A 121,896-nucleotide genomic window follows, 5' to 3' on the forward strand; every position below is an offset into this window, starting at 1 on the left:
CTTGGTATGCTATTGGGGGGGGGCTTGCATGGGTGTGCATTTTGGTGCATTTGCTTTACATCTGCTTTTCTATTTAACAACCTTATTTCAACTTAACTTTCCAGACTAAATGGAAAACGTCATTTGGAGAGCTCATGGAAGCAATTCTCCTGTCTTTAGGTTATAGCTTGTTGTGCCTAAAACCCTTGAAGTAAACAATGCTACAGCCAAGCAGGCACTGGTAGCTCAAACCTGTAGTCCTGGCTGTTCAGGAGGCTGAGATCTGAGGACCTGTGGTCAGCACCTTTGTCTTATTATTACTTTCCTTGGAATGCTTCCAACTCAGAGCTGCAGCCTTTGGGAATAGATGGGGTGTCAGTGGTGGATGTCTGTGTGGAATTAGGGTGGGTCCCTTGTACTCACCTGCCTGGACATGCTGCAGAGAAACTTCCAGAAGCAGGACAGTCAGGAGCAGCATCTTCAGAGGCGTCATGGTTCTGGAAGTCAGGGAGGTCCCTGTGAAGGTCTCTTTGCTTGGGGAAAGCAAGTGTGCCAGCTGGCCGAGGTGGAGGTGACCTATTTAACCCCTGGGGGTAGTGTTCCACCTCCCTCCCCTCCCTTCCCCTCCATCCTTCCTCCATCCGGGTAATTCAAGGAATTTGAGATGAATCGGTGGAAAGCTAGTCTTGGAATGTTTGTGGTTTTCTCCAGAATGGGCCCTGGACAGAGGTGGGGTCCCGAGCTGGGGCCTCTACAGCGGCATGCTTCTCCTTTCTAAGAGGACATTTCTTGGTTCCTCTATTGGCAGAGCCAAGAGGCCTCAGCTTGTTCTGTGACTCTCTGATGATGGTGACAGTCTGTCGTACAGGGACAGTGGGCTGACAAACAGGGCTCCTCCCTGGGCCTGGGAGAGACTGAGGTGCCCAGAGGCTAACCAAGATGGCAGATCTGGTTAAGCACTGTGGCACACATCTGTAATCCCAGGTGTCATGAGTTTGAAGCCAGCCTGGGCTACCTAGAAAGACACTGTCTCAAACAATGGAGGAGGGAAAGAACAAAGCTGGCAGCAGTGGGTTAGATGGCGGCCTCTTTGGGTGGATCTCCCTTGGTGTGCCTCCTGCGTGTTCCTCTGCTTCTCTTGGGATCGAAACTACTGTGCACATCCGGCACCTCCTGAAGCCGCAGGCAATGGACTCAGCCTCTGACCTGTCTAGCTGGATTCCATGTACTCATGACCTGGCGTGGGCAGTTCCGGGGTGCACTGCCTGGGCAGCTTTCCATAGCAGAGTGGGGTGCCCTCGGTGTCTGGCCTGCGGGGTGGGGAGGGGCTGGGCAGTGGGAATGCTTCCAGACACGAGAGGCCAGCGGCAGGAGGACCAGGCAGCCTGGCCGTAGAAAGAGGCCAGCGAAGCCTTCGGTGCTGACCTGCCCCTCGTGGCCAGGGCAGCTTCGCCTCCGGGCTCCCCAAGCCCCCTGCCCAGCCTCCTGCAGACTCTCCACCTACCACACAGGGCAGCCGGCCCTGTCCACCCCAGCCCCGAGTGTGCGAGGGACTGCCATGCCCAGACTGCCAATGCCCAGGCCCCGCTGCAGTGGAAACTCCCCGCGTGGGTGTGGAGCCCTCTTCGCTCTGCTGCCCACTCAGAGGCTTTCTCCAGAAGGATCGAAATTCCCCTGTCTTTCTGGAGAACACGGCGCAGCAGCAGGAGCTGAAGGTTCTGGATGGTTGCTGGGGTGGTACAGCAAGGGAAGGCGGGGGGGGGGGTGCACAGAGCAAGCGGCTAGGGGAGCTGTCTGGGGGTGCCCCTTGGGGCTGGGCCAGCTCCAGCAGGAAGGCTGCCTGGGGACCGCTTTTGAGATGGGATTCAGACCCAGAGTCAGGAAGGTCATTTCCTACAAGGGCATCACAGAGGAGGAAATGTGCCGGAAGACACTGGGGGACAGCAAGGAACTTGGTGGGAAGGTGGGGGAAATAACCTGCCCTTGTCTGCCAGGCCCCAGCCCTGTCTGCAGCCCCGTCTGCTCTGCCTCGCCCCCAGCATTCCTGGTGCCGAGCTACATGCCTCTTGCCTTTTCTGGGAAGTCACACAGCCGGGTGAGGGGTCCCCTCGCCCCTCCAGAGATTAACTTCAGGCTCTCCTCTTCCATTTCCCCAGCAAGGACCTGGATTCCAAAGGAACTTCCACACAGAATGTTCTAGGTCTGGGAGGGAGGGCAATCCAGGATGCTGCGTGGAGGAGGCAGCACTGGGCTGCACGGCAGGCGCTGTGTGGAAGGGCCGCCGGGAGGGGGGGAGCGAGCGTACAAGGAGAGGTGGATCTGGGTGGGAGGAAGATGCAATGGGGACCTCCTCTTCTGGCCCAGGTGACTAAAGCTGGACACCTAGACACTGCCAAGGCACGTGCCAGCGCCCCAGCTCTGGCCCCAGCCTCAGCTTCAGGGTAAAACCAGCAAAGAGAGCACATGCCCTCCCCTTCACTGTAGGAGAAGGGGTCCTTCCCCCTGAGAGAGGTGGGCAAAGGAGGGGCATTCTAGGGTAAGGAGCGGGGGCAGGTGGCTGAGGGAGGGGGCAGCTCTTCATTGCCAGCAGTTGCACTTAGCACTTGTCATATGTCGGGAGCCAACAGCGAAATTCACCCTGACTTCTGGCTTACTCTCAAGGGTGTGCAAGGTCATGGCTTAGGGAGCCAACAACAAAGTTCATCCTAAACTCTGGCTATGTTGTTATCTCAAGGACATGCAAGGACATGGTTTACTTGAAGGACAGTACTAATCCCGAGATGTTTTATGATGTCAACAAGAGTCTGTTATGTAAACCATTCAACCATATCTTGTTTTACTGTCTGTTGTTATTTACCAATTTCAGGGCTTTCCTCTTTTCTTAAACCTTAGTTATTCCTATGCTATTTCCTGGTTGTCAAACTGTATATAAGCTGGAATTTAAGAATAAACATGGCTGCAGTCTTGAGTTACAATCTCAAGATGTAGACCTCCCGTACCCCATCTTTGTCTCTTGTCTTCTTTCTCTTGCCTTATTTTTCCTTTTCCTTAATCCTCGCCTCCCTCATTCAGGATTCCCGTGCACTGCCGGCTGGCTCGGCAGGGTCATAGACCAGAAGTGTCACCCCAGCTCCCTGTCCAGTGATGGCTGCCAGAGCCCAACCTCAGCACAGATCTCCATTCCTCAACCCTCTCCGCCTCCCTGTGCCCTCCCATGAGGCCCCCACCCCTCCCCCACTTCTCCATCTCACCACCCACGTTGTTTCTGGTTTCCTGAAATGTGGGCTCTCCCTGAGGCCCAAGGCTGTCCCTCCTGTCTAGAACACTTGCTTCCTCCCCTCCTACCTCCCCTTTCCCATGGCCTCTCGTCTCCAGAAGCCATCGATCCCCACCACAGCTGTCTTCGCATTGCAGTGTGGTTACGGGTTGATTTGTTGTGTCCCCCACAAAAGGTTGAAATCCTTGAAAACAAGCATCTCCTTTGTGTTCCAACTCCACCTTCCAGGACTTAGCACTATGTACTGGGATAAGTAGGTATAAAGTATGTTCTTTGAATGAATGAAGAGGTAGGGAGTTTGGTGGATGTGTGAATGTGTGTATGTGCGGATGGGTGGATGAATGATGAGTGGATGGGCAGTGACTGGATGTGTGAATGGATGGATGAATGGATGGATGGATGGGTGGGTGGATGGATGGATGGGTGGATGGATGGGTGGGTGGGTAAATTAGTGAATGAGTAGGTGATAGTGTGTAGGTGGGTGAGTGGTGGATGGATAGATATATGTGTGAGTAGTGAATGGATGCATATGTGTGTAAGTAGTGGATGGATGCATATATAGATGGATGGTGGGCAGATGCACAGTTGCACAGACAGAAGCATGGTCACTTACAAACTTCTGGACTGCAGCATGAGTCCAGCTTACATTCTATGTGCCTTCACCTCAGAAAATTCTGGATCTGATGTTTCCCCTGAGTCCCTCTGGAGTTCTTCTATCATCCATAAGGCAGCATTTAGTCTTCAACTTTCTTTAAGGGTGAGGGCAGCACTAAGATTCGAACTCAGGTTGTTGAGCAGACACTCTACCACTGAAGCCACTGCCACAGTCCCTTTTTTTTTTTTTTTTTTTTTGGCCAGTCCTGGGCCTTGGACTCAGGGCCTAAGCACTATCCCTGGCTTCTTCCCGCTCAAGGCTAGCACTCTGCCACTTGAGCCACAGCGCCCCTTCTGGCCGTTTTCTGTATATGTGGTGCTAGGGAATCGAACCTAGGGCCTCATGTATCCGAGGCAGGCACTCTTGCCACTAGGCTATATCCCCAGCCCCCACAGTCCCTTTTTGAACTAACCAGTGTAAACTGGTAGGATCTGGCTGTATGTCTGGGCTCACTTGATCTTCAGTCCTCCTCTTTGTGCTTCACTATGTCATTTCACTCAGCAGGGGTTGAGATGGAGTCTCATGAGCTTTTTCTTCATCTGGGCTGACCTCAAATAGTGACCCCCATCTCCACCACCCATGCAGCTAGCATTGAAGGCTTGAGCCACTGAGGCGTTACAGCTTTCTTGTAGGCTATAGCTTTTTTTTCCTGCCAAACCTCAATTGCTTCAACAATGGTTTAGATCGCAGTCCTCCTTCATCCTCCGGCACCTCCCTCACCTCTAGGCCCTTTAATCTCCCACCCAGACCCCCCATCTTGCTGACACAGATTCCTGCCCGCCCCCCCCCCACTTTAAACGACCTCTCCGTGACCCTGGCACCTCCCTCCACTGTCATCCTTTTCCTCCTTTCACTTATGACCAAACTTCCTCACCATACACTCTACACTTCCTACCACCATTTCCTTCCTCTTGGCCCACTTGTGATTTCATTCATCCTTAGCCACATGGATTCCAGCCCAAGGCTTTGCTGGCTGGACCGGGGGCTGCTGCCTCTGGGGGTCTCAGTCCCTGTGCTGAGCCTTTGAGCCCAGGCCATCTAGAAGCAGCTTCTCCCAGTGAACACCCTGGAACAACATGGAAATCCTCACTTTCCTGTGTGCACAATGGGACAATGATGGATCTGTCAAGGTACAGCTGGGAGGCGACTTACGGGAACTTCCTCTCCCCAGTGGGGTCAGTAAATCTGGGAGCAAATGTTCTTCCTGACAACCCACTCCTCGGGCTGGTGTTGAAGAGAGACTCTTGTCTAGGCTCCTGGGGTACCTTCCCTCAGGAAAACCCCCTCAGTCCCATCATGCCTGGGTGGGTTGTGGCAGCTGTCTCTATGGGTTGATTTGTCCTCAGGACAGTTATAGGAAGTACACACCATGGTCGCTACATTAACAGATGAGGAAACTGGGTGGATGGATGGATGGGTGGGTGAATGAATGGGTGGATAGATGTATGTATGGTTGGTTGGTTGGTTGGATGGATGGGTAGTGAATGGATAGATGGATGGGTAGTGAATGGATAGATGGATGGGTGGGTGAATGGATGGATGGATGGATGGATGGATGGATGGGTGGGTGGATAGATGAATATGTGGGTGGATAGATGAATATGTGGGTGAATAGTGAAAACCAGTTCCTGGGCACATAACTGTCAAGGGGCCAAAATGTGCCCAGAGCTCTGTTCTATGCTTTTTTGCCTCGAGCAACCCTTGCTCCCCGGCCCCAACCATGACATCTGCTCCAGACCTTTGTCTTCTGGATAACACTTCCTGTTGGTGTGTATGTGTATGTGTGTGTGCATGCATATGTGTGAGTGTGTGTATGTGTGTGTTTGTCTGTCTGTGCACACATGTGTGCACTGCTACTAGGGCTTGAACAGAGGGCCTTAGCTTTGCTGCTCAAGGCTAATGCTCTAGCACTGGAGCTGCACCTCCACTTCCAGGTTTTTATTGGCTAATTAGAGATAAGAGTCTCACAGACTTTCCTGTCTGGGCTGGCTTTGAACCATCATCCTCAGATCTCATCCTCCTGAGTAGCAAGCATTCCAGGTGTGAGCCACAGGCACTGGCTGGCTGAAGTTTCCTTAGTTTCTGTCCTCAACACAGGCAAGGCCCCTTGCACCAAGGCTGCCTTGGTTTGTCTGTCTGTCATCTCCATCCTCCCTCAGCCACCCAGTCCTCCAGCTGTAGGCAGTTCTATTCCCCGCCCTGCACATGCTCCTAGGAGCCAGAACTCTGTCCTGTTCAGGTTCATGAAGCCCCAAACACAAGCTCCCTCTCCAGCCAGCTTCACTTCTGCTCAAACCAGTGTCATCCTCACCTCCCCGAGTCTGGAACTTTGCCCTGACTCATTCCTCGCCTCTAGCTGCCACATCCCAGCAGAAAGAGATACTCAGATACTGAGAGTGCTCAGCTTCCTCCCGACCTCCTCAACCCTCTTCCTTCCCTCCAAGGCAGCCAAATAGCTGGACTGATTCACCCCTGCTCTCTCTGGATGCCCTCCAGCCTGTAGGCCTGCTCCGGCTGTGCTGCGGGATGCCCCCTCTCAGGAACCACCAGTGTGTCTGCTGGTGATACAATTGACAGGTGATTGCTTGACTCATCATTGGTCAATCCATTAATGAGTTATAGCTCAATGGGCTATAAGGGGGCAGGTCTTTGTTGGAGGAAGTAGGTCATTGTGGGTGGCCTTTGGAAAAAGTACCTTATACCTCACGCCTGAACTCTCTCTCTTCCCATCCCTCCCTCCCTTTCTCCCTTCCTCCCTCCCTCCCTCCCTCCCTCCCTCCCTCCCTCCCTCCCTTCCTCCCTCCCTCTCTCCCTCCCCCTCCTCTCTTCACTCCCTTTCCTAGTTATCAAGGTGAGCACATTTGAACCATACCTCTTTGTCATGATGCTCTGACTTCTGACTTACTTCCGGTAAACCACAGAACCAAGGGACCATGGGCAGAGTTTGTGAAGCAAGATGAATCCTTCCTTTATTTATTTACTTTCATGCTTGTACTGGGTTTTGAACTCAAGGCCTGGGCACTGTCCCTGAGCTTTTTTTTTCCCTCAAGGCTGATGCCCTGCCACTGAACCACAGCTCCCCTTCCAGATTTTTTGGGGTTAATTGGAGATACGAATCTCACAGACTTTCCTGCCCAAGAGGACTTTCCTCAGGTCTCCGCCTCCTGAGTAGAGAGGATTGCAGGCACGAGCCATGGGCACCCAGCTCCCTCCCGCTTTTGCCTTCTTCTCTCCATTTACCTTTCCCACCTGGACCGCCAGTCTCCATCCCTCCAGCCTGCCATGCCAGGGGCTGCTGAGCAGAGGGCTGGGAACCAGGCTGGGCAGGTGGTCGAGGCTGCCTTCCGCTTTTACATCAACCGGTGGTGACACTTTGAGCTCAAAGTCACCTTCTCTCTGAGCTTCAGGTTCCACGTCTCCAGAATGAAAATAATAGCAGTGACGTTAGAGAGTTTTGGTTTGCATACTGCCTTGATACCATATCTGGCGAACAGTACGTGTCCCTGACTTTAAATATCACCTAGATGCCAGCAACGTTCCAGTCACACAAACTCCGCAGCCAGCTGCCTACTCAGCTTTCAGAGAGGCTTCTCCAAGCTGCACGACTGGGTTCCTCTTTCCCTCGCCCCCAGACCTGCACCACCCCATTCCGTCAGCCCCTTCCTTCCGGTGACTCGGGCCAGAAAGCTGGGTGCTCTCTTGGCGCCTCTTCTTCTCACCCCCACATCCCATCTGCTGGGCAGCTCACAGCGGCGGTGGCGCTGCCTTCAGTCCGGACCCCGTCGCTGCCTCCCCGCTGCTCTCCCTGCCTACCTCGCAGGCCGCCACCCACAGCTGTCAGCAGTCTGTCCCCAGCCAGCATCGTGGCCCAGGGGGCCAGAGATCTCTTGTCTCTGCCTCCCCTCAGAGGAGAGGCTCAGGACCTTCTCCCACTCTTTACCTCCCTCTGCCTCCCCCCAAACCTCCTACCAGCTCCCCCAACGCGGCTGCCACCACCCTGGCCTTCTGCACCAGACACACTCCCTCCTTAGGCTGTCTGCTCTTTATGACTGGAATGTTCTATCCCCAGAGCCCTACATCATGCCTTTGCTGATCTCCTTCAGGCTTTTGTTCCAACGTCACCTTTCCTGAGGTCACCCTTATGTAAAACTGCGCCCCCCCCTCACCCCCTACCCTGCGTCTCCTCTTCTCTTTTGCTGCCTTCCTTGTCCTCAGGCATTCTGCCATCTCCTTACTTCTCAGGTCAGCTGCTTGTCTCCCCCAGGCCCCATTTGTGTCCCCCCAGGCCCACACCCCACCCATTCCCCCAAGGCCCCCTCCCCAAGTCCCTGCTGTCCCTGGGGTGTAATGCCCACAATAGAGGACTTTGTGTGTGTCATCTAGTGGAGAATGACCTCTGCCCGTGGCAGGTCAGTGTCAGCTGGTTGACATGAATGAGTGAAGAAAGGACTGAATGAGCTAGCGAGGGAGGGCTGGAATGAGTGAATGAGCAAGTGAATGAGATAGCTTGTGAATGAATAAGGGAGAGAAGGAGTGAGTGAATGGCAGGTGTTATTCTAGGGTTCTGGAAGCTCCCTCTCATCTCTGGTCTCCTCTCCTGCCTCTCAAATGCCCAGGCCCCGGGACTGTGCTTTCCTGCAGCCCCGAACACGTCACACCCTGCCTCCCATGGCTAGAGCCCGGCTCTTTCCACGAGCATCTGCTTCTGCTTTCGAGTTTGTTCTTGGGTTCCCCCAATGGCTCCAGGAGAATCTGAGGCTCAGCCCTGAGGTGCACTGACAGAAGTCACTAAGAAGTTTGCTTCCGGCTTGCCGGTCTGCCTGGGGGCTGCAGGCTTCTCCCTGCCTCACCGATCCTGCCATGCACCCTAGCAATGGTGTTCAGCACCAAGGCCAGTGCTAGCCTCCAGGCTCCAGGCCCGCCCCCACTGGACAGGGGCACCCGGGACTCTGCCCAAGGAATCACGTGCTTTTGGCTTCTTAGGAGAGTAGGAGGGGAATGACAGAAAGATGGGGGCATGGGGGGGTCTCCCCCTCTCTCATCCACCACCACCCACATCCAGGAAGTCAGCAGGGAGAGAGAGGGTCACGGCTCAGTGGCATGTGGCGACTGGACATGTGGCACAGTCTTTCCTGGACTGTGGTTCTTCCCAGGTGCCAAAGTGTGGCTAATTCTGAGCACGGCCCAGATGCTGGGGAATGAGTCCCTCGAGAAACCTCTCTGGGGAGAAGCCAGCACCCACAGCCTGCTGCACCTGCACAGCACAGGCGGTGCCCCCTGCCACCCTCCTCGGCTTGCCGCATCCTCCCCCCGGCTCCTGTGCTTCACTAGGCTCCTGCCAGCTCCCCCAGCTCATCACTGCTGCTGTCTCTATTTTTAAATATGAAGCTAAAGCGATGTAATCCATCTCCAAAAATAAGGTGGCATTTTGATTGAAACTGCATCGAGTTAGTGGAGGACTTGGACATCTGTACCACTTACCCTCCACCCCTCCTGTCAGCCCTGAACTCCCAGCCAGCACCTCCTGCTGACATCTGGGAGCAGGATCCTGAGCCCCTTCTTCCTCTAAGGTGGTTGAGAAGAATGTGCTGGACTCTGGGCGCCGTTGGCTCATGCCTGTAATCCTAGCTATTCAGAAGGCTGAGATCTGAGGATTGAGATTCAAAGCCAGCCTGGGGCAGGCAAGTGTGGAACTCTTGTCTCCCATTAATCACTAAAGAGCTGGAAGTGGAGCTGTGGCTCAAATGGTACAGCTGGAAATGAGGGAGGGGGCAACATTGTTCGAAAAGAAATGTAGTCATTACCCTATTTATGTAACTGTAACCCCTCTGTACATCACCTTTTCAATAAAAAAAAAAAAACCCTAAGGGACAGAGAGCAAACTGAGACCTGGGCATCCGTCTGTCCCCCCAATCTGCATGGCTTGCATATGAATGTCAAACACTTCACGTTTGCTTCTGTCTCCAAGAGGAGATGGCGCCAGGATTCCTTGAGAATATCAAAGCCCAAGGATGCACAAGGCTTTTCTATAAAAGGATGTGACATTTGCATATAAGCTACATGCATTCTACCTCATACTTTACATCATTTCTAGATGTCTTCTAATCCCAGTACAATTGAAATGCTAGGCAAGTCATTGTTTCATGGTACATCTTAGGGAACAATGTCAGGAAAGGCAGGCTCTTCCAATAAAAGGATGTGACATTTGTATATAAGCTACATGCATCCTACCTCACACTTTACACCATTTCTAGATGACTTCGAATCCCAGTACAATGGAAATGCCAGGCAAGTCACTGTTTCATGGTACATCTTAGGGAATAATGGCAGGAAAGGCAGGCTCACATGTGTTCTGCACAGACACATTTTTTCCCCTCAAATATTTTAGATACACAGTTGATTGGTTCTATGGAGCCAGAAGCTGCAGGTGGATGGATGACTGTCTGGAACTGTTCCTGTACATTTTTTTTTCTTTTGCCAGTCTGGGCCTTGAACTTAGGGCCTGGGCACTGTCCCTGAGCTTCTTTTTGCTCAAGGCTAGCACTCTATCACTTTAGCCACAGCACCACTTCCAACTTTTTCTCTTTATGTGGTACTGAGGAGTCAAACCCAGGACTTCATGCATGCTAGGAAAGCACTCTACCACTAAGCCACATTCCCAGCCCTGTTCCTGTACATTTTAAGCTTTCTTTTAAAAAATATTTTTTAATTAAATTTTGTTGACAAGGTGTTGTGCAAAAGGGGTACAGTTACATAATAGGGCATTGAGTACATTTCTTGTGTTATCTTACACCGTCATTTTTCTTTCCTTTCCCTAGATCAGGTAGGCATATATACAATACCCAGTGTACCAAAACCATATACAGTAGCCACGTGGCGTACACCAAAGGAAATTCACCTAGAACTTTAAATATAACATCAACAATAGAGTTTGCTTATCCTTATATGATCATATATACATAGCTTTTGAGCTATTGTGATCCACTGAGCAGTCTATTTTAGACCTTTTTTTAAAATTTTATTTGTTTATTAATTGAACACAAATTTTTTGACAAGGTGTTGTTCAAAAAGGGTACAGTTACATAGTAGGGCAGTGTGTACATTTCTTGTGATATCTTACGTCCTGTTTTTCTATCTCTTCTCTAGGTCAGGTAGACATATATACAATATACAATGTATCAAGAACATATACAGTACCCACGTGGCCACGCCCAAGAAAGTTCGCCTAGGGCTTTAAATGTAATGTCGATATTAGACCATATGTCGACAGTAGTCTTATATGAACGTACATACATAGCATTTGAGCTATTGTATTCCACTGAGAGGTCAATTTTTGACCTTTATATGTTCAGTAATTGTTTGATTTTAGTTACATACTGTTGGGTCGCTGTCCCAATCCTCTGGGAAATACTATTTGACAAGCAGTTTTTGGTTTCACAGACTTGTTCTCTACTGTCTCTCTGTCTCCCTTTGTTAACAGTCATATATCAGGGAGATCATGCCCCTTTGTTTTCTGTGTTCTAGGCTTGTCTCACTCAACATTATTTGTTCGAGTTCTGACCATTTCCCTGCGAATAACAATATTTCACCATTCTTAATCGCTATGTAGTATTCCATTGTGTATAAGTACCATATTTTTTGGATCCATTCATCTGTGGAGGGGCATCTGGGTTGTTTCCATATTTTGGCTATTGTGAATTGTGCCACGATAAACATGGAAGTACAAATGTCTTTTTGATATCTTGGGGTTTGCTGTTTAGAATAGATGCCTAGGAGTGGTATGGCTGGGTCATAGGGTAGGACTGTATTGAGCTTTTTGAGAAAACTCCATACTGTTCTCCAAAGTGGTTGTACTAATTTGCACTCCCACCAACAATGGAGGAGGGTTCCTCTTTCCCCGCACCCCCTCCAGCATTTGTTGTTTCCTGAGTTCAGAGTATAGGCCATTCTAACTGGGGTGAGGTGGTATCTCAGGGTTGTTTTTATTTGCATTTCCTTTACTAGCAGGGATGTTGAGCATTTCCTCATGTGTTTCTTTGCCATTTTTATATCTTCTCTTGTGAAGTCTCTCTTTAGCTCCTTTGCCCATTTAATAATTGGTTTATTGGGCTTGGAGGGGCTTAGTTTTTTGAGTTCTCTGTAGATGACCGATATCAGGCCTTTGTCTGTTGCTGTGCTGGTAAATATCCTTTCCCATATCATTGGCTGTCTTTCTATTTTGGTGGCTATGTCCTTAGCTGTGCAGAAACTTTTTAATTTGTAGTAGTCGCATTTGTCGAGTCTTTCCCCTATTTGTTGTGCCCCTGGGACTCTATTCAGGAAGTTCCTTCCTGTGCCTATAAGTTCTAGCGTCTTTCCTACTCTGTCCTTCAGTAGTTTCAAGGATTCAGGTCTGATATTGAGGTCCTTGATCCATTTTGAGTTGATCTTGGTGCATGGTGATAGGCTTGGGTCTACTTTGAGTTTTCTGCATATGGCTGCCCAGTTCTCCCAGCACCAGTAGTTGAAGAGGCTATGTTTATTCCATTGTATGTCTTTAGCTCCTTTGTCGAATATCAGTTGGCTGTAAGAGTGCAGCTTTATTTCTGGGTCTTCTATTCTAGTCCATTGGTTTTCCAATCTGTTTTTATACCAATACCATGCTGTTTTTGTTATGATGGCCTTGTAGTAGAGCTTGAAGTCTGGTATTGTGATACCTCCTGCACTGTTTTTTTGCCTAGATTTGCTTTGGCTATTCTAGGTTTTTTGCTGTTCCATATGAATTTATGGATTGGTATCTCTACTTCAGTGAAGAATGTGGCTGGGATTTTGATAGGTATTGCATTGAATTTGTATAACAATTTGGGCAATATGGCCATTTTCACTATATTGATTCTGCCTACCCATGAGCATGGGAGGTCTTTCCATCTCCTTGTGTCTTCTTTGATTTCCCTTATTACATTTTTTATAATTTTCATTAAATAGGTCCGTCACGTCCTTGGTTAGGTTGATCCCTAGGTACTTTATTCTTTTTTTGGCTTCTGTAAATGGAATTGTTTCCATAATTTCCTTTTCTGTTTCTATATTGCTGGTGTACAGAAAAGCTGCAAACTTTTGTGGATTGATTTTGTATCCTGCTACTTTGCCAAATTGGTTTATTAGGTGTAGGAGTTTGGGTACTGAGTTTTTTGGGTCCTTCAGATTTAAGATCATGTTGTCTGCGAATAGGGATAACTTGATTTCTTCCTTGCCGATGTGGATCCCTTTGATGTCCTCCTCTTGCCTTATTGCTATGGCTAGGGATTCCAGCACTATGTTGAAAAGAAGTGGGGAGAGTGGGCATCCTTGTCTTGTTCCTGAGTTTAGGGGGAATGATTTAAGTTTCTCACCATTTAATATGATATTAGCAGTTGGTCTGTTGTATATGGCTTTTATTGTTTTGAGGAATGTTCCATCTATTCCTGTTCTCTCCAAAGCTTTTAATAGGTATGGATGTTGTATTTTGTCAAAGGCTTTTTGGGCATCGACTGAGATAACAATGTAATTCTTAATTTTAGATCTGTTTATGTGGTGAATTACGTTGAATTACAGATGTTGAACCATCCTTGTGACTGTGGGATGAAGCCTACTTGGTCATGATGTATGATTTTCTTGATCAGTTTCTGGATCCTGTTAGCTAATATTTTATTGAGGAGCTTTGCGTCTGTGTTCATTAGTGATATTGGTCTGTAGTTCTCTTTTTTTGTTGGGTCTTTGCCTGGTTTGGGGATGAGTATGATATTGGCTTCATAGAATGAGTTTGGGATTTCTCCCTCTGTTTCTATTTCACGGAAGAGTTTGAGGAGTATTGGTATTAGCTCCTCACTAAAGGTTTTGTAGAATTGGTTGGTGAATCCATCTGGGCCTGGGCTTTTCTTTGTTGGGAGGTTCTTGATTACCTCCTGTATCTCACTGTAAGTTATTGGTTTATTTAGTTGATTTATTTCTTCTTAATTCAATTTGGGCAGTTTGTACTTCTCTAAGAATTGATCCATTTCTGTAAAATTATTTTTTACTGAGTAGAGGTTTTGGAAATAGCTCCTTATGATTGTTTGAATATCGTGTGTAATTGTTGTAATTTTTCCGGTGGAGTCCTTGATTTTTCGTATATGAGTCTCTTCTCTTCTTTTCTTTTTTTTTTGTAAGTCTTGCAAGGAGTCTGTCAATTTTGTTTATTTTCTCAAAGAACCAGCTTTTAGTCTTATTTATTTGTTGAATGGTCTTTCTATTTTCAATCAGATTTATCTCTTCTTTAATCTTTGTGATCTCTCCCCTCCTAGTCGTTTTAGATTCTGTCATTTCTTGTTTCTCCAGTTGTTTTAGTTTCATCGTGATTTTATTCACCTGCTCTGCTTCCATTCTTTTAATGTGAGTGCTGAGGGCAATGATCTTGCCCCTCCGTACTGCCTTAGCTGTGTCCCATAGGTTTCTTTGTGATGTGTTTTCATTGTCATTGTGGCTTATGAATTCGTTGATTTCATCTTTAATTTGGTCTGTGGCCCAAGTGTTGGATAGCAGTGTGGGGTTTAGCCTCCAAGAGTGTGTATAGCCTCTGTGGTATCCTTTGTTGTTGAGGGTTACCTTTAATCCACTGTGGTCAGATATAATACATGGGATGACGTCAATACTTTTGTATTTGTTGAGGTTCTTTGTGTGGGCTATGACGTGGTCTATTTTGGAATATGATCCATGGGCTGCTGAAAAGAAGGTGTATTGGGTCTCTGTAGGGTGGAAGATTCTATATAGGTCTGTCAAATCCATTTGGGAAATGGTGTTACTTAGGTCCTCAGCTCCCTTGCTAATCCTCTGGGTGTTGGATCTGTCTCTTGGAGAGAGTGGGGTATTAAGGTCACCCACTATGATTGTGTTTGCATCTATCTTGTTCTGTAATTCTGTGAGAATTTGCTTGATATATGTAGGGCCTCTTTTGTTCGGTGAGTATACATTTATCACCGTGATGTCTTGATTCTGGATTTTTCCTTGTATTAATATGTAGTGTCCTTCTTTGTCTTTTTGAGTTGATTTTAATGAAAAGTCCAGCTTGTCTGAGATCAGGATGGCTACACCTGCTGTTTTGGTAAGTGCATTTGCTTGATAGATCTTGCTCCATCCTTTCATTTGGAGCCTGTTTTTGTCCCTTGCTGTAAGGTGGGTCTCTTGTAGACAGCAGATGTCAACTTTTTGTTTGCGAATTCATTCTTCCAGTCTGCTCCTCTTTATCGGAGAGTTTAAACCATTTATATTTAAAGAGATCAAGGATAAGGGTGTTTTTTCTCCTTCCATTTTCTTGTTGGGCTGTTTTTTCCTCTTTTTTTTTTCTTGTCTTAGTGAGCTGTTCTTTCTGTTGGACTTGGGCTATTGTAGTTTCTTTCTGATTCCGTCTGTGTGTCTTGTACGATCTCTGTTGGGTGGGGCTCCCCTCTTAGAATTCGCTATAGGGCTGGTTTTTTATTCACATACTCCTTTAGCTCCTCTTTGGTGTGGAAAGATCTGGTTTTCCCTTCGAATGTGAACTCCAATTTCGCTGGATATTTGATCCGAGGTTGCATACTGTTAGCCGTAAGTACTTGGATGGTGTTCTTCCACTCATTTCGTGCTTGGTAAGTTTGTGTGGATAAGTCAGCTGTTATTCGAATCCTCTTCCCATTGTAGAAAATTTCTTTCTTCGCTTTGGCTGAATTCAGAATTTGCTCTTTAATCTTGAGGCCTGAAATCTTGAATATCATGTGCTTTGGGGTGGCTTTTCTGGGGTCTGGCCTGCCAGGTGTCCTGTAGGCTTCGGTTACCTGGATGAGGTCCTCTGTGAGATTGGGGATGTTTTCTGCAATAACTTTTTGAGAACATGTTTAAGCCCTCTGCTCTGGTATTCGGCTCCTTCTATTCCAATTATGCGCAGATTATATCTCTTCTCTTTGTCCATTAGTTCCTGGATTAGTCTGCCCTGAAGCTTCACCGTTTCTTGGAGTGTGGTCATTTTCTGGTTGTTGTCGGCTGCTTCATCGTCCAGGCGAGAGATTCTGGATTCCATATGGTCCACTCTTTGTGTTATGGTTTCAATTGCGAAGCTTATGGATGTCAGAGGGCTATTTATGGTTGTCAGATCAGCTCTGATCGTGGAAATTTCTTCCTTTAAAGAGTTGTATTTTAAATCTATTTTTTCATGCATTTCAATTCTCAGGATGTTAAGATTTTCTTTAAAGGAGGCTTGCATTGTATCCATTTTTGCTTCCATTTCTTTAAAGAAGGCTTGCATTGTATCCCTTTTTGCTTCCATTTCTTTCTTGGCTTCCTGGGTGTCCTTCAAGATTTCTGCTCTAAACTCCTGGAATTGTTTTCTGATTTCATTTCTGACACTTTCCATCATTCCTGTTAACATGGCCTCATTTGCTTTTTTAATCTCCATCTCCTCTTCAGTCGTGCTGCTTTTTGGAGGTGGCGAGTTGGCTTGCTCTTTGATGAACTGTGTTATGTTTCTTTGCGATTTGCGCATCTGGAAATCTGTGGCTGGCTTCTCAGGTTTGGTTTGTAGCTCTGCCATCCCTCCTGTGTAGGCGTGTCTACCGGAGCAGGTGCTGCCGCTGTGACCCTGCCCACCAGTGTGGGGTATGCCTACCAGAGTGGGCGCTGTCGCCGGGGCCCCGCCCACCTGTGCGCTGTGTGCCCGCTACAACAGGTGCTGGCGCTGTGGCCCCGTCCACTTTAGCGGGGTACGCCTCCCAGAGCGAGCCCTGGGTTGTTGGGTTGTGTTTGCACCCTTCCGCGAGTCCATTGGAGGGGGGCGGTATGTGTGGGGCCCAGTGGGATCGACTGTCCGGGCGTGGGTTAGCACCCTCAGACCTCGCCTCCACTGGGAGGAGGGGACGTGATCAGGCCCAGGTGTCCCTGCTATGCTGGTATTGCCCACCAGCACCTGTGATTTTAGTTGTAAGAGTCAGAGAGGTTCAGGCGCCTTGGGTGAGGCTTGCATTGCTGGCCGTCCCCCGGCCTCTGTTGGGAAGGGGGCAGGGCCGATTCGGCCAGATCAGGATCCTGTGTGGCCTTGGGGCTGCTCCGTCCTTCCTGCTAAACCGACTTCCCAGAGCCTGATGGGAGCTTCCCGCCTGATTTGGGGGTTCTTTGTTCCCTCGGGGTGGGGTGGGGGAGGGAGGGAGATCTAGCTTCTTTGTAGGGCTTGGGTCTCTGATAGCTGGTCTCCCATTGGGTGAGGGGGTAATGGGGGACTCATTGATCCTGGATTGTGTGTGTGTCCCGCGCAGCCGTTGGTCCTTCAGGGGGTGGCGAAGTATCGTGGTGGCTTCCCCGGTTCCCTCCTTCTGCCGCGCTGGGTTCCCCAGCCGCCGTCTGTCCGAACCCGGTGTGGACCCAAACTTCTCGTCGCTGTCGTTGTATGTCTTGGTCTGCACCCTCCCTAGTGACCGTGGGGTCTCCCGCTGTCTGAATTCTGCGCTCCCGGCAGCCTGTCTGCCGTTCGCCTGTTTGGGCCAGGGTCGGCTGGTGGGGGGAGGGTGTCCCGGAGATTCTCTGGCTCCATGTAGGTTTTCGGCTCTTCTTTTTTGCTCCTTTTTGTTTTCCTGCGTTTCTCCACTGCTTCTGGCTGCTGGTTTTGCTGGGTTCTTGATGGGGTGTTGGGTGTTGGAGTTCCCAGCTCGCTATTCAGTTGGAGCGAGTCGGGGTGCCTCCCTGCCGTGTCGGCGCCATCTTTCTCTTCCCATTTTTTTATTAATTAAATTTTGTTGACAAGCTGTTGTGCAAAAGGGGTACAGTTACATAATAGGGCAGTGAGTACAATTCTTGTGATATCTTACACCTTCATTTTTCTTTCCCTTCCCTAGATCAGGTAGGCATATATACAATACCCAGTGTACTAAAACCACATACAGTAGCCACGGGGTGTATGCCAAAGGAAATTCACCTAGAACTTCAAATATAACGTCAACATTAGAGTTCAATATGGCCATTTTTAAAGCTTTCTTATATTAACGCTCTTGTATCATATTGTACCTGCTCTTCCATGTCTGCCAGCTCTGTTATTGTGCTGGTGGGTAATGTGTACATTCTACTTTTCATTACAGTATGCTATTCCATACAAGAACAATGCCACAAATAGCAAACAAATGAACCAAAGGAGGTCTCTGAAAGTATCCTGAGCTCTGGCTTTGTCACTTTCCAGCTGTGAGACTTTGAGTATGTTCCCTAACCTCTCTGAGCCTTTGAACTCCTAAGTTGGAAAATGGATCTCCTGTGAGTGTGAATTGAGAGCTGGACAAGGATTACATGAGATGCTCATTCAAAGGGTCACAGCAGGGCTGGTGCTGAAGCTCGGTGGTAGCAGGCACTCTCGGTCTATGCCAGGCCCTGGCTGGGAATCACTGGGCCCCCTACCCCATAACACCAGGGAAGACTCACCTGGGTGTGCTCTGGACAGTGGCCCTTGGGAGGGGGCCAGAGTCACACTCCTCAGCATCTCTGGCTCCTTCCCTGCCCTCTCTCTCTTGGCCCCTGCACCCAAAAACAAGGGCCCAGGAGTTGGATGGTGCCCTGACTCCACCTCTCTGGTGATGAGGATGATAGAAAAGCACCTGAAAATGGCACAAGGTCCAGGGGTCCAGGAGAGAGCCAGAGGTGGCCTAGGGAGATGCTTGTCTGTGCAGGAGCCCTGGTGCACAGAGTTGAGGTTACCAGATTCCTTCTCTACCTACTACTCCTCTGGGGAGCAGAGTCCCAACTAGGGCACAGGGGGTCTGGGAGCACAATTCTCAGGCTTCTACCTTCAGTCTCAGAGCAATGAGATGTCCCCTCCTTCCTGGACGTGCCTTGGTGGATGTCTTTCCCGGGGACAGTGGGCTTTCTGTGAATTAGAAAGGGACGTGGCTGACTCTAGACAAAAGATGCTCTGGCCACTCCTCCAGGACTCCCGTGACCACTGGCAAAGAGGGGACCCTACACATACCTGCTCTCTAGGCCTTACACACTCAGGGTGAAGTGAGCAGGCACAGCAGGGTCTTGGGAAGGCTGCTTGTAGGCACAAAAACAAACAAACAAAAACCTTACCATGAATCCAAGAGGTCAGGGAAGAGGAGGTGACCAAATGTGTGACCCCCAAGGCAGCAGGGAGATGGGAGATCCACAGGTGGAGATGAGACTGGGGCTCAGCCAGCCAATGGGACTCCTCAGAAGATACACAGCCACTCCACCCCCTCCACACATGCCATCAGTCCCAGAACCATGCCAAACTACCCTCTTGACTCTAATGACCTCTATCCCAAGCCAAGATGCCCTGCTTTGCCTCTGGGCTTAGGAGATGTGGAAACACCAGCTGCCTGACAGAATTACTGCCCAATGTGGTTCATGCTGGTCTCTGCATTCGTCTCCCCAGCCACAGGAAGCACATCCAGACTTTTAAATCACTTCTGTGTCCAAGAGCCTTCTTTGCAAATACACTGAGAATTTACTGTAAACCATTAGATGGCTGACTGGTCTATGATGGCGTCCCATTGGCAAAGAGAGTGAAATGAAGGGGTAAGGACCAAGTGGAGGACAGTGACATTATCTCTGTTGAATAACCAGGGCCTCGAGCAGGTCACCAGCCATTCATCCAACCTCATCCGAGCCACACATCCTTCTCTCCTGGCTGTCACAGAATTGGTCTAAGCTGGGTTATGCTGCTGTAACAAACAATCTGAAGCTCTTCCAGGTTGAGAGCATCCATGTTTATTCTTCCCCATCCTGCACGAGCACATAAGCCAGTCAGGGCTCTTTCTTCCTGTGGCTAAGGCTCAGACTTGCTTGCAGCCTGGGGCCGAGCTACTTTTGGAATGTTCCAGATGCTAGGCCAGAACCACTGAACTCTCTATGGTCTCCTCTCAAACACCTCATACACGCACGATGTGTGCTCTCCATCCAGAACTGGTCCTCTGATGGTCAGGACCATGAGGTCCCACCCATGCCAGGGGCCCTGTCATGTGTAGGGAGGTGGCCAGCCAGGTCATCCACAGATGGAACATTCCAGTCTCTGAGGATCTGAAAACACAAACTTCTCTGTCTGCCATGACTGTCATGCTAGTCTGCTTTCCATTAGTTATGACTTAAGAGCTTGTGGCTTTATGAATTGTGATTTTTTTTTTTACTTTGCCCATTTGAAGAATAATTGTGAGTCTCATGCCTGTAATCCTAGCTACTTAGGAGGCTGAGATCTGAGGACCACAGTTCAAAGCAAGCTTGGACAGGAAAATCGGTGAGACCAATTAACCACCAAAAAGCCAGAAGTGAAGCTACAGCTCAAGTGCCGAGCACTGGCCTTGAGCAAAAGAAGCTTAGGGACAGTGCATAGACCCTGAGTTCAAGCACCAGGACTGGCACAAAAAATAAAAAGTAATTGAGAAAAGTTATGTCAACTTGAACAGCATGTTAGCATGGGGAAAAATATACAATTTTTTTTTTTTGCCTAATGATGCCATAATATTTCTTTACCCTATTTTTACTGGAAATCAAGAAGACAGAATTTGTGGATTAATAACCTATAATTCTTTACTCTGGTTTGATGACTCAGTAGCAAAAACAAAAACAGGATGTTTTTGTGCTCATGACTAGCCTGGATAATATAGCAAGAGACATACTCTTTTTTTTTTATTAATTGAACATAAATTTTTTTACAAAGTGTTGTGCAAAGAGGGTGCAGTTACATAGTAGGGCAGTGTGTACATTTCTTGTGATATCTTACGACCTGTTTTTCCATCCCTTGTCTAGGTCAGGTAGACATATATGCAATATACAATTTATCAAGAACATATACAGTGTTCACAGACTTGGTCTCTACTGTCTCTCCGTCTCCCTTTGTTAACAGTCATATATCAGGGAGATCATGCCCCTTTGTTTTCTGTGTTCTAGGCTTGTCTCACTCAACATTATTTGTTCGAGTTCTGACCATTTCCCTGCGAATAACAATATTTCACCATTCCTAATCGCTATGTAGTATTCCATTGTGTATAAGTACCATATTTTTTGGATCCATTCGTCTGTGGAGGGGCATCTGGGTTGTTTCCATATTTTGGCTATTGTGAATTGTGCCGCGATATACATGGAAGTACAAAAGTCTTTTTGATATCTTGGGTTTTGCTGTTTAGGATAGATGCCTAGGAGTGGTATGGCTGGGTCATAGGGTAGGTCTATATTGAGCATTTTGAGAAAACTCCATACTGTTTTCCAAAGTGGTTGTACTAATTTGCACTCCCACCAACAATGGAGAAGGGTTCCTCTTTCCCCACAGCCCCTCCAGCATTTGTTGTTTCCTGAGTTCAGAGTATAGGCCATTCTAACTGGGGTGAGGTGGTATCTCAGGGTTGTTTTTATTTGCATTTCCTTTACTAGCAGGGATGTTGAGCATTTCCTCATGTGTTTCTTTGCCATTTTTATATCTTCTCTTGTGAAGTCTCTCTTTAGCTCTTTTGCCCATTTCCTAATTGGTTTATTGGGCTTGGAGGGGCTTAGTTTTTTGAGTTCTCTGTAGATGACCAATATCAGGCCTTTGTCTGTTGCTGTGCTGGTAAATATCCTTTCCCATATCGTTGGCTGTCTTTCTATTTTGGTGGCTATGACCTTAGCTGTGCAGAAACTTTTTAATTTGTAGTAGTCCCATTTGAAGAGACATACTCTTGGAAAAACTAAACAAAGCAATGACAACAATAACAACCCTAGCTTCTATTTCAAGGCCTTTGAAAGATCTATTGTGTGTTCTGGGTTCAGTTTCTATTCCTTAAGTTTTTGGCAAGAATTATCTCAGAACATCTTTGTCTAGAAGATGAGTTATCATTCCCATATTACAGAAGAGAAAACCCAAAGGCCCAGAGAGGTTAAGTAACCAGTTTTGGGGTCACATAGCCAGAGAGTCACATATTAGGTTCTGCCTCTGAACTGCTGGAGAACAAAATGCTCATTTTTTAAAAATAATTTATTAATTAAACAAAAGTTTTTGACAAGGTGTTGTGCAAAAGGGGTACAGTTACATAGTAGGGCAGTGTGTACATTTTTTGTAATATCTTACACCCTGTTTTTCTTTCCCTTCCCTAGGTCAGGTAGACATATATACAATACACAGTGTACCAAGAACATATACAGTAGCCACGTGGCCTTCGCCAAAGGAAATTTGCATAGGGCTTTAAATGTAATGTCGACAGTAGACAATATGTCGACAATAGTCTTATATGAACGTACATACATAGCTTTTGAGCTATTGTGATCCACTGAAAGGTCTATTTTTGACCTTTATATGTTGAGTAGTTGTTTGGTTTTAGTTACATAATGTAGGGTCGCTGACCCAGACCTGTGGGATATACCATTTGACAAGCAGTTTTTGGTTTCACAGACCTGGTCTCTACTGTCTCTCTGTCACCCCATCTTAACAGTCATATATCAGGGAGATCATGCCCCTTTGTTTTCTGTGTTCTAGGCTCGTCTCGCTCAACATTATTTGCTCAAGTTCTGACCATTTCCCTGCGAATAACAATATTTCACCATTTCTAATCACTATGTGGTATTCCATTGTGTATAGGTACCACATTTTTTGGATCCATTCGTCTGTGGAGGGGCATCAGGGTTGTTTCCATATTTTGGCTATTGTGAATTGTGCCGCGATAAACATGGAAGTACAAATGTCTTTTTGATATCTTGGGGTTTGCTGTTTAGAATAGATGCCTAGGAGTGGTATGGCTGGGTCATAGGGTAGGTCTATGTTGAGATTTTTGAGAAACCTCCATACTGTTCTCCAAAGTGGTTGTACTAATTTGCACTCCCACCAACAATGGAGAAGGGTTCCTCTTTCCCCACAGCCCCTCCAGCATTTGTTGTTTCCTGAGTTCAGAGTATAGGCCATTCTAACTGGAGTGAGGTGGTATCTCACGGTTGTTTTTATTTGCATTTTCTTTACTGCCAGGGAGGTTGAACATTTCCTCATATGTTTCTTTGACATTTTTATCTCTTCTCTTGTGAAGTCTCTCTTTAGCTCCTTTGCCCATTTCCTAATTGGGCTTGGAGGGGCTTAGTTTTTTGAGTTCTCTGTAGATGACAGATATTAGGCCTTTGTCTGTTGCTGTGCTGGTAAAGATCCTTTCCCATAAGGTTGGCTGTCTTTCTATTTTGGTGGCTATGTCCTTAGCTGTGCAGAAACTTTTTATTTTGTAGTAGTCCCATTTGTTGAGTCTCTCCCCTATTTGTTGTGCCCCTGGGACTCTATTCAGGAAGTTCCTTCCTGTGCCTATAAGTTCTAGCGTCTTTCCTACTCTGTCCTTCAGTAGTTTCAAGGATTCAGGTCTGATATTGAGGTCCTTGATCCATTTTGAGTTGATCTTGGTGCATGGTGATAGGCTTGGGTCTACTTTGAGTTTTCTGCATATGGCTGCCCAGTTTTCCCAGCACCAGTAGTTGAAGAGGCTCTGTTTTTTCCATTGTATGTCTTTAGCTCCTTTGTCGAATATCAGCTGACTGTAAGAATGCGGCTTTATTTCTGGGTCTTCTATTCTATTCCATTGGTCATCAGGTCTGTTTTGATAACAATACCAGGCTGTTTTTGTTATGATGGCTCTATAGTAGAGCTTGAAGTTTGGTATTGTGATACATCCTACACTGCTTCTTTTGCCTAGAATTACTTTGGCTATTCTAGGTCTTTTGCTGTTCCATATGAATTTATGGGTTGCTTTCTCTATTTCATTGAAGAATGTAGCTGGGATTTTGATGGGAATTGCATTGAATTTGTATAACAATTTGGGCAATATGGCCATTTTCACTATATTGATTCTGCCTACCCATGAGCATGGGAGGTCTTTCCATCTCCTTGTGTCTTCTTTGATTTCCCTTATTAGATTTTTATAGTTCTCATTAAATAGGTCTGTCACGTCTTTAGTTAGGTTGATCCCTAGGTACTTTATTCTTTTTTTAGCTACTGTAAATGGTATTATTTCCATAATTTCCTTTTCTGCTTGAACATTGCTGGTGTACAGAAAAGCTGCTGACTTTTGTGGATTGATTTTGTATCCTGCTACTTTGCCAAAATGGTTTATTAAGTGTAGGAGTTTGCGGACTGAGTTTTTTGGGTCCTTCAGATATAAAATCATGTCGTCTGTGAATAGGGATAGCTTGATTTCTTCCGTGCTGATGTGGATCCCTTTGATGTCCTCCTCTTGCCTTATTGCTATGGTGAGAGATTCCAGCACTATGTTGAAAAGAAGTGAGGAGAGTGGGCATCCTTGTCTTGTTCCTGAGTTTAGGGGAAATGATTTTAGTTTCTCCCCATTTAATATGATATTAGCAGTTGGTCTGTTGTATATGGCTTTTATTGTTTTGAGGAATGTTCCATCTATTACTGTTCTCTCCAGAGCTTTTAATAAGTATGGATGTTGTATTTTGTTAAAGGCTTTTTGGGTATCGACTAAGATAACAATGTGATTCTTTTTTTTTTTATTGGTACTTTTTTTTTTTTTTTTTGCCAGTCCTGGGGCTTGGACTCAGGGCCTGAGCACTGTCCCTGGCTTCCTTTTTTTTTTTGCTCAAGGCTAGCACTCTGCCACTTGAGCCACAGTGCCACCTCTGGCCGTTTTCTATATATGTGGTGCTGAGGAATCGAACCCATTGCTTCATGTATATGAGGCAAGCACTCTTGCCACTAGGCCATATTCTCAGCCCAACAATGTGATTCTTGATTTTAGTTCTGTTGATGTGGTAAATTACGTTGATTGATTTACGGATGTTGAACCATCCTTGTGACTGTGGGATGAAGCCTACTTGGTCATGATGTATAATTTTCTTGATCAGTTTCTGGATCCTGTTAGCTAATATTTTATTGAGGAGCTTTGCATCTGTGTTCATTAGTGATATTGGTCTGTAGTTCTCTTTTTTTGTTGCATCTTTGCCTGGTTTGGGGATGAGTATAATATTAGCTTCATAGAATGAGTTTGGGATTTCTCCCTCTATTTCTATTTCACGGAAGAGTTTGAGGAGTATTGGTATTAGCTCCTCACTAAAGGTTTTATAAAATTCATTGGTGAATCCATCTGGACCTGGGCTTTTCTTTGTTGGGAGGTTCTTGATTACCCCCTGTATCTCGCTGTAAGTTATTGGTTTATTTAGTTGATTTATTTCTTCTTAATTCAGTTTGGGCAGTTTATGCTTCTCTAAGAATTGATCCATTTCTGTAAAATTATTGTTTTTTAGTGAGTAGAGGTTCTGGAAATGGTTCCTTATGATTGCTTGAATATCGTGTGTATTTGTTATAATTTTTCCGATGGAGTCCCTGATTTTACGTATATGAGTCTCTTCTCATTTTTTTTTTGTAAGTCTTGTGAGGGTCTGTCAATTTTATTTATTTTCTCAAGGAACCAGCTTTTAGTCTTATTTATTTGTTGAATGGTCTTTCTATTTTCAATCAAATTTATCTCTTCTTTAATCTTTGTGATCTCTCTCGTCCTAGTCATTTTAGATTCGATCATTTCTTGTTTCTGCAGTTGTTTTAGTTTCATCGTGAGGTTATTCACCTGCTCTGCTTCCATTCTTTTAATGTGAGTGCTGAGGGCAATGATCTTGCCCCTCAGTACTGCCTTAGCTGTGTCCCATAGGTTTCTTTGTTATGTATTTTCATTGTCATTGTGGCTTATGAATTCGTTAATTTCATCCTTAATTTGGTCTGTGGCCCAAGTGTTAGATAACAGTGAGGGGTTTAGCCTCCAGGAATGTGTATAGCCTCTGTGGTAACCATTGTTATTGCGGGTTACCTTTAATCCACTGTGGTCAGATATAATACATGGGATGACGTCAATACTTTTGTATTTGCTGAGGTTCTTTGTGTGGGCTATGACATGGTCTATTTTGGAGTATGATCCATGGACTGTTGAGAAGAAGGTGTATTGGGTCTCTGTAGGTTGAAAGATTCTGTATAGATCTGTCAGATCCATTTGGGATATGGTGTTACTTAGGTCCTCAGCTCCCTTGCTAATCCTCTGGGTGTTAGATCTGTCTCTTGGAGAGAGAGGGGTATTAAAGTCACCCACTATGATTGTGTTTGGGTCTGTCTTGTTTTGTAGTTCTGTGAGAGTTTGCTTAACATATGTAGGGCCTCTTTTGTTCGGTGAGTATACATTTATCACCGTGATGTCTTGATTCTGGATATTTTCATTGTATTAAAATGTAGTGTCCTTCTTTGTCTTTTTGAGTTGATTTTAATGAGAAGTCCAGATTGTCTGAGATCAGGATGGCTACTCCTACCATTTTGGTAGGTGCATTTGCTTGGAAGATCTTGCTCCATCCTTTCATTTGGAGCCTGTTTTTATCCCTTGCTTTAAGATGGGTCTCTTGTAGACAACAGATGGCCACTTTTTGTTTGCGGATCCACTCTGCCAGTCTGCTCTTCTTTATCGGAGAGTTTATACGATTTATATTCAAAGAGATCAAGGATAAGAGTGGTTTTTTCCCCTTCCATCTTCCTGTTAGGCTGTTTTTCCTCTTTTTTTTTTTCTTGTCTTTAGTGAGCTGCTCTTTCTGTTGGGCTCTGGCTATTGTAATTTCTTTCTGTTTCTGTCTGTGTGTCCTGTACAATTTCTGTTGGGTGGGGTTCCCATCTTAGAATTCGTTGTAGGGGGGCTGGGAATATGGCCTAGTGGCAAGAGTGCTTGCCTCCTACACATGAAGCTCTCTGTTCGATTCCCCAGCACCACATATATGGAAAACGGCCAGAAGGGGTGCTGTGGCTCAGGTGGCAGAGTGCTAGTCTTGAGGGGAAGAATCCAGGGACAGTGCTCAGGCCCCGAGTCCAAGGCCCAGGACTGGCCAAAAAAAAAAATAATTTGTTATAGGGCTGGTTTTTTATTCACATACTCCTTTAGATCCTCTTTGCTATGGAAAGATCTGGTTTTTCCCTCGAATATGAATTCTAGTTTCGCTGGATATCTAATTCTGGGTTGGCAATTGTTGGCCTGTAGGACTTGGATTGTGTTCTTCCACTCTCTTCGTGCGTGGTAGGTTTGTGTGGAGAGTTTGTTGTTATTCAGATCCTTTTCCCATTGTAACAAATCTCTTTCTTTGCTTTGGCTGAATTCAAAATTTGCTCTTTATTCTTGAGATTTGAAGTCTTGATTATTATGTGCCTGGGCGAGGATTTTCTAGGGTCTGGTTTGCCAGGTGTCCTATAGGCTTCGGTTACCTGGGTGAGGTCCCTTGTGAGATTGGGGAAGTTTTCTGCAATCACTTTTTTGAAAATATGTTGAAGCCCTCTGCTCTGGTATTTTGCTCCTTCTTGTATTCCAATTATGCGCAGATTATATCTCTTGTCTTTGTCCACTATCTCCTGGATTAGTCTGCCCTGGAGCTTTACCATTTCTTGGAGTGTGGTAATTTTCTGGTCCTTATCGGCTGCATCATCGTCCAAGAGATTCAGGATTCAATATGGTCAATTCTTTGTGCTGTGGATTCAAGTGTGGATTTTATGGATGTCAGGGAGCTATTTATGGTTGCCAGATCAGCTCTGATTGTGGAAATTTCTTCCTTTAAAGAGTTGTATTTTAAATCTATTTTTTCATGCATTTCGCTTCTCAGTTCGCTCTACTCCTCCCCATCCACGTGGGGAGGGATCCTGGGCTTATCTATCTCTTCCGTAGGGTTTAGACGCAGGAGCGGGGCCCCAGGTGAGACTCAGTTTGTGTGTGGTCGCGAGAACCCCTTGCCCACCAGCCCAAGGAAGACACGGGCATGTGGGGTCTCGCAGACGGTCTCTGGGAAGATTCTAATTTATTCAAATGAGAAGCCACAAAGATATACCCAAAAGGCGGGCACAGGAGAGGGACAACAGATTGGCCACGAGATCTGTCCATCATATGATGTCAGGGGACTTCCCTTGTGGGCAGAGGCCCATCCCCCCAAGGATTGGGTTTGTGGGGTTCCCCCGCCATTGCACACATGCTCGCCCCAGGAGCAGGGGGCTTCTCTTCCTGTTAAAGGCGGAAGAGGGGACGGGCCAAGCCAGCTGTGGCCTCTTAAAGGCACAGCTGACCCCAACAAAGTGTGGAGTTTATGGATGTCAGGGAGCTATTTATGGTTGCCAGATCAGCTCTGATTGTGGAAATTTCTTCCTTTATAGAGTTGTATTTTAAATCTATTTTTTCATGCATTTCGCTTCTCAGGATGTGAAGGTCTTCTTTAACGGAGGTTGGCACTGTATCCATTTTTGCTTCCATTTCTTTCTTGACTTCCTGAAGGTCCTTTGAGACTTCCATTCTAAACCCCTGGAATTGTTTTCTGAATTAGTTCCTGAGTCTTTCCATCATTTCTGCTATCATAGCCTCAGCTGATTTTTTATTCTCCATCTCCTTTTCGATCGTGCTGCTTTTTGGAGCTGGCGAGTTGGCTTGCCCTTTCATGAAATTTGTAATATTTCTTTGTGATTTGCGCATCTGGATATCTGTAGGTGGCTTCCTTGGGTTGGCTTTGTGCTGGTTCCCGATGGTCCGTCAGTGGGAGTCTTGTTTGTGTCCTGGCTCTGGGTTTGAGTTTGGCTGTTGAACCTTACTGCCCAAGGTGTGAGCGTGACCATCTCGGTTGTTGCCAGGGTGGTCACCCTCACTGCACTTGGAGGTGGGTAGGTTCTGTGTCTTTCTCTGCAGGATAGTGTCCTGCCGCTGTGTTATCCTGACCCTAGCATGCCCCTGGTGGGGGTTTGTGGGTCACTGATTGAGCGTGGCATGGAGGTTTTTCTCTTCTTTGGTTCTTTTTTCCACTTGGTACCTTGGTCAGAGGAGCTCACCTCTCAGATTGAGATTTGCCGCTGAGAGGCAGCTTGCCCACCTGTGTGGATTGCTCCTGTTGGAGCAGGTGTTGCTGTTCAGGGGCGGCCCGCCCACTGTGTGGAATGCACCTATCAGAGCGGGCACTGCCGCTGGGGGGCCCTGCCCACCTGTGCTGGGTGCGTCTATCAGAGTGGGCACTGCCGCTGGGGGGCCCTGCCCACCTGTGCTGGGTGCGTCTATCAGAGTGGGTGTTGCTGCTGAGGGGCAGCTTGCCCACTTGTGCACTCCCATGGGGGTTTGGGCAAGAGATCCTCCTGCTGGAGGGCTAGCATGCTGGCCCACGCTGGCCCTCTGGGGGGCACATGCGTGTGCACTCTAGTGCTTCCTTTGGGGATGTGCTGCCCTGAGTTGTTGGAGGGTGCTTGTGCTCTCTTGTGAGTTTGCTGTGGGGGGCAGTATGCATGGGCCCCAGCAGGATCAAGTGTCTGGGCACGGGTTGGTGCCCACAGACTCTCTGTGCCTCCTCTGTAAGGGGGGCCTGTGTTCGGGCCCAGGTGGCCCTGCTGTGCTGGTATTAGACACCAGCGAGCCTGTGACTGTTGTTCAAAAAGTCCACGAGGACCAGGCGCCTCAGGTGGGGCTCCCAATGCCTACCAGTCCCCGGGCCCCTGCTGGGGAGGGGCCAGGGATTGGTGCGGCCAGGTTCAGGCTCCTCTGCTGGGGCTTTGGGGGGGGATGCATGACTAGGGTGTTTCCCAGTCCCCTTGTTGGGCGCTGCTCCACCTCCGCTACTTCCCGTGTCCTCCCAGAGGCTGTACGGTACTAGAGCCACAAGATATGGGGCTCCTTTGTTCCCTCAGGATGGGGAGGGGGAGGGAGGGAGCTCTAGCTTCTTTGTGGGTTTTGGGTCTCTGCTAGAGCTGGTCTTCCTCCGGGGGTGGGGAGGTAATGGGGAACTTAGTGGTCCTGGGTTGTGTGTGTGTCCCGCGCTGCTGTGGGCTTTTTGGGGCTGTGGTGCTGGGGTGTGGCGATCGGTCGTTTGGTGGTGGCGGTCCCCGGCTCTCCCAGTCTGCACCACCCGGTTCCCCTGCTGCTTACATCTGATCCCGGCTGTTCGGTCCCGCACCTCCAGTCCCGCGCTGCCGCCATCTGTCTTGGTTGGTCTGTGCTCAGTCTGGGGTCCATGGAGCTCCTGCCGTCTGGACTCTGCGCTCCTGGCGTGACTTTTCCGCTGTTGGTTTGCGGGCGTCGGATCCCCTTTCCCAGCCTGGCCCTGTTTGGGCCAGGGTGGGTGGGTGGGGGGGGGTTACCCCAGAGATTTTCTGGCTCTGTGCAGGTTATAGGCTCTTCTTTTTTTGTTCTTTTTCATTTCCTGTTTCTCTGTTGCTTCTGGTTGTTGGGTTTGCTGGATTCTTATTTTTTTTTTTTTTTTTTGCCAGTCCTGGGGCTTGGACTCAGGGCCTGAGCACTGTCCCTGGCTTCTTTTTTTTCTCAAGGCTAGCACTCTGCCACTTGAGCCACAGCACCCCCTCTAGCCATTTTCTATATATGTGGTGCTGGGGAATCGAACCCAGGGCTTCATGTATACTAGGCAAGCACTCTTGCCACTAGACCATATTCCCGCCCCGGGTTTGCTGGATTCTTGATGGGGTGTTGGGTGCTGGAGTTCCCAGCTCACTATTCAGTTGGAACGATTTGGGGTGCCTCCCTATTGTGACGGCACCATTTTCCCTCTCCCCAAAATGCTCTTTGCAAGTAATTCTATTCTGCTATCTGGAGGCAACAGAGCCTACTGAAAAGTTAAGGAAACACACATCTTTCAAAACACATGCTGCTATGTAGGCTCTACTGGTCAGAGATAAAAATCCCTTCTAATTTGGAGATATCTGGAAGGTCCCTGGGGTTTCCAGTGGTTGACCGTGGCTCTGAGTCAGGACAGCCAGCCTGGCCTGGATCTTATCCTAGGTCCTTGCCGCTGAGTCATTATTTGTGGATAAAGCATGTGACAGACTAAGTGGAAGTACCTGGGCCTTGGGCTCCCAAGCACTTGCAAACACACACACACACGAGCACACACAGAGGGGCAGCTGGGTATGTGTGTAGTACACACATAATACACTCAAACATTCACACATTCCCTCCCCACCCCACTTCCATGCAACACAGGCGTATGTTATTCAGCCCAAAGCTGGAAATTCCCAGCCATTCACTTCTGTGTTTTTGTGTCTGGCCTCATTCTTCTGGGAATGTCCAAGTGACAGGGGAAGTTGAGGGTGGGGAGGAAACTAGAGTGTATGACTGGGGTGGGGGGTGGGAGAAAGGAGGACCTGGCTAGCTGCTACCAAATGGTCAGTCACTGGTTGGGGGTGGGGTAAGGACAGGGACTTGTGCAGGGAGCTGTGAGACCCGACTGTGGAGGGCAGTGCATGGTGGAGCTGGAGGTGGGGGTGGGTGGGGTTCCTGCAGCTTGAGGGTACAAATTCCCAGTGCCACCAGCCACCCCCAGATCGGAAGTATGAAGTGAGTGTTGGGAGCTCACATGTCCAGACGTAGTGCTTAAGATCCACGTTCTGGAGAAAGAGCAAGGGGAGAGGTAAAGGTCATGGCAGAGAGAGAACTGCCCAGCACGTGGAAATATTAATAAATGGTGGCTATTGTTGTTCCTGTGTCAGATCACCTTAGTGGTTGGAATCGCTTCCGTTTGTTCACTGCTTCTGCAACTGAAAGAGAAACCAGCACACACACACACACACACACACACACACACACACACACAGAGGCACACACGTACAGCACACTTCCTGTCTGCCATCAAAAGACAGGGCCAGCTGCAATCATTCAAAGTCTGAGGTGGCTGCAGCCTGCTCCTTCCCGGGAGGGGTGCATGAACTGGGAGTTTGGGGGAAGCAGAACTAGCTCCCCACTGCTATAGGACAGCTTAACATCAATCACAGATTCCCACAGGAACCACAAACTCAAACCTGGGAGACCGGGCGGGGCTTGGCAGGCAGCCTGGTTTCAGGGACCAGCAGAAAGTAGAAACAAAACCCTGTACAAAATCTCCTGGGATCTGCTATTGACTGCTTTTTCTTTTCTTTTGTTTTGTGCCCATCCTGGGGCTTGAACTGAGGCTCTGGGTGCTGTCCCTGAGCTCTTTTGCTCAAGGCTAGCACTCTACCACTTTGAACCACAGTGCCACTTCATTTTCGGAGTAGTTTATTGGAGATAAGAGTCTCATGGACTTTCCTGCCCAGGCTGGCTTTAAACCAGAATCAGATCCTCTAAGTCATCTGACAGAACACAGGGAAGTGAATTTGTGTGTGCAGTTTCTTGACACTAATATATTCCTCCTTTTTTTTTTTATTTTGCCAGTCCTAGGGCTTGAACTCAGGGCCTGGGCACTGTTCCTGAGCTTCTTTTGCTAAAGGCTAGCGCTCTACCACTTGAGCCACTGCACTACTTTTGGCTTTCTCTGTTTATGTGATACTGAGGAATCAAACCCAGGGCTTCATGCATATTAGGCAAGTACTCTATCTCTAAGCCACATTCCCAGCTCTAGTCCTCTAATTTAAAAAAGTAATAACATGTAGACATTGAAGCTAAGATGTTCTAAGATGGCAATTTGTCCTGATATGCAATAAACTTTTACTTTTGGCTGGCCCTGGGGCTTGAACTCAAGGCCTGATCGCCATCCCTGAGCTTTTGTACTTAAGACTGGAGCTCTATCACTTGAACCACAGCTCCACTTCTGGCTTTTTTTTTTTTTAAGTGGTGAATTAGAGATAAGAGTCTTGTGGACTTTGCTGCTCCAGTTGGCTTTGGATTACAATCCTCTCAGATCTCAGCCTCTTGAGTAGCTAGGATTACAGGCGTGAACCACTTGCACGGGTTGCAGTCAACTATGAGAAGGCATTTAGGCAGAGCAGCTCCAGTTCTCAGGTCGCGGTGAGAGAACGCGCCGCTTGGAATCCACGAAGTGCTGTCTGTCCGCAGGTGGGGTGGCATGGGCGCTTGTGCTGTTCCCAACCTGCACAGCGGCTCCTGGCAGCCACCAGGAGGGTCACACCAGTCACGTCCCTGCACCCCCAGGTCCCCGGAGAAAGCCATCTTCCGTCTGTGACTCGAGGCAGTGGTCCCATTTGTTCCCCTGGGTCACTGGCTCATCCCTGACAGTGACACCAACATCCCTGAGAGGGCTCCACACACACAGAATGGGACTTCACGAGCCACAGACATCACACCACGTTGCTACAGGCCCAGAGAAGTGAAGGTCCTGACCCAACTGCACTCAGCTGGGCAGAACAGAGCCTAGGCATGGGCCCAACCTGCCTGACTTTCACTCCCAGAGCCCCTGGGCTAATTGTAAAAGAAAACAAAACAAAACAAAAAACTCTGCTCCCTCACAAGATGGGGCGGAGACAGGGCACCTCGGCCCTCCCCATGTTACCTCCCACCCCCAAGCCAGCCCCAGAAAAAGCCCCCGCGTTTGACTCACAAGACTTTTAAATTTTATTAGTAAAATACAAAATGGCACAGACATCGATAATGAGGGCTGAAAAAGCAAAAGGACCCATCACTTCCTTCCAAAGTTCTCCCCAGCTTGTCCCTGTCCTTCTGGGAGGAGCCACAGCCAGGGAAGGGGGAACCCCTTCCCTCATCAGTCCTCAAAGGCTGTCCTAGCCAGCAGGGCAAAGGTGGGATGAGAGGGTTTGTTCCTTTCCTCATTCCTCCCTCCCTAGCCCACAGCTGTTTGCATCTACCTGCCAAGGTGTGAGTCACTGGCCCTGCCCAGGAGAGGCTCTGCAGGTGGAGGACAAAGGCCAGTCTTGGGGACAAACATGATGAGCTGCCACCAGGGGCCCCAAGAAGCGGGTCTGCAGGTCCAGCTCTGGCTGTGGGGTGCTGGCCAGACCCCTCACCTCCAGGTGAGGCCATCTTCAGCAGCCACCAAACCAGCCCTGGACTTTGTGGCCACTGCCCCTCCCTCCCCTGTCCTCCTCACAAGGTGAAGTCCCTTCCACAGATACACACAGGACTTCCCGTTCACCTTCTGTGAGGGCAAAGGTGAGAGAAGGATTCAGGGCGGGGTGCTTTCTGGGGACTAAAGGTAAGACGGGGACTAGGGCCACAGGAAAGCCCCTGGCTGTGTGAGACCACAGCAAGCCATAGCTTACCTGGGTCCCTAAAGAGAGGCCCAGAGGGTGGCCCTCCAGCAGCTTATCCCTGGCTCCTTTCACGCAGCGCCATGGCCTGGAGGTGGGGGGGGGGTGCCCTCTGCCTCCCTCCCCACCCCTCTCATCCTTCTGGATGGGCTATAGGGGTAGAGTAGGGAGCCTGGCCAGGATACAGAGGGATTTCAGAGCTGCCTTCTAACTCCTGCAGTTCCCCAGCCCAGGCATGACTTAGGGGGCCCACAGGGCAAAACCCAATCTGTCAAACCACTGCTTGCCCACAAGGTCCAAATAAGTGCCCGTCTACTGGCCAGCATTGGCTGTCCTCGGTGCTGTGCTGGTGAAGGCTGGGGGCTGTGTCCAGGGTCTGGGGCAAAGGGATGTGTGGTGTCAGTGGGTGCAAGCTATGGCCACCTGCCAGCCATCCTCTTCTCCTTCACAGATGGGGGCCCTGTTGCAGGAAGGGTGCAGCTGGGGCTGGAAGCCCAGCCATCAGACAAAACCAACTTTTACTACCAGGAAAAAATAAAAATAAAAACAAAACACTACCCCAAAGTCACCAAGACACCCTCATCTATCTTTCTGTGACACCAGCAGCTCTGCAAGTGGCAGTCCCAGGACACACAGCACTGGCCTCATGCAAGACAAGACGGGACCGGGTTGGGAGGTGGGTTCTGTACAAGCGCCGGGAAGAGGGAGATAGCACCGCAGCTGCCCGGGAGAGGCTGGCGACTGCAGCAGGACCAGGAGATGCAGGAAGTCTGCGGGCAGAAGGGGTCAGGGTGGAGGGGCCGGGCCAGCTGCTTCTTTGGGAGATGGAAGGGCCACGTGCTCACAGGGTGAAGAGGGTCAGGAGCTAGGCAGTCAATAAATAATTGCTCACTGGGGCCAGGACAGTGTTAGGGAGCCTCTAACCAGCCAGCAGCAGAGGAGTGTTCAGGTCTGGGAGCATGTGGAGGCCACCTCCTCTGTCCCCCACAGGTGGAGAAAGGTCAAGGGTGGCCTCCTGGGCCACCCCTGGGGACTTGGAGCAGCTGGAGGATCCTGGCTCTCCATTCCTATCATTCCAGCTCAGGCCAGGCCCTTGGGGTGAGGGTGGGTATGAAGGTGGGGGGGCCCCAGGCACCTTCTGAATCAAACGACTGGATGCGGGCAGATGGGCTGCTCACACTGGCACCAGAACATACGAGTTGCTGCCACAGCTGCGGGGGACGTAGCGAAGGCCTTCTATCATCTCCCCCGCCATCTTGCGGGGGCAGCCCTGAAGGCTCTGGTAAGCAAACATGGCCACCCCCAAGCAGAAGAGGAGACCAAGGAAGGCCAGCAGCCCCACTGCCTGCCTCCGGGTGGCTGCCTGCGAGTCGGGGACAGGCGTCATGAGGACACTGAGCCTCTGGGGGTCTGCTGTGGCATGGATGGGCTCCTCAGCCTTGGGGGCCCAGCTGCCAGAAGCCACTGGCTCCCTGCTAGGGGTCCCTTCCGCGGAGCTGGGGACCACAGAAGGATGAGCCATACTACCAGGCCCCCAGTCCTGGAAAACATTGGTGTGAGCTGGAGCAGGGCCCATCTCCTCAGATTCTAGAGAGTTCTCCGGGCTGGGGCTCTGTTCCTGGACCCATCCTGGTTGGCCTACAGATCCAACATTCTCCTCTGGAGCTAGCTGTGAAATGGTGGGGGTCTGGATGGAGGGAGCCTGGGTGGAGGGGGCCTGGGTGGAGGAGGCCTGGGGGGAGGGAGCCTCAACCCGGAGGCCAGAACCCTGCCACTCCATGGTAGTAGACATGGCACCTGTATGGAAAATCTCCGTGCCCTCAGGCCCGCCTATAGGCCCTCCATCGTGAGCCTCGGAAGCCGGGGGCCACCTAGTCCCCAGGGATGTAGTCATTTCTACCAGCAGCTCCGGGGATGTCCCCGTGGGCCTCCACTCCTCCTGGGAAGAAGCCGTCATCTCGGAACTCCTGCTCTCCCCGGTGGCAGAGTCAGGCTCTGCCACGGCAGGCCGGGGTGGTTCCCTGAAGGTCGGGGTGGCCCCTGGCTTCACCACACCGATTTGCTTCTCAAAGGTGCCACCGTTCTGACTCAGCGCAGCCGCCCTCCGGTCCAGATGCTTCATGGCTTCTTGGACCCACTGCTCCTCTGGGTTAGCACAGAAGAGTCTGTGCAGTCGCGTCTCCAAGCTACAAAGGAAGAGGGCAGGGACCCAGTGATGCCCAGATACCAGCAAGCCAGGCTGGGGTGGCAAGGGGCCCAGGACACACAGGTGAGCAGACCTTGCTGGAACCCCAATGCCACTTACTGGGATGAAGCCTGGGCCAATCAGCCTCCGGGGCCTGAGGCCTAACCTGAAACATGGAGTCAGGCTTGTCTACCTTAGGGGACCTTTCACCCCAGAAGAACTAGGACAGAGGTATTCTCAGGAGGAAGGACTCCCCCACACACTTTCTGTCAGTCATGGGGCTTGAACTCAGGGCCTGGGTGCTGTTCCTAAGCTTTTTGCTCAAGGCCCCAGTGCCAGCATAAAAATATTATTATTATTATTAACAATAATAACAACAACAGTGTTAATGGCCTTATGGTTCCCATTGTGCCAGGGGTCTCTGATGGGGAAAAGACGCCACAGGTGTTCTCTGGCACCAGGTATAGACAGGTGGGCTCTGCAGTGGGGTCTCCTCACTCTGGAAGTTGACGTCACCAAGCTCCTTTCCCTGGTTCGCCTCTGGACCTCCTTTCCCAGTGTGTGCCCTGGGCTAGAGCCCTATGTCTGGTGGCCCCATTGGGATCTTTTTTTTTTTTTTTTTTTTGGCCAGTCCTGGGCCTTGGACTCAGGGCCCGAGCACCGTCCCTGGCTTCTTCCCGCTCAAGGCTAGCACTCTGCCACTTGAGCCACAGCGCCACTTCTGGCCGTTTTCTGTATATGTGGTGCTGGGGAATCGAACCTAGGGCCTCGTGTATCCGAGGCAGGCACTCTTGCCACTAGGCTATATCCCCAGCCCCCCCATTGGGATCTTGAGTGTTGTCTGAAGCTGTGTGGCTGGCTCACCCCCAAGGCTATGAGGGAGAGCTGGCTGAGCCCCTTCCTCTGTGCCACAGCCTGAAAGATAGCTGTGGGGCCCCATTTTACAGATGGGCAAATCAAGGTGGGATGTGCCTGGCTCCAGGATGCTAGGAAGCCAGAGAAGTCCAAGAAGCCGGGGTGGCCCTGCGGATCCCATTAGGGGGGACCATGTTGCCCCTCTCCTACTTCCCAGGTCTCCTCACCAAGAAGACAGAAGCAAGTACTTGGAGGCATCTGGGGGAAGCTATCCTTGATGGGTGAGGAGAAAAGCCAGGCAGGAGCAGGCTCCATACCTGTTAGAAACTGCATGAGTAAGGAGAGGACATGCTGGGCTACATGCAGAGGGCCACGGGCCACTTCCTGCTGTCAGACCTGGCTGGCCCAGACTGTGGAGGGCCCAGAGTCGTCCTGGTGAAGGACCTCAGGTCTAGGTTATTGGGGCAGTGATCCCAAGATACCCCAAGAGGATCAAGGGGCCACGATGGTCAGAACGCTCTAACAGCCAAAATAAAATGGTTCAGTGATTGTGTGTGTGTGTGTGAGCACACGCGCGTGCATGCCCGCGCGCTGGGGCTTGAACTCACAGCTTTGTGCTCTCCTTTAGCTGTTTTGCTCAAGGCTAGCTCTCTACCACTTGAGCCACAGCTCTACTTCTGTTTTGTTTTGTTTTGGGGCTGTATTAATTGGTGATAAGAGTCTCCTAGACTTTCCAGCCTGGGGCTGGCTTTGAACCGCAATCCTCAAATCTGAGCCTCCAGCATTGCTAGAATTATAGGCATGAGCTACTAGCCCCAGGGTACAAGAACACTTATCTTGATCTGGCCCCAAAGCCTCCTAGGGCTCTGTGTCCTTGCCTGTCACATGGTGCTGGTGACCTCAGCCACTTGGCCCTGCCAAGCACTGGAGAGACATTAGCTCCTTCACTGTCCCAGCTTCCATGTTACAGAGAAGGAAACCAACTGTAGAAGACAGGCAGTGCAATCAGGGGCCAGGACCTGTACTGCAAGATCCAAGCTTTGCTTCCCCACTCCCAGGGATTCTAATGGGGGGCCCTGGCCACAGCCCAGGAGGAATGAGCCCTGCCAGTGGCTGCTTCAGGCCCATAAACTGTGCCATTCTGGAAGCCACCCCTCACCTCCATCCATGGCACAGATACTAGGGCCAGTGAGGTGCCTGGGGGGGGAGGGAGCAAGGGCAGCATGTTGAGAGGCCTTTGGGGCGGAGCAGGTTGAGGTGGGCAGGGGTGGAGGCAGGGGTGGAGGGGCTGCTGGGAGCCAGGGTGCCCACGGTACCTACATGATGGCACGCTTGCCGCAGGACTCCTGGTTCTGCCGGTAGTGGATGAGCAAATTCACAGGGATCCTGGGGGTCATCTTGTGGCACGTGATGTTGCATTTCGTCACGCCCAGGTGCTGTCCTGTGTCCACAGAGACCTCTGGTCACCAGGGCTGCCCAGGGGCAGCTGGTTTCTAGTGTCCCCACCATACCACCCAAGACAGAGCCCCACACCCTAAACAGCCTCTTCCTCCACCCAAGTGGGATGGGCCTCTAGTTTCCATAACAGACAATTACTATATACACTCTCACTGAGGCTCAGGAACTGGTGAAGAGGAGTCTTATATATTCATTCATTCATTTATTTATTGCCAGTCCTGGGGCTTGAACTCAGGGCCTAAGCACTGTCCCTGGCTTCTTTTTGCTCAAGGCCAGCACTCTACCACTTGAGCCACAGTCCCACTTTCAGCTTTTTCTGTGTATGTGGTGGTGAGGAATCAAACCAAGGGCTTTATGCATGTGAGGCAAGCACTCGACCACTAGGCCACGTTCCCAGCCCTCGGTGTCTTTTCTAATGAAGTTGTAAGTGAAGGAACAGGCTCTCCTGCCAGGCCTGTTCCTGTGCTCTGGGCCCATGCCCCTGCCCATCTCCCTTGCCTGGCCTTCCCCTTCACCTGCTTAGCCACGGCCCCATGAGTGGGCCCTGCTTCTCCTTCTTGGGCAGCTTCCTGTTCAAGGCTCTCAGACCTTTATCCATCCCAACACATTTCCTATGTCCACATCGTGTGAGCACACACACCAACAAGCATGCTGGCACATACATGCACCCGACCCCACATGTGTGCACACGCAGCCAGGCAAGATGCTTGTTAAATAGGTTAACTGCAGCCACCATGCGAGGGCGGGGCTTCTGCTGGATGCACACCCCAGGAGAAGAGGCACTGGCAAGCCAGATACCAAGGGCTCTCACATGCAATTCTAGCCACGAGGCAGGCTGAGAAGGGGAGGATCGTGGTGATAGCCAGTCCAGGCAGAAAAGTCCACCAGACTCTTTCTCCCAGCAACTTCTGGAGGTCTAAAATAGGAGGATCATGATCCAGGCACTTCCAAGACCAGAAGTGACATCTTATTTCAAAAATAACCTGGGAAGCCAGATACCAGTAGGTGGCTCAGGCATGCAATCCTAGCTACTCAGGAGGGGGCTGAGATCTGAGGATCCTGGTTCAAAGCCAGTCCAGACAGGAAGTCTGTGAGATTCTTATCACCAAATAATCACTAAAATGCTGGAAGTAGAACTGTGGCTCAAGTGGTATAGTGCTAGCTTTGAGCCACAAAGCTCATGGACAGCACCCAGGCCCTGAGTTCAAGCCCCAGACTGGCACAGAATAAAGTGGTGGTGGGGGGCTGGAAGAATGGCACAAGGACTAAGAATATGAGACAGAAAGGAGGAGGAGGAGGAGGAGGAGGAGGAGGAGGAGGAGGAGGAGGAGGAGCACATCCTTGAGGAAGGATGACATAATGGGGTGAGCAGGGCATGCAAATGACTGAGTACCAAGTGAAACAATGGGACACACAGGACAGGTATGAAGGTGGCAGGTGACTAGACCCAATTATTTCACATAACATTTGATGCATTTGCATTCCATTTCCATCCCATTTCTGCCTCTCTCACTCCTCAAACCTCTCCAGCACGCTGAGCGCACACGGAGTGTGTGCTGTGTGTGTGCACACTGTGTGTGCGCTGGAAGCTCAGGAACAGTGGGTACAAAAAAATGAGGAAGAGCTTGAGTTCAGTCAGGTTTCTAGAGGGTTTGCAAACACTGAGAATCCAAGCCTGTGAGGAAGACACAGGAGGACTGAAGCAGCCTCAGGCCTTATCTGAAAAACTGCTGAAGTTAAACAAGGCTGGGGGTGTGGCTCAAGGGGTAGAGCACCTGCCTGGGTAAAACCCTGAGTTCCAAATCCAGTACCACCACATAATTAAATCCCAACACAACAAAACTGGCAAATACCAATCACACACACACGCATGCGCAGGCACACACACACACACACACACACACACACACACACACACACACACACTTCCAGGAACCTGCCACCTCCTCTCGCCATGGCTCCCTGTTGTCACGGCCCACCCCTCTTGTGGGAAGGTGTTTCGGGCTGTAGGCCTGGGCTGGGTCCTCCAGGGGCTACACTGTCATTGCTAGGATGGACGGAAGACTGTTTCTGAGGAGCCCGATAGGAAATCACACTGCTGTTTCCCCAGTGGGTTTCCAGTGTGGTCCGGCTGTGGCCTCCTTCGGTCCTGGGAACGGGGCCAGGTGGCCACCCCTGCCCAGGCCTGGCAAGTGTCCTCCTGGAAGCCCAGGACAGGTGGCCCTGCTCAGCCTGTGACACAGGGGAAGAAAGGCTGTGCCACCGGTGAGAGGAGCCCCCAGAGCCCACCTGCATGGCTGCCAAGAGCCAGCCATAAAGGCACGCAGGCCCCCGAGTCCCCACCTTCCACCTCAGTGCTCGTGGCTGAGCTCAGGGCTGGGTCCTGCCAAGAAAGCTGTGTGCAAACCCAGGAGGCCTTTCCCCTCCTGCGGCCAAAGTGTGTTTTCCTACAAAGGCCCCCGGCCCGCCGGTCATCTGCTCTCTAATGAGCATCAGGAGAAAAGCAGGCACCTCATCTGTCTTGGTGTTCACTTTCTTTTCTAGCAACAAGCACAAAGTAGGTATTCAATAAATGTTCATAAAATGAAGTCCCACTTACCCATCCACACATCCATCCATCTATCCACCTACCTGCTCATCCATCTACCTGCCATTTCGCCATCACCCATCCATCTACTATCTCTCCATCATCCATCCATTCACCATCCCTCCCTCATCCATCCATCCCTCCCTCTTTCCACTTATTTCTCCCTCCCTTCACCCCACCTTCACCCTACTCATCCATTCGTCTACCATCTCTCCATCATCCATGTACTCATCCACTCTCTCTCCATTATCCATCATCCACCCTATATCATTCATTCAGCCATTTCTCCCTTCTTCCCTCCATCCCATCCACACATCTACCTACCCATTCACCCTGTCCTGACAATCTCCTGCTCACTCTGTATACCTAGCGACTCCTCTCAACTTCTACTCATTCTCATCCACCCACCTACCCACTCCAGGCACCCACCTGCCACCTGTCCATCTTCTCCACCCATTCATCTCCCACAAGCCCATTCACTCATCATCCATCCACCCATCCACCTACCATCCTGGCATCCATCCATCCACCCATCCACCCCCTCCCTCCCGCCGTCCCTTCCTCCCTCGTGGCTCACAGGCACATGCTGAAATACTTCTGAGTCCACACAGACTCTTGTCTCAAGCCCTGATCTCTTCCTGAGCAGGTGCTGGGGCTGGGTTGGTAGCCAGCACCTCCATCCCCATAAACGCCATCTGACTGCCCTTCATCCAGTCAGCCAAGCACTGCTCCCTCCTCTGGCCTGGCCCTGTGCTGGGTGCTGCGAGGAGGCCCAGAGGCATGAACAAGGCCGGTCTCTGCCCTCTGAAGGCTCCCAGCCCTACAGGCAGGTAGAAGACACCAAACCAGGATCAAAGCTTGGCAGAGAGGGGGTGCACCTACTGTGGATCAAACCCCGTTTGATCCTGCACCTGCATATCTGGCTCTTATTAATTCTCAACTGCCCTGCAAAAGGAGTATCGTTATCTCTTTCTTTTGGGTGCAGAAGCTAAGAATCAGAGAGGTTAAGCCACTTGCCCTGGGCCACACAGCTATTAGTGGCAGAACATTTTCCACCCAGGACCTGGAGATGCCAGCCTTGCCACAGATACCTGGTAGAAACACCAGGTTCCAGAACATAGTACAATCTTACTGGGGTGTGTGTGGGGGAGAGTGGGAATCAGGAAGGAGAGACCAGAGATGAGGCCATGTAAGAGATGAGGTGAGAGCTAAAGGCTGAGAAGCAGAGCCAGTGGCCTGGGCCACTGGGTTTGGAGGCCCTGCGTCACGTGTGGCAGTGTCTCTGGCTCTACCCACTAGATGCCAGGAGGATTGCCCAACTGAAATCAGCGAGAGCTTTGAGACAACCAAAACGTCTCCAAAAACTGTCAAATAGGAGGGGCAAAATTACCCACTAAGGACCCTGCGCTAGCTTTCTCCCTCTTCCTCTCCCCTGCCCCCCTCTTCCTTTCTCCCCTCTCCCCCTCTCCCCCTTGCTCCTTTGATAATCTCTTCTAAGGACCAAAGGCTTTACTGACTTCTTTTGTGTAGTGTCCATCTTCTCTTCTGGAATTTCGGCACCCTAAGAGCCAGGACCTTTGTCCCCTTCATTCCCTGGTGGCCCTGGCCCCCAGAGGTGTGCTTGTCACTTAGTGGGCACCGAGCACAAATGCACGGACACAATGCAGTATTGCTTTGTGACACAGAAACCGCAACCCACAGAGACACAGAGGACGGCTTGTTGACATTGGATGGGGGCCTGGATCTGACATCAGAACGCATCCTCCCCTGCCCCTCCACCCCCACCGTGAGCAGTGGCGAAGGCTCTAGCAGCTGAAAACAGATTTTTCTTTTCTTTTTCTTGCTGGGACTTGAGTGGGAGTGAATGCGTCAGTGCTGGGGAGAAAAATTCCCTGCTTTGACTTGCATCCGCAGGTTTGTTATATAAAGCGCGGAGCGGCCGCCTGACACAGCCCTGCAGAACCACACTGGGGGCTGACGCAGCTGCCTTGAAGCCGGGCCCCCGCTGGGAGCTCAGACAGGGCCTGGTGAAACGTCTGGTTTTCTACTGCAGGGGAAACTGAGGATCTGGAAGGTTGGCATGACGCTCAGCACCTCTCAGCAAAGCCAGGGCAGGAATCTGAGGGTCCTCAGGCCGGAGGACCTCCTAGACTAGAATCCTCCTCTGTCCCCCATATGCCTGCTTAGACTCAGTAGCTTCTTCACCACAGAGACAGTAGCTGTCCATAGTTACAGTAGCTGGGACCAGAGAGGGCAAGACCCTGCGCAGGGACACACAGCAAGGTGCTGGCAAAACATTCCCTATTTGACACCCCCCCCCCCCCCACACACACACATTTCCCAATGCTCACTGTCCCCGAACACCTCATGCCTCAGGGATCAAGCTCAGGTATTGGGGCTTGAGCAGTAGTTTGCTTTCACCCCTTATCCCACCCCCCCCCCACTCCCCACCTCCTCCCACTGATTCTGCTCCATGGAGATATCCTGGAGACGGAGACTTGTTCTCTCACTCTTCTAAACTGGCTGTGCACCCTCAGGCAAAGTGCCACCTTTTCTGAGCCTCCACCTGCCAAAGGAGCTGCCCCAGTGGTCTGTGGAGGAGGTGGGCTCCCACAGAAATGGTGAAATGGTGACAACAGAGAATCCTTGCTCTCTCCTGCTTCAAGACCTGTCCTGATTTACTGGTTAGCTGTGCTTTTTCAGGCCAGTGTCTAAACCTCTCTGGGCTTCCATCTTACAGATATCAGCAGAGCTGACTACCCCTTGCCTTATCAGGTCCTCTCCTACAGAAAGCAGGTGACTATAGATGGAAGCCTGGAAGGAGGAGGAGAAGGTTGGGGAGACTCGACCAGTACAGACCAGTGCAGCCATGACAAGTTCCATCCTAAACTGCAGTGACCTTGACCTTCAGTGGTCCTGACTCCCCTTTTCCTGATAGCCTTGACATCAAGGAGGGGAGAAAGTCCTGGCTGTCCCCTAGGCTGGAGCGAAGCCTAGCCCGGTGGGAAGACCCAGTGGCTGTGTCCAGGGCCTTCCACCTCCTCCCCATGGGGGCCTCCTGGACCTCCCCGCCTTCTCACACCCACCCGAAGCCCCTTCCTTCCTGGGTCACCCAGCAGCCGCCTGCCCCTCTGCACCAAGCAGGCAGTGGCTGGGGGGGGGGGGGGGGGAGCTCTCCCCCTCCCCGCAAGGATGGGTCTGCAGCTGCTCCCGGGTCCTTTCCCATACAGCCTCTTCTGCTTCCTCGGCAAGGGGGTGTCCTGGGGGTGCCCAGTGTCAGTCCTGGGGGCCCCGGTGTCGGGGCTGGGGTCCCTGGAGTCAGGACTGGGGAGGCCCTAGGTTGGGCCCGGGGTCCCCGGTGTCGAGGCTGGGGGGACCCCGGTGTCGGGGTGTCGGGGCTGGGGAGGCCCTAGGGTTGGGTCCGGGGGTCCCGAGCGGGGCCTGGGCCCGCGCCCTCCTCTCCGTGCCGGGCTCCACTCACCAGCCAGCAGCGCGGTCAGATGGCACAGCGCGGCCAGGCGCAGCAGCCAGGGCAGCGGCCTCGGAGCCATGGCTGAGGGTTGGCGAGGTCGCGGCCTGGAGCGGGGCCGGAGCGGGCCGCGGATCGGAGCGCAAGGCTGTCCCTCCGCCGCCCGCCTCGGTCGCCTTTTATAAGGGGCTCGGCTGCCTCCGCCTCCGGCCCCCGCGGGCGAGGGCGGCGGGAGGGAGCGCGGGGCGCAGCGGCGGCGCTGAATTCCCGGGGACGTTGCCAAGGAACCGGCGGCTCGGCGCGCTCTGCCACCGTCGCCAACGCCCGCTGCAGGGGAGGCGCCCGCCCTGCCCGGCCCGGCCCCAGCCCCGGCCCCGGCCCCGGCCCCAGCCCCGGCCCCGGCCCGCGCCCGCTCCGCCTCCAGCCGCGCCGGCTCGGCTCCAGCGCCAGCCCGCGCCCACCCTGCCACCCTGGGACTCCCAGGTTCAAAGGGCTGGGTCTCCTCCCGGCGAGCCCACCCGCCCGTCCCCCGGAAGCCGGGACACGCCCCCGGGCTGACCCTGCCCCCACTCTTAAGTGGAGGACCGGCCAGTGCTCTCCCTACCCCCTCCAAGCCAGGTCTGGCACCGTGATGGACCCCCAACTTTCATCCCTTTAGATCCTCAAGCTCCAAATTGAGCTGCTGGGCACCTTGCGCATGGATGCACTCTCTGAGCCAGCCCCAAACAGGGCAGTGTATGCTAGAACAATGATGGAATCCCACTTCTCCATTAGAGACAGGCTGGGAGACTGAGGCCCAGGGGCTCAGAGCTGGGGCCCGGCTGTTCTAGGTCATACAGAACACTGGGATGGAGAAGCCTCCTTCCACCACCACCCAGAAGAGGGTTCAAGGTTTGGTCAAGGACAAGCCTGGACACAGAACTCAGCCCTGGTCTCTAGCTTCCAGCCTCCAGCTCCTCAGCCTCCTTTGCTGCTTTTGCAAGGCTCAGGCCCTAGCTCTAGCTCCATGTTAACCAGGTACTTTCTCCATGAGACCAGGTGGGACCAGTCAGCAGCAGTTAGGGGAGCACAGTATACCTGTCTTCTGGAACCTTCCCCAAAGGCAGGAGTGAGTGAGCATCAGGCCATGAAGAACTGTGGAGCACAAGCCTTGTCGAGCCTCAGTCCAGGAATGAACTGTGCTGGCCACTGGGCCTCCAGCCAGAGAGAAAACCAGTTTGTCTGGGAACCTGTGTCCCAGGGTCTAGGTTGGGTTGGGACCTCTCATTCTCTCCTGCCACCCCATTCCTAGGCAGTTGGGTCACCTGGGGGCACGGGTGGGAAGGCTGGGTGCTGTGTCTGGGAGCCACCCAGGCAGGGGTTAGTGCTCACAGGCGCTCAGAGAACCTTGCCAGCCGTGCAGATAAGCTGGGGAACCTCGAGTTTATACTGTCTTTAATTTCCAAAGTCTTATTTTCTAGCTGGAGAGACTTGGATCCAGAGAGAGACAGTGGAGTGATAAAACCAAGGTCCCCGACTCTTTGTCCTATGCTGTGAAGAAAAGAGGAGGTCAGGGTCCTGGAAAGTGGGGAAAGGAGAGGGAGAAGAGGAAAGGAGGAGGAAGAGGAAAGGGAAAAGGAGGTGAAGAAGAGAGATTATCCTGCAAAGCCTCACACAATTTTCTCTCTCTCTGTGTGTGTGTGTGTGTGTGTGTGTGTGTGTGTGTGTGTGTTTATGCTGGTTCTGGGGCTTGAACTCAGGGCCTGGGAGCTATCTCTGATCTTTCATGTTCAAGGCTAGTGCTCTCTCACTTGAGCCACAGCTCCACTTCCACCTTTCTGGTGGTTAATTAGAGATAAAAATCTCATGGACATTCTTGCCCAGGCTGGCTTTGAATCATGATCCTCAGATCTCAGCTTCTTGAATAGCTAGGATTATAGGTATGAGCTACCAGCACCCAGCTTGCTTTTATTTTTGAACTAGGATCCAATCTAGATCTATGTATAGCAGAGGGTTACTTTCCTTTTGTCTTTTTTTAGATCACATGAATGATTTTTAAATAACACTGACTTTGGGAAGTCACCACCCTTGTCTTGGACAAGTTTGTCATTCTCTACTTACCAAGGTATTTCCTTGTGAGTCATGTAATGTATTCCTCTATCCCATATTATTTCCTATAAACCAGAACTGAGCTCTGCAGGCCCATTTAGGTCGGAGTTACGATCTCTTGGCAAGAGTCTATTGTGAGTCATTCTGGGCATTTCACCCTTCAGTGAGGGCAGGCAAACATGACCCCCACTCTGCTATTCGTCTGATGGACTGATGATTGATGGGTAAGTGACCCACTTCTCCACTTCTCTTGTAACTCACAGGAAGGCTGGCTCCAGGCAGGATTTTGACACCCACCCAGACAGAGGGAAGAGGCTAATCAAGATGAAAGTACAGTGGCCCCCATCAGGACATAGGCAATGGCTCCAAGCCATTGCTCTGAGGATGGGGTCTTGAGGGAGGCTGTGACTGGACCATAGTATGAAGGATTTTGAAGCCAAGTAAAGAACAAAAGCAAAAGAAACATGGGAAGGCTTTGAGACAAGAGATAACTAGAAATGACAGAAAAGTGGACACAAGCCAGGGGCTGGTGGCTCACACTTGTAATCCTAGCTACTCAGGAAGCTGAGATCTGAGGATCGCAGTTCAAAGCTCGCCCAGGCAGGAAAGTTCATGGGGCTCTTAAATGTCCAATAAACTACTCCTAAAAAGCTGGAAGTGGAGCTGTGGCCCAAGTGCTAGAGCACTAGATTATTGAACAAAAGAAGCTCAAGGACAGTGTCTAGGCCCTAAGTTCAAGCCCTGGGACAGGAAAAAAAAAAATAACAAGCAAACAAGCAAGCAACCAACCAACCAAGAGAGGGCACAATGCAATGCATAGCCTACAAAATTAAGAAAACTAAGGGAAGGGGTGGGGTTGGGAGGGATGGAGAGAATGATGAAAGGGTGAAAAATTGTGTTAGGAGTTTTAGAAGAATTGATCACGATGTGTTTTATTCATCAACTGCTTTATTAAATGGAAACCTTTTTGTACAACTAGGGATAATAAAAATAGATTTTAAAAGGAAAAGGAAAAAAAGAAAGAAAAGTGGGCACATGAACCAGACACAATGGCTCATGCCTGTAACCTCAGCTACTCAGGAGGTAGAGATTAGGACTGTTATTGAAGGCCAAACGGGGCGGTGGGGGGGGGGGGGAAGTTAACAAAGCCCGATGTAGTGATGTACACGTTTAATCCCAGCTCAGTGGGGGAATCACAAGTAGGAGGATCACAATCCAAACCTGGCCAGGAAAGTGCAAGGCCCCTTTTGTTGTTGTTGTCGGTTGTGGGACTTGAACTCTAGGCCTGGGTGCTGTCTCTGAGCTCTTCAGCTCGAGGCTAGCACTCTATCACTTTGAGCCACAGCTCCACTTCCAATTTTCGGGTGGTTAATTGGAAGTAAGAGTCTCATGGACTTTCCTGCCCAGGCTGGCTTTGAACCTCGATCCTCAGGTTTCCTGTGCAGTCATTGGCTATGCTCCCCAACACATCCAGGGAGTATCCCTGCCCACAACTACCTCCAGTGACCAGGATCTCGGTGCCCCAGAGGACAGGGGGCCTCTGCTGTGCTTGAGGGACAGGAGGGGTCCCCCACTTTGGAATACAACAAAGCTGAGGAGACAAGGATGGGGAGATCGAAGGTTTCTTGCATGACTTGGGGGGGGGGAGTAGAGATGGTTCTGGGTGTGTGTGGGGGGGGGGTTGACCAGGCTTTCCTTTTCCTGTCCCCTGACTGGCAGGGACAACCCATGGAGAGAGGCTGCCATGAAGGGGACAGCAAGTGGTGGATGAAGACTCTGCCATCTTTGCAGAGCAGGCTGTGTTGGGAGTCTGGGGGAAGGGGGCTCAGCTAGTTGGGAAAGCCAGGACTTTAGGGGACACCAGCACCAGATGACCCACCTCTTCCCGACTCCCCTCCTCTTCCCCCCACACCCAGCCTGGCTCTGCTTCCCAGCATCCATTGTGATCAGAGTGGCCATGGGGCCAACTCCACCAACAGCATGTGGCAGAACAGTGGGCACTGCTGTGGCCTGGCTCATAGCATCCTGGAGCCACAATCCCCCTTCTGGTCCCCTCTGTCATAGAGGAGGGTGGAGCCATGAGAAGCCAGGAAAGAGGCTGGAGGATATCTGCAAGACCCGGGCGGGACATTGAACAGCTGCCTGGAACTCAAGGTGGAATGGATGGGTCAGTCAGTCCTCCTGGTGCTGGTCCCCGGGGCTGCCTGGTGGAGTGGCTGAGGGCTCTGGAACCTGAGCCTTCACTTCCCTGCTGCCCCTGGGTCCACTCACAGAGCCTCAGCAGGAAGCCACATGGTATTTCAGTGTCAAAGCCCCCACTGTGGGAGACGGGCTGTGATGCCCAGCGAAGCTCACAAGGACCACGAGCCAAGCAGATGCTGTTGGGAACCATTTATTTTCCAGAAGGCCTAAGCAGCAGCAGCAGGACATATGAGGGATTCTGGGACTCTGAGAGCTCTGCTTGTAGCCAACATCCTCCCCCCCATATGCTGTGGTGCGTACCCCACCACAGTCAGCAGCCTCCGGGGGCCAGGAAAGTGCTACCTTGTGTCCCCATTCCCTTTAGTTCCTAAAGTTCTCCCATTCAGCCATTTGGTCCCATAAGTGTCCTCTTTTCATATATAAATATAACCATAGTGTATAATACTGAGCCAAGATAGTCATTGACACCATAGCAAGAACTTGCGTATCAGCTATTGAAGGAAGGAGACAAAGTGGAAGGGGGCAGGCTTCCTAAGTGTTGGGACCCGGAGGACCACTAAAAGTCTAAGGGAACAACAAGCGAAAAGATCAATTGTGTAGTTGAAATAAGAGATTAATCATGGGGCTGGGGATATGGCCTAGTGGCAAGAGTGTTTGTCTCGTATACATGAGGCCCTGGGTTCAATTCCTCAGCACCACATATATACAGAAAACAGCCAGAAGTGGCACTGTGGCTCAAGTGGCAGAGTGCTAGCCTTGAGCAGAAAGAAGCCAGGGACAGTGCTCAGGCCCTGAGTCCAAGCCCTAGGACTGGCCAAAAAAAAAAAAAGAGAGAGAGATTAATCATTCCGCCCAGCTGGCTGGAAGGATGCGCTCTCTATGTTCACAGGTAATTGGTGTCTGTGGAGAGTGAGGAGAAATTACTTTCATCTAGTCAGCTTGCAGCTCCCTTCTGAGCCTGCATTCAGACCCCGGATCAGTGCTGGAGTCTAGAAGTCAGGAGCAGTGAGGACAAGGGAGGCAGGAAAACTTCCGTCCACCCAGTGAGGCTGGCAGATAAGCCCTGAACCCCAAGAATTATGAGCAGACTGTGGTCAGGTCTGTCAAGAGCAGGCAGAGGGCCAGGCATGTCTGGGAGGTGAGACTTGCTGGTGCCTGTTTGGGCCCGGCAAAGTGTGGAGGGAAGGGGGAGCTGGAGCTGCAGGTCGCTGACATGCATTCTGGGTACCAGGTACCTCCCAGGAGAGATCCACACTGGAAATAGGTGGTGTGGGCTTGGGGAGTGGGATGGTGGGGGAGAGAGACTGGGGGAAGGGAGGCACCCAGATCTAGTGAGCAGGGAGCCGGGCAGAGCTCTGACCTTACCAGGGAAGGAATGGGTTGTGTCCGTCCCCCTGCCCCCAAGGTCTGCAGTGGAGCAGAGGAGGGGTAGAGAGGCTGGAGGGGAGGAGGGTGTGGGTGGGAGGCCTGGCTGGAGGTACCACATGCAGGGATGGAATGCAGAGAAGCTTGGTAGATGCTGGGATGGCAGAGAGGCAGGGCATGGTGAGCCTTCCCGGAACAGCCGAGGTTAAGGTCATCAGAGCCCCTGGTCCTTAGCCCAACCTCCGGAGTATCTTCTTCACCCAAGGCATTCTGGGATTGGCACAGATCTCCAGGCCCCTGAGGGTTTCCAAGCTGGAGGGAGGAATGCCAGCAGGCACGTCTCAGTGTGGGTATGTGGTGAGGATGCCCTCCACCCCTGGGAGCACCTACTGTATGTATGTGGGGTTCAGCATTGATGAGCCACCTACTGGATGCAAACCACATTTCTTTAGGGGAAGAAGGGGAAGTAAGCCCGCAAGTCCTTTCTGGACTACCAGCCTAGCCTTGGGCCACCAAATAAAAATTCAAGCCACAAAATCAAATTTCAGGCTGCAAAATGCAATGCTCCAGGGTCTCATCATGTCACTGACATTGCCTTGAGAAAGAGTGTATTCACTAGTGGCCAAGATTGGTAAGTTGGGAGCCACTATCTTGGGATTAGCTCTGCCATTTCTTAGCAAGCCATTTGGCTTCCCAAAGCCTCGGTTTCCCCACCTACGAAATGGAGATGACAACCCATAGATTGAAGATTTGATGAATGAACACACCCTGACATGCTCCGTAAAGCATGTCCTGTGCATCCAGCCCTGGCCTGCTGCCTGCAATGCACTAGGGGCCCCATGCTATTGACTGATATATTTATTTGTCTTAATTCTTGGCACACCCAAGCCTGGGTGAGGCCATCGCTCCCAGCCAGGCCTCCTGGCTTCCCTCCAGAGGCCCAGCCATTTCTCCCTCACCCCTGGGCTACCTCAGGCCACGCGCTTAGACCCTCTCAAACCCTGTGGCCCCAGTCCCCCCACTTACACGACACCAGGCCTGTGGCAGGAGTCCGAGGTCCAGTAGACACGCCTTATCACAGACAGGGGCAGGCTGCGGTGGATGTAGTCCCGGCAGCAGATGCTGTCCTCCACGTTGGTACCATAGGGGGCTGAAGAGGGACAGTCGGAGGACACAGAGGTCAGCCGTGGCCCCAAGGCCCTGACACTGGTCATTCAGTTTTGTTCTGCAGCCCTCAGAAACCACCACAAAAGCCACCAGGGCCCAAAACCTCCATCTATCCCCAACAGGGTCGGCTATAGGAGTTAGGTCCCAAATGACCGAGCTCAATTATACCCTAGGCTTCTAGAAGGAGCCTTTCAGGCTTCCTATCCAGAGTGAGCTCTAAGGACCAGTGGCATGGCTCACCTGGGAGCTCAGGAGATGGTCTCGGCCCCTCCCCCTCCCTGCCAACCCCACAGTGCAGCACAGCATTGAGAGGTTGCTTCAACTCTAACTTCGTCTCCTTCATCCCCCTTCACGATGCTCCAGTGAGACTACTACAGTCCAGAGAAGGAGAAGCTCTTGACTAAGGCCACACAGAAAAACTGGGGCAGAGCCAGGACCAAGACACACACAGGGGATGGACATACAGGTTTGGGTTCGAGTCATGCTCTGCCCTGAATTGCCAGGTCACCTTGGCCAAGTCACTGAACATCTTAGAGTTTCATTTTCTTCCCTGACCAAAGGAGTAATGGCAGTGCTGACTTTCTGGGGTGGTGCTGGGGTGTCTTTCTGGAGACCCCAGACCTGTGAGCCTCGATTGGTCATGGCTGCCTGACTCCCACTCCAGTGCTCACTTTTCTGTCTGGCTCTGGGCAAGAGAGACTCCAGTGAGAGGAAGAGGCTTCAGAGCAAAGCTGGTGTGATGGGAAGTCAGGACCGGCATCTCAGGGTCCTGGCCCCATGGCCCTCTCCCTGTACACCCCCAGACCCTATGTTCCAGATGTCTAGGGCAGGAGATCCTGACCAGCTGAAACAGGTTCTAGAAGCAAGCCTCCAAGACTGCCCACTTAAGCCAGGCACTGGTGGCTCATGCCTGTAATCCCAGCTACTCAGGAGTCTGAGGTCTGAGGATCCTGGCTTGAAGCCAGCCTGGGCAGGAAAGTCCATGAGACTCTTATTAGCCAGCAGATAGCTGTGGTTCAAGTGGTAGAACACCAGCCTCGAACAAAAAAGCTAAGGGTTAGTACCTAGTCCCTGAGTTCAAGCCCCAGAACCAGCACAGAAAAAGACTTCCCATTAGATAGATAGACGATAGATAGATAGATAGATAGATAGATAGATAGATAGATAGATAGATAAACACCGAGGCCCAGAGAAGCATTATAACTAACCCAAAGCTACAGAGCTAATGAGCTACAGAGCCAATGACAGACTGGACTCTGGTGCTCCTGGTCCAGTGCTCTTTCCTGGAGAGGAATAGATGCCTTCATGTTGGCCCTGGCCTCCACAGAAAGCCATCCCACACTGAAGCTCACCTGTATCACTTGCTTGAAATGCCACCAAAAGCAGGAGCAGGGCTGCCAGGTATAGGGCTTGCAGGCTGGCCATGCTCTGCCCAGGCCCAAGCCAGGTGTCTGCTCGCCAGAGGATGAGGAGGCCTAGTATTTAAGCATGGTTTCCACCGCCCTCACTCCCGCCCCCTCCCCCCACCCCGCCTGAAACCCCCAGCTTAGTCACTTCACACTGGGAAACAAAAGAAGAAGTGGTAGTTCCCCACTTACAGGGGACCCCCCCCCCCCACTCCATGCTAACCCTGTGTCTCTAGGGACTTGTAAAATCCCCCCCCCCCCATGCCTGGGCTCCTGGAGGCCAGGCTTGGCATGTCCAGCTTACTGTGTGGCTTCAGCCATGTCCTTGGGGCTCAGGGACTCGCTTCTCCAGATGCAGATGAAGAGTGGGGTCCAGAAGCCTACCCGAGGGTCTCAGAACAGGAGCCAGGGCCTGCCAAGAAGGAAGGCGGGAGGCCCTGTAAGAGCTGGGGGCCTGGCTTCAGGGCCTCGTGCCTGAGGATGGGAGAGTCACGGGCTGGCCACTTGGTCCCTCAGCAGCCAGAAGCCATAGGAACTGCGGTCACGCCTCTGCTCTGCATTCTTCTTCCTTCTCCACCCGTCCCCATGTCCCACTGACTCCCCAGCTCTCCCTTAGATCCACCTCCTCCTCCCCTGAACCCCTGAACCCCCTCAACCCCTCCCCTCCCTGTGGCAGCCAGACCAGCAGCCAGGCTCTCAGCTGCCTGCACCCCTCTCCCACTTGGGGACCTTGGGGGTCTCCCCTAAGCACAGAGCCCAGGCCTCTGGCTATGACCTTGAAGGCCTCCTTTCAAGACGTGTCCCCCTCCCAGAGGGCCAGATCACTCACAGTTCCTCAAAGAAGTCTGTGGCCCTACCCTGGTTGTGATGACGCCTGCCACTTCTCTACCAAAGAAACTCCTACACGTGTGTCAAGAGCCCCTTCAAATATCACTTTTTGGGACTTCACACTGCGACCAGTGACTTGGAATGTGGCCCGAAGGACTCATTGTCAAAGCTTTTTATGTATAATGTGTGGCCAGTAATGGGCTTGAACTCAGGGCCTGGGTGCTGTCGCTGAACTTTATCACTAAAAGCTGATGCTCTGTCACTTGAACCATAGCTCCACTTCCAGCTTTCTGCTGGCTAATTAGAGACAGGGGTCTCACAGACGTGTCTTCCCAGGCTGGCATTGAATTGCGATCCTCAGAGCTAAGCTTCCAGAGTAGTTAGCTGACAGGTATGAGCCAACAACACCAGGTTAGAATCCATGATTAATGAGAACAGTCAGTTCAGCTAGCGGGAAAGTTGTGGAAGTGATGGTGACAAAGGTCATGTGGCCATGTAATATCACTGGATGCCAAAGCATTGCACAGGAACAAATGGAAAATGTACTCCTGAATGTTTTACCAATACAAGGGAAGTCTTTCCTCAAGTTGAATCAAGACACTAGAACTAATATTTCTGGTTAATTGTAAAATGCTGAACATTAGGAAAATGATTAGGGCTAGGGACTCTAACCCAAACCCTAAGCCTAGACCCAACCATGACCTAAGCTTACCCCTAGACATAAACATAACTGTAACACTATCCCCAACATTAACCATAACCATAACCCTAGCAGTAACTTTAACCCTAACCCTAGACCCAACCCAAACCATAACCCTAACCTTAAACATAACTCTAACCATAAATTTAACCATAACACTAGAAACAAAGATAGCAATAACCTGAAACCTAACCTTAGCCCAAACCTTAATCCTAGCCCACCCCAACCCCAAGCTTAACCCTATCCCAGGATCAAGCCTTAACATTACCCCTAAACCAAAGCCTAGCGTCAACCCTAACCTTAACAATAACCCTAGACAAAACCAAACCCTAGACCCAAAACTAACCAAAATCCCACCCTAAACCGACCAAAAACCCTAAGCCTAAACCTAAACCTTGGCACAACTTAAACCTAACCTTACCAATACCCAAAACCCTAACACTAACCCTAAAAGTAGCCCTAACCCTAAACCTAGCCACAACCCAAACACTAAACCTAGACTTAACCCTAATCCTCAACATAACCCTAGCCCTCACATGGACTCTAACCCTGACTGTAAAAATGGCCTAACCTAAAACTAAAGATAGCCTTTACCCGAGCCCTAACCCTAACCTTAACCCAAGCCCAACACTAACCCTAACACTGGACTTAATTCTAACCCTAACCCTAGATACAACCCTAACCATAACTCTAGACACAACCTTAAGCATAACCTAATCCAAGCCCAAAGGAAAACCCAAACCCAAACCCTAACAATCCTAACCCAAACAGTAACAATATCCCAAACACTAAACATAACCCCAAGAGTAGAACCAACCCTAATCCTAAAAATAACCCTAACACTAAGCCCAAACAAAAACGCTAACATTAGCCCTAACCCGAATCCTAGACCCAACCCTAAACCTAACCCTAACCCTAGCCCTAACCTTAACGCTAGCCCCAATCTAATCCTAACACAAATCCTAGCCACAACCCTAATCCTAACCCTAGACCCAACCTTTACCCTAACCCTGGCCCAATCCTAATCCTAACCCTAACCCTACCCCAACCCTAACCCTAACCCTAGCATATGCCATGGTAAAAACCTGGACTAAGTAGAAGGGGAAAAATACTTTGTGTGAAGGTTCTTGCCCTGTGTTCAGGCAGGTTTGCAAGTCCTAGGTTAGAGTCCGGAACGTCTTTTCAGTGTGAGTTCAATCTGGAAGTCACCCTGAGCATGGTGTCCTCAGAGCCTAAGAGCCGGCAGCCACCGGCGGTGGCCTGGGGTTCTTACTCCCTCCCTGGGGTTTTCTCAGAACCCCTCCAGGGCCCAGGGCCCTCCACAGTGGGTCACCAGGAGGATCCCCCCCTGGACAGCCCCTGGTCCCCAGGGACTTGACAAGTTTCAGGCCTCTCCTCCGGGCCCATCGTGGGCCTCTTGCTCTGGGCTGAGGGAGGGTAAGCCTGCCCCAGGGCCCTTCGCTTCCTTTAGCTGGAAGAGGGGCAGGCATGGAGCTCAAGGCTGCCTGGCTGCTGAGACAGGCAACACAGCACAGTTCTCCAAGAAAGAAAGGGGAGTTCCCCCAGGGGGGCAGACAGGGAAGCGGCCTGAGGCAGAGGGCAGGGGTAGGCGACTGACGTCCCTTCCATCTTCCCCTCAGGTCAGTCACTACATACCCAAAGCTGCCTTTCTTGTTTATTAAATTATAAAGCTGGGGGAGGTGGGAGGGGGGAATTGGGGAGAGGGAAAAGTAGGAGAAAAATGAGGGAGGAGGTAACAAATTTGATAATAAATGTATCCACTGCCTTACATATGAAACTGTAACCCCTCTGTACATGACTTTGACAACAAATTATTTAAAGTATCACTTTCTATATGGAAAAAATTTATAAAGCCATGAGAGCTGGGGGTGTAGCTCAGTGCGCTTAATATGTGCAAGGTCCTGGGTCTGAGTCCCAGCCTCCCCCCACACCAAGGTTAAAATAGTTATACATAGTGCACCTCCATAATAATACATAAGGTATAAATGTGAATTTGTGCAGTTGCTAGATTGTGTCTAGCCAGATGTGCAGCAATCCAGGCATCAGAGGGCAGGGCGCAGAGGGGGAGGCTTGCCCTGTAACACACGCCCTGTTGTGTGTGAACTGAACATTCCCCCCCCACCCCCCCCCACCCTGCCGAGCTTAGTTGACCAAGGCAAAATGCCACCATTTTGAGTCCATGCAGCCCAAGGGTGGCCTGAACACCCACCTGCAGTTCATTTCACAGCCTCACAGGGGGCTTCAGACTCGGCAACGACTGTCTCTCAGAGTTTGTGTTAAGTCACAGACACACAAGTGTTCACTGAGGGAGGAGAGGGAGGGAGGGAGGGAGGGAGGGAAGGAAAAGGAAAAGGAGGAAGGGAAGGAGGGAAAACCAGAGAGGGAGGGAGGGAGGGAGAGAGACAGGGAAGGAGAGAGGAAGGGAGGGCAGCATGCAGTAAACACAAAATTACTGTTTGGAATTTTAATATATTATAATGGTTTCATTATGACTTTGTTATGGTCTTTGAGTATACTGTCTCCCCCACTTGCCTCTCTTGCCACCCCTTCCCTCCCTATGATCCCTTTCCTCTTTTCAAATAAACCCCCTTCTTTCATGTCTCTTTTAAACACCTAGATTTCACATATGGGAGAAAACATGATGTTTGGCTTTCTAAGTCTGGATGACTTTGCTTAATATAATCTCTAGTTCCATTTATTTTCCAACAAATGGAATAAGTGTGTGTGTGTGTGTGTGTGTGAGAGAGAGAGAGAGAGAGAGAGAGAGAGAGAGAGAGAGAGAGAGAGAGAGAGTCCTGGGATGGAACTCAGGGCAAGGCATAGTCCTTGAGCTTTTATGCTCAAGGCTAGCACTCTACCACTCAAGCCTCAGCTCCACTTCTAGCTGCCGCCTCCTCCTCCTCCTCCTCCTCCTCCTCCTCCTCCTCCTCCTCCTCCTCCTCCTCCTCCTCCTCCTCTTCTTCCTCCAGGTTACAGATGTGAGCCACTTGTACCTAGCTAATTCTGTCTTCTTTGTGGCTAAGTAACACTCCATAGTGTATAGACTCCACGTTGTCTTTATCCATTCATCAGCTGACCATGAACAGTGCTACAATGAACACAGACATGCAGGTGTCTCTATGTATGCTGACCTACATCCTTGCCACATAGGCGCAGAGGCTATGAGAACATAGGATCAGTCTAGCTGTTGTATTTGTAGAAGCCTCCGTATTGATTTCCACAGTGGCTGTACTAATTTTCACTCCCATCAAGAGTATGTGAAGGCTCCTTTCTCCTCACAGCCCCACTTGCATTTCTTGTTCTTTCCTCTTTTTGGTGTTGGTCTTGGGGCTTAAACTCAGGACTGGGGCACTGTCACTGAGCTTTTGTGCTCAAGGCTGGCCTTCTCTACCACTTGAACCACACCATTTCACTTCTAGCTTTTTGGTGGTTAACTGGAGACAAGAGTCTCATGGACTTTCTTGCCTAGGCTGGCTTCAAACCTTGGCCCACGGGAGAATTATTTTCTTGATGACAGCCATTCTGACTTCAGTCAGCTGTTTTGCACCTGTTTCTTCGCACCTCAGTTGTGTGCTGAAAGCAGCCCCCCATCAATCTGTCTTCCTCTATCAGCTGGGAGATTCCGTGCTATATTAACAGACCATAGCATCCATGGCCAAGCCCTATTGGATGTTTGGGGTTTTCCAGTCCCTTGCATTTACATTTTTAAAAAACACACACCAAATAACTTTTTTGAGTAAACTTACAAGGAAGAGGAGGGAGGCGGTGGATTCATTCCTAGAAGTAGAGCAGCTGGGCTCTTGATACCCCCCGAAAATCCCTGCCCTGAGCAGCTGCCTCGCTTCCTCTTTTCAGCAGAGCGAGGAAAGGGGCGCAGAGGAAGGATCCCCTTGGGGCAAGCACCTAGCTTGTTCTCACAGCCAAGAGAAAGGGGCATGGGCTGGCAAGTCTGGGGCCGTTGGGAGCAAACCTTGGGAGGAGCCAACAGCTTTAAGGCTGAGTCTATTCTGGAGCCTCTATGCTGGAGGCAGGAATAAGAGAAAACCTCTAAGATGAAGAGAGAAGCTGGGTGGAAGCTGGGAAGAAATGAAGGCCACAGTGGCAGCTACCACCACACTAGTGATAATAAATAGTAATAATAGTGATGATAATTTGCTCTAGTTTAGGTCTGCAGTGTTCTACAAATGTCCTGGTGCTGAGCCAGGGGTTGGTGGCTCACACCTGTAATCCTAGCTATTCTGAAGGCTGAGATCTGAGGATCACGGTCTAAGCCAGCCCTGGCAGGAAAGTCCATGAGACGCTGATCTCAAATGAACCACCAGAAAACCAAAAGTGGCTCTGCGGCTCAAAGTGGTGGAGCGCTGGACTTGAGCTGAAGAGACCAGGGACAGTGTCTAAGCCCAGAGTTCAGACCTCAAGATCAAGAAAGAAAAAGACTTCTCTCCAGAGGGACTGTCTCTACAAGCTTGAAATCAATTGCCCAGAAATGTGTGTGTGTGTGTGTGTGTGTGTGTGTGTGTGTGTGTGTGTGTGTGTGTGTATGAGAGAGAGAGAGAGAGAGAGAGAGAGAGAGAGAAAACTAAGGCTTGAACTCAGGGCCTTACTTGTCCACTCAAGCCACACCTCCCATCTGGTTTTTCCTTTTGTGGGTTGATTTGAGAGAGTCTTGAGGACTTGTTCTTCCTGGGATGACTTCAAACCTTGATCATCAGATCTCAACCTCCTGAGTAACTAGCTCCTGCTTGCACCATCTTGAATTCTCTGCTTTATAGTAATCCCCTCTCCTGAGTTTTCTTTTCTTTCTTTCTTTTTTTTTCCTTTTTGATCTTTTTCCTCAAGGCTAGCACTCTATAACTTGAACCACAGCTCCAACTCCAGCCTTTTGCTGGTTAAATAAGACTCTCACAGACTTTCTTGCCCAGGCTGGCTTTGAATCATGATCCTCAGATCTCAGCCCCCTGAGTAGCTAGTATTAAAGGCAGGAGCCACCAGTGCCTGGCTACTTTGTTTTTCTCTCTTTTCTTCCTCACTTACATTTATTTTTTTGTTTTGTTTTGTTGAGATAAAGTCATGATACATTGCCCAGACTGACCTGGATTCACAGTCCTCCTGTCTAGCTTCTTGTTTTGTTGCCAGTCCTGGGGCTTGAACTCAGGGCCTGAGCACTGTCCCTGGCTTCTTTTAATTTTTTTAATTAAATTTTATTGACAAGGTGTTGTACAAAGGGGGTACAGTTACATAATAAGGTAGTGAGTACATTTCTTGTGATATCTGTTACATCCTCATTTTTCTTTCCCTTCCCTAGATCAGGTAGGCATATATACAATATCCAGTGTACCAAAATCATATACAGTAACCATGTAGGGTACGCCACAGGAAATTCACCTAGAACATTAAACATAACGACAACAATAGAATCCTCCTGTGTCCTTCTCTTGGAGTTGTTTTTGCTTACCCTCGTCTTATATGACCATGGGTACATAGCTGTTGAGCTATTGTGATCCACTGATCTGGCTTCTTTTTTTGCTCAAGGCTAACACTCTACCACTTGAGCCACACACAGCGCCACTTCCGGCTTCTTCTATATAAGTGGTGCTGAGGAATCAAACCCAGGGCTTCATGTATATGAGGCGAGCACTTTACCACTAGGCCATATTCCCAGCCCCCTGTCTAGCTTCTTAAGAGCAGGGATTACAGATATCAGTCACCACACTCAGCCTTATCCTCTAAATTAATAAAGGACCTATGTAAAACATACATGTCTTAGGGCACACAACTTAGATTTGATAGCAGTTGATATTTTACTATATTTTTCTCTTCATTAAAAAAGTAAGAGGGGTGGGGGCTGGGAATATGGCCTAGTGGCAAGAGTGCTTGCCTCGTATACATGAGGCCCTGGGTTCAATTCCCCAGCACCACATATACAGAAAATGGCCAGAAGTGGCGCTGTGGCTCAAGTGGCAGAGTGCTAGCCTTGAGCAAAAAGAAGCCAGGGACAGTGCTCAGGCCCTGAGTCCAAGCCCCAGGACTGGCCAAAAAAAAAAAAAAAAAAAAAGTAAGTAAGGGCTGGGAGTATGGCCTACTGGCAAGAGTGCTTGCCTCCTACACATGAAGCTCTCGGTTCGATTCCCCAGCACCACATATTTGGAGAACGGCCAGAGGGGGCGCTGTGGCTCAAGTGGCAGAGTGCTAGCCTTGAGCAAGAAGAGGCCACAGACAGTGCTCGGGCCCTGAGTCCAAGGCCCAGGACTGGCCAAAAAATAAAATAAATAAAGTAAGAAACACTATACACTTTAATAAGTATATTACATACATGATCATTATTATACTTCATTAGAAAGTATCTTAGAGTCAAAGCTACCCTGCTCAGTCCATTTCCCTCCTTCTCTCGGTGTGGGTAACCACACAATCTTCCCTCAAAGCTGCGGGAGATCCCTCCTCAAAAGCCATCATCGTACTTTCATGGCTTTATAAATAAAACCTATAAATAAAGCCTGTAATCCTAGCTACTCAAGAGGCTGAGATATGAGGATTGCGATTTGAAGCCAGCCTGGGCAGGAAAGCCTGTGAGACTCTTATCTCCAATTAACCACCAAAATGCCACAAGGGGAGTTGTGTGGCTCAGTGATAGAGCGCTAGCCTTGAGCAAAACCAAACAAACAGAAAACCTCAGAGACAGTGCCCAGGCCGAGTTCAAGCCCCAGGATGGCACAAAATAAATAACTCCTAGGGCTGCTTTGTGAGTCTTTCACTTTTTACTCTGTGCTTTCTTGTGAGCAGTTTTCCTGTAGCAGTCCACATGGCTCCAGGATTTCATCCTCACTGTAGGCCCCAAGTCCTCCTTTGCACGATCATGTTCCCCCCAGTAGTGAACATTTAGATTGTCCCACATTTTCACTATTGTTGACCCTTTGCAATGACTGCACATCCGTGCATGCATCTTCCCATCATTCACGCTTTCACTCTGTCTGTCCATCTCTCAGAGACAGATATAGTTAGTCCAAGTTGCCTTTGAACTTGTGCCCTTGGTGCCTCAGCCTCACAATTGCTGGGATTACAGCCTGTACCACCATAGCTGGATCTCTCATTCTTCTGTTTGACTTCGATTCTCCCGGAGGGCCCTGCTTCTCCTGCAACCTTCTTCATAGAGTGGGAATTTCTGTTTATTTGTTTTTGTTGGTCATGGGGCCTGAATTTGGGTCCTGGGCACTGGTCCTAAGCTCTTTTTGCTCAAGGCTGGTGCTCTACCACTTTGAGCCACAGCTCTGATTTTGGGTCCTCCCTCCACTCCCACCCCCTGGTGATTAATTGAAAGATAAAGAGTCTCTTGGCGAGGCCGCGCGGCCTCGGGGGGCGGAGGGGGGTGGGGAGGGCGGATCGGAAGCAACCGGTGTCTCCCGGCCCGGCCCCATCCCCGCCGCCCCTCCTCGGCACCCCGGGAGCCCCTAGCGTGCGCGCACACACACACACACGCACACGCACACGAGTCCCAGCCCGGGCCTCCGACCTATTTGCACCCCGTGAAAGGTCAGACTCGTCTCTGGGGAAACCGTGGAGTGGAAAGCATGGAAAAAATGACAGATCTTGTAGCTGTCTGGGATGTGGCCTTGAGCGATGGAATCCACAAGATTGAATTTGAACACGGGACCACATCAGGAAAGCGAGTAGTGAAAAGATAAGAAAAGAATGGATGTTTAAACTGGTGGGCAAAGAAACATTCACAGTTGGAGCTGCAGAGACCAAAGCCACCATAAACATTGATGCCGTCTCTGGCTTTGCTTATGAATATACCCTAGAAATTAACGGGAAGAGCCTCAAGAAGTACATGGAGAGCAGATCCAAGACCACCAACACGTGGGTGCTGCACTTAGATGGCCAGGACTTCCGAGTTGTCCTGGAAAAAGACACTATGGACGTTTGGTGCAACGGAAAACAAATGGAAACAGCAGGCGAGTTTGTGGACGATGGGACAGAAACACACTTCAGCCTTGGGAAGCACGACTGTTACATAAAGGCGGTGAGCAGCGGGAAGCGAAGAGAGGGCATTGTCCACACCCTCGTGGTGGACAACAGAGAAATCCCAGAGACTCCCGAGTGATTTCTCTTCATACACTGTAGTCCGAAGAAGTCAAGATCAGAACTTTTTAATGACTGGTAATTAAATATGTTCCACAGGTAACTTCTCGGTACATTTAGTCTGCTATGTTGGTTTGTTTTTTTTCCAAGTCATTTGAAACTAATATTCCAAGGGTCAGGGGAAAAAAATTATGTGCGACCATAATAGCCATTGCAGTTTATTTTTTAAATAATGTAAAATGCTTTAGAGCCAAATGGAAAACAAGGCAGACCACAATCATTAGTGGTTCACTAACAGTAAATTGTAATAAACTGTGAAATAAAATTGGCGACTGGAAAAAAAAAAAAAAAAAAAAAGAGTCTCTTGGACTTTCCTACCCAGGTGGGATTTGAACCATGATCCTCAGATCTCAGCCTCCTGAGTAGCTAGAATTACAAGTCTGAGCCACTGGTGCCCGGCTCTGTTGTTTTGTTTGTTGTGCTGGACTGGCACTTGAACTGAGGATCTCACGCTCCCACTCAGTTTTTTTACTCAAGGCTGGCGCTCTTCCATTGGAGCCACAGCTCCACCTCCATCCCTTGCAGCCTTCTAAGAGGTGCTGTTCCCAGGGCAGAGCAGCAGTGGGGTAGAGCAGGGCTGGATTGGAGAAAACAAAGCTACTTCTGTAGCATCCATTCCCCACCTCCTCCCTCACAGTCAGTCAGTGGCCTTTGCTACCTGTCACCCCGCTCTTGCTGTGGTCATCTCCCACCCCTCCTTCAGGGACAATTATAGCTTCCAGCTCAGAGTCACCCCAACACCACGTGTCACCACTACCATGGTGAGCTCAGGGATCCGCCTCTGTGCCACAACCTACTCTCTTCCCTGAGCCTGCGCCTGGCCCCTCAGCCCCTCCGTGCCCTGTCCTGCTCTGGAGGGCATGGAGCTAGTCACAGCTCCAACACAATCTCAACTTCAAGCAGCCCCTCTCCACCCTGGGCTCTCACTGCCCAGACCATCCAACACTGAATTCAGGCTGCCCCAGGCTGCCCCTTCTGCCCTTGGACCCTTCCTTCTCCCCTTCCTCCTGCCCCAGCCTGTTCAGTGCCAGAGCGATCTCCTCCACCCTCAGCTCCTCCCACGGCACCCCCACTCCTGGCAAAACCAGTCCCCACGTGAAAGCCAGCTCGGCCGCTGCCCCAGGGCACCCAGTCATGCCCACTGCACATTCAAGGTCACCACCCCCTGCAATCCCACCCACTACCCAGTCCTGACTCGCTCCTGTCCCACCGCCCCCGGGCCATCGGTCTAGCTTTCATATCTTCCCACTGCTCATGACAGATGACCCGAACTCCAATTTCCCTGAGCAGCCAGAAGTTCCCAGAAGATCACACCCACCCATCAACTTGCCTGCTTCTAGTTCCCAGCTGACCTCTTTGCCTTCTCAAGGATATCACCCACAAAACTCCCATTTTTCCTGGGCCACAAGTTCCTCTATCCACTGCACGCGATGAACTGTTGATGTTTCCTGTCTTAAAAAACAGTGCCTTGACCTCTACTTTTTCTTCTAGAAATTGTATCTTTACTGTAAAACTCGATAGCTTATGCTAGCCAGGCACAGGGGCTTATGCCTGAAATCCCAACTGCTTGATCGATCTCTATCAAGAAGGATTGCGGTTGAGCTGGGGATATAGCCTAGCGGCAAGAGTGCCTGCCTCGGATACACGAGGCCCTAGGTTCGATTCCCCAGCACCACATATACGGAAAACGGCCAGAAGCGGCGCTGTGGCTCAAGTGGCAGAGTGCTAGCCTTGAGCGGGAAGAAGCCAGGGACAGTGCTCAGGCCCGGAGTCCAAGGCCCAGGACTGGCAAGAAAAAAAAAAAAAAAAAGAAGAAGGATTGAGGCCAGCCCAGGCTAAAAAGGGAATGGGATTTCATCTCAACAAATACTTGGGCAAGGACTTGTGATCCTAGTTATGAGGAAAGTGTAAATAGGAAGATCATGGTCTCCTGGCCAGGCAAGAACACAAGACCTTATCACCCCCCAAATAACAAAAACAGAGAGGGTTGGGACTGTGGCTCAAGTAGAAGGAAGAAGGCAGGCATGCAGGAAGAAAATAAGAAAGGAAGGAAGGAAAGAAGGAAGGAATTTGGGGATTATATGAGAAATTGCTGAACATATGAAGGATAGAAATGAGTTTTGTTGCTGGGCACAGGTGACTCACACCTGTAATCCTAGCTACTCAGAAGGCTGAAATGTGAGCATCACAGTTTGATGCCAGCCTGGGGAAGGAAAGTCTATAACACTTTTATCTCTAATTAACCAAAAGAAAACCAGTAGTAGTGCTGTGACTCAAAGTGGTCGAGCGCTAGCCTTGAGCAAAAGAGCTTAGGGACAGCACCCAGGCCCTGATTTCAAGTCGCATGATCAACAACAACAAAAAGTTTCATTGGGAGGTCCAAAGTGACTGGTCCTGATTTCAAGGAGGCCCTTCTCTAAGTGACGATTCAGCCTCTCTGTGGCTCTGTGTTTGTCTAGAGCTGCTCATCTGCACTGAGCCAGGGACAGAGTGTAGGAAAGGGCCAAGGGTGCACTAAGTCCTTGCCTAGAAGTTGGGTACAGAGGCTCTGATCATGTTCCGTTGGCTACAGTTCTGTCGCAAGGCCTCACCTAGCTGCAAGGAAGGCAGGGAAACAATCTAGCTGAACATCCAGAAAGGAGAGGAGACAGGTTTGGGGAAGAAGTCTGGAAGTCATCCAAGGATCAAGATTTGGGCTGGAAGAAGATGGTTCACCTCCAACCCCTGTTTTGAAGGAGGGACATGTTCCAGTGTAGCTCCCCGAGCATGCATGTCTCATAGCACAGTCATGACAGCCTTCAGCCAAGAAGCAGCTCCAACAATAGTGATTCCCATCTACCTGTCCTGCAATTTGCTGTGTGGTGCAGTTTTCTGATTTAAATTTGCTTTTTTTCCCCCCAATATCAGTTGTGGGGCTTGAACTCAGGACTTGGGCACTGTCCCTGAGCTATCTTGCTCAAGACTAGCACTCTACCACTTTGAGCCACAGCATCACTTCTGGTTTTCTAGAGGTTCATTAGAGATAAGAGTCTCACTGACTTTCTTGCCTGGGCTAGCTTTGAACCTCAATCCTCAGATCTCAGCCTCTTGAGTAGCTAGGATTATAGGCATGAACCCACAGCAACCAACAATGATTTAGGTTTTCAGCTGTCAAAGAAACAACAGGCACCTTGGAGCCTGACGAGTGATGATAACCTAAATCCTAGAGTTAGACATCACCAAGTGGCAGCCAGGGATAGGCTGCAGTACTCCACACTCTTGCCACTCCGGCTCTGACTCTGTAGCGTGTGGATTCATAACCCTGTCCTACCAAGTTGAGGGACCAAGGACTTGTACATTTTTGGCTCTCAATGATCCTCACGGTAATCTTTTGTTATTGGGCATATGTAGATGACCATTGGAAAGGCCCAAGCTGGAGAGGCAACATACCAGCTCAGGGAAGTTCCAACTCACAGTCCCCAGATCCTGCTTGCAGTCCCTCCAGGCATCTTCCAGGGAGGAAACAGAAGGGTGAGTCAAGGTGTGGGGAGAAGCCATGGGCGTTCATCCCCCAGCACAAGGTTCTTTCCATAGCACCTCCTGAGCCTCAATTCCCTATGATGCCTGATGGCTTGGAGACAGAAGGAGGACTGAAGAGAATTACATAGAGAACCAAGGGTGCCTGGGATCCCCAGGAACTTCAGGCTAGCGTATGGCATGGATTGATGCCCATCCTGTGGTCAATGACCACCCACTTGAGGAATGGACGTTCTAACACCAAACATCAAGAATAAACTTTCCTTGATCCATTCATCTACTGAGAGGCATCTGGGTTGGTTCCATGTCTTAGCTATGGTGAATTCTGCAATGAACATGGTTGTGCTGGGGGCTTTTGTGTGGCCTTGTTTGTAATCATTTGGGTAAATGCCCAGGAGTAGGATTGCTGGGTAATGGGGTAGCTCTATGTTTAGTCTTTTGAGGAACCTCCATGCTGCTTTCTAGAGTGTTGAACCAGTTTACCTTCCCACCAACAGCGCAGTAGCATTCCCTTTGGCCACATCCCCACCAACATCTGTTACTATTTGTTTTATTTATTTATTTATTTATTTATTTTTGCCAGTCCTGGGGCTTGGACTCAAGGCCTGAGCACTATCCCTGGCTTCTTTTTGCTCAAGGCTAGCACTTTGCCACTTGATCCACAGCCCCACTTCTGGCCATTTTCTATATATGTGGTGCTGAGGAATCGAACCCAGGGCTTCATGTATACGAGGCAAGCACTCTTGCCACTAGGCCATATTCCCAGCCCACTATTTGTTTTCTTTTTATTTTATTTTATTTTTTTTGCCTTTATAAGTGTTAGGTTTTTAAAGTAGGTAGCCAGTAAAGGAGAACGCCATGCAGTATTCAGGCAGGAGAGAAAGTTTATTACCGAACTGCTGGCCTGTGGCCGAGATGATCCATGGCCAGAGAGAAGGGAGAGAGGGAGCAACCCCCACCCAGCCCTGCCTTCTATCTAGGGCAGGGGCAAGGGGTGTGGCCAGGTGGATTAGGATGTGACCTCAGGGAAAGGGGAGGTAACTGCCTCCAGGTCTGCAGGTTACCCAGGTAACTGGGTGGAGACTTAATGAGGTGGGGGCATCTACATGGAGCCCTCAGGGAGAGGACCTAACAATAAGAGGAAGTTTTATTGTTAATAGTTTCAGAATGAGGAACAGATTAGCTCAGTCCAACATGCTTGGCAGTTGGCAGAATCTAGTGAAGGCAAGTGTTTTGATTGCTAAGGATTTAATTTGGACGCCTTTAATACTTAGCCATCTAACACTTAAAACATAATCCAAAATTAATGCATCATCGCCTTCCTTCTCAAAGACGGCACCTACCTCACTTCATTATGGAAATGTTTTCATTAAATATGATTCCCGGAGGATCAAGTTCCCTGGAGAAATACATCCATGAGGATGGTGCACAGAAAGTAAAATTCAAAAGAAAACTGTATAATTTACTAATCTAAGGAAACAAAACCTTCCAATATATTAAGAAATCCAAGGGCTGGGGATATGGCCTAGTGGCGAGAGAGCTTGCCTCGTAAACATGAGGCCCTGGGTTCGATTCCCCAGCACCACATATACAGAAAACAGCCAGAAGTGGCGCTGTGGCTCAAGTGGCAGAGTGCTAGCCTTGAGCAAAAAGGAAGCCAGGGACAGTGCTCAGGCCCTGAGTCCAAGGCCCAGGACTGGCCAAAAAAAAGAAAAAAAGAAAAAGAAATCCAGTTACAAATGCACTAAGAGGTTCATGTGAAGAGGTTCTGGTATAACTGAAAACGGCTGGTTATTTACAAGATACACAAGCAGGAGCGGTGCACCTAGCCCAGCGCTGGCCCTCAGAAGCCGAAAGTGTTCTCTCCACTGTAGGCCACATACAAGAATCCATCTTCATCCTTTTCCTTCTCATAAAGCTGTCCCATAGTTAGGCTGGACTGTGGAACTGTCTTATCCACAAACAGGAAGATCGCCTTCTCAGAAGGAAGCTGGATCCTTTTCCTGATGATCCACATGAACTGAGCCACAGTGATGTCAGATGGAGCCAAGTACTTCCGCTTGTCAATGTCAACAATCTGAGAGCGTGAGACTTTTTCCACAATCACCGGAACATGGTCGGGGTACTTCGCTCAGATCTTCGCAGATTCCACGCATCTGTGTTCCAGAGAGTGGTCCTCCTTGAACCTATTTGTTTTCTTGCTAATGGCCATTCTAAGTGGGGTGAGGTGGAGTCTCAGTGTAGTTTTGATTTGCATTTCTATTATGGCCAGAAATGTTGAACATTTCTTCATGTGTCTAATGGCCATTCCTATTTTCTCTTCAGAGAAGTCTCTTTTTAATTTTTTATTCTACAGACTGAATTCTATGCTTCCTACATTGACCCATTTGTAAGGAAATGGAAAGACTTAGAAAAAATTGTATAAATTGAAGTAAGCCAGACCCAATGCAACACAGGCTCCATGGTTTCCCTCATTTGTAGTAATTAGTATGTACCTATGATAATCCTAGCAGAGGATCTCAATAGCCCAATAGCTATGTATATATGATCATATAAGATGATGCTAAGTGAAATGTACTCCAAGATATGGAAACAAGAGGTTTGGGGGGTTTCTTATTTTTTTTCTTTTTGTATATTATTTGTAGTTATTTCTTTTTTTCCTTTCGTTCCCAACCCCCCCCCCCCCCCCCCCCGCCCCCGGTTTATTCCTTGTGGCCATTGTTTCTGATTGGAGTACCCTTTGTCTTGGGAAGGAAGGGGAAGAAAAGAATAGGCATTCTGGGAAGGGTCAAGGGGAAGGGGACAGATGAATGAGGAGGAGGAGAAGGGTGGGAAAATGCCCACAAGAACCCCATATGTATTCTACAAAATTAAGAAGAGTGAGGAAAGTTGGGTGCCAGTGGCTGAAGGCTGAAATCCTAGCTACTCAAGAGGCTGAGATCTGAGGAATGTGGTTTGAAGCCAGCCTGGGCAGGAAAGTCTGTGAGACTCTTAGCTCCAATAAACAACTCAGAAAAAGCCCTGTGGCTTAAGTGGTAAAGCACTAGCCTTGAGCACAAAAAGGCTCAGGGACAGCAGCCAGGCCCTGAGTTCAACCCCTAGAACTGGCAAAAAAAAAAAAAGAAAGAAAAAGAAAAAAAGAGTGAAGAGGTGGGTAGGGGAGGGATGAGTGAGAATGTTGAAAGGGTGATATTGATCAAGAAATATTTTATTCACAAACTGCTTTGTTAAGTGCCAACTCCTTTGTACAAATATTTAAAGATAATAAATTTTTTAAATGAGAGAATTGGCACTTTTATTTTGAGCTTCAGAAAGACTCTGTCCAGAGGTGCTATGCTGTCTAGCTTCATGGTGTTCATGAGTCTGAATGGCGGGAATTTTTTTCAGAAAGAACGATATTCTGTTTGTTTGAACTCAGGCCCTCGCATTTGCTGACACTCTACTGCTTGAGCCAAGCCTCCAGCCCAGCTTTTTGCTGGTTATTTTGAAGCTGGAATCTCCTGGACTTTTCTGCCCAGATAGTGTATCATTGTATGGACATTTGGGTTTTCTATTTTTTTGTCTGTTATGAATAGCTGCTATGAACATGCCTACACAAGTGTTTGTATTTGTGTGGGTGATTGTTTTCATTGTGGGGGGTGGGGATTACACTGTTGGTGGGAATATAAACTAGCACAACCACTCTAGAAGGACGTTTGGAGTTTCCTCATAAAACTGAACACAGACCTTCCCTAGACCTTCCTTGCAACCCTGCCATACCACGCTTGGGCATCTACCCAGAGCATTACAAGCCAGGATACAAAGAGACACTTGCACATCCATGTTCATTATTGCACTTTTCACAATAGCCAAGTTATGGAAACAGGCCGGGTGCCCTACAACAGAGGAGTGGATAAAGAAAATGTGCCATTAATACGCAATAGAATTTTGCTCATCATCTGAAAAAAAAATGTCATTTTCAAGGAAATGGATGGATCTAGAACAAATCATGTTATATGAAGTAAGCCAGGCTCAGAGAAACAAACATGCATGTTTTCTCTCACATGAGGATGTGCATGACAACATATACAGGGCCGTATGCCTCTACACACAAGTAAACTGACTAAAGGGTGGGCCCCTCTTCCTGTCTTTCCCTAGAGACTTCTCACCAATGCCTCATGTGTCAGTACAACAGTCCCTATGAAGAAAACAGGCATGAGGCCAGGGGTGGTAAAATCCGGAGGCCTGGGATCCCAGAGCTCTGGAGGCCAAGGGCAGGAGGATCCAAAGTTCCAGGACAACCGGGGCTGCAAAGCCAGGTCCTGTTGGAAGGACACAGAGATGGGGGAGAGAAGGAGGTGGACAAAGAGGAAAGAGGAGGAGGAGGAAGAGTGGGAAGGAGGAGAGAGAGGGGGGAAGAAGAGAGAGTGAGGAAAAGAGGTAGGGAAAGCAGGAAGGGAGGAAGAGGAGAGGGGAGGGGAGGGAAAAGGAGGGAATAGAAGTCCCAAAGTCCAGATGTCATTACCTCTGGAGAGGGTAACTAGGGGACAGGAAAGGAATTTCATTTTTTCACTTTTACATAATAAACAGTATTTGTCTTTATTTCACAATAAATAAATATTCAATCACCACTTGACTGTTAGGAAGGCGCCTCTCTGGGAGGATGTATTGGGGTTCCAGTCCCTCTCTCCCATCCCCACCGTGCTTCTGATAGGACAACAAGAACAGCACGGGAGAGTAATGTTACAGAGCGGAGAGCGTGAGGAGACTGCGTCTGGCGGGAGCCATTGCAGCACATTGAGCTCCAGAGAGCCAGCGCAGGGGAAAGCGAGAGCCAGACGGCCCCGAGCGACGCTGTGCCTCGCGGAGGAAAAACTAAACACCGGCAGAGGAGATCCTAAGAAGCCGAGATGCAAAAATGTCATCCTATGCCTTCTTTGTGCAAACTTGCCGGGAAGAGCACAAGAAGAAGCACCCGGATGCTTCGGTCAGCTTCTCAGAGTTTTCTAAGAAGTGCTCAGAGAAGTGGAAGACTATGTCTGCTAAAGAGAAAGGGAAATTTGAAGACATGGCCAAGGCGGACAAGGCTCCTTATGAAAGAGAAACGAAAACCTACATCCCCCTAAAGGGGAAACAAAAAAGAAGTTCAAGGATCCCCACGCGCCCGGCCTTCTTCTTGTTCTGTGCTGAGTGTCGCCCTAAAATCAAAGGGGAGCACCCCGGCCTGTCTACTGGTGATGTTGTGAAAAAAGTGGAAGAGATGAGGAACAACACTGCTGCAGAGGACAAGCAGCCTGATGGAAAGAAGGCTGCAAAGCTGAAGGAAAAATATGAAAAGGATATTGCTGCCTACCGAGCTAAAGGACAACCTGATGCAGCAAAAAAAAAAAGGGGGGTTGTGAAGGCTGAAAAGAGCAAGAAAAAGAAGGAAGAGGAGGAAGATGAAGAGGATGAGGAAGAAGAGGAAGACGAAGAGGATGAGGATGAAGATGAAGAGGACGATGATGAATAAGTTGGTTCTAGCGCCGTTTTTTCCCCTGTCTATAAAGCATTTAACCCCTCTATACACAACTCACTCCTTTTAAAGAAAAAAAAAATTGAAATGTTAAAAAAAAAAAAAAAAGAAAGAACAGCACGGGAGCCAGGACCCCCTGCATCCCACCCTGAGAAAGTGATGGAAGCAGCAAGCAGTGGACAACAAGAGCCACTGGGGGGCGTGGGCTCTCATCTCAGAGAAGCCGAGCCACAAAGACTGCTGAGCACTGGCTGCAGCTATCAGCGGGTCCTGCCCCTGAAGGACAGAGGATGCCCAGAGCGGGGGGGGGGGGGGTGCACAGAAGCCCCCAGCCCTCCTCCGGCCTCCTCTGCTCTTCCCCACCCAGCTGTTGCTGATTGTCTCTGTCCCAGCTTTGAAGGCTCCTGACGTTCTTTCTGGGTTGTAGTCAGCCATAAGCCTGTGGCCTTCCTCTCCGGCTGACCTACCCCTGTACAGCACTCAGGCACGGAGGCCTCTGCGGGGACAAACTGTCTCTGCCTCTGTCTTGGGCAGCTCCCTTCCTTCTTGGGCGCTGACCTCTCTGGGGAGTCCTCTCCTCTCTCTTGTACTGATCCCCAAGATCAGACCAGATTTGGCGGCTGAGTTCCTGAAAGTGAAGGTCTTCCTTCCCCTCACCACTCTGTGGGGTTTCCAACACTCAGTGAGCTCAGGGAGATGGTCCCTTGGGGATCCCCAAAAGAAATCCCAGATGGCGCCAAACCTTGAGGAAGAGCACCGCACAGGAGCCCTGCCCCAGATCTGACCCCTAGCTGGGTGCCCAATGGCCACGTGCCTGGCTCTGTCACGCATTTGGTGTGATCATTTCCCCACTCTCACCCTCCCCATTGTACAGAGAAGGAACTGGAGGCACCAAGAAGCCGGCTGCTTGCCAAGGCCCACTGCTGTAAGGACAGAGCCGGGGTTCGAAGCTGAGCAATGCTTCCCACATGTGCTGCTCATGCCAGACAGAATCTGCTAGTGCCCTCCTGGACCTGCAGCCAGGTGTGGATGGGCTGGGCCACTGAGCCAGGAGCATTTCCTGGCAGGCCCTGGCCTGCTCCCAGTGCCATGGTCAACCCCAGGGGTGGCCCCAAGTGCATTCAGCTTCCAGATGGGGGTTACCTCAGCTTCCATGTGCTGTGGGCTTTGGGTAAACCTCAACCCCCTCCATCCACTTGTCCCATCACTAGGCTGCAGTCCTTTTTGCTGGGTTCTCCTAGTACTGCTGCCCCAGGCTGGCTGCTAGGACCTGGCCCAGGGCCTCTCCTTGACACTAGGCTGTGGCACAGGGATCCTAAGCTGGACTTGGACAGTTCTGGGGGAATGTCTGAGTCATGATCCTGTCTTGTGTAATAAAAGGCCTGAGAAAGACTTGGGGCCTGTGACCCCCACCTCTGTCCTGAGCAGACCTGGAGTAGAGAATCATGCACTGAGGAAAAAAAAAAATCATTGCTGTCAGGGGCCGGTGGCTCACACCTCTAATCCTAGCTACTCAGCAGGCTGAGATCTGAAGATCAAGCTTTGAAGATAGTCAGCAAGACTCCTATCTCCAATTAACCAGCAAAAAGTGAGAAGTAGGGGACATACTGGCCAAGCCAGCAGCCACTTGTCAAGACAATGGGCTAGGACCTGAGCAGCGCTGCTATGCCTGGCTCCACCCCCACCTCAGTTCCTTCATGAAGAGCATACCTCTCCAGCTGGGCACTGGTGGCTCATGCCTGTAATCCTAGCTACTCAGCAGGCTGAGATCTAAGGATTGTGGTTGGGAGATACCTCAGCACCTTGGGACACACTGTGAAGAAGTTCTCTGTCGCAGGCATCTGCCACCTGATAAATATTTAAAAGCCTGAGTTGTGATCCTCTTTCCACTCAGCTCCAGGGTCTCTGTTTTCCTTCTCTGGACTCAGCCTCTTTGTTTAGGGTGGACAGGAGGCCGTGCCCAGGCAGCAGTGGGTCACGTGGGGCCCAGTGTGAATCCTGCATAACTAGCTAGCTAGCTATGTGACCAAAGGAAACTTGGGGGTGGGGGAATCTCTCTAAGCCTTGGTTTCCTTATCAGTGCAATGCAATGGGTCCAAATGCTCCCCTTGTCTCCATCCATCTTGCTTTGAGACATCAATGCAGGAGAAGTGTTTGGCAGAGATGAAAGACAGCATAAAGGCTCAATTGAAGAATTTTGGCTGAGTGTAGTAGAACACTCCTGTAATACCAGGACTCAGTAGGCTGAAGCTATAGGATCATGAGTTTGAGGCCAGCCTAGTTACAGAGACCCTGCCTCAGAAAAAAGCTTCAGAATCGGAGGAGGAAACAGAAGAGAAGGTGAGACATAGAGAGGGACCCCTGGAGAAGGAGGACCGGGAAGCCCAGAGAGGTGAGTGAACCTACCCAGCAGCACACAGCTGCTTCGGGCAGTGGCGTGGCCCCAGGTGAGGTGAGGGCACCGGCTCCAGGAGGCCCCCAGGCAGGAAGTTTGCTGGTGAGTGTTCTGGAAGTTCAGCTTCCTCTCCTCTGAGAAAAAAACTGCATTAGAAGAAACACACCCATAGATAAGCCTTGGGTTGCCTGGTTTCATTCTGTGAGAGAGAAGGCGCCTGTGGAGTGGAAGAGACCAGTCAGTACAAGGGAAGTTTAGCCCTTCCAACTTCACCCTCTAACTTCAGGATGAACCCAGAAGCTGTAGGAACTGCGAGACAGGGCTGAGCTCCAGACCACTGTGGGCCTCAGTTTCCCCTTCTGTTCTCTGGCAGACAACTGATAAAACTTGGGGTTAAGATTAGGGAAATATTACACACTGCAGGGTCTTCTCGGCAAAAGCTTGAGACCCTATTGGAACATGACATTAAAAGCAAGAGGGCGCTGGTGGCCCACGTCTGCAATCCTAGCTACTCAAGAGGCTGAGATCTGAGGCTCTTGATTCAAAGACAGCCTGGCAGGAGAACTCCTGACTTTTATCTCCAATTAACCTCCAGAAAAGCCAGAAGTGGTGCTGTGGCTCAGGTGGTAGAGCGCTTCAGGAAGAGCAGCCAGGCCCTAAATTCAAGCCCCAGAATCAGCATGCACAAGATTAAAAAAAAAAAAAAAAAAAAAAGCATAAGGGGCTAAGGGTGTGACTCAAGTGGTAGAGCACTTGCCAAGCCCAGGCCCTGAGTTCAGACCCTAGTAACCCCCAAATAGATATTCATAGATATAACAGGAAAAAAAACCCAACAGATATAAAAATATAAAAATAGCATTTTTTAAAAGTTGTAGGATGTTGACAGAAGTTTAGATTTTCTTTTAATACATGGAGGTTCAAAGGAGAAAAGCAGGACATGGCCTCTGCTGGAGAGGAACAGGAAGAGGGAGGAAGGTGGGCACAAGTGGAACAGATCAGGAGGAAGGTCAGAAAATTCAAAGGATTGTTTAAAGCACCAGAGGAAAGTGAAAGTCTTCTGCCTCCCGGTGGAGACAGGGAAATGAGAAGCAAACCCTGTTGGCTTTGGGTGATTCATTGGGAAAGTCAGGGGGAAGAACCAAATACAAATAAATAAAAGGAAAGAAAAGTCAGGCACCAGTAGTTCACGTCTGTAACTCCTGAGCTACTCAGGAGCCTGACATCTTGGATCGCTTATCAAAGCCAGTGGGCGGTGGGGGGTGGGGAGAGGAAAGTCTATGAGACCCTTATCTCCAAATTAATCACCCAAAGTGGGGAGTGGAGCTGTGGCTTAAGTGCTAGAGCACTAGCCTTGAGTGAAAAAGCTAAAGGAGGGCAGCCAGGCTCTGAGTTCAAGCCTCGGGACTGGCACACACACGTATGTGCAGGCAAAGAAAACCAAGTCTTTAGAAGTCAAGTTTCCATTCTGTCAAATGGGGGCCCTTTCCCACAGACTACTGGACTCTGGGGCCTGGAGCCACTTCCTATCTTCTTCCCCTCTGTGTTTTCCTTCTCCCTCCTTTTATTCTTTTTCTATTTCCTTTTTTTTTTTTTTTTTTTTTTTTTTTTGGCCAGTTCTGGGGCTTCGACTCAGGGCCTAGCACTGTCCCTGGCTTCTTTTTGCTCAAGGCTAGCACTCTGCCACTTGAGCCACAGCGCCACTTCTGGCCATTTTCTGTATATGTGGTGCTTGGGAATTGAACCCAGGGCTTCATGTATACGAGGCAAGCACTCTTGCCACTAGGCCATATTCCCAGCCCTCCTTGGTTTTTTGAGAATCTTACTATTAAGTCCAGACTGGTCTCAAACTCCTGATCATCCTGCCTCCATCTCCCAGGTGCCGGGATTATAGGTATGTGCCACCATGCCTGACCTAACATCTTTCCTTGTTATAAAGGATGTCCTCATAGCAAGGTCTCCATCTCCTCAGAAGAGAAAGGCTGGGGACAGGTGAACCTGGGTCCTCCTCCCAGGGTTGTCCAAAGCCTTGGGAAGCAGTTGGGTGGGGGGATTAGAACATGGCTCTTCTCTCCACATGTCTAGAACATCCCATGAGTCTCCCAGGGGCATAGGCTGTGGTTGGCGCCATCCCAAATTTACAGTGTTTCCTTGCTCCAACACACAAGGCAGCCGAGCCAGGCTGGAGGGCAGGGCCCCGGGGAGGGGACGCAGGGCAGACAGCCGAGGGGTGTTATGGTGCTCAGCTCCCTCTGCAACTCTGAACGTAGTTCAGTGCACCTGACCTAGAAAAATACAGCCTGTGGCTCCATGGTTTTCATGGAAAGCTCCAGAAACCCGGCTGCTTGCCCTCCATACCTGCTGGGAACTTTGGAGAATAGCAGAGGCGGCAGATATCGTCTCTGCTGAGAAAGAAAAGGAATCCCCGTGGCCCTTCTTTCTTCCATCTTGGAAAGCAGTGCATTTCAAAGGCATGCCTCCCCCACGGGGCCTCTGGGCAGGGACAGGAGACCTGCTCAGTGGTGATAGGCTGTGTCACCTGTCCAGCAGCCTTCCTTCCACACAGAGCCCCTGCGGGCACAGCCTCGGACGCAGGCTGTGGTCAGTGCAGTGGGCGCTGTCCATGTGACTCATTCCACTGTGAGACTCTGAGGCTCTGACTCCACATGAGGCTCCTAACTCCCTGCTGAGGGCCCCCCGCCCCCCACTGCAGCGCTAGCTCCAGCCCCTTCCACCCCAGCCCGGCCCCTCCCACTCACCCAGCCCCTCCCTCCCACCCCACCCCTGTCCACTTTGCCCACCAGGTCTGGCCTGGTTTTCCCTTCCATGTCTGAGATGGCAGACTGAGCCCTGGCAGAGGTTTGCTCCTGGCGCAGCTGGGAAAAGGAAACACCTACCCTTTCCTTTAAGTCTCCAAGAATGGAAACAGCTACACATAGCAGCTCCAGCCCCGCCTGCCACCTGACCTGGCAAGCCCTCGGGGCCTGGCAAGGCTTCCTTCCCTTTAAGGAGACTGGAGTGATGGACACCCTCGGCACAGGGCCAGCCACAGCAGGGCTTCCGGACGGGATTTGAGCCAGGCTACTGGGGCTCCGGGTATCTGCTGTGTGACTCTAGGTCAGCTTCTTGATGGCTCTGAGCCTCGCTCTGCTCATCTATGAAGTGGGGCAGGAAAGGGCACTATGGCACTGTTATGTCCAGAGGTGTTGGATGGGCAGAAGCCTTCCCTGAGACCCAGCGTTCCCAGCAGAGTGGCGATGTGAGCCCGGGGCCCCCATCTTGACCAGCTGGCCACTTGGCCAGGGCTGTGCCAGCAAGAGCCAGGCTGGGACTTCCCTGGCTACAGGTGGGCTTTCCAAGCCCGGCCGGGGACTTTCCTTGCCTGGACAAGTGCCCAGGGTAGGGTGTGGGTGTCCAGGGTGCCTACACAGACCCGAGAGAAACATGAGCCCTGGCCTGCTCTTCTGCCCCAACTTGGTCTTGAGGGCTCCTGGGGCTGGGATGGAGTCCTCAGGCCAGGAGGCTGAAAGGAGTCGGGGCAGGCAACCGACCTAGGCTCCCTGGGCCTGCCTGAGCTTCGGTATCTTGGCTGACAAAATGGGGTGTCTGGCAATCTCCATTTCCCTGGCCTAGCCTGGCTACCCTTCTCTACCTGACCTTCGTCCCCAGTACCCATTCTCTCCATGTCAGAGGGGTCATTCTGAGGGGCTTCCCGCTGAAAATATGTCAGGGGCCCATCACATACAGACAGAAAGCCACACTGTGTTTCCTGGAACCCCAGCCTTATGTGGTATAGATCTAAGCCTCCTTCCTTCACCCTTGCCTTACAGGTCTTTTCCCCTTCCCCCAACAGACCATATTCCTCTCTGCCTCAGGGCCTTTGCATTAGCTATTCCTCTCTGGAATGCTGCCACCTCCAGTTGATCTTGCTGGTGTCTCCTCATTTGGACTCAGTGAATCTATAAACACCCTGACCTGTGCAGGCTCCCAGCCCCTTACTGTTAGAGGAGGATGCATTTTTGAAGTAAAATCATGATTCTCACAAACGCATCAGAAGTTTTATTCAGGGCTGGGAATATGGCCTAGTGTGAAGTGCTCGCTACGTATACATGAAGCCCCAGGGTTCAATTCCTCAGCAACACATATATAGAAAAAGCCAGAAGTGGCACTGTGGCTCAAGTGGTAGAGGGCTAGCCTTGAGCAAAAAAAGAAACCAGGGACAGTGCTCAGGCCCTGAGTTCAAGCCCCAGGACTGGCAAAAAACAAACAAACAAACAGAAGTTCTATTTAGGCTGTTAATGGATGGGGAATCACTACAATGGTATAACTGGTTTAAAAGAAAATTCAGACATGTACATAAGGCAGTTGGGAATGTATAAATGGATGCACTATTTGTCAGGAGCCATAAGACAGTTAATGATCAACTCCAGCCTGATAGAATCCACTTGTATTTCAATGTCCTTTGCATATAAAAGTATCAAGTGTAGAGCACCCTCATAAACCCAAGCCTGGAAGCCACGAGGCAGAGGCAGGGAGATCCGGAATTGCAGGACGGCACGGACTCTGTAGCCACCTTATCTCAATACACCCAAAACACACAAAAGAAATCAGATAGTGGTGAGGGTGCAGACAAGATAGCAGGAGCTCTCTTTTGGCCATCTCAAAGTTTTGCACAAGTTTCCTGGCACTTCCTCTTCTAGCCCTCCCAGCCCCCAAGCTTCTTGCTCACCTGCTCCTCAGCTTTCTCCCTGGGCCCCAGGTTTGAGCCCCGCTGGAGAGCAGGACTTCTGCTTGGTCGCAGTGTGTGTGTGTGTGTGTGTATGTGTGTGTCACACAGTCAGGTGTCTGACAGTCGGTGCTCAGTCAGTGGCTGGTGAAATCCCTTTCCCGTGCCCAGGGCAATTTGGGATTTAGGAAGGGGCACCGAGAGACGCCTTCTTGGATGGCGGGGACGGGGTGCACCTGAGGCATGCAGGGGGGAGCGAGGGGGGCTCCTCATTGATCTACCCTCTACAGAAGGCCACACCCAAGACCCTGAGGGTCCTGAGCAGGGCTGGAGGCGTGGACCCATCTCAAGAAGATCTGGGGCCACCAAGGGGCCAAAGGGACCCCACGACCGCGTCCCTGGACGCCCCCAGTCCCTCCGCGCAGACGCAGACGGGGGGCGGCGCAGGACAGCTCACACCGCTCAAGGGACTCGTTCCCGCCAGTCTTTCTCTGCACCTGCGGGGCGCTGAGGCCCCCAGAAGGAGGAGGGGGAGGAGGAGCGAGGAGGGGGAGGGAGGAGGGGGGAGGAGGGGGAGGAGAGGGAGGAGGAGGGGGAGGGGAGGTAGGAGGGGAGGAGGACGAGGAAGGAGGACGAGGAAGGAGGAGGAGGAGGGGACAGATAGGGGTTAGGGAAGGAGGGGGACTGGAGGGGGAAGAAGGGGGGAGGACAGAGGGTGGGATAGGTGGGGAGGGCTGGGTGCGTCACCGAATGAGGATCGGGAAGACGTCCCCGCATCTCTCCTGCGCCCGTGCCCGGTGCGAGGCGCGGGGTGGGCAGGGGGACTCGGTCGGGAAGCGACGGCCCCGGCTGTGCCCGGGCGCGGACCTGCCTCTCCTGGGCCGCCGAGCCCCGGGAGCCCCGGGAGCCCCGGGAGCGCCGGGAGCGCGCGGCGGGGCCGAGTCTCCCCCGGGGACGCGGGTCGCCGGCGCCGGGCAGCGCGCGGGGGCGAGGAGAGGGGCTGCGGCCGGCGTGTGCGGACCCGCGTGCCGACGCGCGTGCAGCGGGAGCCGCTAGGAGAACAGGAGAGGCCCCCGTGCGTCCGACCGCGCACAAGGATACTGAGCGACCCGGACTCCGGGAAGCGAGCACAGAGGTTTTGCCTTCTGGTTTCGTCTCGCGGTTTCTGTTTTCTCTTCGGCTCCGCGGTTCGTTCATCCGTCTTGGGAGGGCGGGGAGGGTCACGGGTGAGGGGACCAGGAGAACACTCGCGGCCGCGGCACTCCCTGGACGCCACTCGGGAAAGGAACGCGAGGGGCGCCATGTCTCCCTGCCTGGCTTAGGTAATGCAGCCCGGCTGCACTCCACTTTGACAAGGAGACGCTCGCGAGGCTCTCCGCGGAGGGAATCGCTCCTCGTAAACTGTCCCGGGCCTCGAACCTCTCGGGTTCCCCAGCACGCCGCGCGCGCCCTCTGCCGGCCACCGGCGCCCCGCCCCGCCCTCCTCCCACCCGCTTTCCCGCCCGCTGCACATGCGCACGCTACGAACTTTCCAAAGGGGATTGTTCGCGCAAGGCTACCCAAGCAGTCAGGATGGCCGAGCGGTCTAAGGCGCTGCGTTCAGGTCGCAGTCTCCCCTGGAGGCGTGGGTTCGAATCCCACTTCTGACAGAGCTTCACCATTTTCTTCACCGGCGGCAAATGAAAGTGGGCAAGTTTTTCTACTAACGCTATGAGTAAAGTAGGTAGCGTTGTTTTCAGTCTTTTTATTCTAACACTCGCTTGCTGGACACTGGAAAGAAAAATGTCTACCAGGTAAGTGTAGTCGGGATGCTGCTGCGATGTTCAACAGCCGGTTGAGGTCCAACTCAATATGTGGGGAGCGAAAACAGGCAGCTAAAAACACGCCTCATGTCAGAAGTGGGATTCAAACCCACACCTCCAGGGGAGGCTGCGACCTGAACGCAGCGCCTTAGACCGCTCGGCCATCCTGACACGCCGGGGAGCACCCTGTGAGGTCCACTTTAGTTCTTGGCACGCGGGATGATTCCGAACCCGTGATCAGCAACGGGATCCTGAGTGGTTCCCACGGACCCAGGTTACCCACAGCTGAAAAACACCCGCGCTGCCGAGCCTTCCCGCTCCCAGACAGCCATTTCTTATCTTGTTTATGAATGAATTTTAACCGAAAACATAGCTGTGCTAAGTGGAATGCAGTCTGCGCTGAAATGAAAGGGCCTGCGTCGCCCTGGCCGCCGGCCGGGTCGAACGGGCTGTCGCCGCCGCCGTCACCGGCCTCGGAGCTGGGGCGGAGCCGCGCCGCGCCTGCCGGGAGCGCGCGGGGGCGGGGACGCGCGGGGCGGCGGCGGGAGGCCGGGGGGAGCGCGCGCGGGGGGACGGCGGGGACGCGCGCGGGGGGGTGGGGGGACGGCGGGGGCGCGCGCGGGGCGCCGGAGGGAAGCGGGAAGTAGCCGGATCCCGGCCGCAGGAGGCCTTAGATCCCACCCGCAGTTTTCTATGGCTCGCGTGCTTACGTGGTATTGTTTGGGGGTGGAGTTGCTTAGGTGAAATATATTATTTAAAAATAACCGGAACCGTCTGAAGGTTATTCTCAGAAGAATGTCAAGGAAAACCCATGGCCCGGTGGTTCACGCCTGCGACCCCAGCTGCGTCGGGAGGCTGAGATCTGAGGGTGCAAGTTGGAAGCCGGGCTGGACAGCAAAGTCGGTGACATTATCTCCAGTTAACCACCAAAAAAAATAAGTAAACTTAAAAAAAAAAAAATTAAAAGCTGGGAGTGGCCTGTGGCTGGGGTGGGGGGGCGGGGGTCGAGCGGCAAGCCCTGAGCAGGAAAGCTGAAGGACCGTGTCCAGGCCTCGAGTTCAAGCCTCACCACCAGCACGGACAGAAGAAGAGTGGAAATAAATTCTGTCTGGTGGAGAGGCAATTGATTTCACCCTGTGGTGCAGGCCAGTTTTAAATGAGCAAATTTGTTTCCACATGTGTCTTTGAACCATTTTTTTTTTTTTTTGGTAAGAGAATTTTGTTGTAGTAGAAGAAACAACACAAAGCTTTGTTTGGGGGTTTTATTTGTTACTATCTCTATATAATAATGAGCGATTCCCAGTCCCTTTTCTGCATTGAGACCCTCCCATGTACAAATGTAGGTTCTGCACATTTGTAAGCACATAATAAACCAATTCATCCACTCTTCGCTCAGCCTACATTGCAGGTCACACTTAAATCCGGGTGAAACCAGTACAGTGGCCATTCATTTGCAAAGGAAGAAGGGCAAATGACCCACGATAAGATAATCGACCTCAAAGTGACATCACAGTTAACAATCAAAACAGGATCTGTATCACTAATTGTGGACACAAAGGAAAACCAGCCAGAGGAAGTGGTGTGGAGGGCAGTCTGGGGAAATCCCAAAGCATGCCTTTGTGCCCTCTGCCGGAGGCGCCAGGGGCAGTATACTTCTCCAGCATCGGTGTTCACAATACACCCGGGCCATGCCATCTCCCCACCACCACCCCTCCCCACACACACGATAGGCACTGTCAATGTCTACTCATCCAGCTCCAGCTCTAGAGCTCCAGCTATGTCAGCTGATGTCCTTACCCTAAAGCCCCCATACTAAGTGACATAAAACCCGAGGGTGCACTCAGACCACAACCTGAATCACACTAGTTGTGCTCAGGCCTACCCTGGATGAAGACATTTCTTTCAAGTCCGACATCCCTAGGGGATATTGTCCCAGAAGTTGGGGACAAAGTCCAGATCTCTCTCCCTTCAATTCTTTCCTACACAAAGGTAAATAATTAAAGCCATAAACTAACAGAAAAGGATACCTGAATGGCTTAGCTCTACTATTAAGAAATGCAAAAGATAAGCTCCCCCCCTCCCCCCAAGGCTCATCATCCACGTCCAGGAGATTGGCAAATAGTCTGTCCCATCCCACTCTTTATGGGGTTGTCAATGAATGCTGAAAAAAACTGAAATATGCTTATGTAACCCCTCTGTACATCACCTTTATAATAACAAAACATTGAAATGCAAATACTCTTCCATCAGTGCTTCAAAGATTACACCCAGTAGAGAGTCTTGCACAGGTGTGCAAAAGTGCTTATGTAAAGTACATAAGAATGCTCAGGTAAACTGGCTCACGCCTGTGATTCTAGCTACTCCTGACGCTGAAAGCTGAGGATCACATTTTGAAGCCAACCTAGGCAGGAAAGTCTGAGGGTCTACCACCAAAAAGGCAGAAGTAGAGATGTGGCTTGAATGGTAGATCACTAGCCTTGAGAAGGGGGAGGAGGAGGGGGAGGGGGAGGGGGAGGGGGAGGAGGAGGGGGAGGAGGAGGAAAGAGCTTAGAGTGCCCACATCCTGAGTTCAAGCCCCCAGGACTGGCCAAAAAAAAAAGTGCTCATGTAACACATTAGTTATAGTGGAGAATTATTGGCCTTTTTTTCTTTCCTTTCGTGTTTTGCAGCAAGATCTTGCTATATAGTCAGGGTGGCTTTGAACTCCAGATTCTTCTGCTTCCTGGAGTACTAGAGGGCGGGCACTACAGTGTGCACTACCACACCCAGATGAGTCACTGAAGTGTGTACCTAGGGTGTGATGGATAAGAAGGCAGGAACCAGTCACTCTGAACTGTCCACAGCATGTGAGAAAAATGAGCTCATCTCATCTCCATGTATTGTCACAGACACAATTCCAAGGCACAGGGCTTGAAACTTGACAGGGCCAAGTTTCAGCATCTACAGTACCATCTCATTTGGGGGTAAAAAATGAACACAAAAACTTAAAATGATGCACAAAGAAAGTCTATATTTCTACATACAGATGTCAGGAAAAAAAAAGATGGATGAGACAAAGAGACAAAAGGAAGTGAGAGATAGAGGGAGGGAGGGAGGGAGGAAGGAAAGACAAGGCCAAACTTAGCAGTGACTCACTAGAGGCGGAGGGCAGGTTTGGAGAGAGATGGATGCTGATATATGCCATGAGAAAAGTTAATGAATTAATTGTGACATTACAAAGAAATCTAGGTGACATTGATTAAGGTATATTGTATTCAGAAGCTGCTTTGTTAAATGGCAACTCCTTCGCACAATATATCAGAGCCCAAGTGTGGTGGTGAATGCCTGTAATTCCAGCAGTGCAGAGGCTGAGGCAGGAGGAGGATTTAGAGTTTGAGGCCAGTCAGGATTATATAGCAATACCCCATCTCAACAACAAGAAAAGAGAGAAATCAGCCACACAACTGTTGCGTGGCTGCCCATAGAGAAGTTGGAAAATATTTGTCATTATTTGCAGATTGACATCAGCACCTGCCCAAAGTCAGCTCTGGAATTTGATGAAGCCTACAGAAGCTAGCTTTCCTCCCTCCCTCCCTACTTTCCTCCCTCTCTCCCACCTCCTTCCCCTGGGTCTTAAAACTTGGATCTCCCCTGTTCCTCTAACCTATAGCCTTGTGTCCTTCCTCAAAGGCCTCAGGGCCTTGGTACATATAGCACTTCTCATCTACATTCTCTTCTGCCATCCTTCAGGTCTCTGCTTAAGTGTTTAGACCCTCACTAACCGGGCTAGTAGCTACATAATACCTTCTGCTTCTCAGGATCTTTCTCTCTCCCTGGCATTTCCTGTGGTAACAGAATCATTTTCTACCTCTTGGTTCTACATCTACCCCTAAGCACAGCGTCCTCACTCCAGCTCAGCACCTTGATTTTCTAAGGCTTGTTGCTCCCAAGGTACCCACAAAACATCTCCCCACTGCCCCTCCAGCATGCCCAGTCCCAGCCCACAGAAAGGAGCCTTTGCCAAACAGAACTCAGGGGTTCACCTCAGCAGGTGCTTTAGTGGGGAGACCAGGCCTGGGCGAGGTTGTCACCTCTGTTCCTCTCTGCTTCCCCCCTCCTCTCCAGGAACCCAAGGCTCCCAGGGAGCCGTGGAGATCTGGGTAGGCAGCCACTTCCAGCCCTGGTCAGGCTCCGTCCCACTTTTTCTGAGGTCCGTGTGCAGTGGGTGGGAAGAAAATGTTCAAGAATAAACACACACAGGGCTGCAGTGCATTTGCTGCCATTTGGAAGGAATGAAAGTGGGATTCACAGAAAAAAAAATATCCAAATCCAAACAAACAGCAAAACAAAAACACCCTACTGTTTTAGAACTCGCTTCAGACACAATGGCCTTACTGTGTTCTGTGTCATGATAAAATGAAAAGCTCACCCTAGCTTTGTTCTGCACTTGGACTGGTCCACAGAGGCAGGTCTCTGGGCCCCAGTACTGCAGCTACTAAAAATGGACTGGTATTTACAGAGTTCTTGCTGGTTTAAGAGTTAGCCAGCGTCAAAATGAGGTTCAATACTCTTAATCGGGAAGATTGTCAAAATCTCCATATCTTGTCATTTGCTGCTTAAAACCTGTCACACCAAGCTGGGTGCCTGTAATCCTAGCTACTCAGGAGGCTGACATCTGAAGATCATGGTTCGAAGGTAGCCCAGGCAGGAAAGGCTATGAGATACCTATCTCCAATTAACCAACAAAAAGCCAGAAGTAAAGCTGTGGCTCAAGTGGTACAGTGATAGTGTTGGACAAAGAAAGCTGACAGGGCTCAGGCTCTGAGTTCAAGCTTTAATATTGCCAGGGGAGGGGGTGGCAATCAACCCACCACCAACACCCCCCCTCCCCAAGCAAACAAAATCCCCTCCCCCCAATGCCAGGCCTTAAAATAAACGTTCAGCCCTCTTTCCCATTGTGGTGGATTCAATAAAAGCCACTGCAAGGTGTTCTCTGTCCTAGTCCTTGGAATCTGTGACTGTTACCTAATTAAGACACAGGCCAGGCTGGGTGCTGAAGTTCATGCCTGTAATCCAAGCTACTTGGGAGGCTGTGAACAGGAAGAACTTGGTTTGAGACCAGATGGGGCAGAAAACTTGGAGATCACTCCCTTTCAACCCATAGCAGGGCGCAGTAGCACATACCTGTAATCCCAAACAGTGTGGGAGGCTGAGATTGGCAGGATTGTGGGGCCAGGCCACCTGAGGGAAGCTGGCCACGGCGGCATGGTCCTGTGATGCCAGTCAAGTGTGGAAGCTTCAAGCAGGTGGGTTGCGATTGGGGCTCAGGCATGCACCTGGGCTGCAGGGGACACCACAGAGCTGGAGACATGGCATAGCAGTTCTGTGAGACCCTGGCCAATGCCAGGCCCTGAGTTCAAGACCTAGGACTGGCAAACAAACAAAAAGACCATTCTCAGGCAGTTAGTTGAAGACTCATCTGGGCTCTGAAACAAAATATAGAAGAGGTGTGGCTCAGGAGAGAGAGTCTGCTTCAGCTGCTTGAGGCCCAGATTCCATCTTCTGAGAAGGATCTTCACAGATTCAATCAAGTGAACAAAGCAGGAATCCATTATCCTGGATTACATAACAGAGTCCCTTCCTATTTAACTGCAAATGTCCTTACAAGACAGAGAGGTTTTTTGGTTTTATTTTATTTTTTACTTTTCTGCCAGTCCTGGGGCTTGAACTCAGGGCCTGAGCACTGTCCCTGGCTTCCTTTTGCTCAAGGCTAGCACTCTGCCACTTGAGCCACAGCACCACTTCGGGCTTTTTCTGTTTATGTGGTGCTAGGAGTTGAACCCAGGGCTTCATGCATGCAAGGTGAGCACTCTACCCCTAAGCCACATTCCCAGCCCCAACACAAGAGAGTTTTTGTGCAAACAGGAGGAAATGGTTTGCCCGGCCATGGTGGCTCAGGCCTGAAAGCCCGACTACTCAGGAGACTGAGATCTGAGGATGGTGGTTCAAAGCCATCCTGGGAAGGAAAGTTCATGAGAGGCTTATCTCCAATTAACCACGCAAAAGCCCTGAGTTCAAGTCCTAGTACAAAAAAAAAAAAAAAGAAGGGAGGTGAAGAGGAGAGTCAACCTGTCCTAGAGTTAGAATAGCAGTGGTGAGATCCTGAATCAAGGGATGTCAGCAGCCACTAGAAGAATCTGGAAAGTTCTCCTCTGCAGCCTCACCCGGAGGGTGCAAAACTTATGCACTCTGACTTTTGGCTCCATCACCTATATTTGAGATTACTGGCCTCCAGGATGGTGAGAATCAATCTCTGTTGACACCAGCACAGCCGTCCACATCGCCCCGGGCGATGGATCTCACGGATACAGTAGCCAGGCTCACTCTCGCTAATCCTGCTCGAGCCCCTCCGTTCCCAGGGGCGGGGGTGGGGAGGTGGGGTTCTGCTCCTCATCGCACCGGGGCGGCGGCCGGCGGAGGGTTAAGGGGGCGTGGTTATGGGCGTGGCAGGCCGGGAAGTGGGCGGGGCCTTCCGGGCCGGGCGGGGCGTCGGGCCGCACCTGGCGGCTGAATCCTCTGGCGCCGGCGCCTGGCGCAGCTCTGGCAGCCGCCGCGGGAGCCCAAGTCCCGGAGGAGCCGTGCCGAGCTCAGCCACCACCGACGAGGGCGGCGTCGCGGCCGGAGCCGCCATGGCCGAGTTCCCGTCGAAAGTGAGCACGCGGACCAGCAGCCCCGCGCAGGGCGCCGGCGTCTCGGTCTCGACGCTGCGCCCGGACCCGGACTTCGTGCGCTCCAGCTTCGGGGTGCTCATGCTGCTGCAGCTGGTGAGCGCGCGCGGGCCCGCGGGCTGGGGGCGGGGGGTGTCTCCGTGCAGACAGGCGGGCCACGGGATTCCCGGGGGCCACCCCCATTTTGCGCCCAGCACATCGTCCCCCGCGCAGGCTCGCGCGCCCCGACGCCTCGCGCCTACCTCGGGGGTGCTTCCAGGATGGGCGCCCCCAAGTTCGCCCTGCAGTAGTGTCACCCCGAGGCCCTCTCCCCCCGGCCGCCCCCGCGAGCCCGCTCTGCGCACCCCTGTTCTGGGCGCCCAGGTGTCACCGGGTCCATTCAACACCTGCTGCGATCACTGCGCCTCTCTCGGCTTTCTGGTTTTCCTTTCCTTCTCCGTGCTAGTCTCGTCTCTCGCGCTCTCGCTTTCCATCCCCCCCCCCCAGCCCTCCCGTGCTAGGCAAAGTCCACCTACTACTCAGCTCCTAGGGCTCCGCGTGGCTGCGCCCAGCGCCCTGCCTGAGCCTCCGAGCCAGGGCGCTTGGGACCGGATCCCTGGGCTCCCTCGTCAGCCAGGCTTGCGCTGGGGGCATCTGCGAGGCGTTAGCTAATTTGGGAAGCCCAAGGGGTCCAGAAAATCCCGCCCCACGCTAGAGAGAGGAGCTTGTGGGAAGCAGAAGCCTGACTCCCACCACCTCCCCACCCGGGTGCAGACCCTAGCCGTGGCGGACCAGAGGGAACATCCCACCCAAGGTTGCCAACCTGGGGTGGCAGCCCTTCTTCTGGTCTGGGTGCCAGATGCTCGCCTGCCCATTCTCGGGTGGAGATGGAGGAAGACTTGCGTCCATTTCCCCATCCACTGAGTGTATTTTCCCACTGGCCCCTTCCTGCTGGGGGCTAGTAAGGCAGCCAGGCCCGGGCTGGGTTGCTGGTTGGTCCCACTGGCGAGATCCCCAGGTGGAGATGGGGCTTCCTGCTCCAGCCTCTTGGGGAGCCCCCTCCTCCTCCCGCTGCTTGCTACCTCTATCTAGATTCCTCAGATTTCCTTGGGCAGCGCCCCTCCCCACCCAGCCTCTGAATGCTTTGCTGATGTTTGTTTAAAATGAAGATTTTTAGAAGATTTGAATCTCAGGAAGTACAGCCTGAAATCCACATTTTAAACCTGAGTAGCTTCTCTCTCTCTCTCTCTCTCTCTCTCTCTCTCTCTCTCTCTCTCTCTCTCTCTCTCTCTCTCTCTCTCTCTCTCTCTCTCTCTCTCTCTCTCTCTTTGCCTTTGGTAACATTCTCAGTCCTGGAGGGTTGATGCCCTCTTCTGGGACTAGTAGCCTCAGTTTCCTCACCTGTGGAATAGGTATGAAAAGGACCTCACAAAGCCACAGTCCTTCCCCATTTCCAGTGGGAAGAGCCACTGCACTCTTTCTGCCATGTGTGTGGGAGGACTGGCTGGGGAGGAGCTTGTGGCTTGTGAAAGAGGTGTAAAAAAAAGGGGGGGGCCTGATCAGAGTCACTCAGGAAGCTGAGATCTGAGGATCACAGTTCAAAGCCAGCCTGTAGGAAAGTCCATGAGCCTCTTATGTCCAATTAACCACCAAAAAGCCAGAAGGAGAGCTGTGGCTCCAGTGGTAGAGCTCTAGATTTGAGCAGAAATACTCAGAGAAAGTGTTGAGGCCCAAAGCTTAAAAAAGGGTCCTGGGTGGGAGATCTGGTGTGCAGCCGGGGAGGCTCTGGAGGAGGGGGCTTTTGAGCTGGAATGTTACCCAAAGCTGAGCCAGAGTAAACAAGGCACTGTGTGAATGAAGCTGGAGATAGGAGAGCTGGGCGGGGTTAAAGGGCTAATTTCTGGGGGTGGCCTGAAGCCGAGGGTACCTGGCACCTCTGCCCGAGGTGCAGTATTGGTCACCTGGGTGTTCTTGGAGCAGCAGGGACTGGGGCATCTGTGTGGCACCTGAGGGTTCTTGTTGGGTAGCCCCTTGTGGACAGGGCAGGAGCATTTTGCATCTGAACAACGGAAAGCCCAACAAAGGGAACAAAAGAACTAGAATAATAATAGGGCCCTCCATGGCTTGGAGGGACCATGGAAGCTGCCTGTGGAGTGGGCTTATGGTCTTGATTTAGGGAACCCCTGTGAGCTCAGCAGCCCAGCATGGAGCACCTGGTCCCCTGATACCAATGCAGACACAGGTCTGGGTCTAATGTAGGTCCCACTGGGAGCCATGTAGTTGAGCTGAGCTGCTGGGTGTGCTGATTGCCAGGGACAGACAGGCTGTGAGGGTGGTACCCCGCGCCCGGGCTCCTATCCCCCCAAGGAGTTCTGAAGACCTGCAGGCAGCCCGGACCTCTTTGGAGAAGCTGCTCTGAGCTGTTTCTGTGGCAACAGGCAATTCCACTGGATCTGAGACGGGGGTCCACCCTGCAAGGCCAGAATTGCTTCTACCAGCCAGGCCCATGCTGGGCACTAGGCCCATTGACCACAGCTTCATGTCCTTCTGTATTTGACAGATGAGAAAACTGAGGCTCAGAGGTAGTTCTTAAAAGGCTATGTCCCGGCCATCCCAGAGGACCATGCGGAGATAATCACAGACAGGAGAAGAAGGTTCATAAGGAGGTTTATTAGTGGGGCCATAGTTCCCACGGGAGAGGGAGCTACATGGCCCTTATCCAGGTGGCAGTTTCTCTCTCTGGGGGTAAAGGGGAAGTAGGTAGGTAGTGAGTAGGAGTGGCTCATTGGGTATGGGTGGATCTGGGGGCTAGGAGGAGGAGCTGAGGACCTGAGGCTAGGGAAATGCTAACAGTTCTTTTGCCCAAGATCTCACAACCTTGTGAGTTTTCTGACTTTTTTGGTGCATGTTCTTAACTATGACACTATTCTGGCTTGTTATGAGCAGTTAGGAGCCCAGGGCCCCCAGCTTCTGAGATTGTGCTTCCTGAAGGTGCCCTGTAGAACCAACCTCAGTATTTCTCAGATTTGTTTATTACCCTCTTCCCAAAACTGATTCCAAAAAGAATATTAGATGGGGTTATTAAGATTGTAAGTCAGAAAAGTTCATATATTTCTAAAGGTTGATGATAGAGCGAGGAATTGACTTCAAAGACAGGTAATATGATGTTACCAGGAGTCTGCTCCTGGTTCATGGTTGAGCTTCCTGGTAACCTGAGCAAAAAGGGAACCAAGAATATATGCAGCTAGCCTTGAAACAAGGAGACCGACAAGTTTAATCCAGAGACAGATCTTTTGGACATCAAACATGGAGTCAGTCCTTCATGTTGCAGTTCTTCATGAAGCCAGGGAGTGAAAGAATTTTGTAGATAGGGTGGTTAACTGGTGTAATACAAAGTCTGATAACCTATTTATTATTATTATTATTATTATTATTATTATTATTATTATTTTGTCACTAATGGGGCTGGAACTCAGAGCCTGGATGTTGTCCTGAGCTTTTCTACTCAAGGTTAGTGCTCTACCACTTTGAGCAACTGCATCATTTCTGGTTTTCTTGTGGTTAACTGGAAATAAGAGTCTCACAGACTTTCCTGCCTGCGCTGGCTTTGAACCATGATCCTCAGATATCAGCCTTTTGAGTAGCTAGGTTGACAGGTGTGAGCCACCAGCGTCTGGCATGTCTGTCAGTTTTTAAGTTCTGAAATCCTCCCTTGGGCTGGGAATATGGCCTAGTGGTAGAGTGCTTGCCTGGTATACATGAGGCCCTGGGTTCGATTCCTCAGCACCACATATATAGAAAAAGCCAGAAGTGGCGCTGTGGCTCAACTGGCAGAGTGCTAGCCTTGAGCAAAAAGAAGCCAGGGGCAGTGCTCAGGCCCTGAGTTCAAGCCCCAGGACTGGCAAAAAAAAAAAAAAAAAATCCTCCCTTAGCTGTGGGGAGGAGCTACTGATAAGAAACAAGGCTCAGGGAGGGCAAGGAGCTGAAGGAGCTTGTCCAGTGTCACACAGGAAAGAGTAGCCTCCCACTAAGAGACAGGACTCACCCAGATCTGGCAATCTGAAACCTGGCTCTCACTGTGCTTCCTGTTTGTTTTTCTCTATTTGGGGGATGAGGTTCCCGTGCTTTAGGACAGGAGAGCAGCTTCAGGAAGGAGGCTCATCGGGAGTCCCTTTGAAGGGGTTCCTGGCAGAGGTGAGCTCTGAAGGAGCTAGGTAGATGGAAAAATGGGATGCGGTGGTGCATACCTGTAATCCTAGCACTGAGGTAAATTGAAGAAGGATGGTCGCTACTTACTGTGTGGCCAACCCGGGTTACATAATAACAAAAACAGAGGCTGGGGGAACTCAGAGCAGATCATTGCTTGTATCAACCTATGCAGGCAGAAGGCCCAGGATGTGGAAGCTGTGTGAAAGCCCTGCAGCAATGGTGCCATTTGTGCTGGGCACCTTTGGGCCTTCCTTGCTTAGTGTCCTCCCTCCGGGTCTGGTGGGGTGGGGAGGGACACACTGTTCCAAGTTTTCAGGAGAATAAACAGATCAGAGGCCTCCCCTGCTACCAGATCACACGAATCCCCTAGATCTCAGTGGTTTATAAAGTAGCGCTAAAACACTGACTAGTGCAACAGGTCTGGACACAGCCTAGGGTTTGAATCCTGCCTCAGCCCCTTCCAGATGCAGGATTTGGTGGGGGGGGGGCGGGGATTTTGAGGACTACACAAAGTCCTGCCCACAAAGGGAATGAAAGACAGGGCTCACAGGGCCTTGAGATCCTGTGGCTTTTTTTTTTTTTTCCTGTTGGTTGTGGGGCTTGAACTCAGGGCCTGAGCTCTTTTACTCAAGGCTAATGCTCTACCACTTTCCGTCACAGCTCTGCTTCTGGGTTTTGAGAGGTTAAGAAGATAAAAGTCTTCTGGAGACTTTTCTGCCCCAGTAGACTTCGAACCACAATTCTCATATCCCAGCCTCCTGAGTAGCTAGGGTTACAGGTGTGAGCCATTGGAGCTCCATCGCAGGGCTCTTTGCAAGCCTAAGAATCCAAGGACTGAGTCCTAGACAGAGGCTCCATTGCCCCCACACAGGGAGGCCAGTCACTGGGAGTGGAGGGAAGTCTTCCTCCTGGTGACCTCGCTTCCATTCCAGCCCCAGCAGGCGGGTCAGAACCCCAGGGAGGGCACTTGGACCTGGAAGGGGCTGCCTGCTTGTTGAGCTCCATGGAATGTGAGCAAGGGCTGTGCTGGGACTCGCCGCCTCTGTAGCACCGAGACTCAGTGCTGTGGGGTACACTAGGGAGATGCATGGTCCCCATCAGCATTTTGGGCCCCAGGGCTCCCTGAGCCTGGTACACAGGGCCCTGCTTTGTCACTTTCTGACATATTCTTGCTAACTATAACTACCTAAGGGGTGTGTGTGTGTGTTTGCGCATGCACGCATGTGTGCACACACGCATGCCCATCCTGATACTTAACTTTAGAGCCTGGCGCTGTCCGCTTTTGTGCTCAAGGCTAGCACTTTACCACTGAGCCACAGTTCCACTTCCAGCTTTTTGGGTAGTTAATTTGAGATAAGAGTCTCACAGGGGCTGGGAATATGGCCTAGTGGCAAGAGTGCTCGCCTCGTATACATGAAGCCCTGGGTTCGATTTCCCCAGCACCACATAAACAGAAAAGGCCAGAAGTCGCGCTGTGGCTCAAGTGGTAGAGTGGTAGCCTTGAGCAAAATAAAGCCAGGGACAGTCCTCAGGCCCTGAGTCCAAACCTCAGAACTGGCAAAAAACAAAAACAAAAAAAGAGAGAGAGGGCCTGGGGATATGGCCTAGTGGCAAGAGTGCCTGCCTCATATACATGAGGCCCTGGGTTAAATTCCCCAGCACCACATATACAGAAAATGGCCAGAAGTGGCGCTGTGGCTCAAGTGGCAGAGTGCTAGCCTTGAGCAAAAAGAAGCCAGGGACAGTGCTCAGGCCCAGAGTCCAAGCCCCAGGACTGGCCAAAGAGAGAGAGAGAGAGAGAGAGAGAGAGAGAGAGAGAGAGAGAGAGAGAGAGAGAGAGTCTCACAAGCTTTCCTACCCAGGCTGGCTTTGAACTGTGATCCTCAGATCTCAGCCTCCTGAGTAGCTAGGATTACAGGTGTGAGCCCCCAGCACCTGGCTGAAGTTGTCCTTGGATCACCTTCAACGGTTGGATTTTTGCATTTTAAAAAAGAGCAATGTTTTTATTCTTTATCAGTAAATTGCATGTGAGATTTCTGTATGATGGTAAAGCTCTGTCACCTTCTTTTTAACTATGGTAGGGAGTATCTGTCAGTTGTAGGGCTTGAACTCAGGGCCTGGGTGCTGTTGCTGAGCCTCTTTGTGCTCAAGGCTAGTGCTCTACTACTTGAGCCACAGTGCCACTTCTCGTTTTTAAGTGGTTAATTGGAGATATAGAGCCCGGTACCAGTGGCTCATGCCTGTAATCCTAGCTACTCAGGAGGCTGAGATCCGAGGATCTCAATTCAAAGCCAGCCCTGGCAGGAAAATCCTTGAGACTCTTACTTCCAATTAACCACCAGGAAACCAGAAGTGGAGCTGTGGCTCAAAGTGGTAAAGTGCTAGCCTTGGCTGAAGAGCTCAGAGACAGTGCCCATGCCTGGACAGAGCCCAGAGTTCAAGCCCCATGACCGCAAAAACAAAAACAACTGCAATAAACCACACACAAAAGAGCCTCCTGGGGACCTTTCTGCCAGGGCTGGCTTCAAAACCATAATTCTCGTATCTTAGCCTCTTGAGTAGCTAGAATTACAGGTGTGAGCCACCAGTACCTGGCTTGATTTTTTTTTTTATTCATGGACCCATTGTGAGTTTGTAAAGTTGTTCTATTCTTGCTCATGGCTGGCACTCTACTACTTGAGTCATGCTTCCAGTCCAAACTTTTGTTTTTTGAAAAAAATGTAGAAATATAACAACACTGAAATGGTACAAAGGGTAATTAGCAAAATGTGATCTCTGATTACTGACTCTAGCTGCCCTTACCCCTAGATCAACCCTGATAATACTGTGAATGTCTTTGTAATTTCATATCTTTATTTCCATAATTTTAATTTTTAATAGTATTGGCAATCAAAACCTGGTAATCTTACACATTCTGGGTGAGCAGTCTATTAGCTACACTCCAGCCCCTTCATTTTCAATGTATTTGTTTTTTTAAATTAAATTTTATTGACAAGGTGTTATACAAAGGGGGTAGTTACATAATAAGGCAGTGAATACATTTCTGTGATATCTTACACCCTCATTTTTCTTTCCCTAGATCAAGTAGGCATATATACTATATCCAGCGTACCAAAATCATATACAGTAACCACATAGGGTACGCCACAGGATCAATGTATTTATTTAAATAACAAAACAACAACAGAATGGAAGACTGCCCTGACAATCTATCTCCTTTGGGAGGAGTAGACCCCTTTGGTGCCTCCTGTTTCCTACACATTTGAAGACTGTGTAAGGTGAGGTATGCAAATATGTGTCAGAATATGCAAATGGAGAATGCATCTGTGGGAGGAGTCATTTCTCCCCATTTATGTGTCTGTGAGCTGCACATTGCCTTATTTGTGCCCTTTTCATCTTGGTGCAGGAGCTGCATAGCCTCCTCTCAGGCTGTGATTGGAGCTAGGCCTTTGGGTGACAGGAACTTGGAATTTTCTTTTCTTTTTTTTTTTTTGCCAGTCCTGGGTCTTGAACTCAGGGCCTGAGCACTGTCCCTGGCTTCTTATTGCTCAAGGCGAGCACTCTGCCACTTGAGTCACAGCGCCACTCTGGCCTTTTCTATATATGTGGTGCTGAGGAATCGAACCCAGGGCTTCGTGTATACGAGGCGAGCACTCTACCACTAGGCCATATTCCCAGCCGCTGGAATTTTCTTTTCTTTTTTTTTTTTTTTTTAGTTTTGAAAAGTTTTATTTGAGAATTACATAATTTCAAACATCTTCCAAAATACAGTTTCCTAGATCACTACAAAAGAAAGCCAATTCAGTAAGAAATTAAAATCATTAAATATATTTCACTAGTATATACATACAGAATGCCAAGCAATAATATTTAGCTCTGGAATGTGTACCATGTCTCTGTCCTCATTCATTAAAGGCTCAACCTCAGTACTGTGTATAGAATATGTACAATAGACAAAGTTCAAGTACAGAAGTTTGACCTTTAAACTCGGCTACCTCAGTTTACAGCTGTGGTAGTTTGTCCACTGGCGTGTCAAATTTGAAGTCTGAAGGAAAGAGATCTTTTCTTAAAAAATGTTTTTTAAATTTATTTTTGTTCAGTTGTGGAGCTTGAAATCTGGGCTGGGAGCTGACCCTGAGCGTTTCTGCACAATGCTAGTGCACTACCACTTTGAGCTGTATCTCTATGTACAGTTTTCTGGTGATTACTTGTAGATTGGAGTCTCATGGACTTTCCTGCCCCAGCTGACTTTGAACTGCGATCTTCAGCTCTCAGCCTCCTAAATTGTTAGGATTAAGTGTGTGAGACACTAGCACCTGGCTTTCCTTTGTTCGTTTGCTTCCCCCCCCCCCCCCCCGCTCTTTTGTACCCTGCTACAAGGAGTGGCCTTGCACATGGCACCAGTGCCCCCATTTCCACAAGTTAGAACGTGGATCAGTGAGCAAGTACACTTGTGATTTGGATAGAGGTTGCCACATGCCTTCTGTGCAGGTCACAGCTGTCCCCAGGTAGGTTTGTCTCCACAGCCATCCCAGCTACTGACAGGTGCAGGTGCAGGTGCAGATGGAGATGCGTCTCAGTCTGATAAACCAAAATGGCTGGTCAGTGGACTCACTATACCCATCCTCTGAGATGTGAGGTTGACGTTTAGAAAATGTTTCAGAGCTTCTCGCTTTTTCTTGTCTGTCTGCTCCACAGACAGCTTGGCTTTGTCTTGGCTTTGTCTTGTCAATTGCTAGGAGCGCTGGAAGCTGCTCAGATTATTTTCTTCCTACTTTGCTCTTGGTATTTTTGATGATGGTTGCTTTAGTTTGCTAAGGGCTCCTAAGGATTTCTCTTTTTCTTTCCTTGTTCTTTCTGGCTTCTGGAAATTGAATCATAGTGAGCTTTTTCCACTATGGTAGTGAAGAAGCTCTGTGCAGAGCTCTCGAATCTTCTCCACTCATGGCAGCTGGGGAGATGGTTTGCAGGAGCAGCCTCAGTGTGCGCTAGCCATGCTTAACGCCTCTTAACACCCAACAGTGCAGCCTTTCTCCTTGAGGACGTCTTCTAAGTGGATGCCTGAGGCCGCCCGAAGTCCTAATGCAAACTGTGTTCACCTTCCCTCTCTATCTACCTCCTTTCCTGGTGGTGGTGGTGTGGGGATTTGAAATCAAGACTTTGAGCTTGTTGGACAACCACTTCCATCTCTTTCTATTTATACTGGCCCTATAGATGTGCATTATAGTTATGCACTGGACCACACGGATGATAGTTTTATTCATAAATTGGACACAGAAGAAAGTAATAGCAACAGTTAATAAAATGCAACAATTATAGCAATGAGCCTTAGTAAACGTTTTCCATGCAATATTTTCTGGCTACAGGTACCTGGAACCACAGAAATCAAAACTCTGTGTGTGTGTGTGTGTGTGTGTGTGTGTGTGTGTGTGTGTTTTGCAGTAAAAGAGAAACTCCAGAATCGATTGACCAAGGGCTCTGCTTAGAATGTTTTAACATTGTTACATTTCTTTCTCCCCTCCTCACCCCACCCTCCATTGCTTTCTTCATTATTTTTTCAAAAACAACAACAAAAAACTATCCTTAATGTACATTGTCACTCTAGTCTACAATGCTTATGTCCTCTGTGATTAACTGTCAAACAATTCCTTCCAGATGAAGTGATATATACATATACATCTCTTTTCTTTTGCTTAGTGTAATCTGTTCCTTCTTTTCCTCTAATCCCACCCCCCCACCCCCCCACTCCCCCCACCTCCCCCCACCCCCACTGCCCTTGAGTTGCTTAGTTTGTTCTCATCAGTGCCCATTGCAGCAGTTGGGCCCTTTCTACTGTATTGCTCCCAATTTTCCATTCATTCAGCGCCCTCCTCCCAGCTTCTTTCAGATGTGCAGCTGTGTACATCTTTCAGTTTCCTTTTTGATTAGAATTACTTATGTTAAAAGTCAGTCAGCCAAGTGTCTGTGGCTCACGCCTATAATCCTAGCTATTCAAGAGGCTGAGGTCTGAGGGTCATGGTTCAAAGACAGCCTAGGCTGAGAAGTCCCTGTGAGACTCTTTTTTTTTTTTTGGCCAGTCCTGGGCCTTGGACTCAGCCTGAGCACCCTCCTTGGCCTCTTCCCGCTCAAGGCTAGCACTCTGCCACCTGAGCCACAGCGCCCCTTCTGGCCGTTTTCCATATATGTGGTGCTGGGGAATCAAACCGAGAGCTTCATGTGTAGGAGGCAAGTACTCTTGCCACTAGGCCATATTTTCAGCACCCCCTGTGAGACTCTTATCTCCAACTAACCACCAGAAAACCGGAAGTAGTGCTGTGGCTCAAAGTGGTAGAGCGCTAGCCTTGAGCAAAGAGAGCTCAGGGACAGCACCCCTGAGTTCAAGCCCTATGACCACCATCACCACCACCAACATCAACAACAAATAGGCCCATCAGTGGGGGGCTGCTCAAGTAGGCCTTCCTGCCCTGTGTAATGATGGACAGTGCCTGGGCTGCGGTGGACTGAGCTTGCACAACCACATGTGAGCATTTGTGTGGGGGAAACACAGATATGACTCCTTACCTGCAACTGAAATTGTGCAGTGTCCAGGTGTTTTATCTTACCTTACCTGTCTCTTCAGACACCTTTGGATACAATGTCACAGGTTAGTGTGTCAGTAGTGAAAGATCATTAAGACTTTTTTCCCTCTGGGTATGGCAGCTCACATCTGTAATCCCAGCACTCAGGAGGCATGAACAGGAAGGAAGGTCACAAGTTTGAAGCCAGCCTGGTCTATATAGTGACATCCTGTCTCGAAGCAAAACAAAAAAATTAAAATAAATGAGAAAAGAAAAAGTGCAGGTGTTTTGTGGAGATGGTAAGGCTGTGAGGGAGGTGTGTGAATGCAGGCCCAGAGGGCAGGGCAAGGCGCGTCTCCTAGGACGCACAGCAGAAGCCTTGGTGCTCCTCGAGGTGCTAGGTGTCCCATGTGATTTTCCTGATCCTCTGCAAGTAGAAAGAAGCTATCCAGGTCCTGAGGTGGGGTCAGAGGTGGGGTCTGCAAAGCGGTCCTCAGGCAGTTGCTGATTTTTCTTGTCAGCTGGTGACTTGGAGTGAAGTTCAGTGCAGACCATGCCTGGTTTCCCGGCTCCCTGGTGATCTGGGGGAGCTGCACCTCACACTGTTCTCTCTGGTTGCCATTGGGTGGTAGTGCACTGGGCTGTTTGTCTTGGCAGCCTAGTGAGCCCCAGCCCTGATACCCCAGCCTTGAGTTGGGGCAGAGTTGGCCCCTCCTGCCTGCCCAGGGAGGAGATGCCAGGGTCTTAGGGAGGCGAGGGCAAAGGTCAGCCAGCAGTCAGAGTGTGAGCTGCCCCAGAACATTCCAGCCTTAATTGAGTTCTCCCCCACTGCCATCCGGGTGAGGGAGGTAGGCGGGTCCTGGCTTCTTAGGGAAGTTGGGCTCGTGGAGTATGAGGGAGGTACCCTTGCAGGCTGTCCCAGCCCTGCCTCTGGCCTCCTGAGAGTTGGAGGCAGGGATGGAGAGTCTGGACCCCAGAGCTGTCCAGCCCCATCCTGTTCTCTGCCTGACCTCCTGCCATTTCCCCACCTTCCAGGAGCTTCCCTCCCTTCCCCTGAGTGACCCCTGGGAGGAAAGGAGGGAGGGAGGGAAGGAGGGAGGGCCTGGCAGCCAGGGCAAGGGCCTGCTGCAGGCAATGTATGCCAGGGCACCACCCTGGCCTTCTCCACCATGTTGAAGGCCCTGTGTGGCTACAGGGTGCTTGGTGCTGGGTTGCTCCTGTGGGCTTGGTACTGTGAATCAGAGGGAAGGGTGGCAAGCTGGTGAGGTGCGGGGGGAGGGGACAGAGAATGGGTGGCTCCAGGACTCGCAGCAGGCAGGGGTGCTATAAGGCCTGGAACCCCATCTAGAGCATGACAACCTCATCCGGGAGCCAGAGAAGGCAGCATGGGCCTGGAGCTAGGGAAAGTGGTCCAGCAAGCAAGTGGTTGGGTTTGGTTCCTCCCAAGGCCCATTTCTCAGAGGAGGGGAGGCAGGCAGGGGTCACCTGGGGCTGGGCTCTGACTTGTCTCCCAGGCTTCCTGGAGAGCTGGGTGCTCTCCAGTGCTCTGTCCAGCCCCAAGTTCAGCTCGGGAATTCCAAGGTGCCCCTCCACCCTCCCCAGGCACGAGGAGTGGGTGGTGTGTGCGGTGGTGTGGCCAGCCCAGGCGCCGGAGCCGCTGTCCCCTGCCCCTTTGTCTCTCACAACACAATGGGTGGCTTTTGGTCCCCATAAAGTCCCTTTCAGTGTAGGGAGAAGGGCCAGGCGGGGGTGGAGGCTGGGCCTGGGCAGGCCAAGTTCTGAGTGTCCTCAGGCTGCCCAGATGTGTCCTGAGCAAGGGGAACCCCAGGAAGGCCTCAGTTTCCTGCTGAGGCCTTCCTGTTGTAGGGAGAAGAAGCCAGGGGCTGTGAGAGGACTGGCCACCTTGCCCCCATCCAGCAACTCCCCCAGATTGCCTCTTCCAACACTTGTGCAGTTGCCCACATGTGAAAGTAAGAAATCCATGTTCTAGGGCTGGGGATATGGCCTAGTGGCAAGAGCGCTTGCCTCGTATACATGAGGCCCTGGGTTAAATTCCCCAGCACCACATATACAGAAAATGGCCAGAAGTGGCGCTGTGGCTCAAGTGGCAGAGTGCTAGCCTTGAGCAAAAAGAAGCCAGGGACAGTGCTCAGGCCCTGAGTCCAAGCCCCAGGACTGGCCAAAACAACAACAACAACAACAACAACAAAAGAAATCCATGTTCTAGTGTTTCGCACGGCTTGGTGGCTCTGGCCCGTGTTTCCAGCCATCACCTGCATGGTGGTCTTCTCCTGAGGCCTTCTCCCCCTCCCCCAGTCCTGTGTGGCCCTGAGTCCTCCCGACGGCCTGCAGCTCTGAGATGCTCCCCTCCGCAGTGCTCAGGGAGCACCTGCCACCCACAGACTACTCTGGGCTGCTGCAGCTTTGAACCTTCCCTCTCACAGTCTCCACATGGCAGCACACGTGACCTGCCAGGGGACAGGGATGGGCCCTACCCTCCCAGCGCCCTCCCGTGCCAGGTGAGGAACCAGACCTGAAAGCTGCACAATGAGCGCACCGGGGCCTGACAGTGCCTAGGAGTTACGGGGAAGAGTTGGGGCAGTGTCTTGTTCAGGGCAGTTGTCGTCACCCTGGTGGGGTTGCAGTCAATCCCTCCTAGGGTTTGTGACTTGGGCATCTGAAGAAGGCTGAAGAGCCATGGCCCTCAGACTTAAGGCTAAGCACAAATGTGTGTGTGTGTGTGTGTGAGAGAGAGAGAGAGAGTGTGTGTGTGAGAGAGAGAGAACAAACAAGGGCCAAAAGGGGTGAAGGGTCTGCTTACACCCCTCAGCCCATCAGGAGCTTAGTAAGTGCAGCCCCAGGGCCAGGAGTTTGGCCTACTGGCAGAGTGCTTGCCTAGCATGCATGAAGCCCTGGGTTCAATTCCTTAGTACCACATAAGCAGAAAAAGCCAGAAGTGGCGCTGTGGCTCTAGTGGTAGAGCACTAGCCTCAAGCAAAAGAAGCTCAAGGATAGTTGCCCAGGCCCTGAGTTCAAGCCCCAGGACTGGCAAAAAACAAAGTAACAGTAAGTGCAGCCCCAGAGAGGCCCAGCCCCTCCTTCCCCACCCCCCCAGCCCAGCTGCATTCTCTGTATCATGGGCAGGGCCAGCACTGCAGGTCCCATATCTGGGCTGGGCCCCAGTGCCTGGTACTTGTGTTTAGATATGTTTATTATCTCACTGAGCCCCATGACTGGGGTGAAGAGGAGGGGCTCAGACCCAGTTCCCCCTGCTTAGTCCTGGTAGAGCCTCTGAGGTGGCAGGGCCAGAGCCTGGTCCCAAGGAGTTGATAATCCATCCTGTCCTCAAAATCTATACCAAGAGCACACAATTGAATCAGCACACAGCAGCCATCCACAAATTCAGGAAAATGTCCTGGGCTGTCCTACAAAGTCCCATGCTTAGCTAACTGGCTTAAAGAACAGAAATGTTTTGTCTCATGGTTCTGTAGGTCTGAAGTCTGAAATTGAGGCTCTGACAATCCTCCTTATGGGCTTCTGGGGGCATCTGGCAGTCCTTGGCACTCATTGCCATGTCTTCACCTAGCCTTCTGTGTGTGTCTCCCATTCCCCCTACACCCTGTTCTAATACTGGGTTTGGGTTCAAGGCATCATGTACAAAGCTGGTACTCTACTCCTTGAGCCATACTTCCAGTGGCAGCTTTTTTGCTGGTTAGTGGGAGATTAACTTTCCCAGATTTGTCTGCCTGGGCTGGCCTTGAACCTCATGATCACTGGCATGAGCACCTGTGCCCTGCTCAAATTACCCTGTTCTTACAAGGACACAAGTCCTCCTAGTCCAGTGTGACCTCCCTGTAACCCCTGCACAGACTCTCTCCAGGTGAAGTCACTTTCACTGGCGCTTTAGTATTTATTATGCCCCAGGGACACCATTTCACCCACAACAAAAGGCCCCTGGGGAAAGCGGCTCCCCCCACCTCCTACATTGGGAGGTCTGTTCTTGGTTGGAACTTTGTGACAGATCTTCTTGGGCCATTCAGTGGGGATGTTTTATTTATTTTTGCCAGTCCTGGGGCTTGAACTCAGGGCCCGAGCACTGTCCCTGGCTTCTTTTTGTTCAATGCTAGCACTCTACCACTTGAGCTACAGCGCCAATTCTGGCTTTTTCTATATATGTGGTGCTGAGGAATCGAACCCAGGGCTTCATGTATACGAGGCGAGCACTTTGCCACTAGGCCATATTCCCAGCCCAGTGGGGAGGTTTTATGGAAACCTCTCTCTGTTGCCTAGTCAGTGAGAAATTCTTATTTATTTTAATTTTTTCTATTTATTATCAAAGTGATGTACAGAGAGGTTACAGTTTCATATGTTAGGCCTTGGGTACATTTCTTGTACTGTTACCTCCTCCCTCATTCCCCCCAAGAAATTAATTCTTTAGTGATGTAAAGATCTGTGAAGGTTCCTTTCTGGAACTGTGATTCACATTGGAAGCTAAGCTTCCTAACCCAAGTTCTTTAAAAAAAATACATATATATAATTTTATTGTTATTATTATGGTATTGTACAGAGGGATCAGTTTCATAAGTCAGGTAATGAGTATATTTATTATTTTCTGGGACAATGTCACCTCTTCCTTTGGTTGATTTTGTTTTTGTTGCCAGTCCTGGGGCTTGAACTCAGGGCCCGAGCACTGTCCCTGGCTTCTTTTTGCTCAAGGCTAGCACTCTACCACTTGAGCCACAGCGCCACTTCTGGCTTTTTCTATATATGTGGTGCTGAGGAATCGAACCCAGGGCTTCATGTATATGAGATGAGCACTTTACCAGTAGGCCATGTCCCCAGCCCCCTAACCCAAGTTCTTTAAGCTTTCTAGAAAGCATGGGAAATGAGGCTCCCATACCCCTGAGATTTCCAGGCAGAACTGTTTGTCTGCAGCAAGGCCTGTTTGGGAAGCAGCTGCCTGGGAGTTACAAAGAAAGGAAGAGGATGGGTGGGGGGAGAGTTTGGCTCTTTGTGTGTGAGAGAGAGCGTGTACTTGAGAGAGCTTCTACGTAGACACCTACAGAAACTTGAGCAGAAGGGCACCCACATATAACCCAAAGGGCTACATGACTTCTGTCACCTCCCTGCCCTCCCTGATCTCTGCTCCCATGTCACCTTACCTGTGAGATCTTCCTGGGCTCTTTTCCCACAATGACATCAGGCTCCATTGCCTTCTTGTTCCCTTCCACACCCACCACACTTCCTATGAACCACCGGAGTGTGCTTGCGTAGGGTTTTGCCTGACTCTGCTCTCTACAGAGGGGCCTCCAGGAGAGCAGTAGGTGCAACAGCAGGGTTTCAGAGGGGTGCACTGAGAGGCCTGGACTGCGAAGGGCATTTGGGCTGTGGGAGGGTTGTGAGAGGAAGGGGGGCAGCTGGCAGGTTGGATTCTTCAGACTCGCCCTCTGCCTCCCACCCCACTCCCCAAGTACCTACTGACATTTTCCTATCTGGGCAGTGGCCACGATAGGACAGGTCCTCTTACCCCACATTACAGCTAGCCAGAGGCCACACAGGATGGTGTTCTTGTGGGTCTCCCAGTGGGCAGGGTCCAGGAGGTCCCACAGCTTCTGGAATTGGGGCCTGGGTCTTGCCACCTTGACAGGGCCAGAGAAGGGGACAGCAAATTTTAGGGAGCCCTGTCCAGAGCTAGGTCTCCCTGGGAGGGCTGGGGCCAGGAGAAACCAGTCTATCTGGTTCCAGTGGTGGAAGGGACCTTCCCAGCGGTAGGGCTGGGAGCCAGGTGGCATGGCCGGAAGGAACACATTCCTGCCCTTTATCTGCCATGCATCTCCCTCAGGCTAGATTTGCTGGTCTCAACCAGGGGTGGGGTAGCTGCAGAAGGACAGGGACAGGGGGTTCCTGGGTGCCCGGCCCTGCCTTAGGAGGCAGCCCAACTGCCTCAGGTTTTATGTCTCCCAGGTCCTTGAGAAGGGCAGATCTGGGTTCTAATCCTATCTTGCTTTTTACCCATGGTGACAACAGTCATGTCTCTGATCATCTATTCAGAAAATGGGGTGACATGCAGGGAGGGATATGGGAGGCACTTCCCGTTCCTGTCACAGAGTGGGAGGGGTGACTTGGGCCTCTAACAGCATGGGATGGCTAGGTGGCAGTGGCGTGGGCATGGATTGGTCTTGTTTGATCTTCTTGTTTGCGCCACCTTGTCTAACCTCCTTTCAGATCTCCACATTGTCCCCTAAAGGCCACTGTTACCCTGGAGTGCCTAAGATGTGTCCTCCATAGTATTGGTTCTGAGCAGCGGCCTCGCCCAGGGCTGAGGCTTGTGCTGTGGTGTGTCTCTTGGGCAGGGTGCCCTTGGAGTGGATGAGGCCTGTTCTTAGGCATCCTGCCTTTTTGTCAGTTGTGGGGTTTGAACTCAGGGCCTGAGCACAGTCCCTGAGCTCTTTTGCTTAAGGCTAGTGCTTTGAGCCACAGTGCCACTTCCAGTTTTCAAGTGGTTAGAGATAAGAGTCTCATGGCCTTTCCTGCCTGGGCTGGCTTGGAACTGTGATCCTCCGATCTCAGCCTCCTGAGTAGCTAGGATTACAGGTGTGAGCCACTGGCACCTGATTATACAGGCTGTTGTTTTTTTTATCCCACCTCCGTTACTTTATGCCCAGCCAACTCCCAGGGTCGTGCAGGTGACTTGATCTTCCTTTGACAGATTTTCCTGGGTCTCTCTCAAGGCGCAGGCCTGTACTGAGTGGTGGGGTGCAGCCGGAGATAGCTGTGCACCTGCCCGTGGGGAGCTCCAAGTCTGGGGAAGAAATACTACCTCACATAGTGGGCCTGCGGCATGAAGGTTCTAGAACTCTGGTTGCGGGAGTAGGAACTATCATCTCCCACATGACACCCCATATCACACAGCATAGTAGGGGTCAAAAAGGAAGGAGTAAGAGTGGCCAGGCAAGGGCCCTGGCACAGAAGGATATAGTGGGGACCAAATCAAGTTTGTGACAGGAAAAAAAAAAGCCAAGGCCAGAGGCTAGGCCTGCGGCTTTCAGCTGGAGTTGGGGGGCTCTGAGAGACTCTATCTTGTCTCCACAGGTGCTGGGGCTGCTGGTGTGGGCCCTGATTGCTGACACCCCATTCCACCTGTACCCTGCCTACGGCTGGGTGATGTTCGTCGCTGTTGTCCTCTGGCTGGTGACAATCGTCTTCTTTGTCCTCTACCTGTTTCAGCTGCACATGAAGTTGTACATGGTGCCCTGGCCACTGGCGGTAAGTCTCACAGGCACTGGGGGTAGCTCCAGGCTGGCCCCTCTGGCCTCTGGGTGACCACAACAGGCCCGTTGTTTACCCTTCCATAATGAGGAGCGGGTGGGTAGAAGTCTTTGCTGCCAGCTCCCCCTCCGGCTGTCCTGCAGAGTTAGGGTTGGGGGGAGAGAGATGGTTCTGGTAGACCAGCTTTCTAAGAGCCATGCTTGATCTTGCATCTGTTGAGTGGATTCAAACGAGGCCATCTAGATGCTTGGAAATTCTTTTCCTTTTCATGGCCAGAATTTGTGCCCGAGTTGCCTGGGTTGGTTGTCAGTGGCTGGACTTTGGGCGGGCAGCCCTGTGGTGACGGATGGGCTGGGGAGTCAGGAGTGGCCCAGGCTGGGGCCTGGCTTGTGTATCCTCCTGCCTCCAGAGAGGCTGGGCACCCCTTTGCTTCGAGGCAGCCCCAGGATGGATGGGAGGAAGCGTCCTGGAGAGCCAGAGAAGGCGGCTGCTGGGGTTTTCTCTGACCGAGAAGCCTCTGCAGCTGGGGTCTAAGCCTTTCAGTGAGCTGAGAGGCACGTGGTTACAAGACTAGGCAACATTGTCTACGATTCAATGACTTGTCAAACCAAGGAAATGTGAGTCACCCTCAAGACAGAATAGGCTTGTTAGACCTTGACATCACTGGCTGGAACCAGGCAGGCTCTGCAGCAGTTGCTGGGGCACAGTTGGCAAGAAGGTGATTTGGGGGCAAGCAAGTGACAGCCCGCCTGCAAGCTCCCTACCCCACGACCCTGGCTTCTATGGAAGAGGTCCATGGAGCTGAAGGTCTCCTGCCTCTAAGGCACGGTTGGGCTCTGGCACAGCTGTCTGAAGATGCCCGCTTTCCAAGGCCCCAGTAGCTGGACACTGTGTCTAGGCTCCTGGACCAGTGCCGGGCCAGGCAGGGAAGGTGGGGCTGCCTTTGGAGAGGGATTGATGGGCAGCCCAGCCCATGTGGATCCTCTGGTCAGGGCTGCTAGTCTCAAAGGGTCCAGGCAAGATGGTAGGCCCGGAGGGGCCTAGAAAACAGCCTATTCTCTGCCCTAGGGACCTGCTTCTCAGGCCTTCTGGAGGTGCTGGGGATACAGGTCCCTTGGTGCCAAATCCTTTATATTACGGCATTGAGGAGCCAGCTCAGGGCCCTGTGTGTGCTAGGCAAGTGTTTTGTCACTGAGCTGTATTTCTAGCCCCAAGAGTTTTTATTGTTTTGTTTTTTTGTCAGTCCTGGGGCTTGAACTCAGGGCCGGAGAACTGTCCCTGGCTTCTTTTGCTCAAGGCTAGCACTCTACCACTTGAGCCACAGCACCACTTCTGGCTTTTTCTATATATATTGTGTTGAAGAATCAAACTCAGGGCTTAATGTATATAAGGTGAGCACTTTGCCACTAGGCCATATTCCCAGCCCCTCCCCATCCTGCCCCAGAGTTTCTAATAGGAAACTTTTATATAAAAATGTTTCCATATGAAACCTAAAATTTAAACCTTAAAAACATAGAACTATAGCTGGGTGTCAGTGTCATACCTATCATCCTCATATTTAGGAGGCTGAGACTTGAGGATCATGGTTTAAAGCCAGCCCAGGCAGGAAAGCCTGTGAGACTCGTCTCTAACTTCCCACCCAAAAAAGCCTATTAAGAAAAAAGCAAAAACCTAGAAGTGGGGCTGTGACTCAAGGGGCAGAGCACAAAAGCTCAGTAACAGCACCGAGGCCCTAAGTCAGAACTCCTTCTAGGAAAACAAAACAAAAAAGCAGTTGAGGGCCACCGGTGTGAAGACTGACCTGGCTCACAGGTCAAGTGTTTCCCAGGTGGATGGATCTGGATGGGGCCTGACTGCAGTCTGATTTAGTGTCTTTGAGATCATGACTTTGGGGGTTGCCTTGAGCCTTGGAGGTGGCCAAAAGGAGCTGTAGATTCTCCCCTGGAGAAAGATGAGTGTGACTCCCCCTGTAACCCTCCTCACCCCCTGCCCCCAGCCTCAGGCTTGGCCTTGGTGCAGGGAGGCAAGGCCTTAGCCCTGTGTAGATATAGAGGTGGATTGCAGGGTTTGCCTGGCACTGCCCTGCCAGGTCATTCTTCAAGCTTTCCCACTGTCCCACTTGGCCTCAGGGGAGTGGGTCACACTTCCTGCCCTGTGAGTCTTACGTCCTTTCCTTCTGCTTCTGCCAGCTAATGGTCTTTAATATCACTGCCACCGTTCTCTACATCACTGCCTTCATCACCTGTTCTGCCGAAGTTGACGTGAAGTTCCTGAGGGGCAGCCGGCCTTATAACCAGCGCGCAGCTGCCTCTGTGAGTATGTCCCCAGGGCCCCCAGCCTCTGCCCCTGGGTTCATTCAGGCACTGGTCATCTCCCGGCACTACCTGAATGCCCATGTGGCAGTGGAGTTTAGTGAATAAATCTGGAGTGGCTTGTGGTGGCCAATGCAAGTTGTGGGTGGGCTGTGGAGCTCTGCTGAGAATCAGATGTGCCACACTGACTTGGGGTATGCCAACTACAGACCCTCCCTTATCCCTGGCAGATGCACATGCAAAACCTTTGGGTTTAAGCCCTATGCGGGGACTTGTATTCTCTCTCAGCCAAGTCCAAAATTAGGCTCAGAGACCCAGTTATCCCCATACCTGTCATGCTTGTTCACAAGGCTTGCATACTTGGCTGCAGTGAGAAAGAATGGCCTAGACCAGGAAAGTGGCTCAGTGTGGCACCTGAAGTCATGTTATGCCAGGGTAGGGAACCTGTTGGGCTTCCTCACGTTACCTGGTGAGAATTTTTAAAAAGCAGTGAACTCAGGTGGGTATGGAACACCTGAACACAGATACAAGAGGTCTGAGTATAGAAAACTGGTGGGGCAGGGCATGGTAGTGCATGCCTATAATACCCACACTTGGGAGGCTGAGACAGGATGATAAGTTGGAGAATATCTGAATTATACAGTGAAATCTTGTCTCAAAACCACTGAACAAGAAGCCTCTGGGTTAGCGTTGGATGCTACTTTTGTTTTCCTTGTGATGCTAGGGATTGGCCAGGCAAGCCCTTCCGACCAGAGGTATAGAGGGGGCTTTGATCCTGCTACTTGTCACATCCTGACACACCTTGCCTATGTGGGTTTTAACTGCTTTGCCCTCTCAGAATGTAATGCCAGCCTTCTCAGCCACAGCAACCAGCTGTCAGATGAGGGGGCTGGCACTCTGTCCCGTGGCCTCCCAGGGCTTCACTGAGTGATCACTGGGCCCCTTCTCTCCTCAGTTCTTCGCCTGTCTGGTGATGATCGCCTATGGAGTGAGTGCTTTCTTCAGCTTCCAGGCCTGGCGAGGAGCAGGCAGCAACGCAGCCACCAGTCAAATGGCTGGTGGTTATGCCTAAGCCCCTGAGCTGTGGCCACACCAGTGCAGGGCTGCCTGTGAGCCCGAGGCCCGGGCCCTGTGGGGTCAGCGCAGCTCCCTGCTTATGGGACATCAGCTCTCCGGCACTCCTGAGGACGCAGGCCTGAGATGGTACCCACGTGGGTGTGGTGAGACGGCCTCATCCCCCTTATTCAGCAGAAGGTGACGGGGGATGTGGGGCTTTCTCACCCGCAGTCTTGTTTTGAAGGACCTCAGGCTCCATGGCTGGGCCCACCCCTCCTACTGAGCTCTAAACGCACTAACAGACTCCAAGCCTGAGCCCCGAGCCACCATAGGATAAGCTAACAAGCAACACAGATACCATAGTCTGTTTCCAGAGAGCCAAGCCCACCACCCTTGCTTGAGTCGGAGCCGCCCTGGCCCTCCCCCAGGCCCACGCATCACCCAGCCAGACAGCCTGGTGACTTCCGCAGCTGTGATCCTCCTGGGGAAACAGTGCCATTCATGCAGACTGCATCCCAGGCTGCTGATTAAGCCCAAGGGAAGCAGGAGGGAGGGAACAGGACTTTGCCTGGTGAATTGTCAAATGGTTGGTGGTGACTGGTTTTTTGTTTTGTTTTTTACAATTTAAATAAAGATGGAGGAACTTATTTGGAAAAGATGTTGGAATCATGACTGGATGCCTGTAAACTCCAGGAAGCTGTAGATGAAGACTGCAGAGGCCCCAAAATGCCTATGCTAGGACAGGCCACGTTGTGGAGTTTCTCAGAGCCACCAGCTGTCCTGAAGGAGGATGGATATATTTGCTGCCAGCTCTGTCTCTGGCCTAACGTGTCTGAGGTGGAGCTCAGTGGCAAAACATATATATGATTACTGTAATCCCTCCATACCACACCTCCAGATTTGCCATCCTTGCACTCATAGGAGAGACTTCAATAACATTATGTACCTTCACGTGTGTGAAGCCTAGAGATGTCATCATCTAGGTGGTTGGCTTACATGCCTCAGCCGGTAGACAGCGGGCAGAGGGCAGCCCAGTCTTGAGCTGATTTTGTCGCTACCATAGAAGCAACGCCCTCTGAATAAAAAGCCAAATACACTTCTAGGCACCCTATAGTACTCCTGAAAAATAGATATCAGTAAGCTGGGTGCTGGTGGCTCAGGGCTGTAATTCTAGCTACTCAAGAGGCTGAGAGCTGAGGATCATGGCTCAAAACCTGGCCAGGCTGACAAATCTGAGAAACTTACCTCCAATTAACCAGTGATATGCCAGACCTGGAGGCATAATTCAAGTGAGAGTGCCAGCCATAAGTGAAAGAAACAAGGTGAGAATGTGGGGCTTGGAGTTTAGGCACTAGTACTAGAGTAGTATCAAGTCCAGCTCCCACCCCAGTGTATACTGCTGTCCTGGCTATTGTAAATACTGATGCCACCTGTTTTACACGTCAGTGTTGAAATTTAATCAATTCTAGTCACACAAGCATTGTCATAAAGAGAGGCTTAGAGCCCACCCCTCCTCCCATTTCGGGCAGCCTCAGGCAGCCCTGCTCCGCAGCCCACCCACCTCAGGCACTTCCCAGTCAGAGTCATCTGCAAGATCACTTAGAGTGCTAAGCTACCAGTCTGGCCTTTGCTTGTTCTTAAGTAGGAAGAATGGAAAGTACAGTTTAGCTGCCTTCTCAGTCTTTACCCGACTATGTGCTTGCCAGTTCTCCACAAGGCAGGCTGCCCATGGATCTCTACCATGCCCGCCATGATGGGCAGTCCTGTTCTGAAAGGAGCAGGCAGGGCAGGCCCTGGAGGGTAGCATCTACAAAGTCAGGTACCAGGGGGTGCTGGGTACTGACTTCAAAGAGAGGACTGCTCATTGAGAATGATGGTTTTTGCAAAACAGGAAATTTTACTCAGGTTACAAAAGTAGTGACAAACCACTACAGAAAAACACATAGCATAGGTTACAGCTCATCCTCTGAAACCGCAACAGTCACTGAAGATCCAGGATGGGTTTTATCTTCAGTGTTGAAAGTACATATTGGGAATTGAACTGTTTTCTGGCCAGTTATAGTCTACCAAATATAGCACTAACCCAAGGTGGACACGTGGCCAGCAATGCTGTCCCCTGCCCACTCCATGCTGAGCTAGACTAATGGTGTACCTTCTCTGAGAGATTTCTGACAGAAGAAAAAAAAATGCCATCTCTATCTCCTTCCAAGAAAGCCCACTGAACTGGCTTATGCAGAAAGGATTTCAAGCAAGCCTGCACATACACTTAGCATGCTCTAACAGCAGGGCAGTTCCTACTCTATTCCTAGCACATAGCTGATGTTCACTGGAGCTAATATAACAGGTGCACCGGTGCAGACAGCATCTTTGCCTTTGCAGCACTAACTCAAAAGCACACAGCACAGAATACTTTGATCTTAAGTGGGGGATCAATGGCAGTTCCATGACCATATCTACTAGGTTAGCCTGAGTTTTTATCTATAAAAATATTTTTTTCAAAAATAATGCCTAAGAGATTTCTAGAAAGTGGAACTACATGAGAACAAACAGGAGCCAGTGTTACAAGCACTGTGGATGTAAGGTATCTTTTGGGTAGAAGATATCTCTCAGCTGGTTCCTACAGTGGCGGACAGTGGCACGAGGATCTGGCAAAGTGAGTAGTCTTAGACAAAACCCCACTGTGGATGAAGGACCAAAACTGACCCGTGTGAAAGAGCTGTGCGCACACAGAGTTGTGCAAAGTCTGCTGGGACAAAGGGCTCATGATGGTGGGTTGTTTCACACTGTGGATACTCCATGTGCTGCCCTGGAGAGGGGTCTGGCTCTGAAGCACCTGGGAGATGTGTCTACATGGGGAAGGAGAGAAGCATGAGGGTGGCTGAATACAAGAAGGTGTTCCAGGAGAAATGGTCCCCATGGGTCAGGTCATGTTGTCTGTGACCCATCAATACTTAACATAAACGGCCACACAGCAGCGGTCTTTCAGAGATGCATGTCTGTGGGCATAACTGAAGTCTCTGAGCCTACCGGGCTGGTGATCTCCACGATGATCCCACTCTTTGCCTGGAGTGGGACCTAGTGACGTAGATTGTTCTGGGAGGCTGGTGTTGAAGATGATTTGCATAAGGACGTCACTACCAAGCCACTGCTTAAGTCTAGTCCTCGGCCTTCCTTTTCCTACAAGAGGGAAAAAAAAATCTTCAAGAGGCAAGGAACAGAAAAAGGCCTTTCAGGTTCAGGCCCTTGATTTTGGCATGGGGAAGGGAGATTACAGTGGCAGAGGGGGTGTGGACCCCCGGGGGAAATCCACACAAAGCAGGCTAGTTGGCCTTGGGTGCTCTTAGAAAGTGATCCCTCATCCAGGAGCTGGTGGCTCACGCCTATAATCTTGGCTACTGAGAAGGCTAAGATCTGAGAATCAATTCAAAGCTGGCCCAGGCAGGAAAATCTAGGAGACTTATCTCTAATTACTTACCAAAAAAGCTAGACGCAAACCTGTGGCTCAAGTGGTAGAGGGCTAGCCTTGAGCAAAAAGAGCTCAGGGACAGTGGCCAGGCCCTGAGTTCAAGCCTCAGCACCAAAAATGAATGAATGAATGAATAAATTCTCTTCTCTGGAAAACACTACTTGCAAAGAGCCTGTATTACAAGCAGGCCTGGTGGAGCACGCTCGTGGCTCCTCGGGGGACAGGGGAGGAGTGTCCTAGGCTGGCTGAGGCAGCTGGGACACCTTATCCAAAAAACCAAAAAGTGCTTAAATGGTGGAGCCCTTGCTTACTATGCAAGAGACCCTGGGTTCAATCTCCAGGCCTGCCAAAAAATAACAAAAGCTGAAACCTGAGTTGCAAAAGAAAGTGCGGAGATTCTATCTGCTCTTTACTTTTAGCCCTTCTGACTATTTAGGAACTCTTCCTCACAGCCACCCTGGGGGGCGGGGGGGGGCACCTGGGCCTATTTCTGCAGCACATGGGGCAGCCCCCTCGGCGGACACTTCGCTAGCTGTGCAGATGTTATAAGGGGAAGCATGATGGGAAGCAGGGGAGGCTGTGTTTAATACCTCTACTTGGAATTCTCTAAGGGGTCGTAAGGGGAGAGGTAGTCAGAACTTACTGCTCTGTAGTCCAAAAACATTTCTTTAAACGCCAGAAAATCAGTAAATGTGAGCAGCATGTCAAATATGTCACCAGCCACTTCATCTTTATGGTGCCTGCAAAAGGAAGGGCGGTGGTGATGTCCCATGGAGTGGGCCTCCCACCCAGGACTCGCCCCCAAGTGCGCTCATGGGAAGACACAGGAAGGAAGGAAGGAAGGAAGGAAGGAGGAAGGACAGAAATGGGTAAACAAACTCACTGTAATGTTGTTGTGAAAGCGGCCATGTTGAATCCAGGGATCCGCTCCAACAGCTGTTCTTCAATATACTTTTCTACCAGAGAAATCTACAACAGCGGAAAGGATCTTGCTTGGACCACGCTTTAGGGAAACAAGACTTCCTTTCAGAAAACCTGCCGCATCCTTGGCGAGCATCTCCTGAGAGCCAATGCTGAGTGCCAGGGGTACTAAGGGAGACAAAACCCAGCTGTCCTGGGTCTGCGTGGTACAGAGAGGGGCATTTGTGGGTAACTGTGCCATCACAGGATGACCCGCTCTAAGGCAGGTGGAGAGGGCCCCCAGTAGGGATCCCACAGAAAGTAGGGTATTCTCCCCAAATAACCCTGCTTGTGAGATGAAGTCTATGCACACAGAAAACGCACGAAGCACAGGAAGAACACAGTCACAGTCCTGCCAAGCTGGCTTTCCCCATGCTTTGTGTTCAGAAAACACAGTCCTGGAGGCTCAAACTTAGTCTTAGGTAGATGAATTCCAGGGGGCCCAAAGAGGCTTTGGGTACAATGTAAAGCCTGAGAGTGAAGTGAGGGTCCTGTGTTCTAGTCTTGTTTTCTCACACTTAGTGACTCAGGTTGTTCTTACTTTTACATGAGTACCGGACTAGATGATAAAGAATACAGTGTTTGAAGAAAGTTAATCAAACTGGGTATGGTGGTAACACACCTATAATCCCAGCTCTCTGGAAGGTAAGAAAGGAGGATGGTAAGTTCCATGCCAGTCTGTGCTACATACCCTCAGTCTCAAAAACCCAAAGGCTGGGAATGTAACTCAATGGAAGTGTACCTACCTAGCATGCTTATGGCCTGAAGTTAGAGCCTTAATACTGCAAAATAAGTAGGTTAAAGAAGCACTTAAGGCTAGGAATATGGCTTAGTGGCAAGAGTGCTTGTCTAGCATGCATGAAGCCCTGGGATCGATTCCTCAGCACCACATACACAGAAATAGCTAGAATTGGCAACTGTGGCTCAAGTGGCAGAGTGCTAGCCTTGAGCAAAAAGAAGCTCAGGGACAGTGCCCAGGCCCTGAGTTCAAGCCCCAGGGCTGATCAAAAGAAAAGAAGCACTCAAATGTAAGTTTGTTGAAGTGGTATGCTACAATTGAAGGCAGGATTATGGTAAAGCCAAACTTCTCTTAAGGGAGAAGTCTGTAATCTCAAATATTGCCTGAAAGACTTTTGAAAAGCAGCCTTTTTGTTTTTTGTATTTTGCCAGTCATGGGCCTTGAACTCAGGGCCTGAGTACTGTCCCTGGCTTCTTTTTGCTCAAGGCTACCACTCTGCCACTTGAGCCACAGCGCCACTTCTGGCCTTTTCTATATATGTGGTGCTGAGGAATCGAACCCAGGGCTTCATGCATATAAGGCAAGCACTCTTGCCACTAGGCCATATTCCCAGCCTCATGCAGCCTTTTGAAAAAAGCTCAAATACTGTCTGAAAGACTTTTGAAAAGATCTGAAGAAAAAAAATGAGCGAGGGCAGATTCTAACCACAATCCCTGGCAGAATTCTGCTAGTATATTAAAAAGATGAGCAATTCATTTCAATCAAGCATTTCAATGCTTGATTTTATATCCAACTTTTAAAGAAACTCAAATCTAGTAAGAGAAGCACAAATCTCTACTTACATATTCGTTAAAAATGGGTGTGTAGGTGAGTTTATTCTCTTCCGTGTCTTCAAACTCCTGGTAATACTTGTCCATGAAGTTTCTCTGTAATAACTGGAACTCATCATCTGAGCCACAAAGGGGAAATGTATTGTTTTTCAATGGAGACTAAAAGCCATTTGGATTTATGAGGGGGACAAGTACTGCCTTCTCAACAGCCTGCTTCTAAAGAGGAAAGGCTAGGATTCAAGAAAGGCTTAAATGGGACATCAGTGTTAAAACAGAACAATCAGTCTTCTTTTTTGGTAAGAGGGCTGGAAATGTGGCTCAGCAGACAGTATGTCTGGTAAGGAGCAGTGTCTGAACAGGTTCTCTAGAAACCTCTAAGTTCCCATGAGAGAGCTGAGGGGTGAATCATTCATATTTGAGACTTTACAACCCTGACCTCTACAGGACCTGAAGGGTCACAAACTTAAGTCACTTCCATACTGCACTGGATTAACCTATATAGCCAGTAACTGTAATTAACTTTTTTTCCTAATTCTCAGAGAACATAAAAGACAACACACAAAAAGTTCTCTCAAGTTTAACTTTTTTCCTTCTCCATATTTGCTTAAAGCTCTGGGGCCTATTACTGCTTATCTGTTACTTAGGAGGATTTATTAAGGATGCCAAAGGAACCTACAAGTGGGAACTTTTCAGCTCAGAAAAACAGAATCAGCTACAGTGTGACCCTTTTTGTTCTTCATGGACATGTATGGGTTTTATGTTGTTTTATAGCATAAAAATGCTAGAATCCATCTAGTACTGGTAGCTCACTGTAATCTTAGCTGCTCAGGAGACTCAAATCTGAGGACTGAGATTTGATGCCAAATCTGGCAAGAAAGTCCATGAGACTTATATCTTCAATTAATCTCCCCGCTCCCCATAGCTGGAGGTGGAACTGTGGCACAAGTGGTAAAGCACTAGCCTCAAGCAAAAGAAACTCAGAGATAGTACTCAGACCCTGAGTACTTCAAGCCCCAGGAATGGCACAAAAAAAAAAAAAAAAAAAAAGCCCAAACTCAAGTCAGGCACCAGGGACTCACAGTTGTAATCCTACCTACTCAGGAGGTTGATGCATGAAGATCTGGGTTCAAAGCCAGCCCAGTAAACAAGTCCACGAGATCCTGATTTCCAATTAACTACCAAAAAGCTAGAAGTGACAGTGTGGCTCAGGTGGTAGAATGCTAACCTTGACCACAAAGCGCAGGGGCAGTGTCCAGTCCCTGAGTTCAAACCTCAAGACAGACACACACAAAAAGGAAAAATAAAATAAAAAAGCTAAAACTTAAAACTATTTAAAAACCACAGTACTTTGGGCAATAAAGCACATCAAAACTCCCAGAAGCCTCAGCAAGAACACAGAGGACTTTATGGGCTGTTAACTGAATATGCTCCCTTGTTTTGAGTACTATGCTGTTTCTAAGATGACTCTCAGTGTAGCTCACTTGATATTGGGTTGTATCCTATTAAAACTGACACGGAGCTTGAAGTTCTCTCTTGTTAGAAAACTTTTAAAATTAATTTCAATGTACAAAGGTCTAAGAACTAAAGAGAACACAGGTCAGGCTGCAGAATACTTTACCCATGATAATGTCTTCAAGACATCCGACCACAGCATCAAATTCTGCATCAGAGGCAGAAGAGCTGAAAAATAAGCCAGGATTAGATGTTGATTCAAATATTTTTATTTAATTATTTACTTGCCAGTCCTGGGCCTTGAACTCAGGGCCTGAGCACTGTCCTTGGCTTCTTTTTGCTCAAGGCTAGTACTCTGCCACTTGAGCCACAGCGCCACTTCTGGCCATTTTCTATATATCTGGTGCTGGGGAATTGAACCCAGGGCTTCATGTATATGAGGCAAGCACTCTCGCCACTATAAGTCATATTCTCAGCCCCAAATAATTTTTTTTAAAAGAAAGTCATTCCTAGTAGGAGTGGAAAGGATAGCAAAATCATTATCTTTTCATTCAGCTTCAAGAATTAGGAGGGCCCCTGCCTGGTTTGGTGGCAGATTGGAGATAGGGAAAAGCTCAGAGGCCTGACTTAACCAATTAAAAAGCTGTGGGCGGTGCTTCATCATCACACATCCTGGGGAAGTTTTTATTGGAGAATCTATACCAAGGCAAACAAAAGCAAGATCCTATAAAAAAAAAAAAAAGAGATTGGGTATGTGGTTCAAGTGGTTCAAACCCCAGTACCTCCTTCTTCCTCCCTTCCTCTAAATGAGGTTCAGGAGTTGTGGCTCAAACCATAATCCTAAGTAACTGGGATTATGGTTTGAGGCCAGCTGGTGGAAAAATGCAAGACCCTATCTGAAAAATAAAATGAAAAGGGTTGGAGGCGTGTCTCAAGTGGCAGGGGCTCTAGGTTCTGTCCCCAGTATTGCCAAAGAGGAAAAAAAGCATAATTACTTTGTTGTTGTTCAGGCCCAGGGCCTGGGCACTCCTTGTCCCTGAGCTTTTTGTGCTCAAAGCTAGCACTCCACCATGTAAACCACACCTCCACTTCAGGCTCTTTTAGTGCTTCTCTGGAGATAAAAGTCTCACGGACTTTCCTGCCCGGTTGGCTTCGAACCACGGTTCTCAGATCTCAGCCTCCTGAGTAGCTAGGATTATAGGCCTGAGCCTCGAGCACCTGCCTGCCGGGCCCACGATTACTTCTGATCTAAAATTTCCAACAGAGGAAAACACCCGGGACCTGCAAGTTGGACGTCTTGGCTCCTCCTTCATAAAACTTAACACCACAGACGCATCAAAGGGAGCGGAGGATGGCGTGGGCCTTTCCAGGCTGGGTAGAGCTCGTATCCCGTGCGGGGTCTACTCACCGCATCTCAGCGATGGCACCGCGCCTGGCACGGGGAGACTGGAGGGGAGGGCGCTGGGGTCGGAGGTCGTTGGGGGGTGGGGGCGGGGGGAGGGCAGGAGCGGGGTGTCCCTGGACCGCGGGCCACGCCTTGCGGCCCAGTGCGCCAGAGCCCGGCTGGGATTGTGATGGAGGTGTGACAGCGCCCCGCACCCCCACCCCTAGGGGACCCCCTGAGCGCCCGTCCAGGCCCAGACCCGGCCTCCGGCCACAGTCACTCACAAGGACAGCGCGATGCTCTCTTCCTCCAGGGCGTCCATCGCCGCGGCGCCGCATCCACCCGCGCGGGTGAGCAGGCCCGCCGCCACCTTCTCTACTCCGCCCGCCGCTCCGGCTCGGCCTCCGTTAAGCTCCGCGGAGTCCCCACTCGCATGCAGGGCGCGGCAGGCCCGAGGAGGCCTCACTGCCCAGCCGCGGGCCCGCTCACGGCGCAGCTGGGTCAGCGATCACGCGCGAGACCGAGCCTCGGGTCCCGGGCTGCAGCTCAGCGCCCGAGGGGCCTCCACGCGCGGCCACGCCGCTCTACGCGCGCCGCCACAGTGGCCAAGCCGGTCCGAACGTCCGTTACCAACCGCCGCACGCTGCGCCCCGCCCCCCGTCACCATGGCGACCGCCTCCTCGGCTCGCGACAGCCAATCACAGACGCTTTTAGCCTCCGCCAGGGGCGGGGCAAAACGGAGAGAGGAAGTCCGGGAAAGAGAACGTCGAGGAGCGATGCCCGTCCTTGTCAATCACTTGCTGAAGCCTGGAGAGGCTCGCAGGCTGTGTAGTGGGCACATTTCACCGGGCCCGTATTTTATGGGAAAGGAATCGAAGCCAAGATCCTCAGTTTCTTCACATGGGAAGGTAGGAAAAAAGGACACGCTACGTGGGGTGAAACTCTTGGAAATTGCAGCATAATCTTTGCATCATAAAGATTATTAGGCTTATTATGGATATAATTATATAAGCCGGAAATTGACAGACTACTTTGGAGCCAGTGCATCAGAAATTGAGCAACTTTTCTCCAGGAGAAGTTTCATCCAGAATGCTAAACTTTGAAAAGAAAGGATTCCCTGGAGATCATTTCTCAGTTGGATCATTAAACATTATTTCTCTTAGGTTGCAATGATGCCTTTTGGTCGAATGTGTTGTAGGAGAACTTAAAAGTATGAGCTAAAGGTCAGAAGGCCAGCTTGAATGACACAGCCAACCTCTTTGGGTGAACTTAAGTATGTGTTCTTCAGAGAAACTCACTTGTTTCCACCAGGCAGAGACTGCATAAAAGCTGGTTTGCTGCCAGGCGCTGGTGGCTCACACCTGTGATCCCAGCTACCCAGGAGGCTTAGATCTGAGGATCATGATTCAGAGCCAGCCTGGGCAGGAAAGTTCATGAAACTCTTTATCTCCAATAAAGTACTCAGAAAAAAGCAGCAAGCGGCACAGTGGTCCACAACCAGGTTCAGTTTAAACCCCAGGACAGGCACACACACACACACACACACACACACACACACGAAAAAAAGAAAGGGTCGCTGAATTACCAGTATGGTAAACTGACTATCTGTTGTAAATCCTCATTACCTATTTTCCTTACAAACCACACTGGTTTCTGGTCTCCAAAAGAACTTACCTACTAAGTTCTGAGGTCAGAATGAATGAAAATAAATCAGTAGATCTGTTTTGTTTATCCCTGTTACAAACCACTCAATCTACTGGTGTAAAACAATTACATTCTTGCTACTCTGCAGCAGGGCTCATCAGGAACATGGAGCCAGAAACCCCTTCAGAGGAGCTCACTCACATGGCCTGCAAATTAGTGTTGGCTGTTGCTAAGAGATCAGTGGTGGATGTGTATATATGTAGCCTGAATTCCTCTCCATAGAGGTCTTTTTGGGTTTTCTTACATCATAGTGGCTGGGATGAAAAGCAAGCATTTCAGGGACTGTCAATCCCTTAAGGGCCTGGAATTGGAAACTGACATAGTGTCATATTTTGTGTTAGTAAAGTACATATACAATGTACCCAGATTTAAAGGTCATATACCTTAAAATGGTGTGTGTGTTGGGGATTGAATCAGAGCTTCCTGCTTGCTAGGTAAGTACTCTACCACTGAACTACACTCCGGATCCTAAAAACCTGCCACCGTACTCAGCTGTTTCTCTTGAGATGGAGGCTTGAGAACACTTTTTTACTTGGGCCTGCCTCAAATGGAGGTCCTCCCATTTTGTCCTGAGCACTTAGGATTTACAGGTGTGAACCACTGGTGTCCAGCCTTAAACCTCATTTTCCTGAAGGTCTTGCTGTCACCCAGGGTGACCTCAAATTTATGATCCTCTGGAATGACAGGTGTGAATAATCACACCAGGCTTTAAACCACATTTGCTGGGAAGAATACCAAAGAATTTGCAGCCATCTTTTAATCTATTTTTACCATATCTGGCTGTAGGAACAAAGAGGGATAAGGATAATAGGTACCTGTTTACTTAGGCCTTTACCAGGTAGTATACTACGCTAATTTAGTTTCCTTTAGAAATGCTTTGAGGAAAGGCCAAAACCACAACCTCTGTTAAGAGAATATTACTTTATTTAACAGATGAAGGCCTGGTAGGCACTGGGTAAATTCAACTGCAAAGAATATTACTCATATTATATTGCTCAATGCCTGTCATTACACATACTCTTAGAATATGGGGTTTTTCTGCTGGAAACAATACTGGCTTTTTCCTCCCACAGATACATTTCAAATTGAATATAGCTAGATGATGTCTTTCTATTAATTTTTTAAAAGATTTTGTGGATTAGCATTAATAGTTGTAAGAGATGTTTTCATAGACACATCATGAAGATGGTTGAGACCTAGGCCAAAATTTCTGCTTCTAAGACTGAATCATTGCTTCCTGGCACTCTAAAATGACATGCTTTTCTTCTGCTTTATTCATTCAGAAAACCCTGGCACTTTATTCCCCTCCCTGCCCCCAACCTTATTTTCCCTATGAGTCACTGGGGAAGTGCTGTTACTTAATCTACCCCTTCCAGCCTGTAGCAACATACCAACAGTCAAAGCCTCTCATTTAATTTCTCTTAAATGGTCTCCTTCAGTGCAGTTATCCATTTGCCAATTCCTCCCTTCTCCTCTGTGGAGGAAGCAAATGTCTTTCCTTTGTAGTTCAAACATTACACTTTTGCTTCCTTCCTGAGTGGTTAAATCAATTTTACTATTTTAGTCTTTTACTTTTGTAGTCTAGAAGTTAGGAATTGAAAAGCAAACCGTCTTAGGACCAAAGGTCCGGCATAAATTTATAGAATGCTGATAGGTTCTGGTGTTCCTTTGGTTCCTCACAGATTATCATCAGTTAATTTCATCTCTTTTTCTCTCCAGAGTTTTCAGGCAGCCTTCAGATGGACTATTTTAGCTTCCTTACTGGTCTCTCCTTTTCCATTTTGTGATTCTTCCATCTCATTCTCCAAATACAAGCAAGAGCCACCTGAAATTGTCAGATTACTTCCACAAAGTCCCTTTTTATTTTCTACTAAATTTTGGACAAAATAGAAAACTCTTCACAAGCTTCCAACACTAGCACATACTGTTCTTTATTGACTCAGCAGAGACAAGACCTTCCACCACATCGCAGCTTGAGTTCTTGCTTTAGTGAGGTCCTGGGCCTGTAATGCAGTGCTAACCTTGCTACCCAATCCTCAGTTCATCTGCCTGGCTGTGGCCTTCCTCAGGTTCCTTCTGACAACCTCCCACACCCAGCTAAACTTACATAGAGGTCTGCCTTTTTCTTTAGAACTATATTCTCAGTCAGGCACTGGTGGCTTACACCTGTAATCCTAGCTATTAGGATGCTGAGATCTGAGGATAGTGGTTCAAAGCCAGCCTGGGCAAAAAGTCCCTGTGTGACTTTACTCCAGTTAACCACTCAAAAATGAAGTGGAGCTGTGGCTCAAAGTGGCAGAGTGCTTGAGCAAAAAAGAGCTCAGGGACAGCACCCTAGCCCTGAGTTCAAGCCTCAGGACCAAAAGGTAAACAAACAAAAAACAAAACTATTATTCTTCCTTCAGGGCATTAACAATTTATCACAGAAAACAACAACTACCCCCCACCCCCACTCCCTCCCCAAACATAAGGCTGCATACCCAGGCAGGGCCCAGGGTAGATTAGGAGCTCAGTGAAGACCTAATGAAGAAAGTGATTAAACTTCTTTAGTGTGTGTGTGTATGGTGGTGATAGCGAGCCTAGGGCTCTGAGCATGCTGGGGAAGTGCTCTACCCCTGTGTCCTTCAATATTCAGTTCTTATATGATTCTCTCCTACTCGGAAGAGTAGGGACTTCAGCAGAAGGCACCAATGAAAGCTATGAAACCTTAGTTAAAAAAGGCAACAGATGTTTTATTCTTCAATGCAAATTACTGTATTCACCACAAGCTAAAGAGAAGAACATATATTTCTATAGATGTATATTTATATATATATATATGTATTTTTGGATTTATGGAAGACTAGAGACATGGAAAATATCCAGCACCCCAACAAGTACAGCCAGGAAGGAAATCAGCTCTGTAATGGACAGGTTTAATGAACTACAAACAAGAAGGGTGGGAAAGGAAGAAAAAATGTGCATTGAGTTTAAGACACTGTAAAACTCAGAAGACATATTTACTATTCAAGTATAAACTCAGT

General features: G+C 50.3%; 5 protein-coding genes, 2 non-coding genes and 3 pseudogenes across 7 annotated transcripts in view; 4 read left to right on the forward strand and 6 right to left on the reverse strand.

Moving 5' to 3' along the window:
* Ccl17 (C-C motif chemokine ligand 17) overlaps positions 1-516 on the reverse strand; it is a 1,567-nt gene extending 1,051 nt beyond the window's left edge. The window contains exon 1 of the mRNA XM_048355519.1: positions 403-516. Within this exon, the coding sequence (XP_048211476.1) occupies positions 403-472 (70 nt within the window). The 5' untranslated portion in view covers positions 473-516. The remainder of the gene's footprint in view (positions 1-402) is intronic.
* Positions 517-33,187: 32,671 nt separating this feature from the next.
* Positions 33,188-44,637, reverse strand: Cx3cl1 (C-X3-C motif chemokine ligand 1). The gene is made up of 3 exons (XM_048355520.1): positions 44,419-44,637; positions 38,213-38,333; positions 33,188-36,038 (listed from the first exon to the last, which is right to left on the reverse strand). Exons 1-3 carry the CDS (start codon positions 44,486-44,488, stop codon positions 35,027-35,029), a joined length of 1,203 nt encoding a protein of 400 aa, XP_048211477.1. The 5' UTR covers positions 44,489-44,637; the 3' UTR covers positions 33,188-35,026.
* A 5,513-nt stretch (positions 44,638-50,150) lies between these two features.
* On the reverse strand, positions 50,151-52,671 carry Ccl22 (C-C motif chemokine ligand 22). The gene is made up of 3 exons (XM_048355441.1): positions 52,581-52,671; positions 51,088-51,211; positions 50,151-50,373 (listed from the first exon to the last, which is right to left on the reverse strand). Exons 1-3 carry the CDS (start codon positions 52,651-52,653, stop codon positions 50,292-50,294), a joined length of 279 nt encoding a protein of 92 aa, XP_048211398.1. The 5' UTR covers positions 52,654-52,671; the 3' UTR covers positions 50,151-50,291.
* A 9,038-nt stretch (positions 52,672-61,709) lies between these two features.
* LOC125357978 lies at positions 61,710-62,374 on the forward strand (annotated as a pseudogene).
* A 5,188-nt stretch (positions 62,375-67,562) lies between these two features.
* On the reverse strand, positions 67,563-68,047 carry LOC125357892 (annotated as a pseudogene).
* Positions 68,048-70,554: 2,507 nt separating this feature from the next.
* Positions 70,555-71,414, forward strand: LOC125357893 (annotated as a pseudogene).
* An 8,599-nt stretch (positions 71,415-80,013) lies between these two features.
* Positions 80,014-80,096, forward strand: Trnal-cag. Its single transcript has one exon. It is a non-coding gene; the product is annotated as a tRNA-Leu (tRNA).
* A 241-nt stretch (positions 80,097-80,337) lies between these two features.
* Trnal-cag lies at positions 80,338-80,420 on the reverse strand. Its single transcript has one exon. It is a non-coding gene; the product is annotated as a tRNA-Leu (tRNA).
* Positions 80,421-86,792: 6,372 nt separating this feature from the next.
* Positions 86,793-108,985, forward strand: LOC125358406 (plasmolipin). Its single transcript, XM_048355522.1, has 4 exons — positions 86,793-87,052; positions 104,794-104,967; positions 107,160-107,282; positions 108,238-108,985. The coding sequence occupies exons 1-4, from the start codon at positions 86,918-86,920 to the stop codon at positions 108,352-108,354; spliced, it is 549 nt and encodes a 182-aa protein (XP_048211479.1). The 5' UTR covers positions 86,793-86,917; the 3' UTR covers positions 108,355-108,985.
* A 1,233-nt stretch (positions 108,986-110,218) lies between these two features.
* On the reverse strand, positions 110,219-117,806 carry LOC125358407 (ADP ribosylation factor like GTPase 2 binding protein). Its single transcript, XM_048355523.1, has 6 exons — positions 117,454-117,806; positions 115,952-116,013; positions 114,346-114,452; positions 112,688-112,773; positions 112,448-112,544; positions 110,219-111,515 (listed from the first exon to the last, which is right to left on the reverse strand). Exons 1-6 carry the CDS (start codon positions 117,489-117,491, stop codon positions 111,414-111,416), a joined length of 492 nt encoding a protein of 163 aa, XP_048211480.1. The 5' UTR covers positions 117,492-117,806; the 3' UTR covers positions 110,219-111,413.
* Between the last annotated feature and the right edge of the window lie 4,090 nt (positions 117,807-121,896).

The sequence above is a fragment of the Perognathus longimembris genome, chromosome 10 (genome assembly GCF_023159225.1).
Source record: "Perognathus longimembris pacificus isolate PPM17 chromosome 10, ASM2315922v1, whole genome shotgun sequence".
Classification (NCBI taxonomy): domain Eukaryota; kingdom Metazoa; phylum Chordata; class Mammalia; order Rodentia; family Heteromyidae; genus Perognathus; species Perognathus longimembris.

Coding starts and splice junctions, on each gene's coding strand:
- Cx3cl1 (XM_048355520.1), bottom strand. CDS start 44,488: ATGGCTCCGAGGCCGCTGCCCTGGCTGCTGCGCCTGGCCGCGCTGTGC. Junction 38,334..44,418: donor TCTGACCGCGCTGCTGGCTG/GTGAGTGGAGCC, acceptor CTGTGGACACAG/GACAGCACCTGGGCGTGACG. Junction 36,039..38,212: donor TGCGGCAAGCGTGCCATCAT/GTAGGTACCGTG, acceptor CTTCCTTTGTAG/CTTGGAGACGCGACTGCACA.
- Ccl22 (XM_048355441.1), bottom strand. CDS start 52,653: ATGGCCAGCCTGCAAGCCCTATACCTGGCAGCCCTGCTCCTGCTTTTG. Junction 51,212..52,580: donor ATTTCAAGCAAGTGATACAG/GTGAGCTTCAGT, acceptor GTCCCTCTTCAG/CCCCCTATGGTACCAACGTG. Junction 50,374..51,087: donor TGCCACAGGCCTGGTGTCGT/GTAAGTGGGGGG, acceptor TCCTCCCTCCAG/CTTGGAAACCCTCAGGGGCC.
- LOC125358406 (XM_048355522.1), top strand. CDS start 86,918: ATGGCCGAGTTCCCGTCGAAAGTGAGCACGCGGACCAGCAGCCCCGCG. Junction 104,968..107,159: donor TGGTGCCCTGGCCACTGGCG/GTAAGTCTCACA, acceptor TGCTTCTGCCAG/CTAATGGTCTTTAATATCAC. Junction 107,283..108,237: donor ACCAGCGCGCAGCTGCCTCT/GTGAGTATGTCC, acceptor TTCTCTCCTCAG/TTCTTCGCCTGTCTGGTGAT.
- LOC125358407 (XM_048355523.1), bottom strand. CDS start 117,491: ATGGACGCCCTGGAGGAAGAGAGCATCGCGCTGTCCTT. Junction 112,774..114,345: donor CACCCATTTTTAACGAATAT/GTAAGTAGAGAT, acceptor CCGCTGTTGTAG/ATTTCTCTGGTAGAAAAGTA. Junction 111,516..112,447: donor TGTTTTTGGACTACAGAGCA/GTAAGTTCTGAC, acceptor TCCCTCTTGTAG/GAAAAGGAAGGCCGAGGACT.